Genomic DNA, 117,222 nt, shown 5'->3' on the forward strand with positions numbered 1-117,222 from the left:
TGATGAAAAACTGCTTCAGAGCGCTCAGGACCTGTCACACACTGATCTGTTTCACCTGTCTGTGTGCTCGTCTCCACCACCTCCAGGTGTCACCCATCTTCCCCATTATCCCCTGTGTATTTAACCCTGTGTTTTCGGTCTGTCTGTGCCAGTTAAGTCTTGTATGTTCCAAGTCAACCAGCATGTTTTTCCGTTGCTCCTGCCTTTTCTATTCTCTTTTGCAAGTCCTCCCGGTTTTGACCCTTGGCTGTTTTCTGGACTCTGTACCCACCTGACTGACCGTTCTGCCTGCCCTGACCTTGAGCCTGCCTGCCACACTGTACCTCTTGGACTCTGAACTGGTTTTGACCTTTTGCCTGTCCACAACCATTCCCTTGCCTACCCCTTTGGATTATTAATAAATATCAAAGACTAAAACCATCTGCCTCCCGTGTCTGCATCTGGGTCTTGCCTTGTGCCCTTATAGGACCTCAGACTGGGGTGAAGTTTCACCTTTCAACAGGACAATGACCCTAAGCACACAGCCAAGACAAAGCAGGAGTGGCTTCGGGACAAGTCTTTGAATGTCCTTGAGTGGCCCAGCCAGAGCCCGGACTTGAACCCGATCGAACATCTCTGGAGAGACCTAAAAATAACTGTGCAGCAACGCTCCCCATCTAACCTGACAGTGCTTGAGAGGCTCTGAAGAGAAAAATGAGAGAAACTTCCCAAAATACAGGTGTGCCAAGCTTGTAGTGTCAGACCCAAGAAGACTTGAGGCTGTAATCGCTGTTAAACGTGCTTCAACAAAATACTGAGTAAAGGGTCTGAATACTCATGTAAATGTGATATTTAACTATTTTTTTATGTCTAAAAACCTGTTTTTGCTTTTCATTATGAGGTATTGTCTGTATATTGATGAGGGGGGGAAACAATTTAATCCATTTTAGAATAAGTTGTTAACGTAACTAAAATGTGGAAAAAGTCTAGGGGTCTGACTACTTTCTGAATACACTCTAAGGCTACAAAAGGTGAACTTTTTGAATGGATGGTGTAGTCTTTCTATAGGCACTATATTTGAAAAGGTTGATGATGTGACAGTCTCTTCAGTGTATTCCAGAAGTTCTGAATTGTAAAAATGCAATACATACTTGGGAGGAGCATGGTTTAGGATCCACAGCTTGATGTACTGTACTCACCTTATTGGATGTGATCAATGTGTCTTGGCAATGTAAGTATAGTAGATAGAACCTACTGGTGTTGTGTGGAACCTATGAGGAATTGTTTGCATGATAACTCCCACATTCCATCTGTATTCTCAGAGTGAGAATGTCCTAATGGCTGCTGTACAAACTGAAGTGGTGACTGAATAGTTTTTTACACCGCCTGAATCTAAAATGAAGAATTTCCACATAGCGTGTCTTCTTGAACAGATGCTTAGAACATTATTTCAACTTGGAAGATTTACTGTAATAGGAGTGCTGCATCATGAATCCCAGTCAGATATAAGAAACCAAGATGATTCGATCCCTTCCAGGTAAATTACTGTATGGAAAGCGAGTATGTCAATACAGACATGGTAAAGCTTTTTGAATGATATCCTCTGGGTTTTTTTGTGAAACAAGGCAGCAACACTTTTGCTATACAGTTGCTCTAAAGGGAACATTTTAGGTGCTTATATCCACTAAAGCAGGTGTAACCGAAGGACGATATTTGTCGGGGGTCCGGAACATAATTGTAATAATTTGTACACTGCAAATAGACCACCAAAAAAATGTGATTGCATTTGAATGTAACAATAATGTTATACTTTGATTGCATTGTGTCACACCCTGACCATAGTTTGCATTGTATGTTTCTATGTTTTGGTTGGTCAGGGTGTGAGCTGAGTGGGCATTCTATGTTACATGTCTAGTTTGTCTATTTCTATGTTTGGCCTGATATGGTTCTCAATCAGAGGCAGGTGTTAATCATTGTCTCTGATTGGGAACCATATTTAGGTAGCCTGTTTGGTGTTGGGTTTTGGTGGGTGATTGTTCCTGTCTCTGTGTTTGCACTAGATAGGGCTGTTTTGGGTTTTCACGGTTCTTGTCTTGTTAGTTTGTTCATGTGTAGAGTCTTTATTAAAGAACCATGAATAGTAACCACGCTGCATTTTGGTCCTCCTCTCCTTCAACACAAGAAAACTGTTACACATTGAGACACGAATCAGTCTCTTTTATTTATTTGTGGGAATACTTAGGAACAGATTTCCTTAATTAAACACATTTTTAGCTGAATTACTGGTGATTTTACAGTCTTTGTTTTATCAAAAACTACAATCCCTAAAAACTTTGGGAGGCATAAAGAAAGCACTAAAGCATATTCTTTGAAGTCTTGACACTGTCATTGCAAAATAAGGTGTCGACTTTTTAAAGTGGGTTTACATCTCAAATCCTGACATTGTTTTGAAGTGCCACCGGTACTTAATATAGTCACTGCAGTGACTCCACAGATATGAACGATTGGTTTTGAGACCTTTATTATCTTTGTCAGACAGTACTCCATGACAATCTATTCTAAAGAGCGCATTCTGTCTTTGGCTTTTTCTAGGTATGATGTTGTGTGCCAGTGCCACATTTGTGGATGGCTCATTATCTCGTTATTTTAGCATTTCACAGATATTAACATACGGACAGATTCTAGCAGGATCACTTAGATGTTTCTGTTTGTACTTGCAAATATCACACCGACCAGAGCGTAATAAATTGCAGTCAATCCCGCAGATGGCCCCACCCACCAAGGCGTAATAAACTGCAGTCAGTCCTGCGGATGGCCAGAGGCAGAGATAAGTCATGCATTGTGATGTTCAAAGGAATTAGATAATATGGAAATGTTCACATTTACTGTAGACAGACCACCTGCTAAGTATGCAAGCCTTGTCGACTGTAAAAGTATGACTCTGCTTTAAACGAAGAGCAGCTGTAGACGCTGACGGAATGTAAACGCTTTATGGAAGAGTACTACATTTGGTCTTTGTAAACAGCAATAATTTGTTCAACGTAAGATTTGGTCAAAATGTCAGATTCTTAAACCCGCTCCTCTTTTTCAATTTTCGCCTACAATGACATACCCAAATCTAACTGCCTGTAGCTCAGGCCCTGAAGCAAGGATATGCATATTCTTTGTACCATTTGAAAGGAAACACTTTTGGAAGTTTGTGGAAATGTGAAAGGAATGTAGGAGAATATAACACAATAGATCTAGTAAAAGATAAGTAAAACATTTTTTTTTGTACCATCTTTGAAATGCAAAAGCAAGGCCCTAGTGTATTATTCCAGCCCAGGTGTCATTTAGATTCTGGCCACTAGATGGCAGCAGTGTACGTGCAAAGTTTTAGACTGATCCAATGAACTATTGTATTTCTGTTCAACATTTTGTATCAAGACTGCCCAAATTTGTAATTTGTTTATTAACTTCATGTTCAAAATTGTGCACTCATTTAAGCTTTCTGACAAAATCAGATATATCTCTGTCCTTGGAAATGTTATTTTTACTTCATGCTAATATCATTAGCCTACGTTAGCTCAACCGTCCCGTAGACGGGACACCGATCCCAAAGAAGTTTTAATTTACAGGTGTATGTGAAGTTGTGTATGTGCTCTGACAGCTTCTGGTGTCCTGTCCTCCCAAGGCCTCTGGATCAGGGATAGATCAGATATGTCCTCCCATAGCCTCAGAATTATGTACAGTACATAACTCATTATTCTCAGAGACATTGTCCCCTTTATGAGAACGAATGCAAAAGCATCCCTATAAGGCCGGTAACAACCGTTACCACTGTTTGGTTGTACTTCTGATACAAGTGCGATCTAATCCCACCAGTCCCAGACATAGGCAATGTCTGGATGTTCATATAAGCATTTTGCAGTGCATGTTCTGATGGATGTGAAACATCTGAGTGTTGGAAAAAATGAAATCCACTGTGCACTGGGTATTTATCACTTCGTTACCTCTAAGCTGCACATGCAGGAGACATTTTTTTATATTTGAAGGTTTCAGTGAGGGTGACTATGTAAGCATCATCAGATTTGTACATACATTTCATCCCTCCTTGTTTAGAGCATTGGTTTAGGTACCACTTTAACCAGCTGCAAAGACAGTCTCATTATAATGTAGGCCTAATGCATGATTTCATAAACAATCTCTACACAGTAAGCCTATTCAAAGTTGTTTGTGTATTTGTAATTGCCCTGTGATGACCCTCTATAGACACAGGTCATTGGGTTAGGTTGTAGGCCTCTATAGAGACAGGTCATAGGGTTAGGTGATAGGCCTCTATGGACACAGGTCATAGGATTAGGTGGTAAGCCTCTATCGCCACGGTCATAGGGTTAGGTGGTAGGCCTCTATAGAGACAAGTCATGGGCAGAGCTGGCTCTAGGCATAAGCAACATAAGTGGTCGCTTATGGCCACCAGCCGCTAGGGGGCCCCTGACAAAATAAGTAAATAATAATAATATTTTAGGAACTCAGTCAGGTTCTCAACTTACTATTGAGAGTTAGAATAGTAGAATACAGAGGGTGCAATTTCTAAATTTGGTGCATCAGCAGTTTCTCACTTGTTATGTCAGTCACTGACAATCACTCAATTAGCATGTCAGCAAAAACATTTTAGACTGGTAAGTTAGTCTAGCCAGCTATAGTGCCTTCAGAAAGTATTCATACACCTTATTCAACATTTTGTTGTGTTACAGCCTGAATTCAAAAAGGATTAAATATTTGTTTTCTCTCACCCATCTACACACAATACCCCCATAAACCCCCAGATTTTTTGCACATGTATTGGAAAAAAAAAATACTGAAATATTTCATTTATATAAGTATTCACTCCCCTGAGTCAATACATGTTAGAATCACCTTTGGCAGTGAGTCTTTCTAGGTAAGTCTCTGAGAACTTGGTGTATTGATACACCATCCAAAGTGTAATTAATAAATTCACCATGTTCAAAGGGATATTCAATATCTGCTTTTTTACCCATCTACCAATTGGCAGTGGTGGAAAAGGTTTGCCATGCTTGAGTAAAAGTAAAGATACCTTAATAGAAAAATGACTCAAGTGAAAGTCACCCAGTAAAATACTACTTGAGTAAAAGTATTTGGTTTTAAATATAATTTTGATGCTTAAGTACATTTTTGCAAATATATTAACTTAACTATCAAAAGTAAAAGTATAAATCATTTGAAATTCCTTATATTAAGCAAACCAAAACGTACAATTTTATTTTTTAATTAAGGATAGCCAGGGTCACACTACAACATGCAGACATAATTTACAAACAAAGCATTTGTGTTTAGTGAGTCAGAGGCAGTAGGGATGACCAGGGATGTTATCTTGATAAGTGCGTGAATTTGACCATTTTCCTGTCCTGTTAAGCATTCCAAATGTAACGAGTACTTTTGGGTGTCATGGAATATTTATAGAGTAAAAAGTACATCATTTTATTTAGGAATGTAGTAAAGTAAAAGTTGTAAAAAAATATATAAATAGCCAAGTAAAGTACAGATACCCCAAAAAACTACTTAAGTAGTACTTTAAAGTATTTTTAAATTAAATACTTTACACCACTGCCAATAGGTAACCTTCTTGCAAGGCATTGGAAAACCTGCCTGGTCTTTGTGATTGAATCTGTGTTTGAAATTCACTGCTCGACCGAGGGACCTTACAATTATCTGTATGTGTGGAGTACAGAGATGAGGTAGTCATTCAAAAATCATGTTAAACACTATTACTGCACACAGAGTGAGTCTATGCAGCTTATTATGTGACTTGTTAAGTAAATGTTTACATCTGAACTTATTTAGGCTTGCCATAACAAAGGGTTTGAATACACATTTCAGCTTTTCATTTTTTATTAATTTGTAAAAGTTTCAAAAAACATAATTCCACTTTGACTTTATTGGGTATTCTGTGTAGGCCAGTGACACACAATCTCAATTGAATCCCTTTTAAATTCAGACTGTAACACAACAAAAAGTGGAAAAGTTCAAGGGGTGTGAATACTTTTTGAAGGCACTATCTAAACATGTAGTAATCATGGGGCGGCAGCGTAGCCTAGTGGTTAGACCGTTGGACTAGTAACCGGAAGGTTGCGAGTTCAAACCCCCCAGCTGACAAGGTACAAATCTGTCGTTCTGCCCCTGAATAGGCAGTTAACCCACTGTTCCCAGGCCGTCATTGAAAATAAGAATATGTTCTTAACTGACTTGCCTGGTTAAATAAAGATAAAATTAAAAAAATAAAATGGTCAAATACTGACCGGGCATGCAGGGCAGGTGCCCAGGGGCCCTGACATACAGAAGGTTCTGTTGATTGTGTTAGTCACTCTCACTCAGATATCATTAACATTACATAAGTCTTGAGAAATGTGTAGAATTGCAACACATTTTTAACAAAATTGCAAATGTGTAGAATTACACATTTGCTACGAAAATATACTCCCCATGGCTAAATGTGTAGAATTGCAGGAAATATACGGTATACGGTATAACATTTCTCCCCACCTTGACAAAGGGGGGCCACTAACAGTGTGTGGGTGGGCAACCAAATCTTGTTTAGGGCCCCCAAAAGGCTAGGTCACGGGGTTAGGTGGTAGGCCTAATGGAGCCTAATGGCTGCCATATTGATAATCTAATGCACATTATATAATGAGCTACTCCTCAGAGGTCAATTAGGATTATCAATGCACACTATCAAGATCCAGCTTTATCCAGTTCAATTGACTGATTTACCAACTAAATGTGACCCATGGGGCATACAGGTTATATTACAGGCATCCTAAGAGGTTTGCCTCTTCTTAACCTAATCATCTTCTTATAACCATTTTACAAACACTACCACACATTCCCCTGTGATCCATGCATCCCTAACATGCCTGATGATGACAGATGAGACCTCAGCATTTCACTGGGCATCATACCAGCATTGCATGCTGCTCTCTGCAGTGTCCACCAACATGAACATGTGGATTAGCTGCTCTCTCTTGATCGAGAAGGGGAGTTTTCTACTAGACTACCAACGGTGAACGTGCTGTTTGATTGGGCGCGAAAAGAAGAATCCGAATGTTGGGGAGGAGGAAGGGAGCCATCGCTCACATTGCATCACTCACTGCACGTGCTGATTCAGCGGGACGCAAGAGATAGCGGCGGGTGCTGAGGACACTCGCCAGAATCACTGCTGCTTGGATGCCACTGTCAAATCAAAGCATTGCGCGGTAGTAAGGAAGGACAGACACTGCGGCGGTGTCAACGGTGAACAAATCGCAAAGGTTTTCCCTGGTGGCTGTTTATCTGCCGTATAGGAAGTATGGATTAGAAGTGACTGGGAGGACGCTAAATCCCCTGTGTTGTTTACTGATCTATAGTTTTTGAGCAAATATAAAATGCCAGTGCTGATCTGAAATGCAGATCTGAAGCAGGGCGCAATGGACACGAACATGCGGAAATTTACAGTTAGGAGATGGTTTTCCGTCTACCTTCGGAAGAAGTCGCGGTCCAAAAGCTCGAACCTCTGCAGATTGGAGGTTAGTATATTGTTGTGTATTGCTATTTTGTGTCACGTGTGTGCGCCATAACGTAGACTCATTGTTTGCTGACGGTGTGAGCCACTGCTGTCACTCAATTATATTGTGGAAGCTGTAGGCTGTTTTGTGGAACCTTACAGGTGCTGTTTTGCTGTTATACACCTGACATGATATTAGGCTACATACACTTGCCAGTGCAATTTCAGTATTTTGACACGCTTTGTAACCTACCATGGCGCAACATTTTCCTGCTAAAATAATCATGTTGAATTCTGTATAGCCTGGTTTTGCTGTGCCACAACAAGTCTGAATCCGACAGATAGGCCTACAGGTGTTCCCGCCTTTCTTGCACAAACACCTGCACTTGTCTTGTCTTACTAGCAATGACTTTGCTGATAGCTGCTTTATTAAGGAACGTTTTACTTACTATGACTGTGATATGTTGTTGTCTGTACCTAGCTACCTTAAAATGAATTCAATCACCATACCTGAGTATGTTTCCTGTAGGCTATTCTACTATTACAAGCCAAATTATATTTTATGGACTAAGTTGCTTTGCTTGTTGAATAAGTTCCCTGCCGCGCTCTGTTGATTTGTAGCTACTTAAAAAAAAAAATATTTAAAAAATGTTAAGCCTAATATAGGCCTAATGCATTCTGGGTTTGGTATAGCTAAGCCTATTTGCTTATTAGGGACATTTTGTTATTACTTTTATGTGGGGTACTTTTATTGATTCTTGAAGAATATAACTTATTTTGCCTCATGAGCTTAGTTCAACTTTTAAACCCCATCAGAATCCAAAATATAAACTTGTAATCAAAACTATCATTTTGATCTCATGGATGGTCAGTCCTTGCATGTATAGCCCCATCTATGAATTTGGGAGAGGTTAAATCTCTCCAGCTCCATCCACACCTTGTTTACCCGCATTGTTATTGTTTTAACAGCAGATTGACCCTTTAAAATAATTAATTATTTATTAGATTTGGAGGAAAATATAGAATCAGGAAACCAAGAGAGCAGTAGACCAGGATGTCCAGGATGTCTTGCTCCCAGGCAGACTAAATAACTTTTTTGCCCGCTTTGAGGACAATACAGTGCCACTGACACGGCCTGCAACGGAAACATGCGGTCTCTCCTTCACTGCAGCCGAGGTGAGTAAGACATTTAAACGTGTTAACCCTCGCAAGGCTGCAGGCCCAGACGGCATCCCCAGCCGCGCCCTCAGAGCATGCGCAGACCAGCTGGCCGGTGTGTTTACGGACATATTCAATCAATCCCTATACCAGTCTGCTGTTCCCACATGCTTCAAGAGGGCCACCATTGTTCCTGTTCCCAAGAAAGCTAAGGTAACTGAGCTAAATGACTACCGCCCCGTAGCACTCACTTCCGTCATCATGAAGTGCTTTGAGAGACTAGTCAAGGACCATATCACCTCCACCCTACCTGACACCCTAGACCCACTCCAATTTGCTTACCGCCCAAATAGGTCCACAGACGATGCAATCTCAACCACACTGCACACTGCCCTAACCCACCTGGACAAGAGGAATACCTATGTGAGAATGCTGTTCATCGACTACAGCTCGGCATTCAACACCATAGTACCCTCCAAGCTCGTCATCAAGCTCGAGACCCTGGGTCTCGACCCCGCCCTGTGCAACTGGGTACTGGACTTCCTGACGGGCCGCCCCAGGTGGTGAGGGTAGGCAACAACATCTCCTCCCCGCTGATCCTCAACACGGGGCCCCACAAGGGTGCGTTCTGAGCCCTCTCCTGTACTCCCTGTTCACCCACGACTGCGTGGCCACGCACGCCTCCAACTCAATCATCAAGTTTGCGGACGACACAACAGTGGTAGGCTTGATTACCAACAACGACGAGACGGCCTACAGGGAGGAGGTGAGGGCCCTCGGAGTGTGGTGTCAGGAAAATAACCTCACACTCAACGTCAACAAAACTAAGGAGATGATTGTGGACTTCAGGAAACAGCAGAGGGAACACCCCCTATCCACATCGATGGAACAGTAGTGGAGAGGGTAGCTAGTTTTAAGTTCCTCGGCATACACATCACAGACAAACTGAATTGGTCCACTCACACTGACAGCGTCGTGAAGAAGGCGCAGCAGCGCCTATTCAACCTCAGGAGGCTGAAGAAATTTGGCTTGTCACCAAAAGCACTCACAAACTTCTACAGATGCACAATCGAGAGCATCCTGGCGGGCTGTATCACCGCCTGGTACGGCAACTGCTCCGCCCTCAACCGTAAGGCTCTCCAGATGGTAGTGAGGACTGCACAACGCATCACCGGGGGCAAACTACCTGCCCTCCAGGACACCTACACCACCCGTTGTTACAGGAAGGCCATAAAGATCATCAAGGACATCAACCACCCGAACCACTGCCTGTTCACCCCGCTATCATCCAGAAGGCGAGGTCAGTACAGGTGCATCAAAGCTGGGACCGAGAGACTGAAAAACAGCTTCTATCTCAAGGCCATCAGACTGTTAAACAGCCACCACTAACACTGAGTGGCTGCTGCCAACACACTGTCATTGACACTGACCCAACTCCAGCCATTTTAATAATGGGAAATGATGTAAATATATCACTAGCCACTTTAAACAATGCTACCTTATATAATGTTACTTACCCTACATTATTCATCTCATATGCATATGTATATACTGTACTCTACATCATCGACTGCATCCTTATGTAACACATGTATCACTAGCCACTTTAACTATGCCACTTTGTTTACTTTGTCTACACACTCATCTCATATGTATATACTGTACTCGATACCATCTACTGTATGCTGCTCTGTAACATCACTCATTCATATATCCTTATGTACATGTTCCTTATCCCCTTACACTGTGTATAAGACAGTAGTTTTGGAATTGTTAGTTAGATTACTTGTCGGTTATCACTGCATTGTCGGAACTAGAAGCACAAGCATTTCGCTACACTCGCATTAACATCTGCTAACCATGTGTATGTGACAAATAAAATTGGATTTGATTTGATTTGACCGATTTCCAATGATCTTCACTTTATTCTGTAGGCCTAGTTTTTTACAATTTACAAAGGGGAATTGGAATCCATAGTCACACCTATCCAATCCAACCACAACCCTGGAGATTGTAATCTTCACCTTTTTTGATTCACCATATTGCAAAGCTACCTGGATACGGTGCTGTTCAGCGGCCATGGGGCTGAATTTGCGATCAGTCTTTTGTCCATTTGCGTTGATTGCGGTACTGTCCATGGTGCTGAATGTTGGCCGATGATTAAAGGCACAACAAGGGATTCCCACATAGTTAGATGACTTCTAAAGTGGTGGAAACACATACACTATATCCTATTAAATTACTATGAGTGGAACTCTGTACCATACTATACAATATCATACAAAATACTTGAATGGTAATTTACATGTAAATTAATTTTTGCGAAGTTGACATGCGAATACACAAAACAAGTTCTCTATCCCAATTTACCCGCATTCCAATCCTCTTTTTCTACTTATTGTAGAAACAGTTTCTAACCGATGTGAACACTTTGTCATTCAATTTTGTCCTTTCTTGCTGAGCTTTCAAGTAACTTGCTGTTAAAATGACCAGTGTTGACATACCTGCCTCAATGAATTCAAAGTTAAGACCTCATAAGAGGGTCAAAGAGTCTCAGTGTGGTTACGCAGACCCGTGAGCAACTGTGGCCCCTCATGATGAGTTTAGTATTTGTGGCCCCCACCTCCATCAAAGTTGCCCATCCCTGGTGTAAACATTGCTTGGGGGTTATAGATATGTCACTGCTTGTGACTGTTTGTGTTACAGAATGCTTCTATGTCTGTGTGCAGTTATCAGTAGCAATGAGATTCACTTTGACGGCTCTTTGTAATCCTTTCTGACTGTGTCATAACAAGATGTGCAGACCGACCAGCCTTTCTGAGATAATATGTTCCCACTGGCCGGAGACGTCATTTCAATGTCTACTTTTGATTTACATTTGTTTGAGTTGTCAACTAATGTGAATTCAACGTGAACCCAAAACATTTCATCATGTCATTGGATTTAGGTTAAACATTGTGTAAAAAAAAAAGACAAAATTCCCTTAAGTTGATGACTTTTTGCAAATCCAATCGGTTTTCCATCACATATAATTGTTTTGTTGAAATGTTGTGGAAACAACGTTGATTCAACCATCATGTACAAAACCTCAATCCACATTACACACTAGACATGATATTTCAATCTAGGTTCCACCAAACATTTAATCAGTCTGGAAATCATCTGCAATACACTGAGGCATACTAAGCATGATTAACTTAAATATAAATATATGGACACAATAGCTGATGGATTTAGATATGAGAGTGCTCGTGACATCATGGGGTATGATGATTGCCTCATGAGTACTCCTGGTTGTATCAGGAATCGCACAAGAATGATGCTATTTAGCGAATCGCTAAGTGATTTTCATTATATTGTCATTGTTATTAATATATACTTAATTCAAATATATTTGGCTGAAGACACCCTTGTAGCTAGATGTCATTAAGAAAACATATTGTTTAGGCCTGAGACTAGGGTCTTTACAGATGTGTGGCATTGACCAACTCAATCAGTTAAAGATGGCGCCAATCAATATTGAGGCCAAAGAGGTATTGCAGTTAGCATATCTATTTTAAAGGCCCAGTGCAGTCAAATACGTGACTGTCCTGTGTTTTATATATATTTCCAGACTGAGGTTGGAATAATACTGTGAACTTGGGTAAATTATGACAATGCCCTTTTAGAGCAGTTTGAAAAGACTGCCTGAAATTTCAGCCTGTTTTGGTGGGAAGGAGATTTGGCCTTCCTGGTTCCATCACCAGGTGGTAAATTAGTTAATAGACCAATAAGAAAGTGTTCCAAACCTCTTTTTGCCAATAACAGCTAGTTTTCAGTAATCCCTACCGTCTCAGACCCCTCCCAGACAGTCCTAGCAAAATTCTTACTTGAGAAATTGCTCTTTGCTAAGAAGCTACAGTATTTTTTATATATTTTTTTTACCATTTTAATTGAAAACAACCACAGTAAGGTACTTAATTCTTACCCAGAACTGATATGATATTGAGATTAGAGGTCGACCGATTATGATTTTTTTTTTAACACCGATACCGATTTATTGGAGGGTCCCAAAAAAAAGCCGATGTCGATTAATCGGCCGATTTTTTTTTATCTATTTTTTTAAAACATTTTATCTGTAATAATGACAATTACAACAATAGTGAATGAATACTTATTTTAACTTAATATAATACATCAATAAAAATCAATTTAGCCTCAAATAAATAATGAAACATGTTCAATTTGGTTTAAATCATGCAAAAACAAAGTGTTGGAGAAGAAAGTAAAAGTGCAATATGTGCCATATAAGAAAGCTAACGTTTCAGTTCCTTGCTCAGAACATGAGAACATATGAAGGCTGGTGGTTCCTTTTAATATGAAACTTCAATATTCCAAGGTAAGAGGTTTTAGGTTGTAGTTAATATAGTATTTATAGGACTATTTCTCTCCATACCATTTGTATTTCATATACCAAATCAAATCAAATCAAATCAAATTTTATTTGTCACATACACATGGTTAGCAGATGTTAATGCGAGTGTAGCGAAATGCTTGTGCTTCTAGTTCCGACAATGCAGTGATAACCAACAAGTAATCTAACTAACAATTCCAAAACTACTGTCTTATACACAGTGTAAGGGGATAAGGAACATGTACATAAGGATATATGAATGAGTGATGGTACAGAGCAGCATACAGTAGATGGTATCGAGTACAGTATATACATATGAGATGAGTGTGTAGACAAAGTAAACAAAGTGGCATAGTTAAAGTGGCTAGTGATACATGTGTTACATAAGGATGCAGTCGATGATGTAGAGTACAGTATATACATATGCATATGAGATGAATAATGTAGGGTAAGTAACATTATATAAGGTAGCATTGTTTAAAGTGGCTAGTGATATATTTACATCATTTCCCATCAATTCCCATTATTAAAATGGCTGGAGTTGGGTCAGTGTCAATGACAGTGTGTTGGCAGCAGCCACTCAGTGTTAGTGGTGGCTGTTTAACAGTCTGATGGCCTTGAGATAGAAGCTGTTTTTCAGTCTCTCGGTCCCAGCTTTGATGCACCTGTACTGACCTCGCCTTCTGGATGATAGCGGGGTGAACAGGCAGTGGTTCGGGTGGTTGATGTCCTTGATGATCTTTATGGCCTTCCTGTAACAACGGGTGGTGTAGGTGTCCTGGAGGGCAGGTAGTTTGCCCCCGGTGATGCGTTGTGCAGTCCTCACTACCCTCTGGAGAGCCTTACGGTTGAGGGCGGAGCAGTTGCCGTACCAGGCGGTGATACAGCCCGCCAGGATGCTCTCGATTGTGCATCTGTAGAAGTTTGTGAGTGCTTTTGGTGACAAGCCGAATTTCTTCAGCCTCCTGAGGTTGAATAGGCGCTGCTGCGCCTTCTTCACGACGCTGTCAGTGTGAGTGGACCAATTCAGTTTGTCTGTGATGTGTATGCCGAGGAACTTAAAACTAGCTACCCTCTCCACTACTGTTCCATCGATGTGGATAGGGGGTGTTCCCTCTGCTGTTTCCTGAAGTCCACAATCATCTCCTTAGTTTTGTTGACGTTGAGTGTGAGGTTATTTTCCTGACACCACACTCCGAGGGCCCTCACCTCCTCCTGTAGGCCGTCTCGTCGTTGTTGGTAATCAAGCCTACCACTGTTGTGTCGGCAAACTTGATGATTGAGTTGGAGCGTGCGTGGCCACGCAGTCGTGGGTGAACAGGGAGTACAGGAGAGGGCTCAGAACGCACCCTTGTGGGGCCCCGTGTTGAGGATCAGCGGGGAGGAGATTTGTGGGGGGCCCCCAGGAAGTCCAGTACCCAGTTGCACAGCCCAGGGTCTGTAGATGTGTCTATGGTGTTGAATGCCGAGCTGTAGTCGAGGCATTCTCACATAGGTGTCCCCGGTGGGTTGGGCAGTGTGCAGTGCAGGGGAGAGCCTTAGTAAGACCAGGGCCCGCCAGGATTCTCAGTGGAAGTCTGGTGTTCAGCCTCCTGAGGTGGGTGATACGACGGTCAGTGTGAGTGGACCAATTCAGTTTGTGGATGTGTATGCCGAGGAACTTAAACTAGCTACCCTCTCCACTACTGTTCCATCGATGTGGATAGGGGGTGTTCCCTCTGCTGGAAGTCCACAATCATCTCCTTAGTTTTGTTGACGTTGAGTGTGAGGTTATTTTCCTGACACCACACTCCGAGGGCCCTCACCTCCTCCCTGTAGGCCGTCTCGTCGTTGTTGGTAATCAAGCCTACCACTGTTGTGTCGTCCGCAAACTTGATGATTGAGTTGGAGGCGTGCAGTCGTGGGAGAGGGCTCAGAACGCACCCTGTGGGGCCCCCCCCGTGCATGTCTGGGATCAGCGGGGAGAGATGTTGTTGCCTACCCTCACCACCTGGGGGCGGCCCGTCAGGAAGTCCAGTACCCAGGCACAGGGCGGGGTCCGAGACCCAGGGTCTCGAGCTTGATGACGAGCTTGGAGGGTACTATGGTGTTGAATGCCGAGCTGTAGTCGATGAACAGCATTCTCACATAGGTATTCCTCTTGTCCAGGTGGGTTAGGTTGCATCGTCTGGGGACCTATTTGGGCGGTAAGCAAATTGGAGTGGGTCTAGGGTGTCAGGTAGGGTGGAGGTGATATGGTCCTTGACTAGTCTCTCAAAGCACTTCATGATGACGGAAGTGAGTGCTACGGGGCGGTAGTCGTTTAGCTCAGTTACCTTAGCTTTCTTGGGAACAGGAACAATGGTGGCCCTCTTGAAGCATGTGGGAACAGCAGACTGGTATAGGGATTGATTGAATATGTCCGTAAACACACCGGCCAGCTGGTCTGCGCATGCTCTGAGGGCGCGGCTGGGGATGCCGTCTGGGCCTGCAGCCTTGCGAGGGTTAACACGTTTAAATGTCTTACTCACCTCGGCTGCAGTGAAGGAGAGACCGCATGTTTCCGTTGCAGGCCGTGTCAGTGGCACTGTATTGTCCTCAAAGCGGGCAATGTTCTTATAGGCACTTTAGTATTGCCAGTGTAACATTATAGCTTCTGTTCCTCTCCTCGCCCCTACCTGGGCTCGAACCAGGAACACATCAACAACAGCCACCCTCGAAGCTTCGTTACCCATCGCTCCACAGAAGCCACGGCCCTTGCTGAGCAAGGGGAACAACTACTCCAAGTCTCAGAGCGAGTGACGTAACCGATTGAAATGCTATTAGCTCGCACCCCGCTAACTAGCTAGCCATTTCACATCGGTTACACCAGCCTAATCTCTGGAGTTGATAGGCTTGAAGTCATAAACAGCACAATGCTTGAAGCACAGGGAAGAGCTGCTGGCAAAACACACAAAAGTGCTGTTTGAATGAATGCTTACAAGCCTGCTGCTGCCTACCACTGCTCAGTCAGACTGCTCTATCAAATATCAAATTATAGACTTAATCATAACATAATAACACACAGAAATATGAGCCTTTGGACATTAATATGGTCGAATCCGGAAACTATCATTTTGAAAACAACACGTTTATTATTTCAGTGAAATTCGGAACCAAATCGGTGTCCAAAAATACCGATTTCCGATTGTTATGAAAACTTGAAATCAACCCTAATTAATAGGCCATTCCGATTAATCAGTCGACCTCTAATTGAGATAAAAATGTCTACATTTGACCTTTAAGTACCCAGGCAAATTAAATTAAGGATGATTCTGGAGGTCAGAGTTTTCTTAAGGAGGAAGAATCTGGCACTAAAAGTCAGGTCGAGACTCATAGGACTGTTTGACTGTTTTATTCCATTATACTGAGATTATTAATGGGAGAGATGAACTGCTGTGGTAACATTTAACTTTATTCCTACGTTGACACAGTGTAGGGCAGGCTACTTCTAAGCATTTACCAGATGTTTTTATCCATGTGGACCATGTAGGAATCATACCCACAATTATTGTATTGCAAGCACCATGATCCAACTAACTGAGCCATTTTGCCAAATTTACCTTTTCAATCAAAGAGATTATTTAGAAATACACACCATCATAAGCTGATGACCCAGATAACAAACCGTGGTATTCAGGATACACTACGCAACATGTCACGCTGTTGTCCATGTTTATTGGCAAAGAGTAGTAATTGGACAAGGGTTGTTTATACTTTTGATTCAATAAGATTATCATCACTAGAGTTTATTTTCAAAAAGACTGATTTAACAACCGACTGACTGGATACTGTAAAAACCTACTAGTACTACCTGGTAGACTCCCCTCACAGGTAGATGTTTTATTCTTTTCCGTTCCAGTATTTTAGAATAGTGTGAAATACTGCTATGTGGAACTAGGCCAAATCCTTACTGGCTTTCTTTCTGATTGGTAGGACTATTGTTGCCTTTTCTTCCCCATAACGTTTGTTTGATCTTTGGGATAATAATAGACATTCTCTGTAGTCTAAAATTGTATAGTTTGCTACCAATTATTCTAAATCAATCACAGGTGTTTTAACTAGTATGAATAGATTGTGTACTGGTTAATGTGAGATATCACTGATTGCACAAGGCATCATGACTAATTGCAACCTGCGTTCTTTGTTTCCAGTTTGAACAGCAGAGTGTTGAGGTGTTGGAGGGTTGGATAGGATGAAAAGCCCACTGTCCCTATGGGACTGACATGTTGAATAGCTACAGATGGACTGGGAGCATTTTGTAATCCCATTGTTTCATTTATTAGATTTTATTTTCTAGAGGCCCCACAGATGTCATCCTAAACCCATTGATTCTTGAAAAGCCACAGGATACATGATTTTCTTCCTATTCAATGCTCTGTTCAACATGGAATAGAGGAGGAGAAGCTATAGATTAACATACATCAGAAGAGACAAATCTGCATGTGTGGATTTGAAAAGCATCCTTTTTATTCCATCCCAACAACGTGTTGTATACAAAGGGTTGTGTGACTGTTTGTTGTATTTGTTTTGCTGTGAGTGAGAAGTCAGTATTACCAGGCTCTCAGCTGTGTCAGCGTGACAGATTCTGCATCAATCAGCGACGGTCAGGGCAGGACTCTCACATGCTGTGGTCGGCACATTTCAGAGGCACGCCATGAAGACAGCATTAATAGCCCGAGCGCTCGCTCTACTGCCAGCCACACAGCCCCACTCACGTAAAACGTGCTCGCACTAATCTCCCCTGACACGAGGGGAACAGGATGGACTACTGGCTGGTTCTTATTATACCTCAGTGGTTCTGTGGACAAGGTCACCCTTTGATTGGTAGCCTACAACACCGGTTTCAAACCCTCCTATTGTTACCAGTTATGTTATGTGTGGACATTGAGGATACTAAGGGCAGAGAGTGTGGTAGCACTGTTCTATCCTCATAGTCGTGCCTAGTTTCTTCTAGTTATTCTGGTCTACTCGTGATGCTGGCTGTGCCATCTCAATTCGTCGTTAAAGTTGACTAGTCTCTGTTTGCTCTGATTAAATGGGACTTCCCGAGGTTGGACATCTGTCTAAATCCCTCTAACTGGCTCTCCCGGTGTCTCTGGAACAACATGGGTGTTCTCTCTATTCCTGTCATCACTTGTTTGGTTTGATATGTGGGCCATTTGTTTCCCTGCAGGATGATGGCATTCTGAAAGAGATTGACATCAGCCAGCACACCAAAGAGGGATTTGAAAAGGCAGACCCCTCCCAGTTTGAGCTGCTGAAAGTGCTAGGCCAAGGCTCCTATGGAAAGGTAAGCATATACCTTGATTAAGGTGTTTGGATATACAGTATGTTATACTTACTCTGTGTTGTATGTGTACTGTACATTTGTGACCCTTTCCCCTAGTGTTCAATCTGGCATTACTGTTACTTTTGCAATCAGATTTTCAGATATTTTTGGGTGTGTGTATTAGTATTGTATTTGAGAGACATTCTACTGCCCTGTTGAAGCTGGTAACATAAGCATTTCACTGCACCTGCTATAACACCTGCAAATCTGTGTATACGACCAATAAACTTTGATTTGATTTGATATTAATGTCATCCACAGGTGTTCCTGGTGAGAAAAATCAGAGGCTCTGACAGAGGACAGCTTTATGCCATGAAAGTGTTAAGGAAAGCAACACTAAAAGGTGCTTATTATGATACTGTCAAAGAGTTGTATGTTTTTCATCAGCCCAAGCTAGCGAAGATCGATTATTACATTAAACATACATCATCGGGGTATGATTGATTATTGCAGTAAACAGACATGATCAGGGTATGATTGACTATTACAGTAAAATTATCAGGGTATGATTGATTATTGCAGTGAACAGACATGATCAGGGTATGATTGACTATTATAGTAAAATTATCAGGGTATGATTGATTATTGCAGTAAACAGACATGATCAGGGTATGATTGACTATTATAGTAAAATGATCAGGGGCAGGAAGATTCTAGCGGTTAAGAGCGTTGGGCTAGTAACAAAGGTTGCTGGTTCGAATCCCTGAGCCAACTAGGTGACAAATCTGTCAATGTGCCATTGAGCAAGGCACTTAACCTTAATTGCTCCTGTAAGTCGTTTTGGATAAGAGCATGACCAAAATGATTGATTATTACAGTAAACAGACATGATCAAAGTCCCTATCCAAACAAACTGTTTTTTTCTACATAAGTAAGAAAATATATATTATGTTTCCTATACTCAACAAATCTCAGTCAAAAACATTACTTTTTTAAATCAGCTCTAAAAAATGAAATGTAGCCATTTGTCCCTGTCTCAGGAAATTGAGATGATGTCCTCCTTGCTTACATAATACAGGCACAGCTGCAGGAGTGTCCTCACTGCAAGGCAGAGAGCCATTGCAAGAGGAAACTGGCATAATATTCTGCATTGCAGTACAGGTGATTGAAGGGAGGCTTCCAGTATTACGATTTTAACACAAAATAATTCTTAAGGAAGTAGCTGACTTCCATTTCACAGGTGACCTAGGAAGAAGGCTTAGGTAATGCAGATAGATTAGCAGAAAGCAGCTGTCTATATTATACTACGATGTTCCCACTGCAGGACCAGATCAGTGGCTGACTAGTGAGGGAAATGCCTTACTCGTGCATGGTTGGGAAGTCTCGTAGTTTCAACACCTTTGACAGTATAGAAATTCAAACCTGAGGTATTTTATACAGAATCACCGGATACCGGCCCAACTGTAAGGTTCAATAAGTATAGCTTTCGTCAACATCTATTCAGTTCTACAAGTATCTTAACTCATTACCACTACTTTGATATGCTTTGTCTGTTTTTCAGTCCGGGATCGGGTGCGGTCCAAAATGGAGAGAGATATTCTGGCTGAAGTCAATCACCCGTTCATAGTCAAACTCCATTACGGTGAGCTCATCGACGCAACCATGTTCTGACTGGCACACATACATAAAACAGACACTGACAGGTCTAAACTGAAAACCCTGTTTTTAAAATGGGCAAATAATGATATAACCAGATTGTCTTTATTTAGGTGATGTTAGAATGGGTCTGCCGTCAGACATCAGGCAGAAACATATTTTGATGTTAAATGTAGTTGGATCTTGCATTGAATTACTCTCCAAGCGTTTTATAAAGCTTGGCACGTCTCTCTAAACATTTCAGTGATGTCTGGAGCCCTTCAGACAGCGAAAGCCGTCACTCATCTCAAAGCCCCTCACCTCCTTGTTTATCAGCATGCTCTGAGTAATCCCACAGCAGCCCCTGGTAAACAGAGTATTACTCTGAGTATTGCCACAGCAGCCCCTGGTAAACAGAGAGTATTGCTCTGAGTAATTCAACAGCAGCCCCTTGTAAACAGAGAGTATTGCTCTGAGTAATTCCACAGCAGCCCCTGGTAAACAGAGAGTATTGCTCTGACTAATTCCACAGCAGCCCCTGGTAAACAGAGAGTATTGCTCTGAGTAATTCCACAGCAGCCCCTGGTAAACAGAGTATTGCTCTGAGTAATTCCACAGCAGCCCCTGGTAAACAGAGAGTATTGCTCTGAGTAATTCCACAGCAGCCCCTGGTAAACAGAGAGTATTGCTCTGAGTAATTCCACAGCAGCCCCTGGTAAACAGAGAGTATTGCTCTGAGTAATTCCACAGCAGCCCCTGGTAAACAGCTGAGTAATTCCACAGCAGCTGGTAAACAGAGAGTATTGCTCTGAGTAATTCCACAGCAGCCTCTGGTAAACAGAGAGTATTGCTCTGAGTATTCCCACAGCAGCCCCTGGTAAACAGAGAGTATTGCTCTGAGTAATTCCACAGCAGCCTCTGGTAAACAGAGAGTATTGCTCTGAGTATTGCCACAGCAGCCCCTGGTAAACAGAGAGTATTGCTCTGAGTGTTGCCACAGCAGCCCCTGGTAAACAGAGAGTATTGCTCTGAGTAATTCCACAGCAGCCCCTGGTAAACAGAGAGTATTGCTCTGAGTAATTCCACAGCAGCCCCTGGTAAACAGATGCACTCAACAAGCCAAATAAAAGCAATACTAGAGGAGGAGACCATATCTGTTTTTCTATTTACATGTTTATCTCAAAATTAGACCAGGAAAGAAAGATTTCCCTTGCCACGCATGCCTTGAAGCAGTGCAACCTCTCACAAAAGTGTGATTGACATTTAGAGTGTTTTCCTTTTATTCCATGTCATGTAGCGAAGGATACTATGTGTTGAGTGACCATTGTGATGTTGTTTTGGCCCAGCCTTTCAGACGGAAGGGAAGTTGTATCTGATTCTAGACTTCCTCCGAGGGGGAGACCTCTTCACACGGCTTTCCAAAGAGGTCAGTCAGTCTGTGAGGGCTTACTGCTCCCTAATTCACTGTTTTATTAATACATTCAATCACCACATGATGTATTGTGTCCAATCAAAAACACCCTTTGACCAATGGGTAAAAAAACGAATGTCTCTATCACAATCCGTTCAAAAGTTATTAGAGTTGTTACCCTTGTAGGATGGCCAATATTAGGATGACTAAATGAATGGAGGCCACATTATAGGGCTCACAGTTGAACTCGTCATCTTTCTTCTCAAATCCGGAGGGCATAAAACAATATAGAAGTAGGATATATATATCGATTTTGAGACATGACATGGTATTTTCATATTTTAGTATACAGTTTTCATATTAGTGCAAATCTCCTGTTCTTTTTAGAAGAGTTCTGACAAAGTCGCTCTGGATAAGAGCGTCTGCTAAATGACTTAAATGTAAATGTAATGTAAATGACAAAAACAAGAGTATCTCTGTGAAATGTCAACTGAACACTGAGCATACCGCAATCATTTTATTTTCAAAGCCTTTTACGTTTAATTAAGCTTGTGTCATGGTAATTTTGACTTTTTGCTTCCCGCGGAAACAACTTTGCAGACGGCCACCACAGCAAATCCTAAAAGGTTGCTTCAAGAAAGCAGCAGCGCTCTGATTATAATATAATTGATTATAATTATTGCATCATTAATCAAATTTCACGCAATCAGTTCACACAATCAATCTCCAATTGACTTGGGCACATTTAGAATGCTAAGTCTCTTGGTGCACATGTCGCTGTGATTGAATAGGTGCACATGTCGCTGTGATTGAATAGGTGCACATGTTGCTGTGATTGAATAGGTGCACATGTTGCTGTGATTGAATAGGTCCACATGTCGCTGTGATTGAATAGGTGCACATGTCGCTGTGATTGAATAGGTCCACAGGTCGCTGTGATTGAATAGGTCCACATGTCGCTGTGATTGAATAGGTAAAGTATATTTCCAGTTGTAGCTTCATCTTTCCCCCAGTGATCAATAGCCTGGTCAATGTGTGTGTTTAATAATGAATGGGCTGGTGATTTTTTTAGCTTTATTTAACTAGGCAATTCAATTAAGAACAAATTCTTATTTACAATGTCAGCCAACCAGGGAACAGTAGATTACCTACCTTGTTCAGGGGCAGAACAACACATTTTTACATTGTCAGCTCGGTGATTCAATCCAGCAACCTTTCGGTAACTGGCCCAAAGCTCTAACCACTAGGCTACCTGCCGCCTCTATGATTGGGTCCAAACACACTCTGAATGATATTGGTTTTGCCTTAATTGGCTTTGCTATTCAGCATCTCTGAATGTCCATGTACTGTTTACAGAGTGAGCTGAAAGAAGAACTTCAGTAATAAACAGTGTAGTGTTTTCAAGTGAACAACCCAGGTTTATTATTATTATTTTTGACCAGTCATTTAATCTTGACATTTCTCATGCTCTTTCACTCAACTTAATTGCCTGTTTGCACCAGTGGGCCACACATCATTGCAGAAACAACCTCTGTCCCTATCAGTCAGATTACAATATCTCCTCTGTTCTGTTGATTCATTACTCCTGAATCGATCCACTAACCCAGGGATAGTCAAACCATGGCCCGCGAGCCAATTCAAACTGGCCCGCGGCGAGTGTGAGTATTTTTTATATATATATAAAAAAATATATATATTTGGGGGGGTTCAAAACACTCCAGGCCACACGTTAAGGTCTACAACTAGATAGAACGTGTGTAGAAATGATAATAGACCGATATATTTTCAAATAACTACCCTTTTTCTGGCCTACAAATTGATTTGGACAAACAAATCGGTCCTAAAAACAATGTGCAGCCCTCCGTTGAATTTTGAAATCCCAATGTGGCCCACAAGTAAAAATGATTGCCCACCCCTACACTAGCCCATATAATAATACCGCTATTATGAATACATTATAGATAACAATGCCTGTGATGGACTGGAGGAAAAACAAGCATTTTCTTTAATTTGCTTTCTTGCTTATCTTACTATTGATTCAGTGACTCATATTTCCAAACCTCTCCTAGAGTACCCCCAGCCATTCTACTTATTTGTTCATTTCCAACTGGCACACCTGATCCACCTGGTCAACTGATCATCAAGCCCCTGATTGGTTGAATCGTGTGTGCTAGTAGGCCTACTGGAACAGATCATATATAATGAACTGTTGGGGTACTTGAGGGGAGTTTTACCACATGATTAAGGGGATGGAGATTATTATTGCAGAACAAAAACAACCTGCCGCCCGGATAATAGACCACCAACTTTGTAAATGCATTCATCCATTCACCCATTCTTCCTAAAACGACTGCCTCTGCTGTGTCATCGTGACTACTACCAATTCTGTAAATGATAACAACTGGAATAAAGTTGAACTTAATCTGTAAACAATTTGTCTCTTTGGATTTAAATGTGCTCTACTGGGCAGAGAGACATGTGGGAATTGAGATGTGAATGAATTACTGCTGGTCTTGGAATCAGTCATCTGGAGCAGCTAGCAGATGCACGGGTGCTGGCGGGATCTTGTTACTTTAACGGCAATTCAATTTTCTCCTTGGCACCGCAGGGTTTATTCCCCAAACAAATTCTATTTGGGAGCTGAATCAATCTTACTGTGGCTAAAATTAGCTCTGTAGTAAACAAGGAGAGAAGTCAACAATCCCATGCTCTGACTGAGGAAACTTTGGCAAAGGTTCTATGACATCCTAAATGCAAATATTTTGGGTGAGGTTCCAAGCAGCTGGCTTTGTGATCAAGTTAATGAGTTTCAATATGAGTTCAATCTGTGGCTAGTGCTCTTGTTTTGCTCAGGCTACCTGACATTGGAATAATGGAAAACACTCTGTTAAATTTGATCTGTTTAAAACACATCAATCAGGCTACTCTTAGGTTTTAAAAAGATGATCTTTCATGTTCACAATCATATATCATGTGTGTACTGTTTGCATATTGTCAATGACTCATGGACTGTCACTGGTAGTCTTTCTCCTTTGTCCATTTGCAGGTGATGTTTACTGAAGAGGATGTGAAGTTCTATCTGGCTGAGCTGGCCTTGGCCTTAGATCACCTTCACAGTCTGGGCATCATCTACAGAGACCTCAAACCAGAGAAGTAAAACACTTCTACACCCACTGACTGTACAGTGCCATAGACTACTTCTCTGTTCAAAGACAACCTTTGTGGTCTATATATTGTACCGCTTTTATGCATGTGAATGCATGTATGCATGTTTCTTCATCTCAGAGATTTATTAATATTCTGATTGGGAATGACCAAGCCCATTACTGCATTGGATTACTGGAGCGCCGTCTGATTTGATATCATATAATACTGATCGAGGAGCTCAAACAAGGTTGCTGCTCTGTGTTGCTGCCTTCTCCGTGCCTATCAAAACATCTACATGTCTCTGGTGCAATCAAGGGAGCATCTGTCTGTCTTCTCCGTGCCTATCAAAACATCTACATGTCTCTGGTGCAATCAAGGCAGCATCTGTCTGTCTTCTCCGTGCCTATCAAAACATCTACATGTCTCTGGTGCAATCAAGGCAGCATCTGTCTGTCTTCTCTGTGCCTATCAAAACATCTACATGTCTCTGGTGCAATCAAGGCAGCATCTGTCTGTCTTCTTCCGTGCCTATCAAAACATCTACATGTCTCTGGTGCAATCAAGGCAGCATCTGTCTGTCTTCTCCGTGCCTATCAAAACATCTACATGTCTCTGGTGCAATCAAGGCAGCATCTGTCTGTTTTCTCTGTGCCTATCAAAACATCTACATGTCTCTGGTGCAATCAAGGCAGCATCTGTCTGTCTTCTCCGTGCCTATCAAAACATCTACATGTCTCTGGTGCAATCAAGGCAGCATCTGTCTGTCTTCTCCATGCCTATCAAAACATCTACATGTCTCTGGTGCAATCAAGGCAGCATCTGTCTGTTTTCTCTGTGCCTATCAAAACATCTACATGTCTCTGGTGCAATCAAGGCAGCATCTGTCTGTCTTCTCCGTGAGCACATCCTTCTGTTTATTCTGAAAGTGCTATCAGAGGGCTTGTACAGTTGATGTAAACGTTTGATGACCTCCAAATGTATCAGTCAAGGAAACATTTAGGCTCCTGAGATGTGAAAAGTGTCCACTTTTCCATCAACCTCTATTTTTCATGTTAACAATGTTAACAATGTGGAATGCAGGACTAGTAAATTGGCTCTCAGGGGGATTTGATGAGAGGAAATAAAGAGCTCTCGGCCTGCTCCTTGATTTCCCTTTCCAATGGGAATAATTCATGCGTGAAGGTGTCGAGTCTTTACAGGTTTCATTTTATTTACAAAAATATATTTCATTAGTACATACTCTTATCCAGAGCGAGTTACAGTAGCAAGTGCACAGAATTTTCCCGATACTGGTCCTCCATGGGAATTGAACCCACAACCTTGGCATTGCAAGCACCATGCTCTACCAACTGAGCCACAGTGGATTTGCAGTGGGCTGCATTTTTTGAAGGGCAAGTTATTCCCAGCTTTACTGTTGATGATTAATGACAGCAACCCAGGGCACAGTGTGCTGTGCACAAATCCATTAGTTCTAACAAACAAACACTCAATAAATGTGTGGGTGACATGTACTGTGCAGAGAGGTGTAAATATTTTATATACAGTGTTTCTATTATACAGATATACTGTATATTGATGTGACATTCCTTCCCTCTACAGTATCCTTCTTGACGAGGAGGGCCACATCAAGATTACAGGTGACTAAAAACCGTTTTGAAAAGAGATTAGTAGTGTTAGTAGTCCCTTGGAATAGCAGTTGTCTCTCCTCTACATTGAATACATTAAGCGCATTGCTGATGGCTGTTTTCCACCGTCTTTAACATCAGTCCCTTTGTTTTAGATTTCGGGCTGAGTAAAGAGGCAACAGACCATGACAAGCGAGCGTACTCCTTCTGCGGGACGATAGAGTACATGGCCCCTGAGGTGGTCAACAGAAGAGGACATACACAGAGTGCTGACTGGTGGTCATTTGGCGTCTTAATGGTATGGACCCCCCTCCCTTTCTTTTGATAATGATTTACACACATACTATAGCTATTGGTTGGCTACAATGTTGCTGCAACACAATCTCCAGGGCAGAGTTTAATATAGTAAAATTATGCTTGCATCCAGTATGTGGATGTAGCACTACGCATACAGCCTGTACGACCAGATGTGGTATCTTAATTTGATCACTTTGTTGTTGCAGAAAATTCTCCTTCACAGCAGGAACTGCAAATTTGTAGTGTTTTCCAGGTTTAAAAAGGCTTCTAAAGTTTGTATTTTCCACTTTTTAGACTTGATTTCCACATTTTAGACTTGATTTGCCCTAACGAAAAATGTATCAATTATATAAAAATATACATTAATTATAATCGACCTCAAAACCTTAAATAAATAACTGTTCCTTTTCATTTTGTATTAGCACTTTGCATTTTCACTTTTTGTATTTTTTTGAGCATATATTAAATTAATGATATTATTTTTGCATCTTGGCTTCCTTGGGGTATTCCTCCTCGTGGTTTTGAGTATGAGTACTCTTTGAACTCTTTACAGATATGTTCTCTCCAACGCACTGGCCGCCTTTCGTTGTAGACTGTGCGCAAGCCCTCATACTTGCTTTCTACTTCCCATTAATTATAATCCACATAATAATTCACATATCCTGTTGCTGCAGGATTGTATTCCTGCTGTGGGAAACTGGTCAAATTAAGATAGTACATCTGTATACTCCAAATGTGGATCTTAATGCATCACACAAAAGATGCATAATAATGACTATGCATACGGGTATGGTAGTAGTCCACTACTAATCCGTCATACATTAATCTCTTCAGTCCTCTTAAATTACAAGATGAATGCGGATTGAATAGAGCCAGACATGCTATAATCAGGTTGCTGCTCACTAATCCACACATAACTCAACTACCTGTAGCTGCGGTCAAATGACCAAATCGCCCTCTAGTGGTCTCATGGGTGGAATGTTAATCATCCTTTTCATTATTCCATAATAAATAAACATTATTATTTTTTAAACAGTCAAATCCGGTGTTTTTATATCAATCGGTTTTGTTATATTTCAGTCTTCTGTGATGTGTAATACTGGGATGCAAAATCAAACATGAATACATTTCAACTCTAAATCTTTTATTTTTTATTTTTTCACCTTTATTTAACCAGGTAGGCCAGTTGAGAACAAGTTCTCATTTACAACTGCGACCTGGCCAAGATAAAGCAAAGCAGTGTGGCAAAAACAACAACACAGAGTTACACATGGGATAAACAAACATACAGTCAATAACACACTAGAAAAATCTATATACAGTGTGTGCAAATGTAGTAAGATTAGGGAGGTAAGGCAATAAATAGACCATAGTGACGAAATAATTACAATTTAGCATTAACACTGGAGTGATAGATGTGCAGAGGATGATGTACAAGTAGAGATACTGGGGTGCAAATAAGCAAAAATAAATGACAATATGGGGATGAGGTTGTTGAGTGGGCTATTTACAGATGGGCTGTGTGCAGCGGCAGTGATTGGTAAGCTGCTCTGACAGCTGATGCTTAAAGTTAGTGATGGAGATATAAGTCTCCAGCTTCAGTGATTTTTACAATTTGTTCCAGTCATTGGCAGCAAAGAACTGGAAGGGAAGGCGGCCAAAGGAGGAGTTGGCTTTGGTGGTGACCAGTGAAATATACCTGCTGGAGCATGTACTATGGGTGGGTGTTGCTATGGTGACCAGTGAGCTGAGATAAGGTGGGACTTTACCTAGCAAAGACTTATCGATGAGCTGGAGCCAGTGGGATTGGAGATGAATATGTAGCGAGGGCCAGCCAACGAGAGCATACAGTTTGCAGTGGTGTGTTTGGTGACAAAACGGATGGTACTGTGATAGACTACATCCAATTTGCTGAGTAGAGTGTGGGAGGCTATTTTGTGAATGACATCGCAGAAGTCAAGGATCGGTAGGATGGTCAGTTTTACGAGGGTATGTTTAGCAGCATGAGTGAAGGAGGCTTTGTTGTGGAATAGGAAGCCGATTCTAGATTTAATTTTCGATTGGAGATGTTTAAAGAGTCTGGAAGGAGAGTTTATAGTCTAACCAGACACCTAGGTATTTGTAGTTGTCCACATATTCTATGTCAGAACCGCACAGAGTAGTGATGCTAGTCGGGCGGGCGGGTGTGGGCAGCGATCGGTTGAAGAGCATGCATTTAGTTTTACTAGCATTTAAGAGCAGTTGGAGGCCACGGAGGGCATGTTGTCATGCATTGAAGATCATCTGGAGATTTATGAAAAGTGTTCAAAGAATGGCTAGAATTATACAGAATGGTGTCGTCTGCGTAGAGTTGGATCAGAGAATCACCAGCAGCAAGAGTTACATCATTGATATATACAGAGAAAAGAGTCAGCCCAAGAATTGAACCCTGTGGCACCCCCATAGAGATTACCAGAGGTCCGGACAACAGGCCCTCCGATTTGACACACAACTCTATCTGAGAAGTAGTTGGTGAACCAGGCGAGGCAGTCATTTGAAAAACAAGGCTGTTTAGTCTTCCGATAAGAATGCGGTGATTGACAGAGTTTAAAGCCTTGTCAAGGTCGATGAATACACATGCACAATATTGTCTCTTATCGATGGCGGTTATGATATCGTTTAGGACCTTGAGCGTGGCTGAGTTGCACCCATGACCAGCTCAGAAACCAGATTGCATAGCAGAGAAGGTACGGTGGGATTCGAAATGGTCGGTGATCTGTTTGCTAACTTGGCTTTCGAAGACTTAAGAAAGGCAGGGCAGGATAGATATATGTCTGTAACAGTTTGGGTCTAGAGTGTCTTCCCCTCTGTAGAGGGGGATGACCGCGGCAGCTTTCCGATCTATAGGGATCTCAGACGATATGAAAGAGAGGTTGAACAGGCTAGTAATAAGGGTTGCAACAATTGCGGCACATAATTGTAGAAAGAGAGGTTCCAGATTGTCTATCTCAGCTGATTTGTAGGGGGTCCAGATTTTGCAGCTCTTTCAGAACATCAGCTATCTGGATTTGGGTGAAGGAGAAGCGGGTGGGGGGCTTGGGTACGTTGCTGCGGGAGGTGCAGAGCTGTTGGCCGGGGTAGGGGTAGCCAGGTGGAAAGCATGACCAGCCGTAGAAAAATGCTTATTGAAATTCTTATCGTGGATTTATCGGTGGTGACAGTGTTTCCTAGCCTCAGTGCAGTGGGCAGCTGGGAGAAGGTGCTCTTATTCTCCATGGACTTTAGTGTCCCAGAAATCTTTGGAGTTTGTGTTACAGGATGCACATTTCTGTTTGAAAAAGCTAGCCTTTGCTTTCCTAACTGACTGTGTATAGTGGTTCCTAACTTCCCTGAAAAGTTGCATATCGCAGGGGCTATTCGATGCTAATGCAGTACGCCACAGGATGTTTTTGTGCCTGTCAAGGGCAGTCAAGTCTGGAGTGAACCAAGGGCTATATCAGTTCTTAGTTCAATCTTTTTTGAATGGGGCATGCTTATTTAAGATGGTGAGGAAAGCACTTGTAAGGAATAACAAGGCATCCTCTACTGACAGGATGAAGTCAATATCCTTCCAGGATACCCAGGCCAGGTCAATTAGAAAGGCCTGCTCGCTGAAGTGTTTTAGGGAGCGTTTGACAGTGATGAGGGGTGGTCGTTTGACCGCGGACCCATTATGGACGCAGGCAATGAGGCAGTGATCACTGAGATCCTGATTGAAGACAGCAGAGGGCAGGTTGGTCAGGATGATATCTATGAGGGTGCCCGTGTTTACAGATTTAGAGTTGTACCTGGTAGGTTCCTTGATCTTTTGTGAGATCGAGGGCATCTAGCTTAGATTGAAGGATGACTGACTGGGGTGGTAAGCATATCCCAGTTTAGGTCACCTAACAGTATTTCTGGAAAGGTGGATTTTTAAAAGTAGAAGCTCGAACTGTTTGGGCACATACCTGGATAGCATGGCAGAACTCTGCAGACTATCTCTGCAGTAGATTGCATCTCCGCCCCCTTTGGCAGTTCTATCTTGGCAGAAAATGTTGGAGTTGGGAATGGAAATTGGAGAATTTCTGGTCCTTCCTAACCAGGATTCAGACACGGCTAGGACATCAGGGTTGGCGGAGTGTGCTGCAGCAGTGAATAAAACAAACTTAGGGAGGAGGCTTCTGATGCTGACATGCATGAAACCAACGTTTTTACGGTTACAGAAGTCAACAAATGATAGTTCCTGGGGAATAGGTGTGGTGCTGGGGTCTATAGGGCCTGGGTTAACCTCTACATCACCAGAGGATGAGTAGGATGAGGGTACGGCTAAAGGATATAAGAACTGGTCGTCTAGTTCTTTGGGAACAGAGAATAAAAGGAGAAGATTTCTGGGCATGGTAGAATAGATTCAGGGCATAGTGTACAGACAAGGGTATGGTAGGATGTGAGTACAGTGGAGGTAAACCTAGGCGTTGAGTGATGATGAGAGAGGTTTCGTCTCTGGTGGTACCAGTTAAGCCAGGTGAGGTCTCCGCATGTGTGGGGGGTGGGACAAAAGAGCTATCTAAGGCATGTTGAGCGGGACTGAGGGCTCTACAGTGAAATAAAACAAGACGAACTAACCGAGGCAGCAGTAGACAAGGCATATTGACATTAGAGAGAGGCATAAAGCAATCAGAGGTGTTGATCGGGCGAGCTAAGACAACAACGGGTAAATGGCGATGAATGGGCAGAGCGGGTCAGTTGTGCACATACAGGACCTGAGGTCAAGGCTGGGGATAAACAAAATGAGGTACCGTGTTCTCGAAACAGTCCAGGGGACATCAGCTTTGTAGCGGAGTGATCATAGGGTCCAATGAGCAGCAGCAATGAGTGAGTCAGGAGCCGTTCGGTAGTCACTACTATGGTCGGTGAGCGGGACATGGACAGGTGTTTTCTTTTTTTTAAGCCCATAACCGTGTGTGAGGTGTATATTTTTGTTTCAGAGTAGATTTGTGTAAGACTACCAAGAAACACTCTGTGTGACCTTGATTTAGCCCACTGCAGTAAAATGCAAAAAAAACAAGGGACTGCCTCTAGTTCTCCACTTTCTCTAAAGAACAAGGGACTGCCTCTAGTTCCTTTATATTTCCCTAATATTTTCAAGGCTCAATACTTCAGTCTCACATTAAAACCAGATCAATACAAACCTTGTCAAATTAATTCCTTTTAGGGACAGAATTTGGGCCTAGTATTGATTTTGTGCTCTATTTAAGGATCCTATTCTGGATTTTCTATTTTCTTACCTCTGATATTAAACAGTCCATTGTTGAGGAAGAGCTTTAAAGTAAGCATTTCACTGGACTGTTTACACCTGTTGTATCCTGTGCACGCAAAAACATTTACTTTGATTTGATTTTATAACACAAGCTCTGCTCTCTTCTGAAGAAATGCACCAGGCACTCTTACTGATTTCACCTGGCTCTCCATCTGCAGTGCTAGAAGAAGAGCATGTGTAGTAGCTGGAAAATATAATTTTTCCTATATCATGCCCTAGTATAGTGATTTAAGCCAGCCAAGATGTCTGGCATAACTACCTGACTTGATATGCCAAACACCTCGTCCTCAAAGCAAACAGCAATTGTGAGTCATCTGTGACACTGCAGACCTGGGCAGCTCCTCAACTTCCCTCATTTCGTACAGCAATAATCAGGAAATGAAAAGTCATTGCACTATAATGTCTTTTTGTAACACTTGACGTATGAGAACCATATGAAAATAGAAATAATGTAGACAGGAAAATCGAATTTCCTCTAGAGCAGAGAAGAGCTGGTTTATTTATGTAAATGAATTCTGAGTTGAGCTCAATTCAAACTGATAAGGGCACCCTGGCTGTGGGGGATTGTTTTCAAGGAATCAATCAATGATGTAGCAGAGGCACACAAACACACACACAGCAAATTGACTTTGTTTCAAGTATTGTCAGATGATTATATTGTCAGAAAGCATTGAGCCATCTAATGCTCAACACGTGAGCATGGCCGCTTGAATTTGTATTCACACTCACATACAGCTGTAGAATACTAATTTGACCTATATTGTCACAGCAAAATAATCTAGCACCAACAGGATTTTAATGTCCATAATGTTGCCTGATCGGTGGTTAGGCTAAAAGTAGGCTACATGAAAAGTGCAATACTGTTAATGTAACCATGTGTTAGTGTGGGTTTTCAGTGAATTTATGTAAATAATGAAGCAAAAGAGTGATCAAATTAGGATCCTACATCTGTAGATTAAATGTTACATAAGGGGAGACATAAGGACAGGAGCTAGAATCAATGCAAGCTTTTAAAGTTGAGTGCTATTGCACATTCATTTGAATGGTTGAAGAAATTGATGACAACAGTTTGATTGTAGTATTTTCAGCATTTTCACAGCTTTTCTTTGTAGCTCAGTTGGTAGAGGATGGTGCTTGCAACGCCAAGGTTGTGGGTTTGATTCTCATAGGGGATCAGTATGAAAATGTATGTCCTCACTACTGTAAATCACTCTGGATTAAGAGTGTCAATCTAAATGTAAGTAGAAGCTGTTCAAATTGTGGTGAAATACATGAGATTGATTTGTAAATTTCCTGACTGACATTGTTTATCTTTGATTTCAGTTTGAAATGCTGACAGGATCTCTACCATTTCAAGGCAAAGACCGCAAGGAAACAATGGTCCTGATACTGAAGTAAGATACTATACTGACAATGTCTATGACAACTACCCCAGGAAGAGTAGCTGCTGCCTTGCCAACAGCTAATGGGGATCCCTTATAAATACAAGACTATATATGAAATAATATTATTTTCTGTGAAATAACTTTTTTTTCCTGTTTTGTAGGGCAAAACTTGGCATGCCGCAATTCTTAAGCCCAGAGGTGCAAAGTCTAATACGGGCCCTCTTCAAAAGAAATCCTGCCAATAGATTAGGTATGTAGTCAAGAGCATTACTAAAATGTGTCTTTTCACATGATCCATTCTATTTATCAATTGGAAGACAAATTTACAGCATTAGATCAATCTTTTCTCATTTATTAAATGGGACACAGTAGACAGCATTGAAATCTGAATCTCAGGATTTTCTCTTACCCATCGGTGGAAGCTGGTTGACCAGTGGTGGGACTGAATATAGTCATATGAATCACTTCCTCCGTGATTTATAAGATGGAGAGTAAATTCACCGAGACCTCTTCAAGCCGGAGTCATTCTTTATGTATCATTACGGGAAATATTAGTCGTAATTTACCTAAAGCTGAGAGGTTATATGTGTTATATGCATCTATATGAGCCTTTATAAGACATGTATATGAGCCTTTATAAGACATGTATATGAGCCTTTATAAGGCATGAATGTGAGCCTTTATAAGGCATGTATATGAGCCTTTATAAGACATGTATATAAGGATGAATATGAGCCTTTATAAGGCATGTATATGAGACTTTATAAAGCATGAATATGAGCCTTTATAAGGCATGAATATGAGACTTTATAAAGCATGAATATGAGCCTTTATAAGGCAGGAATGTGAGCCTTTATAAGGCGTGTATGTGAGCCTTTATGCATTACTGCATAGGGCTTATATGTTATGTAGCCACCACCGGAGACCCTAGTTAAATAAAATGGTCAAGAGAGTGTAGCTAATATTACCCATAATACCCCATATTCTCACTGAAAGAGCAGAGATACTTGAGATAGAATTTTAGTAAGTGAGAAATTTACAGCCCAGTGAAGCTAAAAAGAGTATTCAATCTAAATGTCCTGGTGTATTTTACTGTTAGGTGCTGGACCAGATGGAGTCGAGGAGATTAAAAGGCATAATTTCTTTGGAAATATAGATTGGAATGTGAGTACAATGCTTCTCGTAACCTTTTCTAGAAATCATTAAAGGCAAAGATGACCATCCATTGCTTTTTGATATGTCCTGAGGATTTCCTTTGGATTGTTGTACTTTCATACAAGAAGTGAAGGTATTTTACCTCAGACTTTGTACCTACTGAGTAGAGAGGGAAGAAAACAAGATAATTGATAATTGATTCTTTACAAGAGGACAATTTTCTGTACAGTATTTGGGTTGAAACATAATCTATTTTTACTCTCAGAAGTCACTGACCTATTTCTCTTACCTTGTTTTGGTTTTTGGTTGCCATACTAACAGATCAAACAAAGAGATACCAAATCACCATGGATTAAATGTAGCTCAATACTAAATGGAAAAATTAAAGTAGCATTTTACCTTTCCCCTCATGGTGAAACCACAGAAGCTTTACAGAAGAGAGATCAAGCCTCCATTCAAACCAGCAGTGGGCAGGCCAGAAGACACCTTCCACTTTGACCCCGAATTCACCTCCCGCACACCAACAGGTGATTAGTAATTGTAGGTGAAGTAGTTCAGCCCATTGGCGTGTGTGGTGTGAGTGTGTGTGTGTGTGTGTGTGTGTGTGTGTGTGTGTGTGTGTGTGTGTGTGTGTGTGTGTGTGTGTGTGTGTGTGTGTGTGTGTGTGTGTGTGTGTGTGTGTGTGTGTGTGTGTGTGTGTGTGTGTGTGTGTGTGTGTGTGTGTGTGTGTGTGTGTGTGTGTGTGTGTGGGATGTTGCCACATAATTTCATTAATCGTTATGTTTCATTTCATGCTGTTTGCTTCTCTGTTATGCTGTTTACTCAAAATAATAATTTCTCCATGCATCTGTGTTCCACACACAAACTGACATCAATTTGCTATTAAATTACTGACAAATAACCCCCTCTTTTATATCGACATAAAGTACACTTCCATATCAACAAAGTCAACCAGCCACAACCCTCTGAAATGATTATATCATTCAATGAGTGCAGTTACATGCACACAATAATATGATTATTGTTAATAATCAGATTAATATAATAGTTTGACTTAAACGTTTGCATGCCTTTTTAAGAAGATCGATTTTCCTAATAATCCTGTTTCCATGGTCACATCTGAAATCAGACTTCCTGGTGGGACTTAAATAAATGCAGAAAATAACCAATCAGAATGAACGTTCTACCATGTTATTTCTCTAAAGCATATTTGATTCTGAGTTCGGACATATAACGTTTATATGTGAAAACCATTCAGAAGTTTTTCCAAACTCACTTCACTCTCACAGCGCAAAAGAAGGCAGCTCATGCTGCTCATGCTAACACATGGCCATATCAAATCCACTGCTACAGTATAACTCTGATTTAAAGCATTTACATGTCCTAATCATTTGAAAGAGTGCTCAGAAAACCAGGTGTTTTAATCGCTGTGTGCTTACTTCCATTATGACTTTATGACGATTTAAGATGAGCAGAGTAAGGTGTTTACTCAATGGGACTATTTGGCCTACACTATAATGCTATATTTGGCCTTCCGCCATAATCAGTTGAATGTTGAATTATTAGTGTGCATGTAAACGTACTCAATTAATCCTAGTCCATGTGCAAAGGAAATTTGGTACAAAAGTACCAATATTTAACCTCATATATCAGCTGCTGGTATGCAAAGTCAGTAGCTGTAGCTGTACATAAAGGTTAAATAATAATAATAAAAAAGACCCTATAGGCCACATCTGTACACTACAATTAACTCAACTGATGTAATGTATTTCCAGTTGCTAATATGTCCAAGTTCCCATGTCTGTCCTGTTCTCCCATCAGACAGTCGAGGTTGTAACAGGTTCTGTACCATCTGTCACCTTCTCCCATCAGACTCGCCTGGCATCCCTCCCAGTGACAACACACACCAGCTCTTCAGAGGGTTCAGCTTCGTGGCCACTAATCTGGACCAGGACCAGTCCATTGCTGAAATACAGCAGAACTCAACAGTCAACCCTATTGTACAAGTGAGTATGCTAGAGGGAGAGGACTAATCAACTCAGGTATACAGCTCCTCAATCAACCATATAAACTTATTAAATACTCAAAGGAATATTTGAAACAATCAAAAATATCAATATTTTTTAGATAATATGACATCCTTCAGGCAATTGTCTTTTTATATATTTTTTCAATTTTCCATGAATTAAATGTAACCACCAAATGGACGTTGGTGTCTCTATAGTCTCAACTTCAAGGGGAATATCAAGCCTTGTTTTGAAACTCTGTATGTAGAAGAAAGAAGAAATCAATATGATATAAGGAAGGAACCTCATGGGGATGTCCCAGCATAACATCAGAATACATAAGATTAACGACTTTCACAGAAAGTGTTGAGTAAAGGAATTAAAGGCCTATCAAACATCAAAACATCTCATATTCAATGGTCTTTTCTGATTATCTGCTTTATGTAAATCATTCATATGAATAATTGATATCTTTTTTTGGTGCTTCAGGGAGACCTCTTTCCTTTGGACTATATGTGTATGGCTTACCTGACCTATCAGCTTAGTATCAACTACCACCCTTACCTGACCTATCAGCTTAGTATCAACTACCACCCTTACCTGACCTATCAGCTTAGTATCAACTACCACCCTTACCTGACCTATCAGCTTAGTATCAACTACCACCCTTACCTGACCTATCAGCTTAGTATCAACTACCACCCTTACCTGACCTATCAGCTTAGTATCAACTACCACCCTTACCTGACCTATCAGCTTAGTATCAACTACCACCCTTACCTGACCTATCAGCTTAGTATCAACTACCACCCTTACCTGACCTATCAGCTTAGTCTCAACTACCACCCTTACCTGACCTATCAGCTTAGTCTCAACTACCACCCTTACCTGACCTATCAGCTTAGTATCAACTACCACCCTTACCTGACCTATCAGCTTAGTATCAACTACCACCCTTACCTGACCTATCAGCTTAGTATCAACTACCACCCTTACCTGACCTATCAGCTTAGTATCAACTACCACCCTTACCTGACCTATCAGCTTAGTATCAACTACCACCCTTACCTTACCTATCAGCTTAGTATCAACTACCACCCTTACCTGACCTATCAGCTTAGTATCAACTACCACCCTTACCTGACCTATCAGCTAAGTATCAACTACCACCCTTACCTTACCTATCAGCTTAGTATCAACTACCACCCTTACCTGACCTATCAGCTAAGTATCAACTACCACCCTTATCTGACCTATCAGCTTAGTATCAACTACCACCCTTACCTTGGGGTAGCAGGTAGCCTAGTGGTTAGAGCATTGGGCCAATAACCAAAAGGTTTCTGGATCGAATCCCTGAGCTTAAAAGGTAAAACATTTGTTTTTCTGCTCCCGAACAAGGCAGTTAGCCCACTGTTCCCCGGTAGGCCGTCATTGTAAATAAGACTAACTGACTTGCCTTGTTACATAAAAAACAGCATCTGATGAATTCAATGTATTTTACGTGGTGACAGTGGTGAGATGGAGGTGAACCCCATGGTCTTCTGTTTCAACCATCTCAGCCACTGCTCCAGAGAAGGCCTCTCATGTCCTGCTGCGCACAACAACACATCCACTCACATGAATAACAGCATAACTGATTCTACCAGATGGTTCATACCTGAGTGAGAAAGTCACTCACCAGAAAGGCCTCCCAGTGCCCTCAGGCCTCAGCAAAGCATATTGATTTGTGGTAGCACATAGTTCCCTCGATGACATCATGGCCATGTGCGCTCTGCCGTGGCAACGCTCTGGGAACATTTTGATCCTCTGCTTTTTCCATTGTATTGAACAAGTGAGGTTAGAAGCTGCTGCAGTGTGGATGAATGAGCCAACATCTCTCATAGAACACAATAGACTTGCATGGAATGTCCTGCAGAACAGAAGGTGAATGTGTGAAACCATGATAGACTATTACTGTAGTGATGTGTGAAACCATGATAGACTATTACTGTAGTGATGTGTGAAACCATGATAGACTATTACTGTAGTGATGTGTGAAACCATGATAGACTATTACTGTAGTGATGTGTGAAACCATGATAGACTATTACTGTAGTGATGTGTGAAACCATGATAGACTATTACTGTAGTGATGTGTGAAACCATGATAGACTATTACTGTAGTGATGTGTGAAACCATGATAGACTATTACTGTAGTGATGTGTGAAACAATGATAGACTATTACTGTAGTGATGTGTGAAACCATGATAGACTATTACTGTAGTGATGTGTGAAACCATGATAGACTATTACTGTAGTGATGTGTGAAACCATGATAGACTATTACTGTAGTGATGTGTGAAACCATGATAGACTATTACTGTAGTGATGTGTGGTAGAGCATGGCGCTTGTAACGCCAGGGTAGTGGGTTCGATCCCCGGGACCACCCATACGTAGAATGTATGCACACATGACTGTAAGTCGCTTTGGATAAAAGCGTCTGCTAAATGGCATATATTATTATTATATTATGTGTGAAACCATGATAGACTATTACTGTAGTGATGTGTGAAACCATGATAGACTATTACTGTAGTGATGTGTGAAACCATGATAGACTATTACTGTAGTGATGTGTGAAACCATGATAGACTATTACTATAGTGATGTGTGAAACCATGATAGACTATTACTGTAGTACATTCACATTTTCAGTTCACTTTTCTTGCTCTCGTTTGTGATTTGACATACAGCCATGAAAGAAGAACACTTCCTAAATCTCCACATGTAAAGTGATACATCACAAGAGAAAGGAGAAATGCAACCAAAGTGCACTCAGGCAGAAACACTGTTCACCTAGAATGTTCTTCAAGGACCATTCTTACCAGGGGAATCATTTGATAGCTATGGTAGATCTGTTTTGAAAACTAGTATGCTCCATTTTGCATATGAAATAGGCTTCCCCTGGATATGTCTGAGGCTTATAGAAGGACTGATGGATTCCCTAGTCTGCCAGAGCAGGATTATAACATGAGCGAAGAGTAAGGAAGTCTGTTGACAAGCTTACTGGAGCATGATTATGACCAACGGCTTTTATGTAAAATATGCTTAAACGTATTTGTGATGGCTGGACATGTTTGTCATTTCAGCAACTTCATGGGACCAACATCCATTTCACAGATGGGTATGAGGTAAAGGAGGAGGTGGGCTTGGGGGCGTACTCTGTCTGCAAACGATGCATCCACAAAATCACCAGTGTTGAATATGCTGTCAAAGTAAGTGAACCGTATGGGTAGATTTTTCAAGGGGAATGTTTATGTATAGATAGTTTATCATTCTTAGAGAAGGTCATTCTTTTCAAGGGGAATGTTTATGTATAGATAGTTTATCATTCTTAGAGAAGGTCATTCTTTTCAAGGGGAATGTTTATGTATAGATAGTTTATCATTCTTAGAGAAGGTCATTCTTTTCAAGGGGAATGTTTATGTATAGATGGTTTATCATTCTTAGAGAAGGTCATTCTTTTCAAGGGGAATGTTTATGTATAGATAGTTTATCATTCTTAGAGAAGGTCATTCTTTTCAAGGGGAATGTTTATGTGTAGATAGTTTATCATTCTTAGAGAAGGTCATTCTTTTCAAGGGGAATGTTTATGTATAGATAGTTTATCATTCTTAGAGAAGGTCATTCTTTTCAAGGGGAATGTTTATGTATAGATAGTTTATCATTCTTAGAGAAGGTCATTCTTTTCAAGGGGAATGTTTATGTATAGATAGTTTATCATTCTTAGAGAAGGTCATTCTTTTCAAGGGGAATGTTTATGTATAGATAGTTTATCATTCTTAGAGAAGGTCATTCTTTTCAAGGGGAATGTTTATGTATAGATAGTTTATCATTCTTAGAGAAGGTCATTCTTTTCACGGCTCGTCAGTTACATGAAACAGCAGCATATACAACAAAGGGACGTTACGATCACTGCAAAGATTCCAGGTTGATGTAAGACCTTTAATAATTGCAGTCTTGTGATGTACTCTATATAGGCTACCCATTGCACTTCAACAACTATAAGCCTTTCAACTATAATATAGTTTCCCTTAGGATGATTCACGCAGCGACAATGATTCTGTATGTTGTGCAGACGATGCTCTGAGTTACACATTTTATCATGAGGGAACCAAGCAGTTGTAATTTAACATGGGGGGGTGTCTCTTTCAGATCATCGACAGAGTTAAGAAAGATCCATCTGAGGAAATTGAGATTCTGTTGAGATACGGGCAGCATCCAAACATCATCACGCTGAAGGATGTATGTCATCGTTCAATGACTCCCATACACACGCACATGCTGAAAGCCCCCCATGAGGGCAGAGAACCTTGCCAGTTTGCATACCTAAGGAAAAATGTGCCCCTGCAAACTTCATTGAATTTTCACTGACCCGAATATTTCATTTTATCTTCTACAGTTGAAGTCGTAAGTTTACATATACTTAGGTAGGAGTCATTAAAACTTGTTTTTCAACCACTCTTCAAATTTCTTGTTAATAAACTATAGTTTTGGCAAGTCGGTTAGTACATCTACTTTGTGCATGACGCAAGTAATTTTTCCAACAATTGTTTACAGACTATTTAATTTATAATTCACTGTATCACAATTCCAGTGGGTCAGAAGTTTACATACACTAAGTTAACTGTGCCTTTAAACAGCTTGACAAATTCCAGAAAAAGCTGTCATGGCTTTAGAAGCTTCTGATAGGCTAATTGACATATATTGAGTCAACTGGAGGTGTACCTATGGATGTATTTCGAGGCCTACCTTCAAACTCAGTGCCTCTTTGTTTGACATCATGGGAAAATCAGCCAAGACCTCAGAAAAAAATTGTAGACCTCCACAATTCTGGTTCATTCTTGGGAGCAATTTCCAAACGCCTGCTAAATGACTTAAATGTAAATGTAAATGAAGGTACCACGTTCATCTGTACAAACAATAGTACGCAAGTATAAACACCATGGGACCACTCATCTGTCATACAGCTCAGGAAGGGGACGCGTTCTGTCTCCTAGAGATGAATGTACTTTGGTGCTAAAAGTGCAACTCAAAACCAGAACAACAGCAAAGGACCTTGTGAAGATGCTGGAGGAAGCCGGTACAAAAGTGTATATCCATAGTAAAAAGAGTTCTATATCAACATAACCTGAAAAGCCGCTCAGCAAGGAAGAAGCCACTGCTCCAAAACCACCATAAAAATGCCAGACTACTGTTTGCAACTGCACATGAGGACAAAGATCATACTTTTTGGAGAAATGTCCTCTGGTCTGATGAAACATAAATAGAACTGTTTGGCCATAATGACCATCGTTATGTTTGGAGGAAAAAGGGGGAGGCGTGCAAACCGAAGACACCATCCCAACCGTGAAGCACGGGGGTGGCAGCATCATGTTGTGGAGATGCTTTACTGCAGGAGGGACTGATGCACTTCACAAAATAGATGGTATCATGAGGGATGAAAATTATGTGGATATATTGAAGCAACATCTCAAGACATCAGTCAGGAAGTTAAAGCTTGGTTGCAAATGGGTCTTCCAAATGGACAATTACCCCAAGCATACTTCCAAAGTTGTGGCAAAATGGCTTAAGGACAAGAAGGTCAAGGTATTGGAGTGTCCATCACAAAGCCCTGACCTCAATCCTATAGAAAATGTGTTGACAGAACTGAAAAAGCATGTGTGAGCAAGGAGGCCTACGAACCTGACTCCGTTACACCAGCTCTGTCAGGAGGAATGGGACAAAATTCACCCAACTTATTGTGGGAAGCTTGTGGAAGGCTACCCGAAATGCTTGACCCAAGTTAAACCATTTAAAGGCAATGCTACCAAATACTAATTGAGTGTATGTAAACTTCTGACCCACTGAGAATGTGATGAAAGAAATAATAGCTAAATCATTCTCTCTACTATTTTTCTGACATTTCACATTCTTAAAATAAAGTGGTGATCCCAACTGACCTAAAACAGGGATTTTTTACTAGGATTAAATGTCAGGAATTGTGAAACTGATTTTAAATATATTTGGCTAAGGTGTATGTAAACTTCCAACTTCAAATGTATGTCCTTATTGGATTTTACTAGCCACTGTTTGTTGGCTGTGAGGACTAGACTAATGTCGTTTTTGGTTCATAAATACCTCCACATGGTATTAAAATGTATTTTTGGCCCCTAGGTCTATGACGATGGGAGGTATGTGTACCTTGTGATGGAGCTGATGAGAGGTGGGGAGCTGCTGGACAGAATACTCTATCAGAAGTGTTTCTCTGAGCGAGAGGCCTCTGCTCTTCTCTGCACTATTACCAAGACAGTGGAGTACCTTCACTCACAGGGGGTCAGTATCATTCATGTACGGGTACAGGGGAGCATCTTCACTCACAGGGGTCAGTATCATTCATGTACATGTACAGGGGAGCATCTTCACTCACAGGGGGTCAGTATCATTCATGTACAGGGGAGCATCTTCACTCACAGGGGGTCAGTATCATTCATGTACAGGGGAGCATCTTCACTCACGGGGTCAGTATCATTCATGTACAGGGGAGTACCTTCACTCACGGGGTCAGTATCATTCATGTACAGGGGAGTACCTTCACTCACGGGGTCAGTATCATTCATGTACAGGGGAGCATCTTCACTCACAGGGGGTCAGTATCATTCATGTACAGGTACAGGGGAGCATCTTCACTCACAGGGGGTCAGTATCATTCATGTACGGGTACAGGGGAGCATCTTCACTCACAGGGGGTCAGTATCATTCATGTACAGGTACAGTGGAGCATCTTCACTCACAGGGGGTCAGTATCATTCATGTACGGGTACAGGGGAGCATCTTCACTCACAGGGGGTCAGTATCATTCATGTACAGGGGAGCATCTTCACTCACAGGGGGTCAGTATCATTCATGTACAGGGGAGCATCTTCACTCACAGGGGGTCAGTATCATTCATGTACGGGTACAGGGGAGCATCTTCACTCACAGGGGGTCAGTATCATTCATGTACGGGTACAGGGGAGCATCTTCACTCACGGGGTCAGTATCATTCATGTACAGGTACAGGGGAGCATCTTCACTCACAGGGGGTCAGTATCATTCATGTACGGGTACAGGGGAGTACCTTCACTCACGGGGTCAGTATCATTCATGTACAGGGGAGCATCTTCACTCACAGGGGGTCAGTATCATTCATGTACAGGTACAGGGGAGTACCTTCACTCACAGGGGGTCAGTATCATTCATGTACAGGTACAGGGGAGCATCTTCACTCACGGGGTCAGTATCATTCATGTACAGGTACAGGGGAGCATCTTCACTCACAGGGGGTCAGTATCATTCATGTACGGGTACAGGGGAGCATCTTCACTCATGGGGTCAGTATCATTCATGTACAGGGGAGCATCTTCACTCACAGGGGGTCAGTATCATTCATGTACAGGGGAGCATCTTCACTCACAGGGGGTCAGTATCATTCATGTACAGGTACAGGGGAGCATCTTCACTCACGGGGTCAGTATCATTCATGTACAGGTACAGGGGAGCATCTTCACTCACAGGGGGTCAGTATCATTCATGTACAGGTACAGGGGAGTACCTTCACTCACAGGGGGTCAGTATCATTCATGTTAATAAGGGGAGCATCTTCACTCACGGGGTCAGTATCATTCATGTACAGGGGAGCATCTTCACTCACAGGGGTCAGTATCATTCATGTACAGGTACAGGGGAGCATCTTCACTCACAGGGGTCAGTATCATTCATGTACGGGTACAGGGGAGCATCTTCACTCACAGGGGGTCAGTATCATTCATGTACGGGTACAGGGGAGCATCTTCACTCACAGGGGGTCAGTATCATTCATGTACAGGGGAGCATCTTCACTCACAGGGGGTCAGTATCATTCATGTACGGGTACAGGGGAGCATCTTCACTCACAGGGGGTCAGTATCATTCATGTACAGGTACAGGGGAGCATCTTCACTCACGGGGTCAGTATCATTCATGTACAGGTACAGGGGAGCATCTTCACTCACAGGGGGTCAGTATCATTCATGTACGGGTACAGGGGAGCATCTTCACTCACGGGGTCAGTATCATTCATGTACAGGGGAGCATCTTCACTCACAGGGGGTCAGTATCATTCATGTACAGGGGAGCATCTTCACTCACAGGGGGTCAGTATCATTCATGTACGGGTACAGGGGAGTACCTTCACTCACGGGGTCAGTATCATTCATGTACAGGGGAGCATCTTCACTCACAGGGGGTCAGTATCATTCATGTACAGGTACAGGGGAGTACCTTCACTCACAGGGGGTCAGTATCATTCATGTACAGGTACAGGGGAGCATCTTCACTCACGGGGTCAGTATCATTCATGTACAGGTACAGGGGAGCATCTTCACTCACAGGGGGTCAGTATCATTCATGTACGGGTACAGGGGAGCATCTTCACTCACGGGGTCAGTATCATTCATGTACAGGGGAGCATCTTCACTCACAGGGGGTCAGTATCATTCATGTACAGGGGAGCATCTTCACTCACAGGGGGTCAGTATCATTCATGTACAGGTACAGGGGAGCATCTTCACTCACGGGGTCAGTATCATTCATGTACAGGTACAGGGGAGCATCTTCACTCACAGGGGGTCAGTATCATTCATGTACAGGTACAGGGGAGTACCTTCACTCACAGGGGGTCAGTATCATTCATGTACGGGTACAGGGGAGCATCTTCACTCACGGGGTCAGTATCATTCATGTACAGGGGAGCATCTTCACTTACAGGGGGTCAGTATCATTCATGTACAGGTACAGGGGAGCATCTTCACTCACAGGGGGTCAGTATCATTCATGTACGGGTACAGGGGAGCATCTTCACTCACAGGGGGTCAGTATCATTCATGTACGGGTACAGGGGAGCATCTTCACTCACAGGGGGTCAGTATCATTCATGTACAGGGGAGCATCTTCACTCACAGGGGGTCAGTATCATTCATGTACAGGGAGCATCTTCACTCACAGGGGGTCAGTATCATTCATGTCTCTACAGGGGAGCATCTTCACTCACAGGGGTCAGTATCATTCATGTACAGGGGAGCATCTTCACTCACAGGGGGTCAGTATCATTCATGTTAAATGTACAGGGGAGCATCTTCACTCACAGGGGGTCAGTATCATTCATGTACGGGTACAGGGGAAATCTTCACTTCAAATGGTCAGTATCATTCATGTACAGGTACAGGGGAGCATCTTCACTCACGGGGTCAGTATCATTCATGTACAGGTACAGGGGAGCATCTTCACTCACATGGTCAGTATCATTCATGTACAGGTACAGGGGAGCATCTTCACTCACAGGGGGTCAGTATCATTCATGTACGGGTACAGGGAGTACCTTCACTCACGGGGTCAGTATCATTCATGTACAGGGGAGCATCTTCACTCACAGGGGTCAGTATCATTCATGTACAGGTACAGGGAGTACCTTCACTCACAGGGGTCAGTATCATTCATGTACAGGTACAGGGGAGCATCTTCACTCACGGGGTCAGTATCATTCATGTACAGGTACAGGGGAGCATCTTCACTCACAGGGGGTCAGTATCATTCATGTACGGGTACAGGGGAGCATCTTCACTCACGGGGTCAGTATCATTCATGTACAGGGGAGCATCTTCACTCACAGGGGGTCAGTATCATTCATGTACAGGGGAGCATCTTCACTCACAGGGGGTCAGTATCATTCATGTACAGGTACAGGGGAGCATCTTCACTCACGGGGTCAGTATCATTCATGTACAGGTACAGGGGAGCATCTTCACTCACAGGGGGTCAGTATCATTCATGTACAGGTACAGGGGAGCATCTTCACTCACAGGGGGTCAGTATCATTCATGTACAGGTACAGGGGAGCATCTTCACTCACAGGGGGTCAGTATCATTCATGTACAGGTACAGGGGAGCATCTTCACTCACAGGGGGTCAGTATCATTCATGTACAGGTACAGGGGAGCATCTTCACTCACGGGGTCAGTATCATTCATGTACAGGTAACTGCCAAAATGAAGGAAACACCAACATAATGTGTCTTAATAGGGGGTTGGGCCACTTCGAGCCAGAACAGCTTCAGTGCACCTTGGAATAGATTCTACTTGTGTCTGGAACTAAATTTTTGGGATGCGACACCATTCTTCTAGGAGAAATTCTATCAGTTTTGTTGATGGTGGTGGAAAACGCTGTCTCAGGTGACCCTCCAGAATCTCCCATAAGTGTTCAATTAGGTTGAGATCTGGTTACTGAGACACACACACACCCCCGATGCTCCTTTGAGACCCCTATTTCAAAATAACTGAGATCTCTTCATTTTTTCAAATCAAATCACATTTTATTTGTCACATGAGCTGAATACAATGGGTGTAACTGAAATGCTTGTTTACGAGCCCTTCGCAACGATGCAGAGTTCAATAATAATACATAGATAAACAGTAACACGAGGAATAACATTAAATAGGTCACATTTGTAAATGAGAACTTGTTCTCAACTTGCCTACCTGGTTAAATAAAGGTGAAATAAAAAATATAAAAATACACAAGAATGGAGCTATATACAGGGAGTACCAGATCAATGTACAGAAGGAATAGCTATATACAGGGAGTACCAGTACCAGATCAATGTACAGAAGGAATAGCTATATACAGGGAGTACCAGTACCAGATCAATGTACAGAAGGAATAGCTATATACAGGGAGTACCAGATCAATGTACAGAAGGACTGGCTATATACAGGGACTACCAGTACCAGATCAATGTACAGAAGGACTAGCTATATACAGGGAGTACCAGTACCAGATCAATGTACAGAAGGAATAGCTATATACAGGGAGTACCAGTACCAGATCAATGTGCAGAGGCAATGGATATATACAGGGAGTACCAGTACCAGATCAATGTGCAGAAGGAATAGCTATATACAGGGAGTACCAGTACCAGATCAATGTACAGAAGGACTAGCTATATACAGGGAGTACCAGTACCAGATCAATGTACAGAAGGACTAGCTATATACAGGGAGTACCAGTACCAGATCAATGTACAGAAGGACTAGCTATATACAGGGAGTACCAGTACCAGATCAATGTACAGAAGGAATAGCTATATAGAGGGAGTACCAGTACCAGATCAATGTACAGAAGGACTAGCTATATACAGGGAGTACCAGTACCAGATCAATGTACAGAAGGACTAGCTATATACAGGGAGTACCAGTACCAGATCAATGTACAGAAGGAATAGCTATATACAGGGAGTACCAGTACCAGATGAGGTATTTGAGGTAGATGAAGGCAGGATAAAGTGACTAGGCAATAGGATAGATAATAATAAGGTATTTGAGATAGATATGTACATGAAGGTAGGGTTAACTGACTAGGCATCAGGATAGATAAGAGTAAAATATAGTACAGAGTAGCAGCAGCAAATGATGTGTATATGTGTGTTTGTTGTTTCGGTATTGGCGTCTGTGAGTTTGTGTTCTGTCGCTATGCATGTGTGTCTTATGTGCGTGTGCGTGTGTAGTGTATGTGAATGTGTGTGGGTTTTGTGTGAGTGTGTCAGTGTATTGTGTCTGCGTGAGTGGGTGTATATAGAGTTTTGGGAGTGTGTACAGAGTCCCTGCAAGATAGGGTCAATGCAGATAGTCTGGGTAACCATTTAATGAACTATTTAGCAGTCTGGCTATTTAACAGTCTTACGCCTTGGGGCTAGAAACTCGGCACCTGTTGATCCGGACGGTAGCTGAGTGAATAGTCTTCCTCTGGCCTTCTTTCCTCTTCTAGCCATGGTAACCAAAATAACAGGCTACTAGGCATGTTTTATACATGACCCTAAGCATGATGGGAAGTTAATTGCTTAATTACCTCAGGAACTATACCTGTGTGGAACCACCTGCTTTCAATCCCTTATTTACTGGTGTGTTTCCTTTTTTTCTGACAAATGCCAATTTTATTCTAGCAGTTACCTATATACGTCCAACTAAAGTCTTAATCAAAGTGAAGGAGTATCACTCCTGGTACATTCCTATTGGCTTATCTGTTTTGTCATAGGTGGTACATCGAGACCTGAAACCAAGCAACCTCCTCTATGTGGATGAAACGGGAGATCCTGAATCGATCCGAATATGTGATTTTGGGTTCGCCAAACAATTAAGGGCAGAAAACGGTCTCCTCATGACGCCCTGTTACACAGCAAACTTTGTGGCTCCAGAGGTGAGGAAACATTTGATCTTATTTATTTCAAGTACATCCCTATATTGTGATGTGACACAGATTGACCATGTCTTTCATAGGTCCTGAAGAAGCAAGGGTATGATGCTGCTTGTGACATCTGGAGTTTGGGGATCCTACTCTACACTATGCTCGCAGGGTAAGCCTAATCCACTGGTTTATTTAAACCTGGCAGGGTAAGCCAAATTCACTGGTTTATTTAAACCTGGCAGGGTAAACCTAATTTCACTGGTTTATTTAAACCTGGCAGGGTAAACCTAATTTCACTGGTTTATTTAAACCTGGCAGGGTAAACCTAATTTCACTGGTTTATTTAAACCTGGCAGGGTAAACCTAATTTCTCTGGTTTATTTAAACCTGGCAGGGTAAACCTAATTTCACTGGTTTATTTAAACCTGGCAGGGTAAACCTAATTTCACTGGTTTATTTAAACCTGGCAGGGTAAACCTAATTTCACTGGTTTATTTAAACCTGGCAGGGTAAACCTAATTTCACTGGTTTATTTAAACCTGGCAGGGTAAACCTAATTTCACTGGTTTATTTAAACCTGGCAGGGTAAACCTAATTTCTCTGGTTTATTAAAACCTGGCAGGGTAAACCTAATTTCACTGGTTTATTTAAACCTGGCAGGGTAAACCTAATTTCACTGGTTTATTTAAACCTGGCAGGGTAAACCTAATTTCACTGGTTTATTTAAACCTGGCAGGGTAAACCTAATTTCACTGGTTTATTTAAACCTGGCAGGGTAAACCTAATTTCACTGGTTTATTTAAACCTGGCAGGGTAAACCTAATTTCACTGGTGTATTTAAACCTGGCAGGGTAAACCTAATTTCACTGGTTTATTTAAACCTGGCAGGGGAAGCAACATTTGCACTTTGCTACTTCTCCTGGCTACCACTGATTGAATGACTCATTTTTGGGACAGTGGAGGACAGATTACTTTCTAAGCTGAGGTCGAGTCTGTGGTAGAGTCATTGTAATTATACTCTTCACAAGCCCAAATCTCTCAGGACCTGCCCTGACGATTTAATGTCCCAGTCTGCGGCTCAGGTTTAAAATCTCTAATCAGGGCATTAGAAAAAAGCAGCATTCTTTCACTGGGTGAAAACTGGTTGAATCAACATTGTTTCCATGTCATTTCAACCAAACAATTCAATGTGATGACGTTGAATCAACGTGGAAAACTGATTGGATTTGAAAACGTAAGGGAATTGTATCTTTTTTTCAACCAACTTCTAACCTAAATCCATTGATGTGGTGATTTTTTGTTGTTGATTTCACATTGAATTCACGTTAGTTGACAACTCAACCAAATGAAAATCAAAACTAGACGTTAAACGGACGTCTGTGCCCATTGGGACACTGACGCCATTATTAATATTACTTCTAAAAATAGCTCAGCCAAGGTATTGTAGAATCACACCTCACAAACACCTAGATTTTAAGACCCCAAATTCAAACAAACTCACATATCTTTCCCTACTGTGCAACAGTAAAGCACCTTTATTACTGCAAAGCAGGGAAGTTTGATTGAAAAGTGTTTTGTCTTTTCCTTCTTCACCCTTGTGTTTACAGCTTCACCCCTTTTGCCAATGGTCCTGATGACACCCCGGAGGAAATACTGGCTCGCATTGGTAGTGGAAAATATGCCCTCACCGGCGGAAACTGGGATACAGTTTCTGATGCTGCAAAGGTACCGTTATTTGTCCTTCATTAATAGCACATCACTGTTTATTTAATGATTTAATAAATCCAGTTCACATCCAATTGTTGTACATGGAAGTTTGAAATGAAATCCCATCCACATTGGTTTAGCTGCAACGCTGCATTTCATACTGTCCTAACTAGACTATTTCTGTATTGGGTTCCAATAGGACATAGTCACTAAGATGCTCCATGTGGATCCACACCAACGGCTGACGGCTCCCCAGGTCCTCAGACACCAGTGGATAGTCAACCAAGAACAGCTGTCTCAGTGTCAGCTCATCAGACAGGATGTACAGCTTGTTAAGGTAAGGAGGAAAACCTGATGAAAAGCCCAAACCTGACATAATGTAAGAAGCAACATCATCTGTACGTGTTGCTAATCTCTAGCCTCGTAAAACAGACTGACAGCATTGTTTCACCTCAGCCCAGCGGTTTGACTGGTTGACCAGGCTAGTCAATCTTTGTCACTAAGCAAATGATGTTCGCTAATTGTGATAGTTATTGTTTTGCATCACAAGCAACGTTGTCTTCTAAAGCTCTCTGTCTGATGAAAGGTCTCTCACACATGAATTTCTCCTCTGTAGAAGTGCTGTTGTCATTCTACTGCCATCTTGTGTACAGATATACCATTACATGTAGAACTTTTGCATTTTCTACGTCAGCAAAAGTCATTTGAAACCTGCTCAACGTTTCACATACTGTACTTGCTATGCCCCCTTTAATTATGCTGTTTTAGAATAGAATAACTTTTTATATACTTTAAGTGTTTTCTGTCTCCCTAGGGAGCAATGGCTGCAACATACTTGGCGTTGAATCGATCGCCTCTGGCCCCAAAGCTGGAGCCTGTGCAGTGTTCAAGTTTGGCCCAGAGAAGAGGAATGAAGAGACTCACATCCACTTGTTTATAGCACCCTCATAGATGATTCAGGGACAGCTTGAAAATGGGTCAAGGTGCAATGACTTTCATCAGACACTGGTTTAAGTGCCCGTCCAAAGAACCAGGAAGTCTACAGTAGTGGGAACAAGGAGGAGCCACTTGTAACAAGAAAAAAAAATAGTAGAGAAGATGCATCACATTGTTGCACTAAGACAGGAATCTTTACAGATTTTAGATGCACTCAAAACAAACAAATGGTGGCTTCGAAGACAAAGCAGAATTCTGTTCAAATCTTCTTAAATGTATCATTTGTATTGAAGAAATGTAACATTAATATATTTTATTCGTTCATATTTGCCTTTTCATTTAGGTGGCATCTGAAACTGTTTGTTTGTGAATTGACACCTGTTGTATTATGTAGAGTACGTTAAGAATGATATTGTCTAGGAGACCAAGTCACCTTATGCAACATTGAGTTGACACTTTGTCATAATCGCTGTAACAGAAAAGTCTAGAACAGCTTGTAGTTCATAACTACATGATACAAATTTTACGAGATTTTATCGACAGCATCTGTATTTTTCCCTGTGTCTGAAAATAAGCATGTTGGAATGTTACTTTGCTGACACATTGTTCATAGTCTAAAAGTTAAATTACAGCTGCTTGGGATATGTTGGTACATTTTGTAGCATTCCAGAAATCCACAGTTAGTATAGACATTAAAATAAACTGAAATAGCTGAATGAGTACAAGGAGTATACAGTGCATTCAGAAAGTATTCAGACCCTTGACTTTTTCCAGATTTTGTTACGTTACAGCCTTATCTAAAAATGATTAAATAAATAAAACATCCTCATCAATCTACACACAATGCCCAATAATGAATAGCAAAAACATATGTATTTTTGCAAATGTACAATAAAAAAAAATGGAAATACCTTAGTTACATAAGTATTCAGACCCTTTGCTATGAGACTCAAAATTGAGCTCAGGTGCATCCTGTTCCCATTGATCATCCTTGATGTTTCTTCAACTTGATTGGAGTCCATCTGTGGTAAATTCAATTGATATGACATGATTTGGAAAGGCACACACCTTTCTACATAAGGTCCCACAGTTGACAGTGCATGTCAGAGCAAAAACAAGTCATGAGGGAGATGTTCGTAGAGATTCGAGACAGGATTGTGTCAAGGCACAGATCTATGGAAGGGTACCAAAAAATATCTGTAGCATTGAAGGTCCCCAAGAGTGCAGTGGCTTCCATCATTCTTAAATGGAAGACGTTTGGAACCACCAAGACTTTTCCTAGAGCTGGCCACCCAGCCAAACTGAGCAATCGGGGGAGAAGGGCCTTGGTCAGGGAAGTGACCAAGAACCCGATGGTCACCTTGATAGAGCTTTAGAGTTCCTCTGTGGAGATGAGAGAACCTTCCAGAAGGACAACCATCTCTGCAGCACTCCACTAAACAGGCATGTATGGTAGAGTGGCCAGACAGAAGCCACTATTCAGTAAAAGGCACATGACAGCATGCTTGGTGTTTGCAAAAAGGCACTTAAAGGACTCTCAAACCATGAGAAACAAGATTCTCTGGTCTAATGAAACCAAGATTGAACTTTTTGGCCTGAATGCCATGTGTCACGTGTGGAGGAAACCTGGCACCATCCCTATGGTGAAGCATGGTGGTGGCAACATCCCAATGGTGAAGCATGGTGGTGGCAGCATCATGCTGTGGGTATGTTTTTCAGGGACTGGGAGACTAGTCAGGATCGGGGCGAAGATGAACAGAGCAAAGTACAGAGACATTCTTGAAGAAGACCTGCTCCAGAGCACAAAGGTTCACCATCCAACAGGACAACGACCCCAAGCAAACAGCCAAGACAATACAGGAATGGCTTCGGGACAAGTCTCTAAATATCATTGAGTGGCCCAGTCAGATCCCGGACTTGAACCCAATCTAACATCTCTGGAGAGACCTGAAAATAGCTGTGCAGCGACATTTCCCATCCAACCTGACCGAGCTTAAGAGAATCTGCCGAGAAGAATGGGAAAACTTCCCAAATACAGACGTGCCAAGCTTGTAGCGTTGCTGCCAAAGGTGCTTCAACAAAGTACTGACTAAAGGGTCTGAATACTTATGTAAATGTGATTTTTTTCTTTTTTTTCTTCATTTTAATAAATTAGCAAACATTTCTTAACCTGTTTTTGCTTTGTCATTATAGGGTATTGTGTCTAGATTGATGAAGAGGGAAAACAATGTAATCAATTTTAGAATAAGGCTGTAACTAAACAAAATGTGAAAAAGTCAAGGGGTCTGAAATTCCGAATGCACTGTATGTCTGCAACAGTAGAGGCTGCTGAAGGATTTGTAAGTCGCTCTGGATAAGAGCGTCTGCTAAATGACTTAAATGTAAATGTAAGGAGGACGGCTCATAATAATGTCTGGAATTATGTCAATGGAAGGGTATCAACCACATGGAAACCATATTTGATACCATTCCATTGACTCCATTCCAGCCATTACTATGAGCAGCCCTCCCCTCAGCAGCCTCTACTGGTCTGCATCAATCTATAAATTTCAGGTTGGTTCATAAGGTTAGACATACTGTAGTGTACAATATTTATTTTCTGTAGCTTACAGTTCAATATTATTTTCTTTATAAAATCTAGTGTGCATTATGTTGGATGCTTTTGATAGTTTTGGCAATTTCTAACATAATATTCTACTTTTGTTTTGGGGAGGGGTACTGAAACAGACCCATTTTCAATTGTCAATGCAAGTTATATTTATTGTGTAAATGTGACTTAAGTTATTGTATCAAACAAATGTATTTATTGTTTCTACATTATCCATTATGTTTGTGTATTAATGTATGTTTATGTCAATTTGTTTTATTTTTTAATACATGACAGATTTAAGTTTTTTTACCTGATCTGGAGTGCACTATGTGATCTGGAGTGCACTATGTGATCTGGAGTGCACTATGTGATCTGGAGTGCACTATGTGATCTGGAGTGCACTATGTGATCTGGAGTGCACTATGTGATCTGGAGTGCACTATGTGATCTGGAGTGCACTATGTGATCTGGAGTGCACTATGTGATCTGGTTTATATACACTAAGTTTGTGCCTCAGCATTTGATAATGCTGTCATGGCTTTTAGAAGTGGGCTACAGTGCCTCTGCTTGACATCATGAGAAAAGCAAAAGAAATCACTATGTGATCTGGAGTGCACTATGTGATCTGAAGTGCACTATGTGATCTGGAGTGCACTATGTGATCTGGAGTGCACTAGGTAAATTACTTTTTAGAGGGACGTATTTGTTTTAGTAGCAGATACATTGGTATGCATTTATTAGCATTATATATCAACAAAGATTAATCTTAAAACGTTATGGAACCAATATGAGTGGATTGATTTAGTGTTCATATGTTGAACACAGCATAAAACACATACAGTTGAAGAAGTTTACATACACTTAGGTTGGAGTCATTAAAACTCGTTTTTCAACCACTCCACACATTTCTTGTTAACAAACTATAGATTTGTCAAGTCGGTTAGGACATCTACTTTGTGCATGACACAAGTAATTTTTCCAACAATTGTTTAGACATATTATTTCACTTATAATTCACTGTATCACAATTCCAGTGGGTCAGAAGTTTACATACACTAAGTTGACTGTGCCTTTAAACAGCATGGGAAATTCCAGATAATGCTGTCATGGCTTTAGAAGCTTCTCATAGGCTAATTGACATAGTTTGAGTCAATTTGAGGTGTGCCTGTGGATGTATTCAATGCCTACCTTCAAACTCAGTGCCTCTGCTTGACATCATGAGAAAAGCAAAAGAAATCAGCCAAGACCTCAGAAAAAAACATTGTAGACCTCCACAAGTCTGGTTCATCCTTGGGAGCAATTTCCAAACGCTTGAAGGTACCACGTTTATCTGTACAAACAATGGTACGCAAGTATAAACACTAAGGGATCACGCAGCCGTCATACTGCTCGGGATTGAGACACATTCTGTCTCCTAGAGAAAAATAGAACTGTTTGGCCATAATGACCATCGTTATGTTTGGAGGAAAAATGGGGATGCTTGCAAGCAGAAGAACACCATCCCAACCATGAAGCACGGGGCTGGCAGCATCATGTTGTGGTGGTGATTTGCTGCAGAAGGGACTGGTGCACTTCACAAAATAGATGGCATCATGAGAACGAAAATTATGTGGATATATTGAAGCAACATCTCAAGACATCAGTCAGGAAGTTAAAACTTGGTCGCAAATGGGTCTTCCAAATGGACAATGACCCCAAGCATACTTCCAAAGTTGTGGCAAAATGGCTTAAGGACAAGAAGGTCAAGGTATTGGAGTGTCCATCACAAAGCCCTGACCTCAATCCTATAGAAAATTTGTGGGCAGAACTGAAAAAGCACGTGCAAGCAAGGAGGCCTTACAAACCTGACTCAGTTACACCAGCTCTGTCAGGAGGAATGGGACAAAATTCACCCAACTTATTGTGGGAAGCTTGTGGAAGGCACCCGAAACGTTTGACCCAAGTTAATGAATTGAAAGGCAATGCTACCAAATACGAATTGAGTGAATGTAAACTTCTGACCCACTGGGAATTTGATGAAAGAAATAAAAGCTGAAATAAATCATTCTCACTATTATTCTGACATTTCACATTATTAAAATAAAGTGGTGATCCTAACTGACCTAAGACAGGGAATTTTTACTCTGATTAAATATCAGGAATTGTGAAAAACTGAGTTTAAATGTATTTGCCTAAGGTGTATGTAAACTTCCAACTTCAACTGTACAGTAGAATGCCACCTTGGATGCCTTTATGTTTATGATTTAGGTGCAAATCTAGTCGTAAAGAAGCTGTGTGAAACAAACACCAGAAATCCCAACAGTGTTTTCAGTGTACCAACACAATGACATATTATAGACTTACAGGTTGAAAGTACACAAGATTCAGGAATGGTTTATCATTCAACTTAAGCACACAATGGAGCTTTATTTGCTCCATAATATTAAGAATACAGGATAATATGACAAAACAGGTTCCATAGGATAAATACCACACACTTACCTTTAGAATATTTTCAGAATTTCTAGAATATTTTCATAAATTTGACAGTACAACATGTAAAAAGCATTACAGCCTAATGAACAGTGAGCCTTAACAATTTCTGCTTTCAAAAAGCTTAATTGAATAACTACTAAAATACAAATTAGAACCATCGAATCACACAATAGATAACCTTGATCAATGACTTGCCTTGTGCTGCTGTGGCTTTTATATAGATCTGCATACTGAAGGTTCTTCTGAGAAGATATTTATTCAAAGAGCCTCCTGTTCTGTGTTGTTCAGTCACTAAGCCCTCAAGTGAGGACACACTATTGTCTCAAAACCCCAGTAAAGTAAGTAGCATTGTGAAACTCGTGCTAGTAGGACTGTACATACTGTATTTTTTGTTTTTTTATTAGGCAAGTCAGTTTAGAACAAATTCTTATTTTCAATGATGGCCTAGGAACAGTGGTTTAACTGCCTGTTCAGGGGCAGAATGACAGATTTGTACCTTGTCAGCTTGGGGATTTGAACTTGCAACCTTCCGGTTACTAGTCCAACGCTCTAACCACTAGGCCACCCCATATATGTTCCTTGTATTGGCAGTGCATGCCAAAACTTTACAAATCAATCAAGTGGGAAAGAAACTCTGTTGTGTTGATATTTTGTGATGATAGTCACAGGCATACACACAGTGACCCTTATCAGTTTGTGGACAATTTCCGGTCCTGTGTGGCAGGGTCTTCGCAATGCAAGGGTGACTTCCCCTGGGGCTACCCATACAAAAAAATATATGCATACACTACTGTAAGTTGCTTTGGATAAAAGTGTCTGCTAAATGTATATTATATTATTTAATATAATAATAGTATGCTGATTTTTTTCAAGCTAGGCCTAATTGAATGCAATTTTGGTTTACCTTCGCTAGAAACCTGGTTGAACCTGTTTCACAGTAACATAAAAGAACAATGGGGGGAAATTGGTAGTCCTGTGCTACTTCTCCTGGCTACCACTGATTGAATGACTCATTTTTGGGACAGTGAGAGGGACAGTGGAGGACAGATTACTTTCTAAGCTGAGGTCGAGTCTGTGGTAGAGTCATTGTAATTATACTCTTCACAAGCCCAAATCTCTCAGGACCTGCCCTGACAATATAATGTCCCAGCCTGTGGCTCAGGTTTAAAATCTCTAATCAGGGAAAAGCAGCATTCTTTCAGTGGGTAATAAAAGGGTTGAATCAACATTGTTTCCACGTCGTTTCAACCAAAACATAAGAGTGTGATTACGTCATTGTAAATAAGATTTTTTTTTTCTAAGGCCAGGCACCACAGGCAAAAATTGTGATTTTAGCTTCCACCTGTCAATTTTCTGATTTGGGGATATTTAGCATAAAATAAATAAATACTTTATTGGTATCATTTTATCCCAACTCCGTCAACTACACCTAGCATTAATGTCGTTCTTGATAGCATGTTTCATGTAGAACTTCAACATCTATTTTTACATCTCACCATGTTGAATCATATATCATCCAAAGGCATGTTTTCCGGAGCATATCGTTAGCTAGTCCATACATGGCTATATCCTTTGTTGACGTAGTGCTAAAAAAAAATGTAATTTCCTGACATCCGATTGGTTACTGGCATTTAAAGGCCCGTTCCGGCAACTTGATTGGTTAAAATGCCTCACGTGCCGCGCAGCTCTTCCTTGTTTTAAAATATCTCCCGCGAAGAATCAACGTAAAGAGAGACAAAATTAGTACATCTCGAATAATATAACTACAGTATGTGAATAAAAATAGGCGATCTCAGTTAGCCAATGCGAGAAAAGCAGTGAATGAAAGAAACAATGTGCCTGATCCGCCGATCGAGGCAGTGACAGTACAGGTCGATAAGGAAAAGGAGGTAGCCCGCAGCAGCGTGTTGAGACGCAAATTAGTTGAGATGAAAGATGCCAACTAGCAGCGACCAACCAGACAGCAGCCAGCCAACAGTGGCTTTTATTCCACGGCTTAAATAAACCAACTTGTACATGATTTGATTTGCCCTAAGTGTCTAAACACTGGACTGAAAATCACCATAGACTTCACCAACCATTGATTCTGTAATTCGGTCATGATAGAATGTGCGGACTGTGAAGGTGATCGTGATGCATTTAGGAGGAGTGTTTACACTTCCTCCCGGCTGCAGGAGTGCTCCAGGGGAGATGTGGCATTTGATATAAATGTGAGGATGGTTCTTCTAGCCCACGAATTTGGACTTGGTTATGCAGCTGTAAAGAAAATAAGCAAAGTCATAGCGATTCCTTCCTTATCTCATTTACATTTAAGTCATTTAGCAGACGCTCTTATCCAGAGCGACTTACAAATTGGTGCATTCAGCTTATGACATCCAGTGGAACAGTCACTTTACAATAGTGCATCTAAATCTTAAAGGGGGGTGAGAGGGATTACTCAGCTCATATCAGAGACATGATAGGAGAATGACAGGTAAATTAAAAGGGAGAGTAGCCCATTAATGCCAGGTGACTTGCTGTGTATAAATAATATGTATTTCCTTGCTCCAGCAAATGTATTCAAAGTTAATAAAACAGAGTGATAGGAAAACATAACTATACAATAAGATTGTCACATAGGCCTACAGTGTCATAGGGCTGTAGCCTAATATGGTTAGTGAAAAATGTGCTTTACGTAAAGTAAATACATGCTGATATGCTAATATTTTGTCCTGCAGTTAAGTCTGTAATGTCGACAGACATAAGTACTTTTCCCCCCACTTTAGTTTCGGAGATGCAGAGAGCTACAGTCAATGGAGAGTACTGCAAAGATAATTAGAAGAGCATACACAGATATAGACCCAGACATAGCAGAGATGCTGAAGGAGGACACAGATATAGACCCAGACATAGCAGAGATGCTGAAGGAGGATACAGATATAGACCCAGACATAGCAGAGATGCTGAAGGAGGAAACAGATATAGAACCAGACATAGCAGAGATGCTGAAGGAGGATACAGATATAGACCCAGACATAGCAGAGATGCTGAAGGAGGATACAGATATAGACCCAGACATAGCAGAGATGCTGAAAGAGGAAACAGATATAGAACCAGACATAGCAGAGATGCTGAAGGAGGATACAGATATAGACCCAGACATAGCAGAGATGCTGAAGGAGGAAACAGATATAGAACCAGACATAGCAGAGATGCTGAAGGAGGATACAGATATAGAACCAGACATAGCAGAGATGCTGAAGGAGGATACAGATATAGACCCAGACAGAACAGATATGCTGAAGGAGGATGAGGATGTCATCAAAGACATTAATGTATCCTCCGATGGCACAAGAGAGGATTCACTTACAACTACGGGATAGGTTTGTGCATTGGTGCTGGTACCAGCGACCCATAGAAAATGGTAAAGATCCACTCTGTCACACAAACCTTAGAGGCCATACATTTTTTAATTGAGAGGGTGCTTGTGTTGTGTTGCCTCATTTGCATATTGTAATGACCTGACTAGAACATAAATGAACAATTGTCCAGACAGAGGCTTGAGTTTACGAATTGACGGTTTATTACACCAACTTTACACAGGCTACTGTTTGGGCCGTAGCACACGCCAAATAGATGACAGATAACCCACAAGCCAATCGTGACCTTCTCTTGTGAAGCCCAGACGTAAGAGAGAGAGAACAAAGGCTGAACCTGGTCTTAACTTCCAATGCTCCACCCCCCTGCCCAACCCACCTCCACGCCACTCCGCCAACCACCAGGATGCCCGGCATCAGAACATTCCAGGCATTCCCGTGATTGGCAGATAGCAGGTTGATTGACAGGTCGGACCCCGCGAACACCGGGTACTGGTCAGTACAATTACAACCACCTCCTAGCCTAACACATAACACACAGCTGTCTGTGCGGGTCGCTACAATATTTTAATTTAAAAATAAATACAACTTGTAATACAATAATATATTGTATTTATGTATACTTTCAACTGGTAAAGTTTCAGTCTGATGAGAGTAAAGAAAGAAATCCATATTAGCCTGTAGTGCCTGGCCTTAAAACTGATTTGCCTAGTTACATAAAGGTTGAATAAAAAATCAATACAAATAAAAAGTTGATTCAACTTGGATTGGATTTGAAAATGTAAGGGGATTTTGTCTTTTTTCAACTAACTTTGAACCTAAATCCAATGACATTGTGACCTTTTGGTCAGTTTATTGCATTATTGTGTCCCGGTTGAACGTGTTTTAAAGGTGGTTGGTGTTTGAGCCAATAAGTGATGAATACAGGGTCACCTCCTTCGGAGAATTGCTGTGTAACCAGTTCAGCAGCTATTCTTGAGCATCATGTGTAGTACCTAGCAATAGAGCCGAGTTGCTGATTCTGGATCAGTGGCACAATCTCAGAAAGTAGGGGCGGGTCATCACCATGAGGCCAGATATCGTGAGATTGCATAGCAACACCAATGAGAGGCGTCCTAACTGAATAATTGCGACTGTGTCGTAAAGATAATGTTTTGGTGAAGCTCTGTGACCACTGGTGTCCTCTACACTTAACTGCATTAACCCAGTTTATACATTCCCATAGTTATAATTTCCTCTGCGAACCACCACAATCCGAAGTCATGGCAGGTACTTTGGCACGTAAAGCTGTTGACCACCTTAAAAGCAAGGAGTTCAGAGACTATTTGATGAGGTAAAACACATTTGGAAGATCTGGAAGATAGCTAGCTAACGAGATTAATTTTACTGTAGCGACTAGCAAGCAAGCTTGCTAACAGTAGACAGCTAACGTTAGCTAAATTAATGATCAAACCAAGCGAGCTAGCTATTTGTAAATTCGTGTGCACATCTGCAGGTAGTCTAACGTTACTACAGTTAACGTTTGTTTGTGCAAATGTTTCTAACGGCGTGTCCTGCTTGAAGGACGTTTGGCTTGAATGTTGTTGCTACCACCGAAGCTAACTAACTGTTAGATGTCAAACTAGCCTACTGCTGTGTTTGCTAATGTGTTACCGGTGATGTGAGACCTATGAGTATTATCAGTTAGCCCAGGCAGGATGTGAGGTGTTGATTGTTTTTCATACGGTATATGCATATCCCTCTAACCAAACTCATTTTGTGTTATCTCTGTCATCTTGGTGTCCTCATGGGATCTTTCAAAATAAGCACAGTAAGTACTCTCTGTTCATTGTGCTGGCTAGTTTAGTATTTGTCTACTAAAATCAGAATATTTTGGCTCCATTGACCATTGCAGATATACTCGTCTCTTAGGTAGTTATCGAGACTGTTTAATTGCTATGGCAGCTTGAAAACATTTGACCCTTACAGTAACTTTGTTGCTCTTTATATTCATTGTTCCTTAAATGTAGTTGTGTACTTCTATTCCAGCACTTCTGGGGACCTGTGGCCAACTGGGGTCTGCCCATTGCTGCCATCAGTGACATGAAGAAAAGCCCTGAGATTATCAGTGGCAGAATGACCTTTGGTGAGACATGATACTGAAACATAGCTAAGCAATGGCTGATGTCTAGCCATAGCCTAACATTAGGGACAGGTTTCTGCCAGGGATTGATAGTCACTCTTGTTGAAGAACTCCAGCGTCATTCTATTTCATTTCAGCAAGCCATGACACCCGTTATCACAGATTGTTCTGAAATCATTTCTGTCGTTAGAAACTAAGATTAGCATACCTGCAACATTATTTTGTTAAAATGTCATTTGATTTCTGAACAAATTAAGCTTATTGGTTTGCTCCTGAATTGACCCATTTAAAAAAAAATATTTATGGGATTCACATAAAATGTAGTAAATATAGAACCCAACATCTGATTTAGACCCAACTTCTTCCTACCATTGAGTAAGACATAGGGAATCTGATTAATTATTTAGGGTTGCTTTTGATCATTTTATTGGATTCCTCATGTCTTACTTGTTGTTATGAATGATGGTCCAAATCAGATGTTGGGTACAATATTTATCAATCCTCTTTCTTGTGCTTTTTGAGTCAGAATGGCCCTTCATGCTTTCGTAAAGTAGAATTCAATAGTTTAACATTCTTCATTGAACCTCATAATCCTTTCCTGCTGTCTGACTCGAGGCAAGAAAATGTTGTGTTTTCTGATAAGGTTGTCCTGAAGATATGTAAGTGTCAAGTGACTGTTAATTCCTTATTTATTGAGTGTTTTTGTGTGTTCTTTTCCCGCCGCAGCTTTGACCTGCTATTCCCTCCTGTTTATGAGGTTTGCATACAAAGTTCAGCCAAGGAATTGGCTCCTCTTTGGTTGCCATCTAACCAATGAGACTGCCCAGCTCATTCAAGGATCACGACTTATCAAATACAAGTAAGCTCACAATTTACTGTACTGATTTGCTTATTTCAATGCAAAACCTTTTTTGGTTTGTACCCGCATTCCACTTTGGATACAAAGCAACAACAACCTCCAAACATATGTGATTTATTCACTGCTCAGGTGGTTTCTCCTGTTAGTAACAAATTATTTGGGGTTCTTTCTTAGGGTATAATATCTTTTAGGATTTTTCCATACGAGAATATGTTGAAAGTTGCCATCAAATCAACTGAAAATGTATAACATGGAAGCACCATACTTCATAACATAATTTGTTTTATCCATACCCATGATAACATCAATCTCTCATACTGTTTACACATAGCTCAATGTCACTAGTTATAATGTCATATGTCATTTAGACTTAATGCTGTTCTACAGAATGTGTCTCCAGTAATTCTGATGGAATTTTTTTCTTCTTTCCAGCATGGAGAAGAAGTCTTCTTAGTGATGGACAAATGCTAAATATATAGTTTCATTAGGAAATCGGCATGGTTTGACCCTATGGTTTTTGACCATGTTTATCTCATTGCATACCTATGTAAAACTCTTAACTTAAAAAAAACGTTAATTTAGATTAAACTGCTGTTGACGATCACCATGCCTGTTTCTTCCGGTATATAAGGTCAATGAATAGATTTGTTTTGCATAATGTTTTTTACGCACAAACAAATTAAATGGAATGGAATCTAGTGAGGCCCTGTTACCGATGGGATTATTTTAAAGAGAGGGTCTATTACACAAATATTTACTGTTATGTCCTCATTTTAATAACTGTGTTAGCAATACGGGGGCGGCAGGGTAGCCTAGTGGTTAGAGCGTGCAACCGGAAGGTTGCAAGTTCGAATCCCCGAGCTGACAAGGTACAAATCTGTCGTTCTGCCCCGAACAGGCAGTTAACCCACTGTTCCTAGGCCGTCATTGAAAATAAGAATTTGTTCTTAACTGACTTGCCTAGTAAAATAAAAAATACCAATAACACAATCTTTATCAGAATGTACAGGCAATAAAAGTTGTACTCTGGTGTGTTGCCATGGAAACATTATTCCTGAATATAATGAATAAACCCTTATCTATGTACCATGAATTAAACTTCCTCTTACACTGACCATAATTTATAATAAACTGTCTGATACCCATGAAGTGGCTGATGAGCTTTTACCTTCATAATGACTGATAACTCTAAAGCTGTGCAAGACCTTTGCCCATGAACTGCCCAATCCATACATTTGTTTATCTAAATGATTTATAATTTTTTTAAAGCAACTTTAAGATGTTACTTTTAATGGAAAGTACACATTTGTATTGTTAACCTGGACAAGCAGACCTGATTTTAACTTCTCATCATCAAACCATGAATGAGTTGAATGAGATAATCCATCCACCTGACGGATGTGGCATATCAAGAAGCTGATTAAACAGCATGATCATTACACATGTGCACCTTGTGCTGGAGACAATAAAAGGCCACTCTAAAATGTGCAATTTTGTCACAACAAAATGCCACCAATGTTTTGAGGGAGTGTGCAATTGGCATGCTGACTGCAGTAATGTCCACTAGAGCTGTTGCCAGAGAACTGAATGTTAATTTCTCTACCATAAGCCGCTTCCAACATAATTTTAGAGAATTTGGCATCCAACCGGCCTAACAACCGCAGACAACGTGTATGGCATCGTGTAGGTGAGCGGTTTGCTGACGTTAAGCTAGGGATCTGTACACAATTCCTGGAAGCTGAAAATGTCCCAATTCTTCCATGGCCTGCATACTCACCAGACATGCCATCCATTGAGCATGTTTGGGATGTTCTAGATCGACGTGTACGACAGAGTGTTCCAGTTCCCGCCAATATCCTGCAACTTCGCACAGCCATTGAAGAGTGGAACAACATTCCGCCGGCCACAGTCAACAGCCTGATCAACTCTGCGAATGAGATGTCGCGCTGCATGAGGCAAATGGTGGTCTGACCAGATACTGACTGGTTTTCTGATCCATTTTTAAAGTTATCTGTGACAAACAGATGCATATCTGTATTCCCAGTCATGTGAAACCCATAGATTGGGGGCTAATTCATTTGTTTCAATTGACTGATTTTTTTCATATGAACTTCAACTCAGTACAATATTTACGTTTTTTGCATGTTGCCTTTATATTTTTGTTCAGTGTAAAACAAATGTATTATTATTATCACCTCTTCCAGGAAGGCTGCATTCTGAATGACCTTGATGAAAGGCAACAGTGAACATACTGCTTTAGTTACATGTACTGAAATATCTTTGAAATGGTACAGTATCTTCCCATCATGATTTTATCTTAAATGTCTTGTTAATTTCTGTAATGACACTTGAGGTGAAGCTAGACATATCTGCTTATCACCACTAGGGCTACGGCGATCATGAAATTTAGTCAGCCGGTGATTGTCAAGCAAATATCTTCCGGTCTCATGGTAATTGACCTTTAATTAACATAAACACATTTAACATCTCCTGGCTTCCACGTATAGCCTACAAGCCACTGATGCAGACCTTTGGGACATCTACATTTTAAAACGTCTAATAAATCCATTATTTATTTTAGACAGGTCTAAAGAAACATGATATGAAGAAAATGCCTGTTTCAGAAGAACAGAACAGCATCCTCTGCATTGTTCTTATGTTAGGCCCTGATCTGGCTTTCACCATATGGCTCAGGGGCTACACTAGTTAATTTAGCAGACAAGATTTGTTTACAATTCCATGGCTTAATTTTATAGTATGAAGAATACAATTGAAGATAGCTGAATAAAATAGAAAGGATATTTTCTCCAAACGATTTTCTCCAAGCGACTCAAATGATGATTTGAAAAAGTCGCATGAAAGGCAGACTTTTTTTTGTGCAGACTGTACACACTTCATCAGTCTCTCATTCACAGTTTAACAAGACCTTGATAATGCCTAGAATTTCCTGGCTGCATCCATTTTGTGTGGCCATAATTCCCCTAAAACAAATCTATGCCTTTTGTGGACAGTGGCCATTGTGCCCTTGGGCTGAGTATATTTATTATAATTCCCTTCTCCCCAATGTATGCAGAAGCACCTCAAACTCACATGGCTCTTTGTCACGTGATCGGGTCTTTCGCACTGGCTACAAGTGAAGACCGACACATCGGGGACGCAACTGCGAGTGTCCTTATCCAATTCCGAGGCACATATTGAAGCTATTGGAATAACTGTCCACATTTACTTTTCGTCAGCCAACAAGATAAGTGGGCCTAACGAACAGTAAAAGCACTAGCCTACGTCAATCTAGTAGTACAAAAGTTAACCAATTATATTCTGTACAATAAATAAATATTCCAAACATAGTCCAGAACAGTTTTGGGATGCGATATATCCCAAATTAAAGAACCACCATCATCAAAAAAACTTTTTTAAGCAATGAGCATGACGCAACAGATCAGAACGTTTAGCTTAAAATGTTGATAAACTATTAGGCTATTTCTTCACATTATAAGCGCAGCAATGCACACCTGGCAGTAGGCTATATGCACAAATGTTCCATTAGGAGGAAACACCACTCTCAAAATTGAACACAAATTTGATTATGCATGTTATTTTTTTTTAAATAAAAGTGCCTGTTTATGGTTAAAATTATCTTCCCCTTCCTCACGTTCTGCGTGTGTATGCCAGTTCGGTGCTACACCCGCTGTAAAGCGGATTAATGTGCTTCATTTTATTAACCTCTACGGGATGGGTGTCCCTAAACCGGGACTATTGTTGCTAATATGCGCTAATGTGACTAGAACAACGTTGTATACAACAGCCAACTTCCGGGACATAGACATGCCTTATAAGGGCAGAAAGCTTAAATTATTGTTAATCTAACTGCACTGTCCAATAACAGTAGCTATTACAGTGAAATAATACCATGCTATTGTTTGAGGAGAGTGCACAACAACAACAAAAAATGTATCACGGCAACTGGTTTGATACATTAACCTCTGAAGGTAAATAATGTACTTACATTCAGCAATCTTGCTCTGATTTTTCATCCTGAGGGTCCCAGAGATAAAAATGTAGCATAGTTTTGTTTGATAAAATAAATGTTTATGTTCAAATGTAGGAACTGGGGTCTACAGTTTGACCCCACTGTTGTCTTTGGCTCCACACCCACCTCGCCCTGCCATTTAGATGTGTGAAAGTTCGTGTATACGCTAATGATCCATCATGTATGACATTCCTGGGGTTGTGTAAACTTAAATGTTTTATTACCATAGCATTTTTGTATGTTCTCTATAGTTATGTACTTGAAATGGTATGAATTAACCAATTCGGCACATTTGGGCAAACTCCTGGCAGACTTGATACAAAATATTGTGCAGTAATGTAATTCTTCACTGGATCAGTATGAAACTTTGCACACACTGCTGCCACCTGGAGGCCAATATCTAAATTACACCTAGACTCTAATCTGAAAGTATGGCCTTTCTCTTGCATTTCAAAGATGAAAAAATAATAATAATCAAACGCATGCTTTTTTGTTTGTATTATCTTATACCAGATCTAATGTGTTAAATTCTCCTACATTAATGTCACATTTCCACAAAGTTCAAAGTGTTTCCTTTCAAATGGTATCAAGAATATGCATATCTTTGCTTAAGGTCCTGAGCAACAGGCAGTTAGATTTGAGTATGTCATTTTAGGTGAAAATTGGGGGGGAAAAGGGGGAGGATCCTTAATTAAGGCAAACAGCCATACTTTTTTTGGAAACTTTTTCTAATCATAGTTGCACACCTCATGTAGTCTAGCCCATAGGCCTATATGTTTTGATAAGGTTTGCATCATAACTAAAGTGGCCAAATAAGCTGGGCATCACACAATTGCATAGCCTATAGAAATGTTGCTCAACATGAGCTCATGAAGTGTTTGATTAAATTTTTGATTACATTTGCATTGATGTGAGAGTGATTAGAGGAACAATAGAGTGCTGAGTACCAGGCAGTTAGCAAGTTTCGTAGGCTACTAATGACCAGCAGCCACAGCAGCATCAGCGCTTGGAGAAGCCTAGTTACAGTGACTATACTGTCATGTGGAATTTGACAACCGTCATGACTCGTGACCGTCGGTGTGGCAGTAATACAGTCACCGTAACAGCCCTAATCACCCCATGCATTTGCCATTTAATGTTTGGCTGGTAATAAAGTATCTATTAGAAATGTAAATTTTATTTGAGTTCAACATAGGCAGTCATATCATAAATATTGCAGTATAAATACTAGTACATTTACTTCATGTTCACAATATGTGTTACATTGTCCGTCTGTGAAAGATTGCAAGACCGTTTTCTTCAGTTGGATAGGTTCAGAGCCATACATTTAGAAAGGTCATTTCACCTTGAAAAATGGAGGCTCATGTAGTCGTAGAAGTATGCATCTGTGTATGTATATTTCTCTGGATATGTTTAATGATGTTGTTATGTATTAACTCATCATAATATTGTCTGTTTCCCAGTAAGTTCATCCAATCAGGCTGAATTACGATATTTTCATTCTACATCTTATTATGGCTCATTGTTATTCAATATTGAAACTTTTTTTTATAGAAAACTCAGGCATTGGATAACTATGTTAATGCTAGCAGTAACATTTCATATTTCACTGTTGCAGTATCATAAGTATTATTACTGCTATGTATATCTGAATTATGTTCAAACATAAAGGTGCAAAACACTCTCACAAAGCCACTATTTTGTTTCATGGAACACTCAGTAACAACACGCCCGCAAAAAAAGCCAGTTTCACAAGTCATCACTGGTGATCACAAGGCCGTTGGCTATCTGGTTCTCAAGAATCATCCCCTCCTCGTCCTCCTGCACAAGCAACGGAGAGAAATCAAATGATCAACAACAAGCATTTTCGGTCTTCATAACAATTGTTTTTCATACGACGTCTAGTAAATAATTTCTTAACCTGTTAGATATTCAGTATATCTGCACCATAATTACTCAAATGATTAATAATCTACGATCAGGTAGATGGCGATTAGATGTACTTTATCCTCCTTGTTGTTTGGATTAGCAGAGATCACTCACCTCGTCTTTGGGAATGTAGTCTTTTTCTGTGCTTCTGTACGACACCACGTGGATAAGAGTATAAACTCTGAAAAGAGAAACAACACAGTGTACTTTTAGTGTGATTTCATCAAGACTCATCATAAGATAACTGAAACTAATCACTTGCTTGCATTGAGAGAATGTTTTAAACTGTAATAAGGCGCACAGCATTCTATTTGTCTTTCTGCCTTTTATTTTGACATTTCTGTCCTATTATGCATGTTTGGAATGGTGGTGTTATCATTTTGTTGTCATATATCATTTTGTGTTTGAGAAATGAGAAATGTTTGCCCACCTGTGGTAAAGCATAGCCAGGAACTGCACCACTAGAAGCACAGCGAATGACAAGAGGAACATCAAACTGAGAGGCTCCACCTTCAGGTATTCTCCTGATGATGTGCCATTTGGCCAGACTTTCTGAATCTTGATACTAATCACATCATTTCCAATGGCTTGTAAAAAGAAGGTGGCCACAATCCACAAAACGTTGATGATGAAATACAGAAACACTGCCTGTAAAACAACAAATACAAAATATGATCATTCTACGAGCCATGTGTGTTTAATAGAACATAGTAAATAAATAGTATAAAAATAGAAAAGGCCACCTTGTTTCGTAGTGACTTCAGTTCCCTTGTCACCTCCTCTTTATGAGCTTTATCATCAACAATAGGTGCGAGGTATCTCTCAAGCAGTTTCTTCCAAAAGTCGTGTTCATCCTGCCAAAATGCATAGGGAAACATGGTATGTATATTTGCTCATTTTATTGGAGCACATTGTTGCTCAACACTGTCTGTTCTTCAGATTATCACTCAAAGGATCTGGTTCCAGAGTACTCAGTCAACTTATTGCTGAAGTCCATCCCAGGTCACAGATGTAGAGAAGACAACGTCCGGAGCTGCACCAGTAAAACACCAGGCAATACAATACAACATTAAATACACTATGAACGGGTGTGTTTTCACTCAAACATTACCTCAGTGAGTTTCTCCACCTGTGGGGCAATGAGGGTTTTCTCTACAGCTCTTTTTACCCTCCTCTCAAGCCTCTCCATTCGGTTGGTTTTCAGGATCCTCCTGGCAGCCTCGTTAAGGGCGTACTGCAGCTCTTCTAGCTGGCTGTCGCTCAGCACGTCCTCTGGGCCCACTTTGTCCTTCAGCTCTCCGTTCACCGTGTCCGTCAGCATCATCACCAGCTCCTCACACACATCCTCCTGGTTCTTGTTTCTCAGGGTGTAACGGATCTGCTCCTGAAGGTTCCTTTTCAAGTTGGCGTAGGTCAATTTCTTCAGGAACTCTTCCTTGACAGGCTGAACCCAATCTATTGAAAGCAAATTGTGTAGAGGTGCTGTTGATTTATAATTCAACCTGTAGTTACATACTGACTTTTTGTATGTTGTAGGTTACAGCTATACTCTTTCATGTACTGAACCACCTACCACTTTGAGGTACAAATTCTCTTTCTTCCTCGGTGAAGCCACTATAAAGCGAACCGTCATAAAGCATATTATCATCTTCATCGTCATGGTTATCATCGTTGTCATCTTCAATGCTGGAATAGGCGCTCTCCTTTTTAGGAATGCTGTCAAACCTGTCAACACTGCTGTGAACAAGAGGATGAAAAGTTACAACAGGTAACAACAGGCCATCCATTTGATAGACGTTTGTTTTAGACAGTATATGAGCGAGGTCCTTTGGGCCTTTGTGAAATGTTTTGTACATGCCTTGTATCATATTCTAAGTCTTTCTTGGCTATTTTGCGGTCTAAAAGCTCTGGACGTATTTCCTCACTGTTTTCTTCATTTGGGGCATTGTTTTTCTCCTCCTTGGTGTTGGGCGTCTGTTCATGCACCACTTGCTGGGTGACTTGTATGTTTGGATTGACTGCCTGCTGGAGTTGCTGGAGCATCAAGTTATCAGTCTCTTGGGTGACTTGTAGTTTCATATCCCAACAGCAAAGTTTGCAGTTTCGATCACAGAGAACATTCTGGGTCTTCTTCTGTTCTTTTTCCTTGTTTGTCTCTCGAGTGCCCCATGTGACAATGTGCATGTTCACCAAGGAGTAGATTGTGAGCAAGAGATAGCCACTGGGGATACAGATGAAGTACATCAGACCATAGATGATCATGCTGAACTCCTGGGGGTGAAGGATGGCTGTCACCAGGTACATGGCAGCCATGGAAACCAGGAAGAGGCCAGTTGGGGTGATGAATGTGCCCTGCATAGCCATGTCACCTGGGGAACGCATGAAATGAAATGTGTATCGTAACAGTCTGACTCATTTAACACCAGCCGCCACCCTTTAAAGGATTATAGGTAAGCTTTATCTTTGCATAAACAACTTGGTTCTGTGTGTTGAGTGAATTATCATGTGAAGAGTCATTGCCAAAGCTTACCGATGATGGCGAAGAATGATGCTAACATCAGAAAGGCGTACAACACGCTCATAATAGCTGCAATGGTGATCTGGGTATTTGGTTTTGCCAAAAAACAAATTAACAGGTAGAAAATAGGTGGGATGACTGATATGATGATGGACAGGGTTCCCTCAATTTTGAACACAAACTGAAAAGCACCTAAAGAGGAAGACAGAAAAAAGAGTGAATACCTTCCTGGGATGGAGCTCTGTATATCATAGCACATAAAAACAATACAATTTGACCTCACTTTTATGGTTTTATTGAACCAAAGCAAAAGTCATAACTGATGGGTATACATACTTTATACTGTTTGTCCTTTAGCCCTGTGCCCTAAAATGTGTAGTCATATGTAATGTCGTTCACCCAGCTGGCTCTCTGCCTGACTTTGAGCTTTTGAACTTACTGACATTTCGAAATACTTAACTTGACAATAGAATGTTGGATATCACCCAATCAATAATATAATACTCTTAGCAAAAACATCTATTTTTCATTTGCAATCTGTAGAAACTATGAAAATCGAAAGGTTCAGAACTTTTGTGAAACATCACAGCACAGTGGAAAATATATGGCAGCTAGAAAAGGGGGATGGTCTTCAGAGATAAATGGGAGGGGTTGAGGGTAGCTGAAGGGTGGGACTGGATGGTCTTCAGAGATAAATGGGAGGGGTTGAGGACAGCTGAAGGGTGGGACTGGATGGTGTTCAGAGATAAATGGGAGGGGTTGAGGGAAGCTGAAGGGTGGGACTGGATGGTCTTCAGAGATAAATGGGAGGGGTTGAGGGAAGCTGAAAGGTGGGACTGGATGGTGTTCAGGTGGGACTGGATGGTCTTCAGAGATAAATGGGAGGGGTTGAGGGAAGCTGAAGGGTGGGACTGGATGGTGTTCAGAGATAAATGGGAGGGGTTGAGGGAAGCTGAAGGGTGGGACTGGATGGTCTTCAGAGATAAATGGGAGGGGTTGAGGGTAGCTGAAGGGTGGGACTGGATGGTGTTCAGAGATAGATGGGAGGGGTTGAGGGAAGCTGAAGGGTGGGACTGGATGGTGTTCAGAGATAAATGGGAGGGGTTGAGGGTAGCTGAAGGGTGGGACTGGATGGTGTTCAGAGATAGATGGGAGGGGTTGAGGGAAGCTGAAGGGTGGGACTGGATGGTGTTCAGAGATAAATGGGAGGGGTTGAGGGAAGCTGAAGGGTGGGACTGGATGGTGTTCAGAGATAAATGGGAGGGGTTGAGGGTAGCTGAAGGGTGGGACTGGATGGTGTTCAGAGATAAATGGGAGGGGTTGAGGGTAGCTGAAGGGTGGGACTGGATGGTGTTCAGAGATAGATGGGAGGGGTTGAGGGTAGCTGAAGGGTGGGACTGGATGGTGTTCAGAGATAGATGGGAGGGGTTGAGGGAAGCTGAAGGGTGGGACTGGATGGTGTTCAGAGATAGATGGGAGGGGTTGAGGGTAGCTGAAGGGTGGGACTAAAAACAAACAAAATAAAGCTAATGTCAAATATACTGTGTCCATGAAATGTTTATAGTATGAATAAGCTGGAAGTAGAAGCCTAAGTATTTTAGTCTAGTAGTTTACTCCAATTAGGGAGGGGTGGTTGGGTTATGGGAAAATAATAAAGGAAAATATACACTGTGTATTTTAGGGAGAGGGGGATAACGCATTTAACCCAACCCCTGTGAAACAGAGAGGTGCGGGGGGGGCTGTCATAATGGACATCCACTTCTTCGGCACCCGGGGAACAAATATACAGTATTTACAAAAAAATATATATGGGGGATTGGAAATGATATAGACAATTACAGTGATAGAAACAACAATCGATCTGCAATATTAAAGCTGATATACACCTTAATAAAAATTAAATATATAACAACTTGACTTAAGGGAAAATGTGGGACTTCAGTTCTAGTTACTCTATGTCGTATAATGAGTATTGGTTAACAACATATAGACGTAAAAGATTGCGAACAATGAACAAGAATGAACAGAACAGGTACCTGCTATCATCAGAGACACAGAGGCAGGGCCGAGAATGGAGGAGCTGACAGTAAATATCTGGTAGAAGATGTACAGTCTGGAGATGGAAGAGTTCCTCTTGACCGTCTCATTGCCACTGTGCAGGAGGTCCAGGGTGTTGGCCAGAGTAGACGGCCCCCAGCGCCGCCTCTGGTTGTAAAACTCTTTGAACTCCTGAGGGGAGTTGGTGTAGGCGTCAGACGCAGCGTTGTACTCCACTCTCCAGCCCTGCTGGAGGAGCAGGGTGCACAGCCAGCGGTCCTCACCTGGCCAGCAGGAAAAGGGAAGATTCAAGGAAGTGAATATACTTATCAGGTCCTAGGACAACTGCACACTTAGTGATTATCTCTAGGGAACACTTAATGAGCCAGTAAATATGTATACTCAGCAAAAAAAAAAAAACGTCCTCTCACTATTTTCAGAAAACTTAACACGTGTACATATTTGTATGAACATAACAAGTTTCAACAACTGAGACATAAACTGAAAAAGTTCCACGGACATGTGACTAACAGAAATGGAATAATGTGTCCCTGAACAAAGGGGGGGGGGTCAAAATCAAAAGTAACAGTCAGTATCTGGTGTGACCACCAGCTGCATTAAGTACTGCAGTGCATCTCCTCCTCATGAATGCACCAGATTTGCAGGTTCTTGCTGTGAGATGTTACCCCACTCTTCCACCAAGGCACCTGCAAGTTCCTGGACATTTCTGGGGGGAATGACCCTGGCCCTACCCTCCGATCCAACAGGTACCAAACGTGCTCAATGTATTGAAATCCGGGCTCTTCGCTGGCCATGGCAGAACACTGACATTCCTGTCTTGCAGGAAATCATGCACAGAACGAGCAGTATCGTTGGTGGCATTGTCATGCTGGAGGGTCATGTCAGGATGAGCCTGCAGGAAGGGGAACACATGAGGGATGAGGATGTCTTCCCTGTAACGCACAGCGTTGCGATTGCCTGCAATGACAACAAGCTCAGTCCGATGCTGCTGTGACACACCGCCCCAGACCATGACAGACCCTCCACCTCCAAATCGATCCCGCTCCAGAGTACAGGCCTCGGTGTAACACTCATTCCTTCGACAATAAACGCGAATCCAACCAACCACCAACCACCTGCCTTACAACAGGTATAAAAGCCCTCAGTTCAGCCTCTCTCAGCCTATTGCGGACAGTCCGAGCACTGATGGAGAGATTGAGCGTTCCTGGTGTAACTCGGACAGTTGTTGTTGACATCCTGTACCTGTCCCGCAGGTGTGATGTTCGAATGTACCGATCCTGTGCAGATGTTGTTACACGTGGTCTGCCAATGCGAGGACATTCAGCTGTCCGTCCTGTCTCTCTGTAGCGCTGTCTTAGGCGTCTCACAGTACGGGCATTGCAGTTTATTGCCCTGGCCACATCTGCAGTCCTCATGCCTCCTTGCAGCATGCTTAAGGCACGTTCACACAGTTGAGCAGGGACCCTGGGCATCTTTCTTTTTCTGTTTTTCAGAGTCAGTAGAAAGGCCTCTTTAGTGTCCTAAGCTTTCATAACTGTGACCTTAATTACCTACCGTCTGTAAGCTGTTAGTGTCTTAACGACCATTCCACATGTGCATGTTCATGAATTGTTTATGGTTCATTAAACAAGTTCTGTGAAGTTATTTGGATTTTTATAAATTATCTTTGAAAGTCAGGGTCCTGAAAAAGAGACGTTTCTTTTTTTGCTGCGTTTATGTCACCCTTGGTCTATTGAAGCCAACAGAAATAGCTCAATAAACTGTGATAAAACGTTCTATGAACCTCCTGTTGTATAATCTAATACTCCAGTAGTATATACTGAAAACCAAGTGCTGTTGATGGGAGAATAAGGAAGTAGTCACCTTGATCATATTGAACATACTCAGAGGCTCTAGTTGCAGTGGTGGTGTATCTCTTGAGCACGTTGTCATCCATCAGAGCTGATCCCCTGAACAAGCTGAAGCATCCAGGACTGCAGAGAACTGAACCAAACACGTGCTCAGCTGTTTTCTGGAGCCAGTGACCAACAGCATACTCAAATTTCTGATACCACACCATTGGACCTAAAAATAGAAATCAATGCATGTCAGTTCAGTTATACTGTAGCGGTAGCAAGACATGTTGATTTATTATCTCTCAGTGATTATGGTTGGAATTGGATTAGGGGCTCCGTATCGTGGAAGTATCGCAGAAGATCCGTGATAAAATGTCAACTTAATTTCCGATTGAGTCGACACATGCAACGTTTCCCGTGGGATGCAGTCTCCGCGAACGCGGGAACATTGCCTTTACATTTCACTCGAGCTATAACGCTTCTGTGATACGGATAGATGCACTTGAAATATACAGTATGCTGGACATAGCCATGTCTGAGTGGATCCCCTAACTCTGTGGTAAAGGGTGTATCAACATCAGTTCTACTCACCCATTCCTGTAGGGTGGATTCGTCCGCATGCAGCACCCACATTGCAGTACTTCCGAAGTCGGTCCACCAGTAATATCAGAGCTGCGGGGTGGAAGTCTGTGTCTCCATCCAGGGCCATGATGTAGGTATTGTCATCAGAGATGTGTTTTCTCTTACTGTCATTGTCATGTTGTGGCAACAGGAAACTCTCACCATCCAGTGATATGAGACTGGCACGGCAAGGATTATTCTGTCTCTGTAGAAGACAAATACAAAAAAATCATACACATTCATTTAGAGAAACCATGGAACTATGGCTCGCTACTGATTTTTCCTATTTACAGATCAGCTGTATTGTGGGGATAAAGGCAATAACATGGAAATTAGCATTAAATATATTACATACCGTTATCTTTTGAGGATTCTTTACAATGTATCCTTTCCATCCAAGCAGATAGTAGAGGTACATGATCTGAAAAACATGTCAGATGCAAACTTATAACCATTTAATTTTCCTCAAGTGTGTTCATACTAAAACCAAAAAAAGCAATTACAATATATTTATGTTCTTCAAGAAAAGTCATTAAAGTATGTTTAAAGAACGTAGGTTAACAGTGGTGAAATCATGGAATACAGTAATATTGAAAATCATCCTACCCACCTGTGACCATCTCTTCTTGTTTCTGATTAGCTGTTTGTCTTTCAAATGGAAATACAGCATGTTTCCTTCTGGCATCACAAACATTAATCGCCCACCATAAGGAGTCTCAATAATCGACACATCATCAGGCTCCTTATTGGTGAATACCCTGAAATACACAAACATTCCAGATTCATTATGAAACAGTTAGCAGTCTTTTGGATTGATAGAATTCCCCCATTTATAGTGAATGCATCTTAAAGTAGAGCTTGTTTGTGCTCATTAACTGGCACTTGGTCTGGTTTTTATAGGGAGTAAAGTGCAAAGAAAAACCAAATGTCCACTTACCTGTAAACCTCTATGACCACATGAATGAGATCGGTCACATATTCGTTGATAAACTTTTTGTCCGTCTCTTTGTCTATCATGAATGCGTCGTCTACAAATATGTGGCATTCAAAGTCAAAAACATCTTTATGTTCCTCTTTTGGGTCACCTCTGTACCGGTCCAACCTGAAACCATCAAGACACTTGTTAAGAGAACATCCTATTTTTATGCAAAACATTATAGTAATTACCTCCTTATAATATATAATAAATAATATATGCCATTTAGCAGACGCTTTTATCCAAAGCGACTTACAGTCATGTGTGCATACATTCTACGTATGGGTGGTCCCGGGAATCGAACCCACTACCCTGGCGTTACAAGCGCCATGCTCTACCAACTGAGCTACAGAAGGACCATTCATTGTATTTTGTCAAAGTCTGTTGGTCCTTGTACACGCTAAGGTTGTGGTCCTTCTGTAGCTCAGTTGGTAGAGCATGGCGCTTGTAACGCCAGGGTAGTGGGTTCGATTCCCGGGACCACCCATACGTAGAATGTATGCACACATGACTGTAAGTCGCTTTGGATAAAAGCGTCTGCTAAATGGCATATATTATTATTATTATTATATTATTATTACAACTTGAGTGCGGTGTGTACAGTGTCATTGTCTTGTGTTGTATACAAGAAGTCTCTGCTGCACACACTCACACACACACTAACATTGTACATTTATATGAAATAACTTTTCAGGGCTAGAAATATGTAAATATCAAACACAGCCAGCGAAATTGATAAGCACAATACCTGAACATGGATGTGAGGATCTTCAACATCTCGTCATAGGTCTCATGCCACATTGTTGCACAGAGGTAAATGACACAATTCTCCACGTCATCAACAACACTACTGTAGAATGAAAAACATGGGGAAAGTATGAGAACATGTTTGGATGGAGGAGAGAGAGCCATTTCTAAACATGTTTGAATGCAGAGTGATCAGAGTTCATGTCAGTGAGTGTATTTCAGCACACTACCACTAAGACTCTTTCTTATATAGTGCACTGTCGGCAAAACTCCACAATTACTGAATAAATGTCTATTTGCACTGTTGCAATGTGAAGTCTTAAACCATGTGCACTTTTAATCAATTAAATAGCAAAGTCTTACCTCTCCTGGTTCCTCGTTTGCACAACCTTCATCTTGGTGTTCAGAAGCAGAGACAGGTCGATGAAGGCAGATTCATAGAGGCGTCGTACAAACAGCTCAGTTGTGCGTTCGATCCTCTGGACCTTGAAGTTCCACACATAGTAGGTGCATGTGATGAGCCCGAGCCACATGCAAATCCCCTCCAGCGCAAGTAGGGAGAAAGGCCAGGTCCAGTAGTGGCTACTCAAAGAAGTCCTGCAGATGCTCTTGGTGATCTCCAGCATCACGACTGTGCTGGTGTTCTTAGTGCTCAGGTCAACTAGGCTCGAGCAAAAGTCTATGATAGAAGTTGTGTCGGCCCCAGCGAGGTATTGAGATTGAGTTAGGAAAAGGATCATGCCGAGAATGAGAACAGCGGGCCCGGTAAAACAGACCGGGAAGGCGAAGCTCATTCGCACAGAGTGGATCTTACAAGCCACCACTCCAAACCAATGGCATGCAGCAGAGAAAAAGGCTTGAAGGAAAAGTACAGTAAGACCAATATCAAGTGTCTCTCTATGCCTCGCAATTGTACTTTCATCTTCATCGGCCTTAGGGGTGAAATCAAAATCTGACCATGCAATATTTTCCTGTATCAATACGTGGTAGATGAGGTACACAGCAGCAATGACTACAACCCTTAGAAGACTCGATATCACAAATACAAAGTCTCTGAAGGTGTCCAACTCAGCCAGCATTTCTTGCATGTTGTTGCTCGCCTGCACTGGGTTTTCCCACCAGTTCAGAGAAACCAAAAAAGATGCAAAAACTGCAATGCCAACATACCAATAACAGTCGTCCTCCTGGCCTGATACAAAAGAGGTTACCCGGACGTAATAGTCTGCCCCAAGGAGAAAGTAGCCGGTCAGGACAAGCATAAGAGAACAAATGGGGAAGATGATCTTCCAGTTCTCTCTCTGCAGACGAAATACAATCTGTAGGACTGAGGAAAGCATGCAGACTCCCCCGGAGATAAAGAGGTTTGTCAGCACGTCAAACTGGGGCATCACCACCAGCACCAGGATGGAGGTCCCAAGAGACACCAAGCATTCAATCCCACACACCTGAAAAATACACATTTAAGTTTGTGTTGACAGCATGCGGTGTTGGGGAAGCTACTCTGAAAATATAGTTTACCAGGCTACCAATTACTTCACACTGGAAGAAGAGAAGCTACACTAAAGCTACCCTTAAAAAGGTTAAATTACTTTGATAAAGGAGTTCACTACATCCAAACTACTTCATGAAATATTATCATATGTAAATCTGAAATTTCATAGACTACAAATTACAAGGTCAGATTACTTTGCGGTCATATGTTAACAGAATGTTTAATTTAGTCTATTTAACACAAACACAATGTTTCAAGTGAGAATTAGGCAGGTATGATGCCGAATTTTTTTTGCCTACTTCTCCCCTATTTTCTTTTCTTTTTCCAGAAAAACAGCAGTGTGTAGTTCCAGTAGTTAGCTACACCGCTACATGGTGAGAATATAGCTAACTACTGAAAATACTGCATAGATTAGAAATGAATTCCCCAACACTGACAGCAAGAAATTTGAGCAGCAATTAAGACATACAAAGATCACCAAGAAGTCAAATTGTATAATATTTCAACTTACAATTCCCATAGTTTTCATGTTTGGTGGGATGAAGTTCTTGAAAGCGCATTTCCACAGTGACTTGAGGAACACGAGCAGGTTGGGCATCACCAAACAGCCCACCAGCATGAGCATGTAATATTGTCTTTCCTTGGAAGTCCTAGTCGATGTGGGGCTTGAGAGTGTGGAGAGAACCAGTAGAGAGCCCTGGCGGGTTAGATGTAAACACAATTGACATCAGACTCCTAATATTATAACATCTAAGATTCATTCATTTAAACACTGATCTACATAATGAGTGTGAACAGTTCCTTCATAGTGTTAGCAGTGTATGTGTTAGAGAGAGAAAAAACAGATGGGAGAGTACTATGGTGTCTAGGGTGTCAACCTGGTCTCAGAGCATTTCGTATTATTCTGTACAAAAATCTGAGGCCCCATTTAGTATGATATTTTATCTTTTGTATGGTGTGAGTTAATTTGTGGATGTCCATCACCCATTTGGTATGATATGTTCCAAATTACAATTCGCAGATTTGAGATTTGTCTCATAAAGAACCCATTCCCCTTCCCTTGTATACTATTCATCAATCATTTACATTTACATTTAAGTCATTTAGCAGACGCTCTTATCCAGAGCGACTTACAAATGTTGAGTTGTGGAAATGTATCTGTTATGGTATGGATTCTATATATCTATTATAAGATGACATCCCAGGAGGTATTATGATTGATCCAGTAGTTTCCAGGTTCATGGTGCTGGGGTCAATGCTAGATGTGATACAGTTTATGTGAAATTGACGTCAAGTGCCTCCCAAGTGGCACAGTGGTCTAAGGCACTGCATTGCAGTTTCTAGCTGTGCCACTAGAGATCCTGGTTCGAGTCCAGGCTCTGTCTTAGCCGGCCGTAACCGGGAGACACATGGGGCGGTGCACAATTTGCCCAGCATCATACGGGTTAGGGGAGGGTTTGGCTGACAGGGATGTCCTTGTCCCATCGCACTCTAGTGACTCCTGTGGTGGGCCGGGCGCATGCACGCTGACACGGTCGCCAGGTTTACGGTGTTTCCTCTAACACATTGGTGTGGCTGGCTTCTGGGTTAATGGGGCATTGTGTCAAGAAGCAGTGTGGCTTGGTTAGGTTGTGCTTCGGAGGACGTGTGGCTCTTGACCTTCGCCTCTCCCGAGTCAGTACGGGAGTTGCAGTGATGAGAGAAGATTGTAAACTACCAATTTGATACCATGAAATTGGGGAGAAAAAAGGGGTAAAAGTAAAGAAATTTAAATTAAATAAATTGATGTCAAAAGTTGACATTTCTTTTGCATTTTATCTTACACACTGCAGCCTTTTCCTAATCTTAACCTAATTGTCATAACCTGTTACGTTAATTATCCTAACCTGCTGCTTAAGTTCTCCTCACCTGTTATAAAAAGTCAATTCTGACATAAGATGTATCCTGTCTACACTAAACTGGGTGCTGGTCCCTCATTTTGGCTCACCTTGCTGATGACAGCACTGGACAGGACCATTATCCCCACGAACGCTGCCACCAGGTGCTGGAACAACTCAAAGCATCTTCTCTTCTCCTCTTTCTCAGCACCAATGGGATTTAACTGGAATGGATCCCAGGTGTCTCTGTGACAGTATCGAACACAATTTCAAACAGTTTGTTAAAACTGTTTATTACTGTTTAATAAACCGTCCTTAAAATAATAACTTCCAGTCTTTATAAACCCTTTATAAAGTGTAGCTGTATAGAGTGTTACTGTAATGTCTGACTTGAAGATATGTTATATCCAGTGATGGGAAGGTACAGATGTAGGATCTTAATTCTCTCACAACAAGAAAATAATCCACCAGCAACAGGAAATGTTAATTATTGTGTGGACTATAATTAACATTATATATTTTTTTAAAGAGTTGATACATTTCTTTTAATTTTTACAAACTTTAGAAGCCTTTGCATTTCCTACTGTGCATGACATTTTCTGCACAACAAGGTAATCTAATTAAGATCCTACACCAGTAAATGATTTGAGTAATTCATCATTGGGTCAAAGGAAGTAAGTCACAAGTGACATCATATAACATCCATTATAAACTGGGTGGTTCGAGCCCTGAATGCTGATTGGCTGACAGCCGTGGCATATCAGACCATATACCATGGGTATGATAAAACATTTATTTTTACTGCTCTTTTACTGCTCTAATGTTTATAATAGCAATAAGGAGCCTCAGTGTTTATGGGTGTCAGGGAAAGGTGACACTAAATGAGTCACTATTGAATCATTAGAATTGTATATGAAACTGCTAATTGGGTGCAGTAGGTTCTGACAATGTCATATCCATGAATGATGCCCAGTCCGTCTGTATTCAGACAGCCAGTCTTACCTTATCTAATGAGCTTTGGCTTTGACATAACTATGGCGCCAGTATAAGCACCCAAACGCACCTAAGCCAATTGTGACCAGCCCTACATGGTGAATCGCCCTAATTAAGATATGACCATTATCCATTATATCAACCTTATGTAAACAACCTCATGCCCACCAGGTTTACTGAATAAAAATGAATTGAACGAGGGGACAAAATGTTGACGGTGTTATCTCAAATAATTGATCTGAATAGACTGTTGATGATGTTCTAGATCAGTGGTTCTCAACCTATTCACAGGGGGTAGTTGGAAGACCCATAACACTGTAACACCTTGAATTTCTCCAAACACAAACAAGCTAGAGTGATGAAACACAGTACATGCACATTTGGGTTGTCTCCTTGCTTGTTAAGTCACAGGCAAATATTTCACTATTTGCATGTTTTATGGACACATATTAGTTTTTTAAGGGTTAAATTATTTTTACTTACTGCCCTGAGAATTCATTCCCAATAATTCAAACTAGCATAATTTTTATCACTATACTGTACACTACCAGTCAAAAGTTTTAGAACACCTACTCATTTAAGGGTTTTTCTTTATTTTTACGATCAAAACTATATAGTATGTAGTAACCAAAAAAGTGTTAAACAAATCCAAATATATTTTATATTTGAGACTCTTCAAATCGCCCCCCTTGCCTTGATGACAGCTTTACACACAATTTTTTTTAAACACCTTTTTTGGTTACTACATAAATCCATATGTGTTATTTCATAGTTTTGATGTATTCACTGTTATTCTACAATGTAGTAAATAGTCAAAATAAAGAAAAACACTTGAATGAGTAGATGTTCTAAAACTTTTGATCGGTCGTGTAGAGTATGTTGGCTAAACTTTGACATTAATGACCTCGTCACTAATATTGTCTGTTGCTAAGCACATGAGGTTTTGTCATGGTAGCTAGGTTGGGGGAAATTGTAAAGTAGTTTTAAAATTACCCTGGGCCAAGCAGCCAAATTATGAAAACAAGTGATTTTACCTTTAAGATTGTATGAATAATACATGAAATGTACAAATACTAACTTTAAATAGCATTGAGGTCCTGTAGAGTGCCAAAGAATTTGTAAACAGATATCATTTGGGCACCATCAGACTATTCAGATGTTTTGAGAAGAACCAAATGGCCATGCAAAAACATGGGTGTTTCTGTAATTATATTTTTTTTAAATTAATTTTACCTTTATTTAACTAGGCAAGTCAGTTAAGAACAAATTCTTATTTTCAATGACGGCCTAGGAACAGTGGGTTAACTGCCTGTTCAGGGGCAGAACGACAGATTTGTATCTTGTCAGCTCGGGTTTTTGAACTTGCAACCTTACGGTTATTTCTAGGAAAATGATTACATATGATGATTCATGAACATGAATGTTTTTGAAGTACAGTACATTTATTTGGTTTATTTTTTATTTATTTTTGGGTGTCACATTTGACCCCAAACAACTAGTGTTAGAATTGCCCGTGCCACGGGGAAAATTTAACTTCCAATCTTTTCGGATTAAAATCGATATTGTGATCCGACCATCTTACGTACATACCTATAAATGGTATGAATGATTAGGAGACATATGTACCTTTCTTATATCAAAACATGACTGGCCTAGTTCAAGTGGTCTCTGAGCAATAGAGTAAAATAGAAACATTTCCTCTAGTCTCCCCTACTTCAGGCAGAGCAAAATGTAGTTGTGGGTAGAGTTACCAGAAAGTATTGCGAACCCCTGGTCTTTTAGACGGATAGTATTAGACAAAAGAATCCACATATTCGGTCATTTAAAAGAGATATATCAAATCAAATTTTATTGGTCACATACACATATTTAGTAGATGTTATTGCGCGTGTAACGACATGCTTGTGTTCCTAGCTCCAACAGTGAAGTCGTATCTAACAATTGTATATTTAAAACTTTTCATCTATTGATCAGTTTTACATACCTATAATTGCATGCTATTATTCATCCTAAAGCATGAAATCATTACAATGCATCTATCATGCTCATTCTAATGTCTCAAAACACCTATTCTAAGCAAATAATATGTGTAGTCATTTAACAAATATTACATTGTAAGATGTTAGTGGTGTTTTCATTCCTATTAAACTGCTTTCTTTCAATATAACAATGTCAGTATTGATCTAATAGCTATTGTTCTAACACTATATCCTCCGTAGAGTAATAGATGAATTATAACAGCTTCTAGTGACATCTCACACACTGCCGAGGAAAGTCCCAGCATTATCAGAGCAGCGGCCCGCGATAAGGAGCATTAGACAAGGAGTTCAACTTTGCTACCTTATATTGTATATCTTCAAAACTAAATTCTCATTAGTTTCCCAACAATGGTAAATGATATCTACCATAGTACATAGTATCGTTGTATCATGATATAGTTGTATTACTTATATTTAGTGTCATTTCAGTATTGGTAGAATATTTTTCCATGTCTACAGTGCTAATTATTTTCAAGATCAGGCCCTGTGAATCCTAACAGTTTTGATTGAAATGATTCTCACGTGAAACTGAATTAAATTATTTTTGATTAATAAAACTAACCTGTGCCTTCCTTCCCTTTTCCTCCCTCTGAATTTGAGCTCCTCCATGTTTCACTGTCCTCAGTGGTACAGCTTAGTGGTCCTAAGTGCTAGTCCATTTGCTGAGGCACTAAGGTATTGGCATGCGTCAGTTCACTTTAATCAGCTACCACTATTTGAGATGCCTCGGGCCCTCCCTCTTTTATTGTCCTTTCACCCATAAAGAGGTACAAGGATCATCCATAATACGTAACACTTTAACATCTTTATTGTCTCTCACCGAAATGAATGAACATTTTGAGGTATCTTTTTGCTTACCTTTATGACAATTTACATAATTTACATACTCTACAAACTTAACCACCTAAACATTTACATGTTTTCAGTGGGGCAATTTCGTCACCAAGATGAGTTAAAAAATAAAAAAAAAAAAAATGCCATTTAGCAGACGCTTTTATCCAAAGCGACTTACAGTCATGTGTGCATACATTCTACGTATGGGTGGTCCCGGGGATCGAACCCACTACCCTGGCGTTACAAGCGCCATGCTCTACCAACTGAGCTACAGAAGGACCACGTTACATAGCAACAATGCTTTCAAAATATACTTGATATTCTGGTTCTATCATTACAGAACATAAATTAACAGGTTTTCAATGCAAGGTATGATGAAGCACCTCATAGATAAATACCCACCACACTCAAACTTAACACCTTGAGATGTGATTTTGCTTTGAGAACCATTTTGAAAATGCTTTTAGATTACAAATGATGAATTTGTTCAAAGACTACCTCAGTATACAAAGATCCTCCATTTGTACTACAGTATATCTACAAAAATAAGACACACAAATCTCCACTGGATGAGGAGCTTAGTAACTCCAATGAATTAAGACAGAATTCAGAGAGTTTATTTCCTTGTTCATGTGTCGATTGTTCCATTTTTATCCACCAAGAATGTAGGTAGGACTTTGGTTTCATAAGGAAGTGAATATCTTTTTTATTTCACAAAAACAATTGAAGTTATTTTAGAAATGTATAGCCTTGTTTATCCCTGGTGCTAACATGCATCTTTGTCCTGATCTTGTACATATTCAGAGAAATACAGTATGTCTACACATGGTATTAAAATGTGTCTCTTATCTGTCGACTTTGTTCCCATTGTGACCATATATACCACTTTTCCTGGTCCCTCACTATTATTTGACGGCTATTCTATCAAAATAATATTTTTTTCTTTATTTTAAGACATATATTGATGCCATGAGCCATAAAGGTTTACTTTAATCAGCTAACACAATTTAAGATGCCTCAGGCCCTCCCTCTTTTACTGTCCGTTCACCCATAAAGAGGTACAAGGATCATCCACAATATGTATGTCATGACTTCCGCCAAAGTCGGTTCCTCTCCTCGTTCGGATGGCGTTCGGCAGTCAACGTCACCGGTCTTCTAGCCATTGCCGATCCACCTTTCATTTTCCATTTGTTTTGTCTTGTTTTCCCACACACCTGGTTTACATTCCCTCATTACTTGTCATGTATCTGTTCCCCCCCCATGTCTGTGTGTGGAATTGTTTGTTGTAAAATGTTTGTGCACTTCTGACTGGTTCGTGACTGGTTATTTTGTACCCATATTTTGTTGTTCTGGGTGCCGTTGGTTTTGCTTACTAAACTGCTCCGGTTATTACCCAGTTCTGCTCTCCTGCGCCTGACATCCCTGCAGCCAGACACACACCTCTTATAGAATTCCACACCTGAATATGGAGTCGGCAGGTGCAGGTGCCCCTGGTATAGGGGTCGAGGAGCACACCCGGGAGCACGCGGCGATGCTCCACCATCATGGCGCCACCACGGACCGCGTTGTCCAAACCATGGACCACTGGGAGAGACAGGGAGTTCCTCCAGCGCCTCCAGAAGCACAACTGGGGTCTCCACTACACGCTCCCCCCTGCACCCGGTCCCAGTGGGATTCGTCTCACCCTTCCCCTGGTGTACGATGGGACGGCGGCACGCTGCCAGGGTTTCATGTTGCAGCTGGACCTCTACCTGACAACCGTCCACCAGGATCCTTTGGGACGTGAGAGGGTGTCCGCCCTCGTCTCGTGCCTCTCAGGGAAAGCCCTGGAGTGGGCCAACGCTGTGTGGGGAGAAGGAGATGCGGTGCAGGACCATTTAGAGGATTTCACCCACAGCTTCCGGGCAGTCTTTGACCACACGGCCGAGGGTAGAGCGGCAGGTGATCGTCTCTTCCATCTTAGGCAGGGGACGAGGAGTGCCCAGGAGTTCGCAATGGACTTTAGGACCATGGCCCCCGGCGCAGGATGGAACGACAGGGCCCTGATCGATCACTATCGCTGCAGTTTGCGCGAGGACGTCCGTCGGGAGTTGGCCTGCAGGGACACCACCCTCACCTTCGACCAGCTGGTGGACCTGTCCATTCGGCTGGATAACCTGCTGGCTATCCGTGGACGTCCAGAACGGGGTCTGTTGGTTCCGTCCCCCAGCACCACTGCTACGATGCCCATGGTGCTGGGCGGTGCTGCGCCAGCTCCTGCATTTCCTGTAGTGCTAGGCCTACCCTGGTTAGCTTGTCCCCACTTGACCCCACTGTTTCATGGCAACGGAGGGCTCTCACGGGGTGGTCGCGAGAGTGCTCGGGAGGTGTTTAGGGGTTTCCATTGGTACTACTATGGTGGAATGTCCAGACCAGGTCTCCACCGTGCGCATTCCCCCCGAATATTCCGACTTGGCTCTCGTCTTCTCCAAAAATAAGACGACTCAATTACCACCCCATCGTCGGGGGATTGTGCAATAAATCTCCTGGTAGATGCCGCACTTCCCAGGAGTCACATGTATATCCTGTCACAGGTGGAGACGGCGGCTATGGAAACATATGTCTCCGAATCCCTGTGTCAGGAGTACATTCGGTCCTCCACTTCACCCGCCTCCTCAAGTTTATTTTTTGTGAAGAAGAAGGAGGGAGATCTGCGCCCGTGTATTGACTATCGAGCCCTAAACCAGATCTCTGTGAAGTACAGTTACCCGCTACCTCTCATAGCCACAGCGATTGAGTCAATGCACGGGGCGCACTTCTTCAACAAACTAGATCTCAGGAGCGCTTATAACCTGGTGCTTCTCCGGGAGGGAGATGAGTGGAAGACGGCTTTCAGGACCACCTCTGGGCATTATGAGTACCTCGTCATGCCGTACGGGTTGATGAATGCTCCATCAGTCTTCCAAGCCTTTGTAGACAAGATTTTCAGGGACCTGCACGGGCAGGGTGTAGTGGTGTATATTGATGACATTCTGATATACTTCGCTGCAAGCACCGAGCATGTGTCCATGGTGCACAAGTTGCTTGGTCGACTGTTGGAGCATGACCTGTACGTCAAGGCTGAGAAATGTCTGCTCTTCCAGCAGTCCGTCTCCTTCTTAGGATATCGCATTTCCACCTCAGGGGTGGAGATGGAGAGTGACCGCATTTCAGCCGTGCGTAATTGGCCGACTCCCACCAAGGTAAAGGAGGTGCAGCGTTTTCTAGGGTTTGCCAACTACTACCGGAGGTTTATCCGGGGTTTTGGTCACTTAACGGCTCCCAATACATCACTGCTGAAGGGGGGCCCGGTGCTTTTGCAGTGGTCGGCTGAGGGGGAGAGGGCTTTTAGTCACCTGAGGGCTATGGGAAAGGAAACTATGACGTGGGGGAACGGGAGCTGTTGGCTGTCATCAAGGCTTTGAAGGCATGGAGACATTGTCTTGAGTGGGTTAAACACCCTTTTCTCATCTGGTCTGACCACCGCAATCTGGAGTACATCCGGGCGGCGAGGAGACTGAACCCTCGCCAGGCAAGGTGGGCCATGTTTTTCACCCGTTTTGTTTTCACCCTTTCTTACAGACCAGGTTCCTAGAACGTGAAGGCAGACGCACTGTCCCGGCTGTATGACACAGAGGAGCGGCCCATGGATCCCACCCCCATACTCCCGGCTTCCTACCTGGTGGTGCCGGTAGTGTGGGAGCTGGACGCGGACATTGAGCAGGCGTTACGTGCAGAGCCCGCTCCAGTCCGTGACCGGCTGATCTATTGGGCCCACACGTCACCCTCCTCTAGTCATCCAGGCATTGGTCGGACGGAGCGCTGTCTGAGCGGGAAGTACTGGTGGCCCACTTTGGCTAAGGACGTGAGGGTTTATGTTTCCTGCTGCTCGGTGTGCTCCCAGTGCAAGGCTCCTAGGCACCTACCCAGAGGTAAGCTACACCGCTTACCCGTTCCACAACGGCCTTGGTCGCACCTGTCGGTCGATTTCCTTACCGATCTTCCTCCCTCACAGGGTAACACCACAATCCTGGTCATTGTGGACCATTTTTCCAAGTCCTGCCATCTCCTCCCTCTGCCCGGTCTCCCTACGGCCCTACAGACTGTGGAGGCCTTGTTTTCACACGTCTTCCGGCACGTCTGTCTGAGGATATAGTGTCGGATCGGGGTCCCCAGTTCACTTCGTGGGTCTGGAGGGCGTTCATGGAACATCTGGGGGTCTCGATCAGCCTTTCACCTCGAGAGTAACGGGCAGGTGGAGAGAGTTAACCAGGATGTGGTTAGGTTTCTGAGGTCTTATTGCCTGGACCGGCCCAGGGGAGTGGGCGGTGTTCGTGCCCTGGGCAGAGATGGCCCAGAACTCGCTCCGCCACTCCTCCACTAACCTCTCTCCCTTCCAGTGCATACTGGGGTATCAGCCGGTTTTGGCTCCATGGCATCAGAGTTAGACCAAGGCTCCTGCGGTGGATGACTGGTTCCGGTGACCGGAGGAGACATGGGACATCGCCTATGCTCACCTTCAGCGCGCCATGCTGCACCAGAAAGCCAGCACAGACCACCGCAGTGAGGCCCCTTTGTTCGCACCGGGGGACCAGGTCTGGCTCTTGACCCGAAACCTGCCCCTCCGCCTGCCCTGCCGGAAGCTGGGTCCACAGTTTGGGGCCGTTTAAAGTCCTGAGGAGACTGAACGAGGTGTGTTACAGATTACAGCTTTCCCCCGATTACCGTATTAACCCCTCGCTCCATGTGTCTCTCCTCAGGCCGGTGGTGGTTGGTCTGCTCCAGGAGTCAGAGGTGCGGGAGGTTCCTCCGCCCTCTCTGGACATCGGCTTATGCCGTTTGCTCCATACTGGATTCGAGGCGTCGGGTGAGGGGCCGTCAGAACCTCGTGGAGTGGAATGGGGTACGGTCCGGAGAAGAGATGCTGGGTTCCGGTGGAGGACGTGTTGGACCCTTCAAGGGGGGGTTACTGTCACGACTTCCACCGAAGTCGGTCCATCTCGTTGTTCGGGCGGCGTTCGTCGGTCGACGTCACCGGTCTTCTAGCCATTGCCAATCCACCTTTCATTTTCCATTTGTTTTGTCTTGTTTTCCCCACACACCTGGTTTACATTCCCTCATTACTTGTCGTGTATATAACCCTTTGTTTCCCCCAGGTCTGTGTGTGGAATTGTTTGTTGTAAAGTGTTTGTGCACTTCTGACTGGTTCGTGACTGGTTATTTTGTTGTTCTGGGTGCTGTTGGTTTTGCTTATTAAACTGCGCCTGACTTCCCTGCAGCCAGTCACGCACCTCTTACAACGTGTCACTTTAACATCTTTGTCTCTCACGGAAATGAATGAAACTAGAAAGTTAACATTTTGAGGTATCTTTTTGCTTACTTTTATGACAGTTCACATCATTTACATTTACTGTATGTACAGACTTAACCACCTCAAAACTGTACGTCTTCAGTGGGGCAATTGTCACCGAGATGAGTTACATAGCAACAATGCTTTCAGATATACTTGATATTCTGATTCTATCATTACAGAACATAAAATTAACAGGTTTTCGATGCAAGGTATGATGAAGAACCTCATAGATAAATACCCACCACACTCAAACGTAACACCTTGAGATGTGATTTTGCTTTGAGGGCCATTTTGAAAATGCTTTTAGATTACAAATGATGAATTTGTTCAAAGACTCCCTCAGTATTCAAAGACCCTTCTTTTGTACTACAGTACGTTTACAAAAAATAAGATCCTGTAACGGTTCTCTTTAGGTGAAGTAGAGTCAGACCAAAATGCGGCGTGGCTATTGCGATCCATGTTTAATGAAACGAAGTAAACACGAATCAAATACAAAAACAATAAACGTACCACGAAAACAGAAACAGCCTAATACTGGTGCAAAGTAACACAGAGACAGTAACAAGGACAATCACCCACAAAACCCAACACCAAACAGGCTACCTAAATATGGTTCCCAATCAGAGACAATGATGAACACCTGCCTCTGATTGAGAACCATATCAGGCCAAACATAGAACTAGACAAACTAGACATGTAACATAGAATGCCCACTCAGCTCACACCCTGACCAACCAAAACATAGAAACATACAAAGCAAACTATGGTCAGGATGTGACAGTAACATCCCCCCCCTCCCCAAGGTGCGGACTCCGGTCGCAAAACCTGAACCTATTGGGGAGGATCTGGGTGGGCATCTGTCCGCGGTGGCGGCTCTGGAGCTGGACATGGCCCCCACTTCACCGTAGTCTTAGTCCCCCACCTTGTCCGCTTCCGTGGCCTCCTAGCCACGGCGACCCTATTTAATGATCCCACTGGACTGAGGGGCGGCAGCTCGGGACAGAGGGGCGGCAGCTCGGGACAGAGGGGCGGCAGCTCGGGACAGAGGGGCGGCAGCTCGGGACAGAGGGGCGGCAGCTCGGGACAGAGGGGCGGCACTGGCGGCGCTGGGCGGCACTGGCGGCGCTGGGCAGACGGGCGGCACTGGCGGCGCTGGGCAGACGGGTGGCGCTGGGCAGACGGGCGGCACTGGCGGCGCTGGGCAGACGGGCGGCGCTGGGCAGACGGGCGGCACTGGCGGCGCTGGGCAGACGGGCGGCGCTGGCGGCGCTGGGCAGACGGGCAGCACTGGGCAGACGGGCGGCGCTGGGCAGACGGGCGGCGCTGGGCAGACGGGCGGCGCTGGGCAGACGGGCGGCACTGGCGACACTGAGCAGACGGGTGGCTCAGGTGGCGCTGGAGAGGAGGATGGCTCTGGTAGCGCCGGAGAGGTGGGAGACTCCGACAGCGCTGGAGAGGAGGAAGGCTCTGGTAGCGCCGGAGAGGCGGGAGACTCCGACAGCGCTGGAGAGGAGGAAGGCTCTGGTAGCGCCGGGAGACTCCGGCAGCGCTGGAGAGGAGGGAGCCCCTGTAAGGATGGACCGGAGAGACAGCCTGGTGCGGGGGGCTGCCACCGGAGGGCAGGTGCGTGGAGGTGATGACGGATAGACCGGGCCGTGCAGGCGCACTGGAGCTCTTAAGCACCGAGCCTGCCCAACCTTACCCGGTTGAATGGTCCCGGTCGCCCTGCCAGTGCGGCGAGGTGGAATAGCCTGCACTGGGCTATGCAGGCGAACCGGGGACACCATGCGTAAGGCTGGTGCCATGTAAGCCGGCCCAAGGAGACGCACTGGAGACCAGATGCGTAGAGCCGGCTTCATGGCACTTGGCTCGATGCCCACTCTAGCCCGGCCATTACGCAGAGCTGGAATGTACCACACCGGGCTATGCACCCGCACTGGGGACACCGTGCGCTTCACAGCATAACACGGTGCCTTCCCGGTCTCTCTCGTCCCCCGGTAACCACAGGAAGTTGTCCCCTACCTGGCGTAGCCATACTCCCTGTGAACCCCCCCCCCCCCCCAAGATATTTTTGGGGCTGACTCTCAGGCTTCCATCCACGACGCCGCGCTGCCTCCTCATACCAGCGCCTCTCCACTTTCATCGCCTCCAGTTCTTCCTTGGGGAGGCGATATTCTCCTGGCTGAGCCCAGGGTCCTTTACCATCCAATTCGTCCTCCCATGTCCATTCTTCCAAGTAGTGCAGCCTCTCCCACTGCTGCTGCTGCTGCTCCTGTTGCTGTTGCATCTGTTGCTTCTCCTGCTGCTGCTTTTTCCGTTGCCCGTTACCACGCCGCTTGGTCCTGTCAAGGTGGTTGATTCTGTAACGGTTTCTGTATGGGAAAGTTGAAAGTTGAAGCTCGCATCCGCTACAAGGCCATGGTGCTTGCCTACGGAGCTGTGAGGGGAACGGCACCTCAGTACCTCCAGGCTCTGATCAGGCCCTACACCCAACAAGGGCACTGCGTTCATCCACCTCTGGCCTGCTCGCCTCCCTACCACTGAGGAAGTACAGTTCCCGCTCAGCCCAGTCAAAACTGTTCGCTGCTCTGGCCCCCCAATGGTGGAACAAACTCCCTCACGATGCCAGGACAGCGGAGTCAATCACCACCTTCCGGAGACACCTGAAACCCCACCTCTTTAAGGAATACCTAGGATAGGATAAGTAATCCTTCTCACCCCCCCCCCTTTAAGATTTAGATGCACTATTGTAAAGTGACTGTTCTACTGGATGTCATAAGGTGAATGCACCAATTTGTAAGTCGCTCTGGATAAGAGCGTCTGCTAAATGACTTAAATGTAAAATGTAAATGTAAAATGCGATCCATGTTTAATGAAACAAAGTAAACACGAATCAAATACAAAAACAATAAACGTACCACGAAAACCGAAACAGCCTAATACTGGTGCAAAGTAACACAGAGACAGTAACAAGGACAATCACCCACAAAACCCAACACCAAACAGGCTACCTAAATATAGTTCCCAATCAGAGACAATGACGAACACCTGCCTCTGATTGAGAACCATATCAGGCCAAACATAGAACTAGACAAACTAGACATGTAACATAGAATGCCCACTCAGCTTACACCCTGACCAACCAAAACATAGAAACATACAAAGCAAACTATGGTCAGGGTGTGACAGATCCATAAATCTCAAATGGATGAGGACCTTAGTAACTCCAACGGTTTAAGACAGTGTTCAGAGAGTTTATTTCCTTGTTCATGTGTCTAATCAATCTAATCATTAATCAATTGTTCATTTTTTCCCCTCCGAATGTAGTAGGTAGGACTTTGGATTCATAAGGAAGTGAAAATGAAGCAGGGAGAAAAATATCCTCCCTTGACAAAATGTTTGCTCAGTATACAGTGACGCACTTCATGACTTTTATACAGTATCACAGATCATTCATCACTTTGGCATAGAAGCCTAAATGTCCCTGTTGTCCACTCAGCAGAATTAGAAAGGGCATTATTATGTCTGTCATGCCCCACGGCTGATACACCAGGTCTAAATTATACTATTACAGTCAATCACAGCCATCTATTCAACTTGAACTTTGAAATGACACACTATTACATAACCACCGAGACCTCCCAACCCCAAGGTGACACTGCATGTGAATCACCATGTGAATAACCCCAAATAAAAGGTCAAGTGTATTATGTTCCTGTTCAGTGTCAAGAAATAACGTTACAAAAGGTTTACTAGACCAAGCCTATCCTTAGGTTTGTAGGCAGTATTGGTCATCATTTGCCCTATTGGCCATAACTCATATACTCAACTGTTTTAAATGCCATAGATTGGCTAATTAATATAATTTAATTGGATATGTTGGTTGGCAGTTGCATGGTTACCTGATATTTCTGTTTATTCCATAATCAATAAACCTACACAGGCACAGAGTAAACAAACATTTGAGTCAGCTCTTACTGCGTGCATTCATGTGCATGCGTGTGGAGAGAGAAAGAGAGCGAGGGAGGGAGAGAGTTTGGGCTAGTTTGGGCGAAGAGAATGATTTCCTCCACAGCTGTGTTGGGGAAGATGGGGGGGGGGGCTGGAAGATGGGGGTGGGGGGCTGGAAGTGGGCGGGGGGAATGGTCTCATAAAATTTGAGGAATGTTATACATTGCTAAAAAGGCTTGTTTTCGACGGCCAGAAACATATAAGTTGGGTTCAGTGATCAGGAAAACCTAAGAGTTAACGTCTGTTGGAAAGTTCAGAACAATTTGGTAAGCTACAATTTTATCTGGATCCTTTTATGTCTCAATTTCTTCCCTTATTCACTAGCTCAGAAAGCATCTCTGCATGGAATATTTTCTGAATCCTGAATGTGTAGGATGTTACACCCAGATATTGCTTCAAACCGTTCCTTTATGATCCATCTCATCTCATTCTCCTCCCTCTTCTTTACGAAACACTTTATCAGTCTCACCCACAGCCAAATGAAAGTAGACATTGTGTAAAACTGTTTTTCTCTCTTCCTCCCACTCCCTCTGCTTTCTGTTAAGCCCCTAACGCATGTCCCATCCCCCAGTATTCTTCTCCATGCTCACTCTTCTCTCATGTCGGAAAGTAGCTGGGGTCGCAGAACAAAACCAGCAATGTCCTTTTTTCGTAATTCAACTGACTGACGTTCAACATGAATAAACCAAATTAACCTGTAGTGCATGATGGCAACGTCCTACTCTGCTCTGTCTTTTCTTTCTACCTCGCTCAAAAGTGTTAATTTTCTTTAAATGTTTAAATGACAGATTCCATTGTAAGCACGTTTCTGTGGCCCTATCATACTCCCGCCCGCCCAACCATCCCCACACCCACCCGTCTCCCTCATGTAAATATCTCCCTCCAGTTGTGTAATATTAGTTCATCTACGCAGTTCAGGCAAGCCAGGTCTGTAACTATTTCACTACTTTCTATGCTATACATGTACAGTATCTATCTGTTAAATATGCTACAGTTCAATTATTTGTGAATTTGTAACAAACAAGTTAGGCTCTCTTATTAACAAAGCTTAGATTATAATGTTTACATATGTCACAGACAGTAATCCATTTCAAATTCCATTTGAAAGTGATCATATTATCTATATCATAGGTTCTGTGGTTCTCTGTGCAATTTCAGTGATGTTTTTTTGTTGATGTTGAACTGTTTGATTGATATTGCAGTTCCCTTCAGACGAATAAAATACATTATATTATCTGACATTAGTTAGTTTTGAGTTATAGGTTCAGACATAGTATTCAATCTCAACCTTATTATATGTGTTTTCAAAACACTAAAAGCTTAGGCTATCTTGTTTTGATGAGGCATATAGCATCTGGCTGGCTACACCTTACAATCCGCGTATCAGTTTATGACTTATGATGGTTGTCACATGTAGGCAAGATGAGTTCTGGCGTTGTTTTCAGATGGTTCATTTGTTGCTAAGTTATTTTAGTGTTATGAATATCATGTCATTTTGAACTTTCACCCAGATCTACACTCCCTATGATTGGGGCCTGGGCCTTTACAAAAACATTTTAAATTCTGGTTGCTTTAGGTTTGCTTTGCAACTGTTCTAACACTGTTCTCACATAGTTTATAGAGTAATCAAAACCAAACAGGTTTATGTTCATTTATTTTTATCACAGCTGATCTGCTGTATTTTAAAGCCCTCTCCTGGTTCTCTGTCATGGTATTATCAATTTTGTTATCTATTTATTAAATTTTACCTTTATTTAACCAGGCAAGTCAGTTAAGAACAAATTATTATTTTCAATGACAGCCTAGGAACAGTTCTGCCTGTTCAGGGGCAGAACGACAGATTTGTAACTTGTCAGCTCAGGAGTTTGAACTTGCAACTTCCCGGTTACTAGTCCAACACTCTAACCACTAGGCTACCCTGCCGTTATGCCTACAGTTTGTTCACTATCCTTCAACAGATAATCATGGCGGACTGCAATAGCATCGAATAGTCCCCACGATATGCAACTGTTCAGGGAAGTCCAGAACCAATACATGCAGTCAGTCAGCAAAGGCTAGCTTTTTCAAGCAGAAATTCGCATCCTAACTCCAAAAAGTTTTGGGACATTGTAAAGTCCATGGAGAACAAAATCACCTCCTCCCAGCTGCCCACTACACTGAGGCTAGGTAACACGGTCACCACTGATAAATCCATGATAATCGAACATTTCAATAAGCTTTTCTCAATGGCTGGCCATGCCTTCCTCCTGGCTACTCCAACCCCGGCCGAGATCCCTAAAGATTGGAAAGGTGCAGCGGTCATCCCCCTCTTCAAAGGGGGTGACACCCTAGACCCAAACTGTTACAGACCTATATCCATCCTGCCCTGCCTATCTAAAGTCTTCAAAAGCTAAGTTAATAAACAGATCACTGACCATTTTGAATCCCACTGTACCTTCTCCGAGACCGGCTTCCGAGCCAGTCACGGGTGCACCTCAGCCACGCTCAATATCATAACCGCCATCGATAAAAGACAGTACTGTGCAGTCGTCTTCATCGACCTGGCCAAGGCTTTCGACTCTGTCCATCACTGTATTCTTATCGGCAGACTCAATAGCCTTGGTTTTTCTAATGACTGCCTCGCCTGGTTCACCAACTACTTTGCAGACAGAGTTCAGTGTGTCAAATTGGAGGGCATGTTGTCCGGACCTCTGGCAGTCTCTATGGGGTTACCACAGGGTTAAATTCTCGGGCCGACTCTTTTCTCTGTTTCTAAAATGATGTCGCTCTTGCTGCGGGAGATTCCCTGATCCACCTCTACGCAGACGACACCATTCTGTATACTTCTGGCCCTTCCTTGGACACTGTGCTAACTAACCTCCAAACGAGCTTCAATGCAATACAACACTCCTTCCGTGACCTCCAACTGCTCTTAAACACTAGTAAAACCAAATGCATGCTTTTCAACCGTTCACTGTCCGCACCCACCCGACTAACATCACCACCCTGGACGGTTCCGACCTAGAATATGTGGACAACTATAAATACCTAGGTGTCTGGCTAGACTGTAAACTCTCCTTCCAGACTCACATTAAACATCTCCAATCCAAAATCAAATCTAGAATCGTCTTTCTATTTCGCAGCAAAGACTCCTTCACTCACTCCGCTAAACTTACCCTAGTAAAACTGACTATCCTACCGATCCTCGACTTCGGCGATGTCATCTACAAAATAGCTTCCAACACTCTACTCAGCAAACTGGATGCAGTCTATCACAGTGCCATCCGTTTTGTTACCAAATCACCTTATACCACCCACCACTGCGACCTGTATGCTCTAGTCGGCTGGCCCTCGCTACATATTCGTCGCCAAACCCACTGGCTCCAGGTCATCTATAGGTCTATGCTAGGTAAAGCTCCGCCTTATCTCAGTTCAATTTTCACGATAACAACACCCACCCGTAGCAGATGTTCCAGCAGGTATATCTCACTGATCATCCCCAAAGCCAACACCTCATTTGGCCACCTTTCCTTCCAATTCTCTGCTGCCAGTGACTGGAACGAATTGCAGAAATCGCTGAAGTTGGAGACTTTTATTTCCATCACCAACTTTAAACATCAACTATCTGAGCAGCTAACTGATCACTGCAGCTGTACATAGTCCATCTGTAAATAGCCCACCCAATCTATCTACCTCATCCACATACTGTTTTTATTTCATTTACTTTTCTGCTCTTTTGCACACCAGTATCTCTACTTGCACATCATCATCTGCTCATTTATCACTCCAGTGTTAATCTGCTAAATTGTAACTATTCGCTCCTATGGCCTATTTATTGCCTTCCTCCTCATGCCTTTTGCACTCACTGTATATAGACTTTCTTTTTTCTACTGTGTCATTGATTTGTTTATTGTGTTAATGGCTTGTTTATTGTTTACTCCATGTGTAACTCTGTGTTGTTGTCTGTGTCACACTGCTTTGCTTTATCTTGACCAGGTCGCAGTTGCAAATGAGAACTTGTTCTCAACTGGCCTATCTGGTTAAATAAAGGTGAAATAAAATAAATAAACGTCGATGAACATGGCGTCCGACATCAGTCCAGCAGGGGGAGAAGGAGGGCCACATACCACTATGGTGGGAGGAAGTAAACCACTGCACCGCTTCATCAGAGGCGAGCCAAAGAGCACTGGGGTGAGACTGGAGAACAGACAACTGATGTATTCATTGTTGCCAAATACTCCAAGGAGTCACTGTGGACAAACGCTGTGAACATTTTATTTTGTGTAAAATGTTTGTATTTATCATTCATTAATTTAGTGTTAGCACTACATTACAGCACAAAGTGGTAATAGCATGGTTATAGGTAACATATGTCACGACAGTAATCATAATCAAAACATTATTTTACCAGATACCTCTTCATTTTTGTGTAAACATATGATTATATCGGTGTCTTCGTTCTATGTCCCTGGTTGGTTAGACTGTAATGCTGCTATTTATTCTATGTCCCTGGTTGGTTAGACTGTAATGCTGTTCTTTATTCTATGTCCCTGGTTGGTTAGACTGTAATGCTGTTATTTATTCTATGTCCCTGGTTGGTTAGACTGTAATGCTGCTATTTATTCTATGTCCCTGGTTGGTTAGACTGTAATGCTGTTCTTTATTCTATGTTCCTGGTTGGTTAGACTGTAATGCTGTGCTTTATTCTATGTCCCTGGTTGGTTAGACTGTAATGCTGTTCTTTATTCTATGTTCCTGGTTGGTTAGACTGTAATGCTGTTCTATTTATTCTATGTCCCTGGTTGGTTAGACTGTAATGCTGTTCTTTATTCTATGTTCCTGGTTGGTTAGACTGTAATGCTGCTATTTATTCTATGTCCCTGGTTGGTTAGACTGTAATGGTGTTCTTTATTCTATGTTCCTGGTTGGTTAGATTGTAATGATGTTCATGGGATCATCACTCTTCATCTTGGGGATTCCAATGAGGCTGGATATACTGATGTCCTCTGCTGAGACTTTCACCCCTTTTTGGCTAGGAATCCTGGTACGCCCTTCTTGTGTGTGTCTATATAAATCTATGATACTGACAATCCAAATGTCTTAACATGACATCATGCCTTTCAGTCCTAAAAACCCTTATTTCTTAATCTTCCATTCAATGATATCTTTCAGACCTTCTCCCATGACAGTTTGGGCATGTTGTTGAACTTATAAACCCCCTCCCTCTGCTTTGTGACAGTTCATCATCTCTGGGTTGTTATATGTGCTCACAGAGAAGAATCCTTCAAAACAACTGGTGAGTCCCATGAATTGGAATTCTGCGCACATTAATGTTCATAACTATGGCAAACGATTTTCATTATATAAAAAATAGTGTAGAAAACATTAGGAACACCTTCCTAATATTGAGTTGCACTCCTTTTTGCCCTCAGAACAGCCTCATTTCACCAGAGCATGGACTCTACAAGGTGTTGAAAGCATTCCACAGGGATGCTGGCCCATGTTGAATCCAATGCTTCCAACAGTTGTGTCAAGTTGGCTGGATGTCCTTTGGTTGGTAGACCATTCTTGATACACACGGGAAACTGTTAAGGATAAAAAAACGAGCAGCTTTGCAGTTCTTGACACACTCAAACTGGTTTGTCCGATACTTACAACCATACCCCGTTCAAAGGCACTTAAATAATTTGCCTTACCCATTCACCCTCTGAATGGCACGTATACACAATCCATGTCTCAATTTTCTCAAGGATTAAAAATCTTTCTTGAACCTCTCTCCTCCCTTTCATCTACACTGATTGAAGTGGAATTAACAGGTCACATCAATAACGGATAATCGCTTTCACCCTGATTCACCTAGTCACCTATGTCATGGAAAGAGCAGTGTTTGTAATGTTTGTATACTCAAGTGTATAGTGAGCGTTCATGTGTGCATTCCACAGAGAGATCTCTTTTTAGTAACTTTTATCAGATTAAGGAAAAAGGAAACCTCACACTGCTCTTGATAGTATCACTGATCTTTAATAAGCTTTACCTATCGGCCTCACGGCCTTCGTCAGAGTGAGTTTTAAAAAATTAGCACCCTTATTTAGACCTAGCCCCACCCACATCCGTTCCACACATGGAAAGAGGTTGGAGGCGAAGGAAAAACAAATTAGTGCTACCAAATATAACAATATGTATTTTATAAATATTCAAGTAAAGTGTGTAAATAAGACGTATTAAACACGTCTGTAGCATAGCACGTCCTCATTGTGGTTTTACAGACGTGTTTAATGTCTTATTTACACACTACTTGAATATTTATGAAATACATATTGTTATATTTGGTAGCACTTATTTGTTTTTCCTTCGCCTCCAACCCCATTCGATGTGTGGAACGGATGTGGGTGGGGCTAGGTCTACCGAGCAAGTTTTCATTAATCATTGGGTACGTCGTACGAAAAACGTCAGAGTAATCTTAAATAGGGGCATAATTCCTGTTCAAATCACCCTCCAGACATGATTTCCTAAATGCCTATGTATGTTATGTTGTGAATTTGAACATAGGCAGTGTGAGGTTTCCTTTTTCCTTCATCTTGTTCAACTGTTACCATGCACCTGCAAAAAGGATTGCTCAGATGTGCGAGTGCCTTTTGAATTTAGTAACTTCTACCAAAGAAAAGCGTAAATAAATGTCAAACCACAGTTCCTCATCCCATTCTGTTTTTCTTATTAGTCATAGTAAAACCCACTGTGCAAAAGGTAAATAGTGTCAATTTTCAAGATGGTTATTCTTTAGGACTGTTCCCAGACCCAGACAACAGTTCACCACAATGTGATTGCCACTCTGTACTTCAGTCTGGAAGTGTCAAGCAAATTAATGCCTATTCAATGTTCTGTTAACCTCATGTTAAAGTACCTTGAAAGAGGCTTTGTCACAACGTGGTTGCAGTTCTTTCACCACTTTCTTTGTTCTCACCCTGTAGGTGACAGCAAGCCTGGCCCTTAGTATCATCTCTATGTTGGGGGTCACAGTGGCTTTCTTTGAATTCCTTAAAGGCATCCTGCACATTCGGCAGTCACATGACTACTATGATCTTTATAACTATGACTACAACGCCACAGAATCTGGCAGAGTTGTAGTCCCCTGGCGTAAACAACATATGGTATGTTTTGTTGCTGTTGTTATTGTTGTGATTCCGGATCACTTTTATCTGGATCAATTATTATTAGAGCTTAGGAATTTGCTTCATCACAATCTCTTTTAAAATGTAATTAAGAAAGGATAAACATCTTATAACACATCTTTAAAATGTCTGTAACTCATTCTGTCTAAATGAAGATACCTTTCATTCTGTGCTCTCTCTCATCATCACAGTACCAGTTGATCAGCCTCGAGGCTGTATTTATGTACCAGAGCTTAGTAGGCATGGTGGTCCTAATTGTGATGACATCATTTGCCAGGGTTGCCTTGCATTCCAGCAAGACACAGGTAAAGTACTGTGACAGACTTTAAAAACGTAGCTATATGTATTGTGACCCGAGGCTTGTAGACTGTGGTCAGTATGCCAGTACAATTAATCAAATACATGTTGGTTTATAAGTGCCCTACAGAACCAGACATAATCTTATCTGCAACTAATGTTATTGCAGTGTATGTTTATATACAGTACAGTGTATATAATGCTTTATTGTGTGTCTATCTCATGCAGGAATGCCTAAGATAAACTCTGTTCTTTCTTCTTTACAGGCAGTTGTGGTAATGCAAGATCTACCATCACCAGACTGAATAAAGAAAACAAGGCTTTTCTGACTGTCTCTGCCGTGATGAATAGATAGAAAATTTGGACTTGCCCATTGATATGAAATAAATGTATTCACAAATATGTAGAACATTTCTTTAAACCCACATATATGGAATTGTCTTTGTATACACTTTCTATACACTTGTACTTTGTAATAAATATAACACCAGTCAAACGTTTAGACACACCTACTCATTCAACAGGTTTTCTTTATTTTTACTACTTTCTACATTGCAGAATAATAGTGAAAACATCAAAACTATGACATAACACATATGGAATTAGGTAGTAACCAAAACAGTGTTAAAGAAATCAAAATATTTTAGATTTTAGATTCTTCAAAGTAGCCACCCTTTGACTTCATGACAGCTTTGCACACTTTTGGCATTCTCTCAACCAGCTTCACCTGGAATGCTTTTCAAACAGTCTTGAAGGCGTTCCCACATATGCTGAGCACTTGTTGGCTGCTTTTCCTTCACTCTGTGGTCCAACTCATCCAAAACCATCTCAATTGGGTTGAAGTTGGGTGATTGTAGAGGCCAGGTCATCTGATGCAGCACTCAATCATTCTCCTTCTTGGTCAAATAGCCCTTACACAGCCTGGAGGTGTGCTGGGCTCCCAAGTGGTGCAGTATTCTAAGGCACTGCATCTCAGTGCTAGAGGCATCACTACAGACCCTGGTTCAATTCCAGGCTGTATCACAACTGGTTGTGATTGGGAGTCCCATAGGGCGGCACACAATTGGTCCACCGTCGTCCGGGTTAGGGTTTGGCCGGGGTAGGTCATCATTGTAAATAAGAATTTGTTCTTCACTAACTTGCCTAGTTAAATAAAGGTGTACACAATCCTATTGAAAACAGATGATGGTCCCACTAAGTGCAAACCAGATGAGATGGTGTATCGCTGCAGAATGCTGTGGTGGCCATGCTGGTTAAGTGTGCCTTGAATTCTAAATAAATCACTGACAGTGTCACCAGCAAAGCATCCCGACACCATCACACCTCCTCCTCCATGCTTCATGGTGGGAACCACACATGCAGAGATCATCCGTTCACCCACACCGCGTCTCACAAAGACACGGCGGTTGGAATCAAAAATCTTACATTTGGACTCATCAGACCAAAGGACAGATTTCCACCTCTCTAATGTCCATTGTTCGTGTTTCTTGGCCCAATCAAGTATCTTCTTGTTATTGGTGTCCTTTAGTAGTGGTTTCTTTGCAGCAATTAAACCATGAAGGCCCAATTCACACAGTCTCTTCTGAACAGTTGATGTTGAGATGTGTCTGTTACTTGAACTCTGTGAAGCATTTATTTGGGCTGCAATTTCTGAGGCTGGTAACTCTAATGAACGTATCCTATGCAGCAGGGGTAACTCTGGGTCTTCCTTTCCTGTGGTGGTTCTCATGAGAGCCAGTTTCATCATAGAGCTTGATGGTTTTTGCGACTGCACTTGAATAAACTTACAAAGTTCTTGAAATTTTCCATATTGACTGACCTTCATGTCTTAAAGTAATGATGGACTGCCGTTTCTCTTTGCTTTTGAGCTGTTCTTGCCATAATATAGACTTTTACCAAATAGGGCTATCTTCTGTATACCACCCCTACCTTGTCATAACACAACTGATTGGCTCATATGCATTACGAAGGAAAGAAATTCCACAAATTCAATTTTAACAAGGCACACCTGCTAATTGAAATGCATTCCAGGTGACTACCTCATGAAGCTGGTTGAGAGAATGCCAAGAGTGTGCAAAGCTGTCATCAAGGCAAACACTGTCTGTTTTGGTTACTACATGATTCCATATGTGTTATTCCATAGTTTTGATGTCTCCACTATTATTCTACAATGAAGGAAATAGTGTTTTTTTAATATGTAAAAAAACTGGAATGAGTTGGTGTTTCCAAACTTTTGACTGGTACTGTAAATTGCTCAATTAGGGCCTATGTAACAGTATAAGAAAATATTCAAAAACACATCTTTGTATTTTCAAAATATACTTCACTTTCAAAATTAAACAACATCCATGTAGTGCAATAGAAAATGAACATGGTCATTATAGAGGGGTTATTTGTTTAGCAAAAACACAGACGCATGAGCAGCTACGGTGCAAAACAGACGGGGTTGACTTAGATTGTTGACAACATGTAAGCTATATTTTACTCTCCAATGTTTATTGAAAACATAAATACATTTGCACAATGAGCACTTGCTGTCTCTCAAATCATTGTTACAGTTGTTGGTTAGTAAGCTAATGATGTTTAGCCATATTAGCATTGACATGAAATCGATGCCTCTCTTTGTTCGGTGGTGCTCGGAGGTCGACGTCTCCGGTCTTCTAGCCATCTCCGATCCATTTTTAATTTTCCATTTGTCTTGTCTTGTTTTCACACACACCTGGTTCTCATTTCCCTCATTATGTGTTGTGTATTTAACCCTCTGTTTACCCCATGTCTTTGTGTGGTATTGTTTATTCTGTTTCATGTTATGCTCACGTTAGTCTGTTGCGCTGGGTTATGTTAACCCGTATTGTTATTTCGTTTTCACTTTGCCTTGTGCTTTTGGTTCGCCTAAATAAAAGGCTCCGTTGGCTACCCAATATCTGCTCTCCTGCACCTGACTCCCTTACAGCCATTTACGCATACCTGACAGAAAACCACACACATTATGGAGTCAGCAGGAGCAGGTACCTATGGTAACGGAGTCGAGAAGCGCGTCCAGGAGCACACGGCGTTAATTCACCATCTCGGCACCGCCATGGACCACGTCTGTCAGACGATGGATTGCTGGGAGAGACAGGGAGTTCCTCCAGTACCTCCTCCAGCACAACAGGGGTCCTCACTACCCGTCCCTCCTGTACCCAGTTCCAGTGGGATGCGTCTCACCCTTCCCGGAGAGTATGATGGGACGGCGGCACGGTGCCAAGGCTTCCTACTACAGCTGGACCTCTAACTGGGCACCGTTTATCCAGCTCCTTCGGGAAGGGAGAGGGTGCCCGCCCTCATCTCGTGCCTCAGGGAGAGCTCTGGAGTGGGCCAACGCCATGTGGGGAGTAGGAGATGCGGCGTTGGATGACTTCACGGAATGCACCCAGTCTTCGACCACTCGCCCGAGGGTAGAGCGGCGGGTGAACGTCTGTTCCACCTGAGACAGGGGACGAGGAGCGCCCAGGAGTTCGCACTGGAATTTTGGACGTTGGCCGTCGTAGCGGGATGGAGCGACATGGCATTCATCGACCACTACCATTGCAGCCTGCGCGAGGATGTCCGTCGGGAGTTGGCCTGCAGGGATACCACTCTTACCTTTGACCAGCTGGTGAACATGTGCATTCGAATGGATAACCTGCTGGTCACCCGCAGATGTCCAGAGAGGGCTCTGTCGATTCCCTCTTCCAGCACCACCGCTCTGGTGCCTATGGAGCTGGGAGGTGCTGCGCACAGGGAGACCGGAGGAGGGGCTTTCACGTGTACCATCTGTGGCCGCAGAGGTCACACTGCTGGTCAGTGCCGTGTTGGCTCCTCTATGGTTCGAGGCAGCAGGCAGGGCACTCTGGCGTCACCCCAGGTGAGAAGTTACCATTCTCACCCAGAGCCCTCTGTTGCACACATGTTATTGTTTGTTACTTTTCCTGAGTTTTCCCCGCATTCCCAGCATAAGGCGCTCGTCGATTCAGGTGGAGCTGGGATTTTCATTGATAGATAATTTTTCCATAGTTTAGGGATCCCCATTGTTCCCGTGGATGTGCCCTTCCCCGTTCACACCTTAGATAGTAGACCATTAGGGTCAGGGTTGATTAGGGAGGTCACGCTCCTTTGAGCATGGTGACATAGACTCTCCTGCGTTTCCCATGGTGCTGGGCCTACCCTGGTTAACCTGTCATAACCACACTGTTCTTGGCCACAGAGGACTCTCACGGGGTGGACGCAGGAGTGCTCAGGTAGGTGTTTAGGGGTTTCCGTTGGTGCCACTATGGTGGAGAGTCCAGACCAAGTCTCCACCTTGCGCATTCCCCCTGAATATGCCGATTTGGCTCTTGCATTCTCTAAAAAGAAGGCGACTCAATTACCACCTCATCACAGGGGCGATTGTGCGATAAATTTCCTGGTAGGCGCTGCACTTCCCAGGAGTCACATGTATCCCCTCTCACAGGCGGAGACGGAGGCTATGGAAACATATGTCTCCGAATCCCTGCGTTAGGGGTACATTCGGTCCTCCACTTCACCCGCCTCCTCAAGTTTATTTTTTGTGAAGAAGAAGGAGGGAGGTCTGCGCCCGTGTATTGACTATCGTGGTCTGAATTTGATCACTGTGAGGTATAGTTACCCGCAACCGCTCATACCCACAGCGATAGAGTCAATGCACTTGGCGCGCTTCTTCAACAAACTAGATCTCAGGAGCGCTTATAACCTGGTGCTTCTCCGGGAGGGAGATGAGTGGAAGACGGCTTTCAGGACCACCTCTGGGCATTATGAGTACCTCGTCATGCCGTACGGGTTGATGAATGCTCCATCAGTCCTCCAAGCCTTTGTAGACAAGATTTTCAGGGACCTGCACGGGCAGGGTGTAGTGGTGTATATTGATGACATTCTGATATACTTTGCTGCAAGCACCGAGCATGTGTCCATGGTGCGCAAGTTGCTTGGTCGACTGTTGGAGCATGACCTGTACGTCAAGGCTGAGAAATGCCGGTTCTTTCAACAGTCAGTCTCCTTCCTAGGGTATCGCATTTCCACCTTAGGGGTGACCGCATTGCAGCCGTGTGTAATTGGCCGACTCCCACCACGGTAAAGGAGGTGCAGCGGTTCTTAGGGTTTTCCAACTACTACCGGAGGTTTATCTGAGGTTTTGGTCCGGTAGCGGCTCCCATTACCTCACTGCTGAAGGGGGGCCCAGTGCGCTTGCAGTGGACAGCTGAGGTAGACAGGTCTTTTAGTCACCTGAGGGCTCTGTTTACCTCAGCTCCCATGCTGGTTCACCCAGATCCCTCTTTGGCGTTCATAGTGGAGGTGGACGCGTCCGAGGCTGGGATAGGAGCTCATCTGGACTGACCACCGCAATCTGGGGTACATCCGTGGGCGGCGAGGAGACTGAACCCTCACCAGGCAAGGTGGGCCATGTTTTTCACCCATTTTGTTTTCACACTTTCTTACAGACCAGGTTCCCAGAACGTGGAGGCAGACACACTGTCCCAGCTGTATGACACAGAGGAGCGGCCCATGGATCCCACTCTCATACTCCCGGCCTTCAGCCTGGTGGCGCCGGTAGTGTGGGAGATCTACGCGGACATTGAGCGGGCGTTGCATACAGAGCCCGCTCCCGTCCGGTGTCTCGCTGGGCGTCTGTACGTTCCGTCTGCTGTTCGTGACCGGCTGATCTATTGGGCCCACACGTCACCCTCCTGCAAGTGGAGAGAGTTAACCAGGATGTGGGTAGATTTCTGAGGTCCTATTGCCAGGACCGTCCAGGGGAGTGGGCAGCGTTCTTGCCCTGATCAGAGATGACCCAGAACTCGCTCTACCACTCCTCCACTAGCCTCTTCCCCTTTAAGTGTATATTGGGGTATCAGCCGGTTCTGGATGCCGCCCATGTTCACCTTCAGCGTGCCGTGCTGCACCAGAAAGTTGTCACAGACCGTCACCGTAGTGAGGCCCCGGTGTTCGCACTGAGGGACCAGGTCTTGCTCTCTACCCGAAACCTGCCCCTCCGTCTGCCCTGATGCAAATTTGGTCCGCGGTTTGTGGGGACATTTAAAGTCCTGAGGAGAGTGAACAAGGTTTGTTACAGGTTACAGCTTCCCCCCGATTACCGCATTAACTCCTTGTTCCATGTGTCTCTCCTCAGGCCAGTGGAGGTTGGCCCGCTCCAGGAGCCTGAGGTGCGGGAGGTTCCCCCGCGCCCTCTGGACATCGAGGGGGCCCCGGCGTACTCTGTTCGTTCCATACTGGATTCGAGACGTCCGGCGAGGGGCCTTCAGTACCTCGTGGACTGGGAGGGGTATAGTCCAGAGGAGAGATGCTGAGTTCCGGTGGAGGACGTGTTGGATCCTTCCCTGCTGCGAGAGCTCCACCGCCTCCATCCGGATCGCCCTGCGCCTCGTCCTCCGGGTCGTCCCCGATGCCAGTGTCGACGCACTGCTGTCACGACTTCTGCTTAAGTCGATGCCTCTCTTTGTTTGGGCGGCTATGCGCACGTTAGTCTGTTGCGGTGGGTTATGTTAACCCGTATTGTTATTTCGTGTTCACTTTGCCGTGTGCTTTTGGTTCGCCTAAATAGAAGGCTCCATTGGCTACCCAATATCTGCTCTTGTCACGCCCTGACCATAGAGAGCCTTGATTCTCTATGGTGGTGTAGGTCAGGGCGTGACTAGGGGGTGTTCTAATCACTGTATTTTTATGTTTGGGTTTGAGTACGGTTCCCAATTAGAGGCAGCTGGTTATCGTTGTTTCTAATTGGGGATCATACATAAGGTGTCCCTGTTTCCACCTGCATTTGTGGGATATTGATTGTGTATGTGCTTGTTGAACCACGTAAGTCACATTTCATTGCTTGTTTATTGCTTCACTTTTAATAAAGATGTGGAACTCAAATCACGCTGCGCCTTGGTCCGTCCATTCTAACAACCGTGACAGCTCTCCTGCACCTGACTCCCTTATAGCCAATTACGCATACCTGACAATTATGGCTAAACCCTGACTATTTCTACAATTTAAATCCTAAAATCTGATTTTAAACCTAACCTTAACCCTACCTTTAACCACACTGCAAACTTTATGCATAACCCTAACATTGAAATTAAGACAATCAAGTACATTTTGTTTCCAACAACACAAGCACCATCAGGAACCTGTTCCTTCTAAAGCCATTACTGGTACTTTCAAGACAACTGGGAACCCTCCCCCAAAAACGAGGTCAAATCATAACATAATTGAATTTCAGGTTGGAAAGTCGGAGCTCTAGAAAGATGCCTGAGTTTCCGACTTCAAATTCCTAGTTGGATGACCATTCAAAACAATTTTACCAGTCGGAATTCATATTTTTTTCAGAGTTCCCAGTTGTCTTGAATGCATTGAAGTCGGAGATTACCAAGTTGCGAGTTCCCAGTTGTTTTGAACACGGCATATCATAAGCACTCCTCCATAACCACAGCATACCTGTCCATCTAGCCTATATCGGCTACGTAAAACCAGTTCCGGAGTATGCTGTCCCTGGGTCTCGAGCTTAATGACGAGTTTGGAGGGTACTATGGTGTTAAATGCTAAGCTGTAGTCGATGAACAGAATTCTTACATAGGTATTCCTCTTGTCCAGATGGGTTAGGGCAGTGTGCAGTGTGATTGCGTCATCTGTGGACCTATTGTAACGGTAAGCAAATTGGAGTGGGTCTAGGGTATCAGGTAGGGTGGAGGTGATATGATCCTTGAGTAGTCTCTCAAAGCACTTCATGATGATAGTCGTTTAGCTCAGTTACCTTAGCTGTCTTGGGAAAAGGAACAATGGTAGCCCTCTTGAAGCATGTGGGCACAGCAGACTGGGATAAGGATTGATTGAATATGTCCGTAAACACACCAGCCAGCTGGTCTACATATGTTCTGAGGACGCAGTTAGAGATGTCGTCTGGGCCGGCAGCCTTGTGAGGGTTAACACGTTTAAAGGTTTTAATCGCGTTGGTCATGGTGAAGGAGAGCACACAGGTTTTGGAAGCTGGCCATGTTAGTGGCACTGTATTGTCCTCAAAGCGAGCAAAGTTGTTTAATTTGTCTGGGAGCAAGTCGTCGGTGTCCCTGACGGGGCTGGTTTTCTTTATGTAATCCGTGATTTACTGTAGACCCTGCCACATACGTCTCGTGTTTGAGCCGTTGAATTGTGACTACTTTGTCTCTATACTGACGCTTAGCTTGTTTGATTGCCTTGGAGAGAATAGCTACATTGTTTGTATTCGGTCATGTTTCCAGTCGCCTTGCCACATAATTTAAAGCAGTGGTTCGCACTTTCAGTTTTACGCAAATACTTCCGCAATTCACGGTTTCTGGTTAGGGAAGGTTTTAATAGTCATCATGAGTACAACATCCCAGATGCACTTGCTAATAAACTCACTCACTGAGTCAGCGTACACATCAATGTTGTTGTCTGAGGCTATCCGGAACATATCCCAGTCCACGTGATCAAAGCAATCTTGAAGCGTGGAATCCAATTGGTTGGGCCATCGTTGAACAGACCTGAGCATGGGCGTTTCCTGTTTTAGTTTCTGTCTATAGGCTGGGAGCAAAAAAAATGGAATCGTGGTCAGATTTGCCGAAAAGAGGACGGGGGAGGGCTTTGTATGCATCGTGGAAGTTAGAGTAGCAATGGTCCAGAATGCTGCCAGCTAGGGTCGCGCATTCGATATGCTGATAAAATTTAGGGAGCTGTCACGACTTCTGCCGAAGTCGGCCCCTCGGTCCCTGGCGGAGTTCGGCGGACGACATCACCAATCCTCTAGCCATTGCCGATCCACCTTTAATTTTCCATTTGTTTTGTCTTGTCTTTCCACACACCTGGTTTCAACTCCATCATTACATGTTGTGTATTTAACCCTCTGTTCCCCCCATGTCCTTGTCCGGAATTGTTTATTGTAGTGCTTGTGCATGTAATGCTGGTGTGTAATGTGTTTTGTTTACCAATTGATTTATTGTTCTGTTTATGGTGCTTTTGTTTATTAAACAGCGCCGTTGTAAATCAGTTTTTGCTCTCCTGCCGCCAGTACGCACCCCCTACAGGAGCCTTATTTTCAGATTAGCTTTGTTACAATAAATTTAGCCTCAGGATATATGGTGTCCAGTTTACATAGAGTCCAGTGAAGTTCTTTCAGGGCCGTCGAGGTGTCTACTTGAAGGGGTATATACACGGCTGTGATTATAATCGAAGAGAATTCTCTTGGTAGATAATGCGGTCAGCATTTGATGGTAAGGAATTCTAGGTCAGGTGAGCAAAACGACTTGAGTTCCTGTATGTTGTTATGATTACACCATAAGTTGGTAATCATAAGGCATACACCCCCACCCTTCTTCTTACCAGAGAGATGTTTCTTTCTTTCTGCGCGATGCGTGAAGAAACCGGGTGGCTGTATCGACTCTGATAACATATCCCAAGTGAGCCATGTTTCCGTGAAACAGAGAATGTTACCATCTCTGATGTCTCTCTGGAAGGCAACCCTTGCTCGAATGTTGTAGTATACTCGGGAGCGGTGAGCGATGTGCCTGTCCAGAAGACCGCTCCGTCTGCCCCTTCTGCGTTGGGTCGCCTTATGGGATCGGATCCATTGTCCTGGGTGGTGGTCTGAACAGAGGATCCACTTTGGGAAAGTCATATTCCTGGTTGTAATGTTGGTAGGTTATATCCAATAGTTCTTCCTGGCTGTATGTAATAAGACTTAAGATTTCCTGGGGTAACAATGTAATAAATAATACATTAAAAAAACAAAATACTGCATAGTTTCCTAAGAACGCGAAGCGAGGCAACCATCTCTGCCGGCGCCATCTCTGTCGGCGCCATCTAACAGTGTGTACTGCATGACAGAGTTATAGACCGTTTCATCAACATGAAAGAGAGGAGGATGGCATTGGTGTTTCTCTACAAGTAGGGTCAGTTTTCTACCCGCACGAACACACACACACAGTTTTAAAATCACCATTGGCCTCATGGTGAAACTCCTGAGAGGTTTCCTTCCTCTCCGGTAACTGTGTTGGAAGGATGCCTGTATTTTTGTAGTGACTGGGTGTATTGATACACCATCCAAAGTATAATTAATAACTTCACCATTATCAAAGGGATATTCAATGCCTACTTTTTTATTTGTACCCATATACCAATAGGTGCCCTTCTTTGCGAGTCATTGGAAAACCTCCCTGGTCTTTGTGGTTGAATCTGTTTTTGAAATTCACTGCTCAACTGATTGACCTTAAAGATATTTGTATGTGAGAGATGAGGTAGTCATTCAAAAGTCATGTTAAACAATGTTATTCCACAAAAAGTGAGTCCATGTAACTTTTTGTGTGACTTGTTAAGCAAATGTTTACTCATTAACTTATTTAGGCTTGCCATAACAAAAGAGTTGAATGCTTATTGACTCAAGACATTTCAGCTTTTCATGTTTAATTTTTATAAACTTGAAAAACATCATTCCACTTTGACATTAGTAGGTTTTGTGTGTAGGCCAGTGACAAAAAAAAACTAAATTTGATCCATTTTAAAATCAGGCTAAACACAACAAAATTTGGAAAAAGTCAAGGGGTGTGAATACTTTCTGAAGGCACTGTAGCTAGCAATGCTAATGTTAGCTGGCTAGAATGTCAGTGCTCTCCCCTCAATCTTAGCTAGCTACCTAAAGTTATACTGTATCTAAAGTCAATATGAAGACATCACAATGATGACAAAGGCCTGCCCTGCTAATTATTTGCCTCCTTTTGAAATGTCATCATGTTTCCAAGCCACAGTAATGCACTTTAGACAAAATCTTCCTCAACACCCATTGAGACTGCATTGAGTAGACTGTTCAGCTGGGCATCTGACCTAAAACTAACGTTCAAAACAATATTGTGACGAAATGTGCAACCCATGAATATAAGGCCACTTGAAATAGGGTATAAGACAAATCCATCTTGATGATTCATTTTCACTTCATCAAATGACAAACTAATGCCAAAAGGTGCTTTCTCAAATTGTTTTTCGAAGTGACAGAGAACATCTGAAAGCATTTTCTTTTCATCAAATGGCTGGTAGCACAGACTATCATACCAAAAGTGCTTTCCCAAAGGTTTTTGGATACAGTTGACAAGTGGCTTGAACCCTGATCAACTCTATCTCACAAACTGATCTTGATAGAGTTGAACAAGCCGTAGCCCTGACCTAATTCCAAAGATGTGTAGGATTTTCAGCTGAAGCTCCATTGCTTTGATTGTTGCTGCCATCAGGTGGGGCCTGTCCTCTGAAGGTCCTCGCAGCCCCGTTGGTGGACGCGCATGTGCTCAGTGACCCGGTACTGTCTGGAGAAGGTCATGGGACACTGGGGGCAAGAGTAGGGCCTAACACCCAGGTGGGAGCGCATGTGTCTGTTGAGGGAGCCTCGCTGGCTGAAGGCCCTATCACACATAGTGCACTGGTAAGGCTGGACAGAGGCAGATGCAGGCACACCCACACTCCCATTGGAGTCAGGGTACCCTGCCAAGGGATGTTTGGCTGAAATGTCCAGTAAAATGAAATCTGAGGTGCTGGCTTTGACATTTATGCCAAGGCCTCCTCGGAGGTCAGAGTTAGCCATGGCACTATACAGACCATCGTCGTCCGAGTCACTGGATTGTACAGGGTGATGTTTTTCCCTTGCAAGATAGTGATAGCGAACTTGTCCTTGATATGTTTCCATTTCGTTGGTGTTAGTGTTACTGCCCTTGATATCACATCTGCTCTCGTTTGATGTTACCTCCTCAGATATTTTGGGGTTTAGTGTAGAGTAGCTCGTTGCCTCAGTCCATAGATTTAATCTAGAGGCATTCTGAAAGCATTTTGTTTCGTTGTCCTGGGAACAATATCGACTGGTGATCATTGAACTCCATAAATCTTTTAATTTACCCTTAGGGGTGTTTTCTATGGCATTATCATTATCATACTCATCAGCATCTGATATATTTTCAAATTGCAGTGTGGGGTGGCATTTAGAACCTTTCTCTTTGTTTGACTCTAACTGATCTATTGTAGTTACCCCTTCGTTATCACTACATTTGGAAGTTGTATCTAAGTGAGGACAACTTTGAATCCTGGAGTAATGACTTGAAGTATTGAAGTGGGATGTAAATTCCTGATTTGTAGTGTTTTCAGTATCATCCTCCTCACCAATTTCTGAAGATACAGCAGTGTGTGTCAGGATGGCATTCCCAGAACTTTGTAATACAGATTTTTCATCCAACTCCCTTTGACGCCTTCCTGTGTAATATGCTGCATCCTCTGGGGCAGCCATGGGCAGATCCTGGACATTGGAGCATGTACTGCCAGATAAAATCTTGCTTTGTTTTGGTTGTGACTCATATAACGCTGCTTCATACTTATCATCCGTTTGTAATCCATAGTGCTTTAAATTGTGTCCATGACCAAGTGTCACCTTTCGTTCACTGCCTCCTGCCTCCTTTATGGTCACGTCAGACTCACTGTTCAATTTTCTGCTTCCAGGTCTGGATTCTGACAATAGAGAAGGCTTTCCAGTTGTGCTGACATGGCATATGACGGGGACGACTTCACAACTTAGAGGGGTTGGTGTGCACTGCGATGGAGAATGTTCATTCTTCTTGTTTTGCTGCTGATCTGAGCATTTCCTCTTTAGATTGGGTTTTATATCTGCTGAAAGAATGAATATAGAAATTAGAAAGAATATATGATTTTAGAAATTAGAACACAATGTGATATTATTCTTACACAATTTAAATCATGAATAGATAGATGATTTGACCTGCAACAGTGCAGTCAGACTCAGATGATGTGTCCAGTGTGCTCCTTCTTATTACAGACTTCTGTAGTTCATCCATTTTCAGATAAGTAGCAGCAGAGAGAATAGATTCATCCTGATCTGGTGGGGGTAGTGTCCCAGTGTAGATAAATTCCAAAAGAGACCCCAGAATTTCAGTTGAAAGGGATGGAAACTGCAAGTCCAGCAGTGCACCTTTACTGGGGAGAAGGGAAGCCAAGACGGGACTAGAAGCTGACAGGACATTTTTGTGGGCCAGATAGAGTTTCACCGGGTTCAGATGTTGTCGAATCACACAGTCACAAAATTGCCCCTCCATTCTCTGAAAATTGAGTTTCCTCAGTAGGGCCACAGCATGGGTGCTGACCACTAAAGGATATGTTTCCACCTAGGTAACAGATTAGAGCAAGTCATTAAAACAAACTCTTCATAGTGTGGCGTGAGTCTTTTTGTTCAATATGTGTGAAGTTTGCACATACTGTATTGAGCATGTTGAGATCTATAGGCTAACTAGACCATTGCAAATATTATGGGAATGTTATGACAATTTAAAATAGGCTATTGTTCTATGATTCTAGAGGCCTCCTGTCCCAATTCTATGGTGACAATAAAATATTTTTCAGATTTATAGAACTGTTGTTTCATGCACACAACAGGTTGATTTGGTTTTGCATGTATTACATACAAAATAATCTCACAATAAGAAACCAGACAGAATAACAAGAAAGTTTAAGCCTATCAATAACTTCATTATTATTATAACTTCATTATAGACCTATTATTCCAGCCTATTATTACAAACTAGGATTTCTGTTGATTCACTCAACAAATCGACCATGAAAATAACAGTAATAGGGTTACTATGATAAAGTTGGCACTAGCTGCAATAAGTATGGAACACTGGATAAAATTCTGAAACAATAACATTTTCATTCAGTATAGTTTTATATACTAATAAATGGCATATAATAAAATGGAACATCTATAAAACAAGACAAAGGTATTGTGTTACTTACATTCATCGTGAACGCACTCTTCTTAAATAAGTGCATAGAATCCTTGCAAAAGTGAAAACTAAAGTATCCGTGTATATACTCCGCTGCCGGTGTCTACGTGCGCTTTCATTCGGAAAAGAATCACACGCTTTTGATACTACGAGGCTGGCGACGTGACACTCTTCAACAGCTGCTTTTAGGGAGTCCCTGCCATGACGTCAAAGTCTCCATGTCCGGCTATGGTGAGACCCAACCCACATTTCCCCTGCGGTGTCCTCACTTGATCCACCCAATGATGTATACAAACATCATTGGTTAACAACCCTGCGCAAGCCCTCAGTGATGCTTTGTTGATAACCCCATAAATGCAGTCTCCTCCTGTCCCCGACCCCACGTGCGCGTCACATCCCCACTGTACACTTACTAAGGTTACACATATCACCGTAGTCCCGTGGCGTGGGTATGTTTCTTGCGCAATGGAAATACCACCACAGATATAGGTTGCCGCAGCCTCATTCGGAAACAGGGATGATGGTTAAATGTATTATGAAGTATAGGCACTACTTTAAATATAGTACTTAAATAGAACACACCAACAAAATAATATCCCCTGTTAAGAAATTACCAGAAACAATGGAGGCTGGTGTTGAGACTGTATTTTTGGAGGACCCAGACTGCACACATTAGCAGCATTTAGACAGGCAGCCCAATTCTGATCTTCTTGTACTAATTGGTCTTTTGACCAATCAGGTCAGCTCTGAAAAAGATCAGATGTGAAAATATCTGATGTGATTGGTCAAAAGATCAATTAGTGGTAAAAAAATATATCAGAAATTGGCTGCCTGTTTAAACACATCCATTGTACATAATCATATTATGTTCCAGTGATATTTCAGCTATTTTATTTAATCTGAAAAATGGAATATGAAGGAGGATGATGATGTTAATTATTGAGGATGAGTTGTATTAATGGTCACAAAACTATGTAATTGTTATCATTGTCAATATTATGATAGGGACCTTAAGGTCATACTCCAGTCTCCTTTTCACCTCATTTATCATCTGATTTATTTAACAAAAGGCACATCTCAATAGGTGGTCCAGGTGTCCTTATGACATGGACTTTCCTCTTTTGTTCTCTATAGCTCCTCTATTGTTCCCGCGAGCAAGAGAGGAGGATGCCGATGACATCAGAGGACACCATCACACCAAATCGTTAAATGGTTTTCAGTTGTGTCTGAAAAACACTATTTTGGTCAAAACAAATTTCTATACTTATACGTGGGATTTTGTTTTTCAACAGGAAAAGTTCAAAAATAGCTGGAGTGCTTCTTAAAGCAGTGGTGGAAAAAGTACCCAAATGTCATACTGTCATACTTGAGTAAAAGTAAAGATACCTTAATAGGAAATAACTCAAGTAAAAGTAATCCAGTCAAATACTATTTGAGTAAAAGCCTAAAAGTATTTGGTTTTAAACATACTTAATTAAGTATCAAAAGTAAATGTAATTGCTAAAATATACTTAAGCAAACCAGACGGCACCATTTTCTTGTTTTTTAAATTACGGATAGCCAGGGGTACACTCCAACACTCAGATATAATTTACAAATGAAGCATGTGTGTTTAGTCCGCCAGTGTGTTTAGTCCGCCAGTCCATAGGCAGTAGGGATGATCATAGATGATCTCCTGATAAATACATGAATTGGACAATTGTTTTGTTCTGCTAAGCGTTCAAAATGTAACGAGTACTCGTGGGTGCCAGGGAAAATGTATGGAGTAAAAAGTACATTATTTTCTTTAGGAATGCAATGAAGTTAAAGTTGTCAAAACTATAAATAGTAAAGTACAGATACCCCCCAAAACCGACTTAAGTAGTACTTTAAAGTATTTTACTTAACACTACTATCTTTAAGCCAATGCCTCCTGGGTTGAGTCGCTGAACCCGGGTTCGAGTCCTGGTTGGGGCTCCCCCTGAATTTGCTGC

The 117,222-nt window shown here is 42.3% G+C and overlaps 4 protein-coding genes across 6 annotated transcripts; 3 read left to right on the forward strand and 1 right to left on the reverse strand.

Moving 5' to 3' along the window:
• Window positions 1-7,213: 7,213 nt before the first annotated feature.
• On the forward strand, window positions 7,214-52,253 carry LOC124040368 (ribosomal protein S6 kinase alpha-2). Its single transcript, XM_046357504.1, has 21 exons — window positions 7,214-7,541; window positions 18,265-18,381; window positions 18,682-18,763; window positions 19,922-20,002; window positions 21,342-21,421; window positions 24,453-24,559; window positions 26,153-26,190; window positions 26,334-26,476; window positions 33,113-33,183; window positions 33,336-33,424; window positions 34,274-34,338; window positions 34,754-34,856; window positions 36,202-36,335; window positions 39,467-39,592; window positions 40,533-40,622; window positions 42,534-42,692; window positions 48,462-48,623; window positions 48,704-48,780; window positions 50,219-50,336; window positions 50,518-50,655; window positions 51,133-52,253. Exons 1-21 carry the CDS (start codon window positions 7,443-7,445, stop codon window positions 51,256-51,258), a joined length of 2,205 nt encoding a protein of 734 aa, XP_046213460.1. The 5' UTR covers window positions 7,214-7,442; the 3' UTR covers window positions 51,259-52,253.
• Window positions 52,254-60,808: 8,555 nt separating this feature from the next.
• On the forward strand, window positions 60,809-63,805 carry LOC124039363 (mitochondrial pyruvate carrier 1-like). Its single transcript, XM_046355324.1, has 5 exons — window positions 60,809-61,008; window positions 61,482-61,485; window positions 61,704-61,800; window positions 62,524-62,656; window positions 63,089-63,805. Exons 1-5 carry the CDS (start codon window positions 60,938-60,940, stop codon window positions 63,108-63,110), a joined length of 327 nt encoding a protein of 108 aa, XP_046211280.1. The 5' UTR covers window positions 60,809-60,937; the 3' UTR covers window positions 63,111-63,805.
• A 4,040-nt stretch (window positions 63,806-67,845) lies between these two features.
• Window positions 67,846-84,473, reverse strand: LOC124040369 (chitin synthase chs-2-like). Of its 2 annotated transcripts, none has more exons than XM_046357506.1 (19): window positions 84,334-84,473; window positions 80,850-80,985; window positions 79,374-79,559; window positions 77,734-78,815; window positions 77,372-77,473; window positions 76,585-76,749; window positions 76,258-76,405; window positions 76,003-76,068; window positions 75,618-75,852; window positions 75,055-75,255; window positions 73,170-73,454; window positions 71,146-71,325; window positions 70,474-70,984; window positions 70,189-70,349; window positions 69,727-70,070; window positions 69,359-69,469; window positions 69,046-69,263; window positions 68,730-68,796; window positions 67,846-68,507 (listed from the first exon to the last, which is right to left on the reverse strand). In XM_046357506.1, the coding sequence occupies exons 1-19, from the start codon at window positions 84,378-84,380 to the stop codon at window positions 68,436-68,438; spliced, it is 4,317 nt and encodes a 1,438-aa protein (XP_046213462.1). In that variant the 5' UTR covers window positions 84,381-84,473; the 3' UTR covers window positions 67,846-68,435. The 2 variants fall into 2 exon arrangements, with proteins under 2 accessions (XP_046213462.1, XP_046213461.1); XM_046357505.1 differs by having other exon boundaries at window positions 70,189-70,352.
• Window positions 84,474-94,117: 9,644 nt separating this feature from the next.
• si:ch1073-291c23.2 (uncharacterized protein LOC799862 homolog) lies at window positions 94,118-101,940 on the forward strand. Of its 2 annotated transcripts, none has more exons than XM_046355326.1 (7): window positions 94,118-94,253; window positions 97,963-98,157; window positions 98,900-99,010; window positions 99,206-99,262; window positions 100,935-101,114; window positions 101,327-101,440; window positions 101,699-101,940. In XM_046355326.1, the coding sequence occupies exons 2-7, from the start codon at window positions 98,041-98,043 to the stop codon at window positions 101,735-101,737; spliced, it is 618 nt and encodes a 205-aa protein (XP_046211282.1). In that variant the 5' UTR covers window positions 94,118-94,253; window positions 97,963-98,040; the 3' UTR covers window positions 101,738-101,940. The 2 variants fall into 2 exon arrangements, with proteins under 2 accessions (XP_046211282.1, XP_046211283.1); XM_046355327.1 differs by lacking the exon at window positions 94,118-94,253 and adding an exon at window positions 94,842-94,914.
• The last annotated feature ends 15,282 nt before the right edge of the window (window positions 101,941-117,222 follow it).

This window comes from Oncorhynchus gorbuscha, linkage group LG07, assembly GCF_021184085.1.
Source record: "Oncorhynchus gorbuscha isolate QuinsamMale2020 ecotype Even-year linkage group LG07, OgorEven_v1.0, whole genome shotgun sequence".
Lineage (NCBI taxonomy): Eukaryota > Metazoa > Chordata > Actinopteri > Salmoniformes > Salmonidae > Oncorhynchus > Oncorhynchus gorbuscha.

Coding starts and splice junctions, on each gene's coding strand:
- LOC124040369 (XM_046357505.1), bottom strand. CDS start 84,380: ATGGAGGAGCTCAAATTCAGAGGGAGGAAAAGGGAAGGAAGGCACAG. Junction 78,816..79,373: donor ACATGAAAACTATGGGAATT/GTAAGTTGAAAT, acceptor TGTATTTTTCAG/GTGTGTGGGATTGAATGCTT. Junction 75,853..76,002: donor AGAATCCTCAAAAGATAACG/GTATGTAATATA, acceptor TGTCTTCTACAG/AGACAGAATAATCCTTGCCG.
- LOC124040368 (XM_046357504.1), top strand. CDS start 7,443: ATGGACACGAACATGCGGAAATTTACAGTTAGGAGATGGTTTTCCGTC. Junction 18,382..18,681: donor GCCAAGGCTCCTATGGAAAG/GTAAGCATATAC, acceptor TGTCATCCACAG/GTGTTCCTGGTGAGAAAAAT. Junction 26,191..26,333: donor GGGCCACATCAAGATTACAG/GTGACTAAAAAC, acceptor CCTTTGTTTTAG/ATTTCGGGCTGAGTAAAGAG.
- LOC124039363 (XM_046355324.1), top strand. CDS start 60,938: ATGGCAGGTACTTTGGCACGTAAAGCTGTTGACCACCTTAAAAGCAAG. Junction 61,801..62,523: donor CAGTGGCAGAATGACCTTTG/GTGAGACATGAT, acceptor TTCCCGCCGCAG/CTTTGACCTGCTATTCCCTC. Junction 62,657..63,088: donor TCACGACTTATCAAATACAA/GTAAGCTCACAA, acceptor TCTTCTTTCCAG/CATGGAGAAGAAGTCTTCTT.
- si:ch1073-291c23.2 (XM_046355326.1), top strand. CDS start 98,041: ATGAACATGGCGTCCGACATCAGTCCAGCAGGGGGAGAAGGAGGGCCA. Junction 98,158..98,899: donor GCGAGCCAAAGAGCACTGGG/GTGAGACTGGAG, acceptor CTGGTTGGTTAG/ATTGTAATGATGTTCATGGG. Junction 101,441..101,698: donor TGCATTCCAGCAAGACACAG/GTAAAGTACTGT, acceptor TCTTCTTTACAG/GCAGTTGTGGTAATGCAAGA.